We start from the raw sequence: 105,568 nt of genomic DNA on the forward strand, positions 1-105,568 counted from the left end.
CTACGAGCCTGATGATGTCTATGTAGATACCAATGAAATGTGGTTTGCTGTCATAGGAGCAAATGGTTACTCCGGGCTCCGAATGGACGTTGAGATCATTTCCATTGACCTATCAAGTGAGTGTTGAAATAATTTTCTTTTAAGATATCAGTGGAATCTAAAGTTCTGTCTATTGAAGCAGTGATAACTGGTGTTTTACTGGTTATTAAATGAGAATTATTCAATACCTGTCGACTGATGAAGATAATCCATGATTTAATTTTTACCACAAATAATAGTATGAAGAAGGTGAATTCTGACGCGCCTAATTACTGAAAGTATTTAAAGAAACATAGTATATTCAATTGTTACATTTCTGAGCATTATGAGCTAATCATAAGTTATTTTTCTCTCCATCTTCTATCTTCTACCAGCCTTATTTGCCTGTTCAAGCTCTAACATGAGCGTGTCACCGACTGTCCTTTGCGATGGAGTTTACCACTGCGATCATTACGAGGATGAATTAGCGTGCAGTAAGTCAATAACAAATAATATTTAGTAATGCGTTCTTTATAAATATTATAGGTTTTTTGTATTGTAATTCATTATTTTCTAGCATATGTTAATTCTTAGATACTATGACATTTTGCTCTCAGCCAATCAAATGTCAAGATTTAAGTATAGCTTATTACATTTATTATAACTTGTTATTAATAACTAGTTTCATGAAACAGGGCCCAGGTACACAAACATGGTGTTGGAATACGGGAGCGGAAATCTAAAGACTTGAAACTCTCGTTCTCTCAAATTCTTTTAACCACTTTCTTATGAATATCATAATTACATTAGTGTATTGCAGTTCTACGATGGAGAAAGTTTTAAAGACAGACTTGTTTTGTCTGTCTCATTGAATTTTAATGGATAATTTAGTCACTGGGGTTATGGCTTTTGTGCTCTCGGCCTAATAGGGTGTCCAATTTTGATCCATCGACTTTTCACAACTTTGTAGAAGCCAAGATTGGTCCTAAATAGTTACCCATTTAATACCATACGATTTCGACCCTCAAAGTACCATCAAATTCATTGATAAAAAGTGTGGCAGGCAGAGTGTAGCTGTCGAGTTAATCCCCGTAAATTGCCTCAACAGACCACATGGAGTTTTCTCCAAGCACCAGATATCATCATTTAGAAAACATGTATGTCTGCATATTAGGACAGGCCGGTCTCTATATTTTGTAATGAAAAGGGAATTTTCCTATACAAATTGTGTCCATATGAGCTGGTGGACTACATTTAATTTAACCACCTTATGGAAGTCATGCAGTCGGCTTATAAGATCGGGAATAGTGTCGAAAGTGCTCTTATGAAAGTTTCAAACGAAATTTCTCACTGCTATTTACAAGCACCAAATGGTTCTGCTTGTCATGTTGGACTTATCCGCTGCGTTCGACACCATTGATCATCATGTCTTACTTCAAAGACTATCCGGAAGGCTTGGTTTAAAAGGTTCAACTTTGCGTTGGATTGAATCTTACCTTTCTGGCCGATCTCAGGTGGTGCGTATTGGTGACAATATATCTGAACCTTGTCCTCTCAAGTGTAGGGTGCCTCAGGGTTCGGTCTTAGGCCCGGTACTCTTTACTATCTACATATTACTACTTGGAGACATCACTCGTTACCATCAGGTTCAGTTTCATTTCTACGCTGATGACACCCAACTCTATCTCACATTTCGTCCAGGGGATGCTTCGGCTACCTTCGATCAGATGGAATCATGTATGAGTGACATACAAGCATGGTTGAGTTCTAATTTCCTTAAACTGAACCCAGAAAAGACTGAAATGATGGTGCTTGGATCTCGTCACAATCACTCAACTTTTCAACCTCGAAATCTGAACATTGATGGTCATGCTACCTCTTCATCAACTTCAGCTAGGAATTTGGGAGTCGTCTTTGACCATCTGTTCAATATGGAAAAGCATGTTTCATCCATTTGCAGAAGTGCAAATTTCCACCTTCGGAATGTCAGGAGAATCCGTAAATACATTTCGAAGCAGACTACAGAACAGATCATCCATGCCTTGGTAACTTCCAGATTGGACTGCTGTAACGCCCTCCTGGTAGGTGTCCCTTCCTCAGCCATTTCTCGTTTGCAGCGAGTACACAACAACGCAGCCCATGTTCTTACTAATTAGGCAGGGAAGTATGCGCGAATAAGTCATTTCCTTCGTCAATTGCACTGGCTACCGGTAAAGAAGAAGAGAATCGTGTTCAAGATTTGTCTGACTACCTTCAAGTGTCTGCATGGTCAGGCCCCCCAGTACCTCTCTGAGATGGTATTAGTAACGCAGTCAGTGAGGTCAGAGAGGTCTTCAGCGGCTACGAGACTAGTCGTGTCAATGACTATAACGGTTACGTATGAAGACAGGTCCTTCGCCAAAGCTGCACCCGTCCTCTGGAACTCTCTTCCTTCTCATCTTAGACAATTAGAATCCACAGAACAATTTAAATCACAGTTGAAAGCGTATTTATTTATCTGATGTTTAAGTTTCATGACTTAAAGAACTATATGTGAACTGTATTATCTGTTTGTCCAATACTTGAATTTCTGTTTATATCAGATTTGAATTCCTGTTTATCTAAGATTTAGGTTTAATAACGTTTAGAAATAATATCTGTTGAACTGTTTTGTGTAATCTGCTTATTCATTTTTGTCGCGCCTTGATCGGAAGTTTCGGATGCGTGCGCGTTATAAACTTATATTATTATTATTATGATTTAAAGGAAAAATGCTCTCATTTGTTAAAGGGGCATCTGACTCTATCAACCGATCCCTGTTCAAAGTTTGTAGATTGACGTGTTTATAATGTCATGTCATAATTTCTACTAGCCAAATTTTTCGCAAGTGGTAGATGGGTTGAAACCTACCCGACATTGGGATCCGTTTTGGGAACTCTGATATATACGGTTAGGTCTATACATTTTTTTTTTGGGGGGGGGGGGAAATGTCCTTTCCTCTAGGTAAATAAGGGGGGTTAAGCAGTTTTGCTTATATACACATTTTTTTCGGGAGAGGCTGCCAGATTAGATATCGATGCGAGATGATGAAGCTTATCTACCAATCTCTGTTGAAGAAATATATATATATATATATTTTTTTTTTTTTTTACCGTTCAGGTTATTCAGCAACTTATCTCCAAAGAGGCGAATCATATTTCATCTCCTTACCACACACCAGCACAACACGATTCTATAATGCAATCTTGCTCAAAACAAACACTACGAATGGATTTCGAGTTGTGTTCCGAGATTTGTATCTTTCTGATGGTGCTAAAGTCCAAATAGGGACAGGTAACGAACCATCTGACATACAGTCTGGTATCACAACTATCCATGGAAACATAAACTACGAGCACGATGATGTTTATGTAGATACCAATGAGATGTGGTTTGCTGTCATAGGAGCAAATGGTTACTCCGGGCTCCGAATGGTCGTTGAAATCATTTCAATTGACCTATCATGTGAGTTTTATATCATTTTTCTTTTAAAATATTGGTGAAATCTAAAGCTCTGTCTATTGAAGCGATGATAACTGTTGTCTCACTAGTTATAAAATGAGAATTATTCAACACCTGTCGACTGATGAGAATAATCCATGTTTTCAGTTTTACCAGAATAATAGTATAAAGAAGGTAAAGTTTTAATGAGCCTAATAAAAAAAAATATTCAAAGAAACATAGTATATTCAAATGTAAAATTTCAAAGCATTATGAGCTACTCATAAGTTATTTTTCTCTCCATCTTCTACCTTCTACCAGCCTTATATGCCTGTTCAAGCTCTAACATGAGCGTGTCACCGACTGTCCTTTGCGATGGACTTTACCACTGCGATCATTACGAGGATGAATTAGCATGCAGTAAGTCAATAACAATAATATTTAGTAATGCGTTCTTTATAAATATTATAGGTTTTTTGTATTGTACTTCATTATTTTCTAGCATATGTTAATTCTTAGATACTATGAAATTTTGCTCTCAGCCAATCAAATGTCAAGATTTTAGTAGCTTATTACAGTTATCATAACTTGTTATTATTAACTAGTTCATGAAACAGGGCCCAGGTACACAAACATGGTGTTGGAATACGGGAGCGGAAATCTAAAGACTTGAAACTCTCGTTCTCTCAAATTCTTTTTACCACTTTCTTATGAATATCATAATTACATTAGTGTATTGCAGTTCTACGATGGAGAAAGTTTTAAAGACAAACTTGTTTTGTCTGTCTCATTGAATTTTAATGGATAATTTATTCCTGGGGTTATGGCTTTTGTGCTCTCGGCCTATTAGGGTGTCCAATTTTGATCCATCGAATTTTCACAACTTTGTAGAAGCCAAAAACTGGTCCTAAATAGTAACCCATTTAATACCATACGATTTCGACCCTCAAAGTACCATCAAATTCATTGATAAAAAGTGTGGCAGGCAGAGTGTAGCTGTCGAGTTAATCCCCGTAAATTGCCTCGACTGACCACATGAAGTTTTGTCCAAGCACCAGATATCATCATTTAGAAAACATATATGTCTGCATATTAGGACAGGCCGGTCTCTATATTTTGTAATGAAAAGGTAATTTTCCTTTACAAATCGTGTCCATATGATTTAAAGGAAAAATGCTCTCATTTGTTAAAGGGGCATCTGACTCTATCAACCGATCCCTGTTCAAAATTTGTAGATTTTCGTGTTTATAATGTCATGTCATAATTTCTACTAGCCAAATTTCTCGCAAGTGGTAGATGGGTTGAAAACGACCCGACATTGGTATCTGTTTTGGGAGCTCTGATATATACGGTTAGGTCTATACATTTTGGGGGAATGTCCTTTCCTCTAGGTATATAACGGGGTTGAGCAGTTTTGCTTATACACATTTTTTTCGAGAGAGTCTGCCAGATTAGATATCGATGCAAGATGATGAAGCTTATCTACCAATCTCTTGTTGAAGAATTGACAAGAACCATCGACACGTGACTTTTTTTTCCTTTTTTTTTTTTTTTTTACCTTTCAGATTATTCAGCAACTTATCTCCAAGAAGGCGAATCACATTTCATCTCCTTACCACACACCAGCACAACACGATTCTATAATGCAATCTTGCTCAAAACAAACGCTACGAATGGGTTTCGAGTTGTGTTCCGAGATTTGTATCTCTATTATGGTGCTAAAGTCCAAATAGGGACAGGTAACGATCCGTCTGACACACAGTCTGGCATCACAACTATCGATGAAAACATATACTACAGGCATGATGATGTCTATGCAGATACAAATGAGATGTGGTTAGCTGTCATAGGAGCCAATGGTTACTCCAGGCTCCGAATGGTCGTTGAAATAATTTCCATTGACCTATCAAGTGAGTTTAAAATTAATTTTCTTTTGAGATATCGGTAGAATCTAAAGTTATGTCTATTGAGGCAGTGATAACTTGTGTTTTACTGGTTATAAAATGAGAATTATTCAATACCTGTCGACTGATGAAGATAATCCATGATTTAATTTTTACCACAAATAATAGTATGAAGAAGGTGAATTCTGACGCGCCTAATTACTGAAAGTATTTAAAGAAACATAGTATATTCAATTGTTACATTTCAGAGCATTATGAGCTAATCATAAGTTATTTTTCTCTCCATCTTCTATCTTCTACCAGCCTTATTTGCCTGTTCAAGCTCTAACATGAGCGTGTCACCGACTGTCCTTTGCGATGGAGTTTACCACTGCGATCATTACGAGGATGAATTAGCGTGCAGTAAGTCAATAACAAATGATATTTAGTAATGCGTTCTTTATAAATTTCACAGGTTTTTGTTATTGTACTTCATTATTTTCTAGCATATGTTAATTCTTAGATACTATGAAATTTTGCTCTCAGCCAATCAAATGTCAAGATTTTAGTAGCTTATTACAGTTATCATAACTTGTTATTAATAACTAGTTCATGAAACAGGGCCCAGGTACACAAACATGGTGTTGGAATACGGGAGCGGAAATCTAAAGACTTGAAACTCTCGTTCTCTCAAATTCTTTTTACCACTTTCTTATGAATATCATAATTACATTAGTGTATTGCAGTTCTACGATGGAGAAAGTTTTAAAGACAGACTTGTTTTGTCTGTCTCATTGAATTTTAATGGATAATTTATTCCTGGGGTTATGGCTTTTGTGCTCTCGGCCTATTAGGGTGTCCAATTTTGATCCATCGAATTTTCACAACTTTGTAGAAGCCAAGATTGGTCCTAAATAGTAACCCATTTAATACCATACGATTTCGACCCTCAAAGTACCATCTAATTCATTGATAAAAAGTGTGGCAGGCAGAGTGTAGCTGTCGAGTTAATCCCCGTAAATTGCCTCGACTGACCACATGAAGTTTTGTCCAAGCACCAGATATCATCATTTAGAAAACATATATGTCTGCATATTAGGACAGGCCGGTCTCTATATTTTGTAATGAAAAGGTAATTTTCCTTTACAAATCGTGTCCATATGATTTAAAGGAAAAATGCTCTCATTTGTTAAAGGGGCATCTGACTCTATCAACCGATCCCTGTTCAAAGTTGGTAGATTTTCGTGTTCATAATGTCATGTCATAATTTCTACTAGCCAAATTTTTCGCAAGTGGTAGATGGGTTGAAAACGACCCGACATTGGTATCTGTTTTGGGAACTCTGATATATACGGTTAGGTCTATACAATTTTGGGGGAATGTCCTTTCCTCTAGGTAAATAACGGGGTTGTTTTGCTTATACACATTTTTTTCGGGAGAGGCTGCCATATTAGATATCGATGCAAGATGATGAAGCTTATCTACCAATCTCTTGTTGAAGAATTGACAAGAACCATCGACAGGTGACTTTTTTTTCGTTTTTTTCTTTTTCTTTTTTTTACCTTTCAGATTATTCAGCATTTTATCTCCAGGAAGGCGAATCACATTTCATCTCCTTACCACACACCAGCACGAGACGGTTCTATAATGCAATCTTGCTCAAAACAAACGCTACGAATGGATTTCGAGTTGTGTTCCGAGATTTGTATCTCTATTATGGTGCTAAAGTCCAAATAGGGACAGGTAACGATCCGTCTGACACACAGTCTGGCATCACAACTATCGATGAAAACATAAACTACGAGCCTGATGATGTATATGCAGATACAAATGAGATGTGGTTAGCTGTCATAGGAGCAAATGGTTACTTCGGGCTCCGAATGGTCGTTGAAATCATTTCCATTGACCTGTCAAGTGAGTTTTAAATTAATTTTCTTTTGAAATATCGGTAGAATCTAAAGTTATGTCTATTGAGGCAGTGATAACTGGTGTTTTACTGGTTATAAAATGAAAATTATTCAATACCTGTCGACTGATGAAGATAATCCAAGATTTCATTTTTACCACAAATAATAGTATAAAGAAGGTGAATTCTGACGCGCCTAATTATTGAAAGTATTTAAAGAAACATAGTATATTCAATTGTTACATTTCAGAGCATTATGAGCTAATCATAAGTTATTTTTCTCTCCATCTTCTATCTTCTACCAGCCTTATTTGCCTGTTCAAGCTCTAACATGAGCGTGTCACCGACTGTCCTTTGCGATGGACTTTACCACTGCGATCATTACGAGGATGAATTAGCGTGCAGTAAGTCAATAACAAATTATATTTAGTAATGCGTTCTTTATAAATATTACAGGCTTTTTTATTGTACTTCATTATTTTCTAGCATATGTTAATTCTTAGATACTATGAAATTTTGCTCTCAGCCAATCAAATGTCAAGATTTAAGTAGCTTATTACAGTTATCATAACTTGTTATTATTAACTAGTTTCATGAAACAGGGCCCAGGTACACAAACATGGTGTTGGAATACGGGTGCGGAATTATAAAGCCTTGAAACTCCCGTTCTCTCAAATTCTTTTTACCACTTTCTTATGAATACCATAATTACATTAGTGTATTGCAGTTCTACGATGGAGAAAGTTTTAAAGAAAGACTTGTTTCGTCTGTCTTGTTGAATTTTAATGGATAATTTAGTCGCTGCAGTTATGGCTTTTGTGCTGTCGGCCTTTTAGGGGGTCCAATTTTGATCCATCGACTTTTCACAACTTTGTAGAAGCCAAGATTGGTCCTTAATAGTAACCCATTTAATACCATACGATTTCGACCCTCAAAGTATCATCAAATTCATTGATAAAAAGTGTGGCAGGCAGAGTGTAGCTGTCGAGTTAATCCCCGTAAATTGCCTCGACTGACCACATGAAGTTTTGTCCAAGCACCAGATATCATCATTTAGAAAACATATATGTCTGCATATTAGGACAGGCCAGTCTCTATAATTTGTAACGAAAAGGGAAGTTTCCTTTACAAATTGTGTCCATATGATTTAAAGGAAAAATGCTCTCATCTGACTCTATCAACCGATCCCTATTCAAAGTTGGTAGATTTTCGTGTTCATAATTTCATGTCATAATTTCTACTAGCCAAATTTCTCGCATGTGGTAGATGGGTTAAAAACGACCCGACAGTGGGCTCTGTTTAAGGAACACTGATATATAGGGTTAGGTCTATACATTTTGGGGGAATGTACTTTCCTCTAAGTAAATTAGAAGGCTCCCAGATAAGCTGTCAGTGCAAGATGACGAATCTTTTAAACCAATTCCTTGTTGAAGAACTGAAAAGAATCATGTACATGTGACTTTTTTAAAATTCGTTCTTACTTCCCCTTACAGATTATTCAGCAACTTATCTCCAGGAAGGCGAATCACATTTCATCTCTTTATCACGGACCGACACAACACGATTATATAAAGCAAGCATTCTACAAACAAACGCCGCGAATGGATTTCGAGTTCTGTTCCAACATTTATATCTTTATATTGACGATGAAGTCCAAATAGGGACAGGGAACGACCCGTCTGACATACAGTCTGTCATCACAACTATTATTGGATATACAAACTACGCGACTCCTACTGTGGCATATGTACATGGAAAAATAGACTACCAGCCTGATGATGTCTATGTAGATACCAATGAGATGTGGTTTGCTGTCATAGGAACAAAGAATTACTCCAGTCTCCAAATAGACGTTGAGATAATTTCTATTGACCTACCAAGTGAGTGTTGAATTAATTTTCTTTTAAGATATCGGTTGAATCTAAAGCTCTGTGTATTGAAGCAGTGATAACTGGTATCCTACCAGTTATAAAATGAGAATTATCCAACACAAAGGGTTACAGCAGTCTCAAATATGGACGTTGAGCAAATTTCCATTGACCTATTAAGTGAGTATGTGATTCTTATCGATCTGTCTTATTTGAATATATTTTAATGAAATCGGTGACATATTTAGTCGGTTTGGAGTCGGTTTGGAGTCAGTCTAACGGTTCGACTGAGGTAGATAGATGGTTAGATAAATGATTTACAGGTAAAAGGAGTAACAAATTTGTACCGAGTTAAATAACATACCTAAAGGTAAAAAGACCAGTGGGGCTCTTATTACCAATCATTGTGAAAGAATATGTTTTGACTAATACGTGATGATTCAAATTTCGCCGAGAAACCGCCTACTAATTGATATATTTGGTAAATTATTATATCTATTTGGACCGGATAGATATCGCTCACGTATCGCGCACGTGACTCGGCCAAATTTCCTATCATTCTGGTGATTCCAGAATCATCAAGTACACACCAATGTTTATATGATAGATGATCAACCTTTTCTGCTCGATTCCACAACGTTTCTTTCACAGTGCAATCGCATGACCTTTATCGTTAAGGAGCATAACACGAAATCTGAAGTGGAATATCAAGAAATCTAGGTGGAAGCATGGCTCATTTCGATAGACTCCCTAACAGAAAATAGAATGCACTTTCTGAACCGGAGAAAATATGATCGAAGATAAATTCATGAAAATACGAAAGAAAGAAAAAGGAAAGAAGTCAATGCATACGTACACTGTCGCTCATAACGTTGGAAAAAAAAAATCCCAATTCATGGAGTAGCATAGAACTTACGAATTCATGCGTACAGTCAGGATTCAGTGGCTAAGCAATGTCCTCGTTACTGTGAGGCCCCAGGATCGAAACCGTGTCGATGTGCTATATTAGTGCCCTTTTGTGAGGCATTAATCCTCATTACTGTTAGTTATGACTTAAGGACGTAGGTCCCCTAGTTAATTAGCATAGTAGTATACACATGCTTTAGCAGTCACGCAAAACAAACACTCGCAAATTAGTATTCAATAAAATCAGAGAACGTATATTATTATTTAGATTTATACAACACCTACGTGGATCCTTGTCATTTGATTGGAGGATTGTTGGTCACATGATATTCAATAGATGTTCTATTGCACGGGCGTGCATGTTTGGTTATATTCGCCGTGCATTTTTGGTTATATGCAGACTGCGTACCTCTCTGCTGTGCGCGTATGCCTGCGTGTATCTGACGCGAAGGCAATCTTAATGTAATCGAGAAGGCTTGACTCCAACTTTAATTTATCTTTAATATAAGGAGTAAAGCATATTGTTGATTAACGTTCTATTAGATCTTCTTCGATGTTGTATAAAACAAATAACGAATGTTTTTCATTCGTTATTTGTATACTATTAGGAATAAATCATTGTCAAAATCATTCCATTAATTGGGGTAAAAATAATTATTCCACCGTTATGACCAACAATGTATGTCCTTTCCTATGCCACACAACAACTGCTAACTATGTAAATTAAGCGCCTACATCTTTAATATAGGTGCATAGTTCTGTTTCAATGCATATACCATTTTATTGAAGCGCATTTTCATCAATAAATTCAAACAGAATGGACAACCACGTGGATCTCTGGAATTATTCCCATGATGATTATTTCCCTTTCTCACTCTTTACATTGCTCCCTTTTCTGTGTACAGAGAACGCATGTCTCCCAACACCCTGTCTAAATGGAGGTACGTGTGTGCAAACTGAACTCGTTTACCAGTGTATTTGCATGGATCTATTCATCGGCCGGAACTGTGAAATAAGTAAGCGGTATAGCTAAATTGAATGGGAATTTAGGAAGCCAATTTCACAATACAGAGACACATATACTGACATGTCAAACATAATGAACGTATGTGTGTAAGTATGTATGTATGTAAATATACATGTATTATTTACATACACATAATAAACTCCAGCGAAATGCGTTGTTATTTTGGTAAACATGGCATTTTCCCAAATGTCCAAAACTCTGGAAATAGAACAGAGTTTTTCATTCTGAAGTTCTTATAGGATTCGGAATGGCAAACTATTAAAAAGAGTCAATATTTACATTGGTTCGTTATTCCAAATATTTATAATCGAACCCGAACTCGTGTATGGTATTACGAACCTTCTGAATTTCAAACCTCAATTCGTTTTCATAATTATGAACCTTGTGTAATTTTCGGAATAAAGAATCTTCTAAGTTGAATGAACACTATTTAATTTTTAGAATCACGAACCTTCAGGTATGGATAATTTTCGTTTCGGAATAAGCCTTTGAAAAAACATAAACGTGGGAAAATAAAGTTATCTCGGGTTCTTTCGCCCATGATTTTCGTTTAGAGCTCTCAAGCTGTTATCAGTGGTTGAATCTTTCCATGTTTTTCTTCTTTGAGATTCCCTCTTCACATCTTAAAAGTAAACACATCATAACATTATGTCTAGACACTGGTACCCAGGAAACTGAGGATGAAAGCTGCAAGCATTCATTCGTAAGTTCTATACTACTACAATTTTACTAGAAACTAACTTTTGACAGGTAACGCCGATCCTTGCACCCAACGAAACCCGTGCGTCAATGGTGTCTGTCGTCCCACTGGACAAGGGCAGTACGAGTGTGAATGCCGAGATCATTATGAGGGGATCCATTGTGATGAACCAACTCGTAAGTCATATGTTTGAATTTACTTGTATGCATCTTAACACTTTGGAGACGACGGGCTTCTACAGAAGCCGAGATGTGTCCCTAATATTTTGACAAAGTTGTCCAGCTTATTATTAACTATTATGTGCTAAAGTTCTTTGAAGTATTATTTAGATATATTCATTCATCTCATCCATTAAAAATATAATAAAGTTACGTGGACAAACATCGAGAAAAAGTGATATCATTTCAACTTTACCCTAAGTTAGTGTTCGGATCGAAAAAGGGCCCTCGAAATTACGTTTTGCAAATCCATGATTCACATCGTTTCGAAAGACGGGTGAATAGGAACCAAAATTTGGAAAATGTTTTGACACAAGTTTTTACCCTCAGAAATGAAAATGAAACTTTTTTTATTTCTGAATAAGTAAATCAAATATCTTGTCATCATATCTGGATATGAAATAAAATATCGAAATACTTTCCTTTTCTGGGGGAGGTGGTATATATTCATCCGCTGTCGCTATTCACGTCGTTTCTATTGTATAAGTGAATGAATATCAAAGATCCGGGCTAACTCGGGCTCGGGGACAACTCGGCCCCGCTGCAAAAACGGGGCCGATTTGTCCCAGCATACTCTAACTTTAATTCTAACCCTAACCCTAACCCTAATGCAAATGCAATCATGCCGGGACAACATTACTTGTTTAATCTATGGATTAAATCTTTGAAGTCCAGTCCTCCTAACACGTTGAAGATGGTCTTATGCATACGTCACCGGACTGAGGATCACCAAAGAGCTTATACTACCTCCTTGGGATCACATGGTTTGTTATTCAGGACAGCACCATTGTCTTTTGACAAGACATTTGTCACTATCTACCCAGGTGTAGAAAATTGATACATGTTAGTAATGTATTATTTGAATGCTTGCAGAGCCTTAGGGCAGTTAGGCTAGCCAGTGTGGGAATCATAACAGTATTTTGTAGGTGCCTTGAGCATCCCTTGGTATTTCGTGTATATAAATGTAGCTGTTATTATTATCATTATTATGAATAATACAGGTAGTAGGGTAATAAATTCTTCCAGTCCTTAGCCCCACGTCCCTGGAACAAACTCCCCTCGTTCTTAAGAAACAGTACTTCACTAGATTTCTTCAAAATTCAACTGAAAAATTACCTGTACAACTCCTCTTAAATTGTTGATAGTCTAAGAGACTGCGCCTTGTATTCTTTGGAAAAGGCGCTATATAAATCCAATGATAATTATTAATAGTATTATTTCAAGTCTCATTATTATCATTAGTCGTGGTATTATTGTTATCATAATTAATTTCATTGTTTTTTTATCAATATTATTCCTCTTCTTCTCCTTCTTCAACTAATATCATCATTATTACTTTCACGACTTCTGTCACCATCATCATTATCATTATCATCATCATTATTGAAAACAAAATTACTTCATTCGCCACCATATTTTCTAATTCCTACCTCGAATACAGTTCCTTTGGAGGTTTCTGTCTATCCGTCAAGCCAGATAGTCAACATCAATGCCTATGTGGAGCTGACATGTCGTTTCAACAATGCCAAGCGATACCACTGGTACAAAGACGATGTCCTCTTGCCTAACAGTGAAAATCAGAATCCTTTGATAATCATGTCTGTCACGCCAAGTGACATCGGGTATTACTTCTGCCGAGGCTCGGGGAGAAATGGAGAAACTTTAGACACGATGCGAGCATCTGTATATGTCAAAGGTAAAACTGTGCTTGATTCAAACCAAAGTCACATACAAATTATAAAATTTAGGGTTGTGTCTAGCCTTTAAGCAAGGCGACTTGTGTACTCTAGCAAGATCTCATCTCTGCCCTCTAAACACATCGACTACCCTTGTGATTGCGAGAGGTTTTATGAAGAGAGCATGGAACTAGCAGGCATACGTTATTAAAGACTTACAGCTCCTCTGTATTAAACATCATTACAAGCCTGTAAACTCTGTCTTTGTCAGGCAACTTGGCAAATAATAAGCAAATTATTCATTAAAAATTCATTTACATTGATTACATATCTGATACACGTTACAAGCATTTGTCTTAATCAAACTTCCATAGGAAAAGAAATTATATACAGAATAAGAATTTCTTAATTCAATTAAGTTTTGAAGATATTAATGTTATTTCTAATGCTACGCGTGAAAATAAGAAATAACAACAACACAAATTTGATCGCAATTGAGAGATACCAGCGCGTAAAACAAAACGAACGTGATTATACTGGGTACATTATGTGTTAAGTATGAGAGAAATATTCTCATACAAATACTGATTTAATATCGAATTCGTATTTAAAGACATTTTCTTAAAGTTATGTTTAAGTTACTTGCATTTGGGTATTTTTTGTTTGCTATAAGCCCTCTTCATCAGAAAAATCCCCCCCCCCCTTTTCCTCGGGCCCGGGGGGGGGGCGTTCCTCTGTGCCCTCCCCTAAATCTGTGCCACTGATTCTCAATGCGTATGTTTGTATTTTCAGATCTGACCAATATAATAGTTTTGAACGCTAGATTTGCCATTTCATTCAGCGATGAGCTTCATGACCAAACGTCTAAACTCTATAAAGAAACAGCGCTCAACATCAGCACCTACGTAAGTATATCCTAACAGTAATTGGTGCATATAAAAAAAGCCTATCCCGCTCTTGTGATATTCTGCAAGGTTGGCATAATATTGTTTTGGGTTTAAAATAGACAATTTAATAATAGAGTGCGAGTACGTTGTGCAACAAGTTTCCTAGCAGGGATTTGGTGAAGACTGATTGCACATACATACCGTGTGAGTCAAAAAAAAGTTTACACCTAGAAAATTGCATTTGGAGGACCTTCCCATTATGGTGCTGTCGAGGGTAACATTCTAAGGTCAAAGCTAATTCACATCACCGTTTATACGCTTACGGTACATATACTTTCATTCAGTTCTTCAATTTTGTTTCTCTTAAAAAATGCAATTCTATCATAAGTATATTCTTCTGAATATAGTATGGGCACAATGTTGCATGCGAAGGGTTTATGGTTATGACGTATAATTTAATGAGTTACAAAAGAGTATCAGTCTTAGAAGGGGGAAATATATATTAAACATTTCAAATTTTATGTTTGTTATTTTGTATCTGTTTAAAGATGGAGCAAGGCGTCCGAACCAGTACTGGTTTGCAGAGTCTATCAGTAGTATGCAGATCCTTCAGACCAGGAAGCGTCAAAGCTGACATGAATTTCTACATCGAGCGGACCAATATGACGGCAACGGAGACACAAGATCTTATTGGTCTATCTCTTGACAGTCTAGCCAATGAATCGAACGGTTTTCTCGATTCAAACACCATTTCAGTTCAAGATAACGGTACCAAATTCATTCATATACATGTAGTTGTGAAAGTCAATTTATTGTGTATAAGGACGTGGGGTATCCTTAGATTGATGGGATGGCAGGTAGGTGACGCGAAAAACTAGGGGTCATCATTTTGTTTTGTCCCGCCTTCATGATACCACTCATTGCAAGCATTTGTTTAAACCTTGGCTTCCGAAGGGGAGTGGATTGGGCTATGCCGAATTCGCCACTTAACTGGACGTGTGGCATCGGTACGTTAGGTAATTTGAAACGCAAGATACCTTTACCCTAACCCAGCCCTCAACCGCAACCGAAACCCTTACCCTTACCGTAAATTAAAAACAATATAACCAATATTACTAATGACTAGTGAGTAAACTCTTTGTTTCTTGTCGGTTTCCTCTACATGCATTCAAACGTATGTATAATAATAATAATATTGGCATTTATATAGCGCTCTTACAGACATACATGTGTATCACAGCGCTTTACAACATATTATTACCCCGGTCATCGGATTCAGGCTTACCCGCACACAAGGTATGCACATTTTCCACTCCCTGGGGAGCATTCCAGCCAGTCGCCATTTTACAAGCGCCACTTGCTAATCAAACCACATTAGCTTTCGCATCCTACCGGGTACCCATTTTAACAGCTGGGTGGAGAGTGGCAAATGTAGATCAATGTCTTGCCAAAGGACATTAGTGCCGCGGCGGGACTTGAACCGCGGACCTTGTGATCCACAGTCCAGTGACTTATCCACTCGACCACGACACCCCACGTAGAGGGCATTACTTCTTTTGTTCAATCGTTCACAGGACACGAAAATGTCCTGCTAATGACCATGTCTATTTTAATAATGAACAATTTGTTCACTACACATGTTCGTGTAATGACGCCGTAAAGTATATATAAATATATATAAATATATATATACATTTATATATTTACACACGTGTACGACTGTGTGTGTGTGGGTGGGTGTGTGCGTGTTCCTCTTTGCGCGGGTGTTGTCTGTTTCTGCGGCCTTTTGGCCCTTCATTCTAAAGTACTTCTTTAAATAATTTGTATTCTTATTTATAGTGATTACATTACATTACATTCTCTTTTGTGAAGCTATTTGCCAGAATGTCTCATGGATATCTCCTCGCTTTGAAAAAGTCGAATTTCCGGTGGGTGAAAACGGAACATGGGCAAATTCAACAGGAATGTGTCCATTCAACACTACTCAAGGTTTGTTTTGTGGGTCTTTCGTTCATTTTTAATTTGGGGAAGTGTACGATTAATATGATAATTTCCCAATAGGCTAGTGCAGATATGGCGCGGTGAGCCGCCGCAAGAAAACAATACTCGGGGCCAATCGGGTAAAATACGACTACGGACGACGCGACCACAGCATTCACATGCGTGCAACGTACGCGAAACCGAAGCGTGGGGAGAACTTCGGTCTGTTTCGCGAACGCTAGCGCGCTGACCCAGTTAATCAAGTACATTCGTTTACGTGCAGGTTTCCAAATGAAGACGTAGACGGCGTTAACCAGTATTTGCCATGATACATTCCCTTTAAAGAATGGCAACTGCGCGATCGAGAATGACTCATTAGCTCGCAATATCATTTCAAAAGTAGCTTTATTATCACGATGTTCAACCGATGTAATTTGTTTTTACTCCATTATTGAACACTAGCGAATGAAGATAGGGGCTTAGTGTCTAAAAGCCCCTCCTCATAGATATTCAAACCCCCAAACTGTGTTCATGAAATCAATACAAATGAATTAAAGCGAGGGTCACGTAGAAAATGAATGCAGGAACCCCAAGCCCCCAGCCCTCCGATTAAAATAATATTCAAGATCCGCGCGTGTAGTTGAATGTTTTGAATAGTTCCAGTGTCATGAATTACTTGAGGAAATTTCAATCATAGACGGTATTTCTTTACTTCATTAGTATGTCCCCTTCTTTTTTGTATCTGGTAATAATTGTTTTGCCAGTCTGCTTTTGATATGATAACTATGTGTGTATTTTTATTGTTATACCGAACAGTTAATGAACCGATTGGACGGGCTCTGTGTATCGGCGATGGTATTACCCAGAGCCAGTGGCAACCTGTGGATAATTGCGGACCATTTAGAAATGTCACAGATATTCTCAACGAAATTGCACAGGTTTTTGGAATTTTCTTTTCAAATTTCAATCATTGAGAAGAGACTTTTGTAAGAACCTTCATATTTAATGCACTTGTGTTTAGCATATTGTACATGCCACTGATCATGACAACCTGGTAAAATGTGATTTTAAGGGAAACATGTTCGCTAATTTTATGTTACCTTAACGCTAATGAGTAAAAATGTTTTGCGCTGCGTATTAACCCCTTTAATTTTCGAATCCATGTTTTTTTTTACTTTTCTGTCAATTCCCCCGCACATTTTGATACCAAATTTGGTAGCAATTCGGACCAACGGTAGGGGTGTTAAATTACAATTATTGATCACATGTCAATCAAATTGTGCATTTTCTCCATTTGCTAGTGTGCTAGCCTGTCGAAGAATCAATAATCATTTCAAAATCACTTGATCTTTGTCATTGTTAAGAAGGTTTACACTCACATTCCACTAAGTGAGACCCATCCTTGGTTCATCCTATACATATAACAACAAAAAAACAATAGAAAACTTTGTATGTTTTTTACCCAGAACATTTTAAAATGACGATTATTATTTGATAATTATAACAATTAATGTGTTTTTTTTACTTAATTTTAATTTTAAACAAACCATGTAGTTCATCCGTTGAAGTGTTTACATATACCAAACAAATTATTTCCCAACCATTTGAATACTGTTAAACTGCAAAGTAGGTATGTTTTGAACATTTTGCCAAAAATAATGAACGAAGCGAAATGATGAAAAAGTTTTGTTGCCATGATGTTCATTATACTAATTCAATATGTGTACCAATTTTCCTCTCCATTTTCCTTCCTTTTTTCTTCCTCAAGGGGGGGGGGGGGTGTTTAGTAAAACAAAATAGTGCTCATTAACCCCCCCCCCCCCCGCTTATGCCCCGCTAAATATTTTCTCACGAATTGCCCCCCCCCCTCGCCGCCTGCTGGATCAGCCCCTGTCAAAATGCCCCCCCCCCCCCCCACGGTATTAGAAATCCTTGAAATAACTCGGCTTCATTAGGGTAAAGGAGAGAAAGTCATATCACTCAATATAAACATGCTGTAATTATATTTTCCCCTCAAATTTTAGGTAATCGTAGATGAAGAAAACGCAGGTGAAGTGAGTCAGCAAGTATCGTCTGTTACTTCCAACATCGAAGATATCACATCAGATGACATCACGTTTGTGGCAGAGATAACATCAAACATTGTGCATCAAAATCTTACTAGTGAAGAGGTATTCTGCACGATGCCAGACCAATCATATTGAACATGACTTAGCGATTTTTTTATGAATTCAATTATTTTATTATGTTCTGATAATCATCTAATGGTAAACAAATTGGAGCCTTCCTTTCGGTACATGTATTTAATTGCCATAGATGTGAAAGCGGTAAATATCATAATCGATTTTAATAATATTGGACGCCTTAAAGCTAAACTACTGTGAATGAAGAATTTACTAGAGCCTTGCCCCGTATCAGGCTCTTTTTCTTTTAATTTTGTATAATATCTTATTGGTTCTATGACAGATTTTGGTATCTCACTACCCTTTCATATCGTGTTGACACCTTGGCAGTTGCTTCATCCAGAAGTTGTGTAACGGCTTTAAAAGAACAGCTGTGCTAAGGCTGTCATGTTATTTAATTATTTAATATCCTATCGTCATTCAGTTTGATTTCCGAGATTTGGCAACTTTCTCCTACTATAGTTTAAACCATCTTCATCCATTGTGTTTGAAAATAATTGACAGGTAACAAACTCTATAACGAGTATTGTGAGCAATATAGCTCAGGTAGAAACAAAGGAACTTGAAGCCGCAGAGGAAGAAGGTGGGGCAATAAGTAAATTTGTCCAGGCTTTTGAGGAACAAATCGGTCGTGTTGATGTTGCCGGTGGTGGGATGCTCATCATTCAGCAGCCAAATATAGCCGTACAGGTGATTTTACATTTATATCATAGGCTACGAAAAAATTATTTGATATCCACCAGTATACTAAAATATAGAAGTTCACTTCCAAGTTGTATAATTGTTTGCATGCATGTTCAAAATAAATATTTTGTTTAAAAATCTGACACTGCCAATCATCTATTGTGGTCCCATTCAATCTGGTATCCAAGAAGGCGCGACACTTTCACCATTTTTGTTTATGTAGTTGTGTAGATCTGCCAAACAACATCATTATTTGTGCATTTATGTGTGCATGATTCTTCATATTTAGAATTTGTGGGATACCTTACTTATGTGCATGGTTGCAATCGTTTCATTTTCAATCATCATCAACGATAACGATTATAATAACAATAATAATAATAACGATGACAATAATAATGATGACAATAATGATAACAATTAATCAAATAGAAAAAGAATTAAAATAATATTAATAAAATAGGTTATTGATGATAGTATTGACAATAATACAAATACTATCAATGATAATGATGATGATGATGATGATGATAATATTCGATTTGTAAGGCGCCAAAGCCACTTGAAATCAAATACCCAAGGTGCACTATTGCGAAGGAAAAATCACATAAAAACATTTAGATTTCATACAAATACTGAAAAATGAAATAAAAGGGAATAATTAATTATATTCCAATCCAAATAGAAATGATTTTAGATTACTTTTGAACACCTCAACTGATCTGCTTTTACGAATTTGTCAAGGGAGAATAGTTCAAAGCGAAGGTTTCCTCTCCCAGTTCCCTATTTCTACAACAACATTATAATACAATAATAATAATAATTGTAATGATAGTAATATTAGAAATAATGATGATGATGATTATGATAATAAGAATATTAATAATAATAATTGAAGTCCGAATTCACATAACAGGTCCAGAGTGTACCTGCTGACGACATAATGCGTGGTCTTGTGCTTTCGCTAGCTGGATCCAGTCCTTCAGACCTGACCAAGGCCAATATTACCATCAATGCTCCGACCCAAGATGACCGCGATGACGTCATTGGTACAAGACCAGGCATCATCGCTCAGGTCAACATTCCACCTTCAGTTGCATCCGTCATTTCGTCCACGGTCCCACTCTCAGGATCGCCGTCGAATGGCAGTGGTGAATATGTCCGGGTCAACTTCAATGTATTTTCGACTCCAGCCTTGTTCATTTCTAAATCATTGCGCACTTTAAGTGCAGCTAATGAAGGCTTCAATCGATCAGCTAACTCTCCCGTGATTTCTCTCAGTATTGGTCAAGGGAAAGTAGCAGCCTTGACAGAGTTCATCAATTTTACCTTCACTACAATAATGGTAAGACCTATTACAATGATTTTTTTTTTTTTTTTACATAGCATACTTATTATTTTGTAATCTGCCTTTAGCAGTTTTTATAGATAATTATAATTTTTGACATAAATAGGCGAAAATGTAAACTATATATGTATAGCAATCTATTTTCTCTTTTTTTTTTTACTCCTGTGTTTGATTCCCCTCATGACAAATGGGCTTTAAACTAAACCAATCAAAGTTGTCATTCATTCTTCCTTTATGTCTTTTTAACTAATTCTATTATGGGTGTTGCGGATTTTGTTGTTGTTGTTGTTTAGTCTGGATACGTGAATCCCATGTGTTCATTCTGGGATGAGGAGCAGGGAGATTGGTCCCAAGATGGGTGTGTTCTTGTTTCTGGAATCACATCATCCGATGATCGCTCTGATGAGGAGATCGTGCGCTGTGCGTGTGATCATCTTACCAACTTCGCTGTTATAATGGTCAGTGAAAAGCAATTAGGCAATTTTCATATACATTATCACCATTTAACTACTCCCCCGACATTTATAACCCCACTAAACGCAGTAGGTTACCTAGAGCTGTAGCGTGATAATACTCTTGATGACCGAGGGGTAAAGTTGGTCCTACTAACTCCTTGGTCCTACAGATTAAATAGTATGGTTTATGTACTATATAGTAGGCGACAGTATATATCACGCCTGCGGTTGTGCGAATGGAAACGGCTAAGCTAGTTTCTTTCCAGACATGTTAAACAATACTACCAGGTGTTTGTGGACAAGTGGTCATTGTTCGACCTCTTCCCCATTTACAATTCCCCTTTACTTCCGAAGAACGATGGAGTATACCGTGTGAGTCAAAAAAAAGTTTACACCTAGAAAAATGCTAATTATTAAAAAAAAATCATCTATGAGCAATAGATTATTACACATCTTATGAAAGAGTGTTTTATCCCAAATCATTTGGTATCATTTTTGTATGGAATGTGATCACGCTTGGATGAACAGGAAGCATTGTTTGCGAGAGTGCAAAAATCGACTTGCTCCAAAGTGATGCTTACAGCATGTAATATGTTGGGATTAGCGGAGTGAGAGAATGAGTTGAATGTATTAAAAAGAAATGCATTGCATATGGTCTTTGCAGTAGCAAAGTCACACACACACACACACGCGCGCGCACAAAATGTTCGTTGATATTTTATATTTGATATTTGATATGTGTGACATGATTAATTTTGTTAGGGATGTTATTTGGATCTGCAAAGACCGAATTAATACCCAAATCCCAATTGTTTTTTTCAAACATCACGTAAGCAACTTTGGCGCAAGTCATTTTTTGCACTTTCGCAAACGATGCCTCCTGTGCATGAACACATACCACAAAAAATGATGCCAAATGATTTGGGATAAAACACTCTTTCGTAAGATGTATAATAATTAACTTTTCATAGATGATTTTTAAAGTAATTAGCATCTTTCTAGGTGTAAACTTTTTTCTGACTCACACTGTAAAGCTGGTCTTCAATTGGGTATGAATAATATTTTCACTCTTGAGATCAAAACAAGTTTGAAGGTGTGGTGTCTCGAGTGAAAGGTAGTAAAGTGATATTATTTTGTTTCCATTAGTAATACGAGGTGTCACCACTTTCTATTATAATGAACCCCAGATTTCTCAGTTTTCAATTAACGACACATAGACTTTATGAGAGATAATAGTAAAATAATCAGTTTTATTTGAGCATTCGAAGTAGATGTTTAAGTTTTGGCTCAATTTCTTTCATGTTACAGGATATCCATGGACAGGAGGATTCATTAATCGAGGCATACAACATCCTGACTTACATTGGATGCTGTATTTCTATCTTCAGTCTTCTTGTCACATTGGCAACCTACCTGTGGAACAAGTGAGCACATTAAGAAGAAATATTGCACTCATTAATGTCACACAAAGGAGACAGAATGTGTAATTAGTATCTGGTCATTTTATCTTCAATTTTATTTGAAAGGTTTTGAACGTAGAATAGGTACATAAATTATGAAAGAGATGCATTTTTAGAATTCATTAAATAATCATGCAAATTCAAATAACCGCCTTTTTAATAAAAGTATCTCTTGATGAAAAAGAAATGGAAGAAGAAGAAGAGAAACTTTCATAATATTATAAGTTACTTGGTGATGAAGAGGTGGTGTGACGAGAGTCATAAATAGGTTGCAATTAGTAATAAATTGTTTATAGCATATCAATATATTCTACATTGCGTCAGCCGGCTGGCAGAAGGGCGTTAGCGCGCGAGCGACTCGAAAACTACTTTTCGATTTATTCGCATTTAAAGATTTGTTTTATATTTAAAATGATTTCCGTCCCGAAAATTGATTTAAAACTTAACAGATTAATAGAAATGTTATAGTAGAACACGGCCACAATTTTTTTTTTCTTCAGAAATACGTCAATTTTCTAAAAGTTTGAGGCGATTTAGTGCTAACACCCTTTTGCTTAACCCCTTCATTTTTGGCCTGAAGTTCGAGCTAACGCCCTTCTGCCAGCCAGGCGACGATTATTCTATTTACTTCGTAGATAAAATCATCTGCCTTTTGGTGTCCAGTTTGCATAGAATGAAAAGCATATTAATTTCGAACATCTTTGGCGTACTATTCTCCCATTTGACATCGTCCTAAATAGTTACACTCAGATAAGTTTTATATTTAACACGCGTGGTCATTATGAGGGTTGTGCCCAGTGATAAAAGAGATACATGTATCAAAGTAAAGCACAACCACGTAATCTCCTCATTTTACAAACATTTCCCCTCGATTTTACTTCGTTTTCTTATTGTTTGGCGTTTTTGTTAATGTGTTGCCAATCAGGTGATGGTAAACTTGTACATGTATGGTACAATATTGCTTCGACGCTTTCCTAACCTTATTTTAATGTTCCAATCTTGATAGGGATTTGAGGACCAAACAGGCTAACAAGATCTTCATCTGTCTGTGCCTGACATTGCTATGTCTCTACACGACATTTGTCATCATGATCTCTCTCGATTCTACCAGAGATTACCGTGAGGTCCAAGCTGGACCCTGTGGGTTTCTGACAGCCCTAGTTCACTTCTTCGTTTTGTCCTCTATTGCATGGATGGGTGTGGAAGGGTACAATACCTACCTCATTATCGTGAAGATCTTTAACACCTACATCCAGAATTTCATGATCAAGGCTTCCTTAGCTGCATGGGGTACGATATTTGATTCATTATATCTTTTTAATGGGAATATTCCTTACTATTAACATGAAGTGTCTGCATGGTTTTGCAAACGGATTATATTCCAATAGTGCACATGAATTCGTAACTGTTGCCATTTATGTGAATTTTTTTCGTTATAACCATTATTTAACGATATTCGACATGGCATGTGATTTGTACAAAGAAACCCCGGATAGTATAACAATCGAGATATCTTTATCATTTTAAAAAGTAGTATAGTGCCGCCATGACCGTGTTAAAAAATTGTGAGCTGGACAGCACAACAATAACATAAGTAGGCCTATACAAAAAACGGGGAAAGGATAGAGCTAGGCCCATGACTAATGTAGGCTTATTTTGGATTACTAAAACAATTGTATTTCCTTATACACGTATGTCATTACAGGAATTCCTGCACTTATCGTGGTTCTTACAGGAGCTATTGCTAGAGACTCTTATGCTCATGATGATCTGTAAGTAGTAACGTTTGAAAGTTAAGTTGGAATATTGGATTGCATAGCATTAGGTATACCTAACGATCTGCTAATTTTGGATTCAGCAAAAATTATATTTCTGTACGTTATCGTGGTTCTTACCTGGCGCAGGGGTTGCATTGATCATATAGGATGCAATTCCAGGGCAAGGCTTGCCTTTACCGCTTAGAGACTTCGGTGGAAAGCAATTCATGAGAACCTTTTTCTTTATTATTATCATTATTACTTAATCTTTTCTTTAGGCATTTGGTATTTTCGTATCTTATAAGTTATTTGTGTATATTATAAGTTAGCAAGTAAGCAATAATGTTCTGGAATTGGTATTCAAGTATCACTTTCGCGGGTATGTGGTGTGATCCAAGCTTTAGGAAGGCCACCAAGCGAATACACTCTCCATTTATACTAAAATCTTAGATATTGTTCGTAACGTATGGAACAAGAAAGCTTCGCCTTTCCACTAAATATATAATGGAAAATCATTCACAATGACATTTTCTCAGTTAAAATGTTTCAAGGACCATGGACATTTTTTTAAAACTATCGCCAAGATAGTCAGTATTGATTGACTTAATTCAGTCTTTTTTAAAAATGCATATTTATTATCAATAGATGCTTTCTACAATTCTGGGCTCAAATCGGTGGTCTCTTGATTCCCATGGCCATCATCCTCCTCATCAACATTGTCATCTTCATCCTGGTGGTTCGACAGTTGCTCCGGTCAGCCAACATCGCTGGTCGGGTGAAAAGAGATGCTAAGGCAGAACGTCGAGAGACTATCGAACGCGTCCAGAACGCGATCTGCATCTTGCTTCTGCTCGGTCTGACCTGGGTCACCGGATATCTTCTTTTAATCCCGTTATTCAGTCAGGTAAAGCCAACTGCGTGGTATCTATCTCTTGTAAGAAGTATCTTGAGAACTCGGTTATAATGATTAGATACACCAGCAATACCTCTGTAGATTTTATGTATTAGAAGAACATGAGAGAGAATGCCATGAACCTAATTATTATTTCTGAAACATTTGTGTTTAACAGGTGGCTCAGCCAATCTTCGTCGTTCTCAACTCCTTCCAAGGACTGTTCATCTTTCTACTCTACTGCGTCCGGAAGCCTTTCATCCGTAAGAAATGGGGAATTACTTGTTTCGACAAGTTCCTAAAGAATGAAGCAAGCACTTCCAGCGGTGTGGTGAGCTCAACGGGGCTATCCTCGTCATCTGGCGTGATAAGCAAATTGCGTCCAGGAGCCTCGGATAATTACTTGTTGCCTACCAAAGACGACAAACCCGACCCTATGTGTAGGTTCAATCCGACCTTTGATGTTAGCCAGGTTGAGGAAGGAGTCACACCACCAATGAGCAAAGATATCCAGAGTTCCACCGAGGAACAGAAGAACGACACGGATCGTGATGCAACAATCAGTGATGTCGTGACGGTTAGTCTCCCTCTTGATGCATCTGTCACAAATTTCACTGAGAGAGGTGATGGTGTTTTCCCCACCACGCATGCTGGTACGGTCAGTGTTACTCTAGAATCAACTGATGCCAGCAAAGCTACTGACGGTAACAATGATGCTGCCGTCTAAGGATGCAGAGGATGGCATTAAACACAAAGGCTTTTTATTCAATAGTTTTTCAAGCATGAATAAGGTCTTATAAGAGAACATGATGTTCCATTAAAATACTACTCAGGGGAGGTTGAACACCTCTCCCCTTTCCCGACCATTTTTGCAAGTACCAATATACCGTCACCACATATTCGGGCAAGGAGGTGTTATTTGTTATCATCTTTATTATATTTCACTTATGAAATTATGTCTTTTTAATTACACTGTCGCTCATAAAGTTGGAATATTTTAGTTTTACCTTAATTTATGGAATTATTTTAAAAATAATTTAAACAAAATAGATCTAGATAATAGTATACATTCTCAGATTTTATTGAATAATAATTTGCCAATGTGTGTTTTGCGGGACTGCTAAAGCATGTGTTTGCTATTATGCTTATCAACTAGGGGACTTATGCCCTCAAGTCATAAATGACAATAATGAGGATTAATGCCCCACAAAAGGGCACTAATATAGCACATCGACATGGTTTTGATCCTGGGGCCCACAGTTACGAGGCCATTGCTTTCTCACTGAACCATGACTTTACGCAGCGGGGGCTAGGGTAGGGGGCAGTTTCCATAAATAAATTTTAAAAACAGAAAATGCAATAAATTTTCAATAATTTATTGCATTTTACCCAGGTCCCCAACATAAAAAAATCCTCTGGACGGCTATACATTATGGCTCAAGGCATGGGCACACAGAAGATTTCATTCCACCTTTATGAGCGACAGTGTTATATGTATTTCATCGACGTTGTTAATTATCATATCATTCTTTCTTTTTTAAACTTTATTTTATGGTGTATGACCCAGAGAAGAGGTCAATTTTTTTGTTTAAGGTATTTTTTCAATGTATTTATTATCATTTTGTGTTAAGACATGATATAATGGGAAACGAAATTAGGCAATGACAATTGTGTAGCTCATTAATAACAAAGTTTCCCATTGCTCTCCTCTTTATAAATTTCATTGCAAAATCTAAACAAAATTGTCTCCGCCGAGAATCGAGTTGGGTCACTGGCTTAGAACGCCAATGCTTTAACAACTAAACCACACAGAACCCCCCCCCCCCCTCTCCTTTCCCGAGCTTTTTGCAATTACCATTATTCAGTCACAATGTATTCGGCTAACCAGGTGATTGCTATTTGTTATCATCTTATAATATTTAAAAAAAGAAATTATATCTGTACAATTTATATGAATCTTATCAGAGTATTCATTAGCAGAACATATTTTGTGTATGATACTTTGTGGTGAATTACTCAGAAAAGATGTCTTTCCATTTGTGAAGAAAAACGTATAGTGATGATGATGATGATGATGGTAAGATGATTTTGTTTGATTGATTGATTTTTATTCGACAAGCTTCCAATATACAACAATATACAATAATAACAGATCAAAAATAAGTCAGCTTGAACAGGATAACCCACGAAAGCTCGAGAGCTTATTTCCAGTGGGGTCCCTTACAGACATGTATACAATTAATAAATTAAAATAGTAATATTTACAGACAGATAAGAAAATTAAAAGAACTACTTATTAAAGATAATAATAACAACATTAAACTGATGATAGAAATGATATTAAGTACAAGAAGAAAAAGAAGAAGGAGAAGAAGAAAAAGAGGAGAAGGAAGAAGAGGAAAATAATGATGAATTTGTAGAATTTCTATAACGTACGAAAACATAAGTATATACAACATGAAAAAGTATGAACCGACAGAAGAATAACAATTTCAATCATATAACATGTCATTCACTTCTCTTCTCTGACTGTCAAGTATTAGGTATTCCTTTAATTTCCTCTTAAAATGATCATAGTTTCCTATTTCTTTTACACCATTGGGAAGGGAATTCCAATGTTTTATGGCATTGTAATAAAACGAATTTCCAATACTACCTACTCTTTCTGGTAAGTTAAAGTTGAATCGTCTATTTCTTGTAATTATAATCATGTACGTCAGTAACAAGATCGAAGTTGGATCGAATATAATGATTCGCCCTAGTATGATATATTTTATGCACGTGATGCAATGCGAGTTGTTTTGATCTTTGGTCGACTTCAAGAAAACCAGCTTTAGAAAGTTCGCTATAGCCAACATGAGTTCTTGGACCAGAATAGTTGATAAATCTCACCATTTTGTTCTGTATAATCTTCAACTTCTTTTGATCTGACTTGTTTATGTTACTGTACCATGCAGGGTTAGCATAGTCAAATAAACATTGAATAAGAGCAAAACAGAGTGTACGTCTTGCTTTTAAATCCATACAACTTTGATATCTGTACAAAAATTTCAGACGAGAATTTGCTTTTTTTACAACTGATTCTACTAAAGATGAAAATGAAATTGCGCTAGCCAACTCAATGCCTAAATACTTCACAGACTCTTTTCTCTTGATTGCTTGATTATTGTGTGTCACTTTGAATTCAAATGACTTTTTAGAACTACTTTTAGAACAAAATAAAATGCTTTCTGTTTTTCCCAAGTGTAAAGAAAGCTTATTATCAGTCATCCAATCGACACACGTAGACAGCTGTTCACTGAGCTTTTCCTCAATATATTTAGGATCAGGATTTGAATAGAGTAGTACGCTGTCATCTGCGTACAATAATAGTTTGAAGTCTTTTATACAAATACACATATCATTTATATAACTTGAAAATAGAATTGGGCCTAAAATACTTCCCTGAGGAACACCGCATGTTATAGGCATTAGTTTGGAACGAATATCATGAATGGCCACTACTTGGTGCCGATTAGATAAGTATGTTTTTCTTCCAATTATTAATTGGTTCGATTTATTACTACATTTCAATGACGATATTATGCATGTACAATGTATATGAACCTTTTCGAAGTATTGATTATCAGAATATTTTGTTCATATGGAACTTTGTGGTGTATTACTCAGAGAAGAGATCTTTCCATTGTTAAAGAAAAACGTATAATGATGATGATGACGGTACTATGATTTTGTTCAATTATTAATTGGTTCGATTTATCATTACATTTCAATGACGAAATTACATATGTACAATTCGTATGAACCTTATCGAAGTGTTCATGATCAGAATATTTTGTTTTATATGATACTTTATGGTGTATTACTCAGAGAAGAGGTTTATCCATTTTTGAAGAAAAACGTATAATGATGATGATGGTACGATGATTTTTGTTCAATTCATTTGAGTCACTTTTAGTCAGCCATATAATGCGAAAGGAAAATAGACAGTGATAGACAGTGATAGTGATAGTTTCTCCATTGCTGTCCTCTTTTTGATTTTGTTTGTGTGCAAAGGTTGCAAAAGATTGTCTCCGCTGGGAATCGAACCCGGTCACTGGATAAGAACGCCAATGCCTTAACCGACACACGTAGACAAGAAAGAGGTTTCCTTCAGGAAATATCGCAGCATTGACAAGGACTCTCTACGCAACTCTATTGACACAATGTTCCATTCACTTCCTGATCTATCTTGTCCATCTGCTTCCGCGGAGCATTACAACTCATCTTTGCGGACGTTGATTGATGAGCACGCTCCAATCCAGGTCAAGACTGTATCAATCAGACCTGATGCGCCATGGTTTACCGATGATATCCAGGAAGCCAAGAGGCGAAGGCGTCGTGCGGAACGTCGTTCGATCAAGTCTGGACTTTTTGTTGATAGAGAGCTGTACCGCCGTGAATGCGATTCATATTATGAGTGCATCTTCAATGCGAAGTCAGCGTATCTCAAAGATCTCATCAAGAATGCTGACACTAAAGAACTGTTTCGTCTTGTGAAGACACTCTCAACGCCCACTCAATCTTCACCTCTTCCAGATCATTCTTCTGATAGTGAACTCGCCAACAGATTTGCTACATTCTTCAGGGAAAAAGTCGCCAAAGTTGTATCCTCTTTCCCTAATGTAGTACCAGCACCAGCTTCAAGATCTTTTGCTCCAGGCCCTCGTCATGAACTCTCTGATTTCTGCCTTGTATCCCTCTCACAAGTCAGGAAGCTCATCACTTCACTTCCTTCTAAACACTGTAAGCTAGATCCGATTCCTACCTGGCTTCTAAAGGAAGTCCTCGATGAACTCCTTCCTCACATAACCAAACTGTTCAATCTCTCGTTATCATCCGGAATAGTTCCAGAGTCTTTTAAGACTTCTCTGCTTCTTCCCCTCCTAAAGAAGCCGAGTCTCGACACGAATGGACTTAAGAACTACAGGCCCATCGCAAACCTGCCATTCCTTGGGAAGGTTTTGGAACGTATTGTGTCACTACAGCTGAAAGCCCACATTGACAATCTCGGTTTGTTTCCAATCCACCAATCTGCCTATCGGAATCATCATTCTACTGAGACTGCAACTGTCAAGGTCCTAAATGACCTACTTCTAGCTGTAGATAAGGGTAATGAAGCTGTCCTCATCTTGCTTGATTACACTGCCGCATTTGACACTATCAACCACGACCTGTTACTCCATCGCTTAGAGAACGACTTCTCCATCACCGGCACCGTACTTCAGTGGATTCGCTCCTATCTCATGCACCGAACTCAGAAGGTGATCATCAATGACACCAACTCGGAATCATTTCCCCTCATCTGCGGCGTTCCTCAGGGTTCCGTGGTCGGCCCCCTCCTGTTTATTCTTTACACCAGCCCTCTCTCAAATGTTATTAACCTTCATCAGAATATTCAACACACTATGTATGCAGACGACACCCAGATTTATGTAACTCTTCACCCAAACAGCAGGACAGTAGCCGCAAACAAACTCACCAGTTGCCTCAATGAAATCAAAACCTGGTCTTTTCAAAACTGTCTCTGCCTTAATGATTCAAAATCTGAAATGATTCATATTACTTCTAAATTTCGGAACTCAGACCCCTTTCCTGATCTTGTTATGAGTGATGGCTCTCTCAGTTGTTGTGCTTCTGTGCGTGACCTTGGTTTAAATATTGACAGCAATCTTACTTTCAAACAACACATTAGTAATATTTGTAAGTCTGCTTCCTTTGGTATATATAAGATCAGTAGAATCAGGAGGCTACTTGACCGACCCACAACTTCAAAATTAGTCCATGCTTTTGTCTCGACCCATATCGATTACTGTAATTCTTCTCTTTCTGGCCTCCCTCAGTCACATCTAGTCCCACTTCAAAGGGTACAGAATAGCGCTGCTCGGCTTGTGACTCTCTCGCGTAAATCAGAGCACATAACTCCAATATTGAACTCACTACATTGGCTTAAAATTCACCACCGCATATCCTTCAAAATTCTTCTCCTGTGCTACAAAGCTATCAATGGCTTAGCCCCCTCTTACCTTTCCGATCTCATATCCTTACGTTCCCGTACGTCGTCACGAACACTTCGTTCATCTTCCACATTACTGTTAACACCTGGACCCCGCACTAACACCCGGTATGGTGACCGCGCCTTTTCAGTTATTGCCCCCGCTCTCTGGAACAAACTGCCCGCCTTTATTCACTGCGCCCCCTCTGTATCTCAATTCAAATCTCTACTCAAAACCTATCTTTTCAAATTGTAAATTGCAGTTGTGCGTCGGTCAATGGAGGTGCGCACCATATTTGTCTTTATTTAGTTGATTGCCACTGTTTTTCTTACCTTATCTATGTTACTTTTGTATTGTTGCTTTTTCTTCTAATTTAATTCTACGGGTTATAGTCTTCTCTTAATCAGAACACTGTGCGCTTAGAAACATCAGTATTAAGCGCCTAATAAATGTTATGTATTATTATTATTATTATTATTAACCAATAGACCACACAGAGCCCCTCCCCATCCGCCTTCCCCCAGCATTTTCATTCATTTCATTTTGTTCATAATTGTTATTTCAAGGACGAAATTATATCTGTACAATTTGTATGTATCTTATCGAAGTAATCATGATCAGAAGATTGTTTTATATGATATTGTGTGGTGTATTAATCAGAGGAGAGGCGTTTCCTATCAAAAAAAGTTTAATGATGATGATGATGGTATATATACGATGATTTTTTTTTCCAATTCATGTTAGTCATTTTTAGTCATTGCATGATTTATATATACACATATATATATATATATATATATATATATATATATAATGCGAAAGGAAATAAGACAATGACGGTTGTGTAGCTTCAAACAAAGTTCTCAATTGCTGTCCTCTTTTTAATTTGTTCTGCAAAGGTTGAAAAAAATGGTCTCCGTCGGGAATCGAAACATTTCATTGGCAGAGAACGCCAATGCGTTATCCACTAGACCACATAGACGGGCGAGTAGTGGCTTCAGCGACACCAAATTCAGTTGACCAACAAATTTGGCAAATCTCGTGAAAAATAAATGTACTCCTGCGTTGGTTGAGAAATATAGACAATTAACGAAGAAATAATGAAGAAAAAAAACCATAGGAGATTTATGAGGCTTTATACCTTAAATACATGCAGTTCTTAAATGTACATTGTTGTTCCATTATTGTACTATCTTTATAGTTCCACGTGCTTCTTAATTTAAGGTTTCTTAGTCGAAATTGATATTACCACGTATTTTACTCAGAAAAATGTACCTTACTGTTGATTATTCATTACCGATTTTATTAAAGTATGCATAAACTTCATTGTTCGTAATGTCCTTGAAGAGAGGAGAACCAAGTTTATCGTTAAATTACTCAATAATCCTGAATTATCTTTGGTTAATCTGCACATAATAGAAAAGCTTATAAATATATATATACAACTTACCTTCATATAGCGCCCAAGGTAAATTATCTCTAGACCCTATACATGATTAACTTGAGAAATATTGTTTTAATAAAGTTTGAAAGGTAGGTAGTAAGGCTAGCCTTTAAATCATTAAAATGGAAGATGAGAATTTCAAGCTTTCCATGATGAGTTTTGATAATTGATATTCCCAAATCATATGTCTGTCAAAACAACTGTTATCGACACGTTATGTCTTAGATCAATCATATGTGATCTAATGATCATATTCTTTTTGTCATATGATAGAAAGGAAAACGAGCTTGTCAGTAATGTACTCATTAATGATACAAATATTTTAAGGATTATTTTGTAATTTACGAATATAAGCTTGCGTTTCTTTTTTCAGAGACACCCTGTATTGTAGCTCGTTCAAATGTGAGATTGCTTAGTTAATTTCTTATCATGCTGATACAACGCATGAAAATTAAAGGGATAGTTGAGTTCTGTTGAAGAGGGCGCTACACAAAATAATTTTTTGTGAGATAATGAAAAACTGAGTGTCAAATTTGAAAGAACATAGTATTCAATTGACAAAATCACCTTTGTTTGATCAAAATCGGTTCAGAGACGGCTGAAATATAACGATTTGTAATACTTGTGTACCACCACAAATATTAGATATTTTGAAAAATTTGAAAAACCGTTGGAAAAAAAGAAATAACGGCTTTTACGTCGTATTTCAGCCAATGCCGATGTTGGCTTTTTTGTTGGCATTTTCATGTTGCTTTTATTACCCCCAATTAGCCGGCTCATGTATTGTTATTTATAATTAAATAACGGGCACTGTTTTTTTGTTTTTTTTATAGTGGAGCTGAATTGGTATGATCGTATTGGCTAAATTTTAAACATTTGGGGGTCTAAAATTACCTTCATAGCAATTTTAGGTTCTAAAAGGGCACTATAAATGTCATAGATAAGAATAACAGCAATAACCATGCACTTTGAAGGCATTTGCGGTCTGAAAACAGAACTCAACTATCCCTTTAAATTAGAACATTACTGTAACTATCACTTGTATCATCGTGCGCAACAAGAAACGTATAAAATCAAGCTTAGTAATAAAGTAAACGGTGAAGGGGAAAGTTGGTATTCACATTGTTTTTATTCATCGTTTTGAATCAATAATGTTCATATTTACATTGCAATTCAAAAACGTATACAAACTGCAATTAATCTTGTCAAAGCTGTCAAAGCTAGCAAACAATGAATTAACAAGAGAACCCCAAATCCACGAGATCAATAGCATAATCTTAAACCAATCACAACACAAACCCCAATTCAAAATGGCGAATCACTTTATATTTTGTGTATGCAGTTCATATCAAGATATATTCACAGGAATCAGGCATTATACATGACTGACCTTAAAGGCCCACTGCACTACTGGTAGCTACTTGCGCCCTCTATATAACAAACAATTCATAATCGGTGACCATTGGTCCCCCAGGCCTCTTTTTCTTATGTTAACTGAGAGCTGAGTTGATGAGATAACCACCTGTTCAGTGACCTTGCAGAGCGGTCTAATCCCTCCTGTAAACTACGGCAGATAAGCTTTAAATCATAAAGTATCTTTATTTCATCACATTTTCTGGACACGGAAAACAATAAACATAATTGGTCCTTTATTGTAGAGGAGAGGAATACCGACACTTACCGGGGTGATCATTTCAGGCCTGTATACTACAGAAAGAAAACTTTTCCTTACCAATGTTTTTAGTCAAATACATTTTAGCAAGAATACCTCAACAACAGAAAAAAATAGAGAGAAATGGCTTAAAGATAAAGTTGAGTTTGGGTCATGCGATTGCATTGTGAAAGACACGGTGTGGAATCGATCAGAACAAAAGCTGGCATGTAGCATAAAAGTATTGGTGTGTACTGCAAAATTCTGGAGTCATCAAAATGATACGAAATTTGGCCAAGTCTAGATAACGTAACAAGCACTGTACTCAGAAAGATGTATATGGGACTGCCGTACACAAACATGAGGCATATAAGTCGAGCCATGCTTTTCGGGTATTTTTTCTCTGATGTTTTTCCACACTTGTACAATAACAATGATTATGTTTCACCTCTCCCTAGAACTAAACCTTCTCTTTAAATGACCCCCCCCCCCCAAAAAAAAAGGACTCTATCCATTTACATAAACGCACCCGCGGTGTCCACGGTCCAGAAACACCGCCGCTAAGACTTTCTAGTCAAAGGCGATTTATAAGAAACCAATTGTATTACCTTTAGAAGTCATGTCGGAATTATGTAACATGCCATTGTAATGCTTGAATATTGAAAAGGCAATGGATATGGCTATAGAGTATATAAGTGGCCTTAGTATTATTCATTGTTATCTTTAATGTTATATCTTCTTTTTTTTGGGGGGGTGAGTCTGTTCGGGCGTGGTAACAGTGCATGGTTGTTGTTGTTGTTTGGTATTATCGACCTTAAACGAAAATTAAATACATCTTGTCCTACTTTGTAATATTGTTCGACAAACAGCAAAATATTTTCTTCCACACTGACTCGCATGGTTTTATTGATCGTGGCCACAGTTTTTGGAATTATTTAAATTTCACTCGCCCAGCGGCGTGGGACATTATGATGTGACTGTAGTATAATTTTGTTTAACGCTCAGTCGCTTTGCTCCAAAGCGTTACACTTATCTTAGTATCAGTAGTAAGTTGACTCAAAATTATGCTACAGTACACAAAGAAATTGCAAACCCAATTCTGAGCTCGGCCGAGTGCCATATCAATTTGAATTTGTTTCTTATTCAATGTTTATTTCTAAATGCTTAACGTAGGGCCTACGTACAGAGCATTAAATAAACACTCCCTAATTCAGTACTGTATAAACTTTTGGGTATAATTTGCCAAACACCATGAAGGTATTTGCAAGATGATGTAAATTACAATATTCGATCACTATTGATTGAGCAAAGGTCGCCCCAGTTGGTTCTGTAATTGTCTTTATTCCAGAAACACAACAATTAACGATAACATATTGACGATAAAATCATTTATTATAATACAAATGATAATAACAATAACAATTTAAGAGCGAGCAAAAACATACAAATGATAATAATACCAATTTAAGAACGCGCAAAATCACCAACCAATGCTTATAGGCTTTGCCCAAAAGAAATTTCATTTTCTGTTTGAGGGCTCTCCTAAGTAGTTATTTTTTTTTCTTAAAGTTACCCCCAGTTGGGGGGGGGGGGTGTGGGAATCATCCCTTATGGAATTGCGACCGTACACGCCTACAAGAACGGCATGTTATTGTTGTTCATTTATGTGGCTGCAATGTACGCTCTGCAAAATGACGTCATTGACAGTGTAGCCCGAAAGTCGATCAAAGTATTTTATTCATATTTCAGTGTAAATGATAAATTGTTATAAAATACTATTTTGAAATTATAATAATGCAAGTATTATAAATATGTTTATATTTAAGTCAAAATTAACATTTTAATTTCAGAAAAAGTATTACATTTCCATTATTTATCCGTGGTTTTAAAATTGGCAATAAATAGGGATTTTCCCCATACTCGTGCGCATGCGTTGTAATCTCGATCTCCAGTACCTCCATTGAATCACTCCGCGTTCTCCAAACCTGGACGAAATCAAGGAGAAGAAGAAGAAATTGTAGCAATCGTAAACCGACATCAACCTCGTCAGCCGGGCCGATAAAGTCATTTGAATGAGTGTCATTTTGCCGAGTTCCTACCGACGACAAATTCAAAGTTAGGCCGATTAACGTAAGTGCTTTAACTGTTGAACCTAGCTAGGCTAGACCTATATTATCATAGTGAAATGTAACTCCGGGAAGCTCCAACACCGGCGCCGCAGGCGTCGGTGTTGGAGCTTCCCGGAGTTAAGTGAAATGTTAATCATGATCATGGAGCCAGGAAGAGTGGAGTACACTCGAGTTGGAATATTATACAGACTGGCATGGGCACACAAAGCTAAGCTGCATTACTATCATTGGCTGTGTATCAAAAACTGTTCTAACTATTGATTCTCAACATTTCAATCACCACTAGACCTAGACCGAATTTGTCTGTCTCTTTCGTTCGTTAATTAGCTTCTGTTCTGTTCTGTTCTGATCCATTCCTGGTCCTGATCCTCAAGAGGGATATAAAGATGACCAATAAGAACGTTATCTCTCTTTAGAGCCGACCCTACCCAAATCAGAGGCTAACGAACGAAAGAGAAAGCCGACCCTACCCAAATCAGAGGCTAACGAACGAAAGAGAGAGCCGACCCTACCCAAATCGGAGGCTAACGAACGAAAGAGACAGAAACATTTGGTCTACACTAAACCTAGCTGTTCAAAACTCAACTGAGCTCACTCGAAATTGGTACTTTAGTAACAATTGATTTGATGACACCTACATGTAATACATATAGCAGTAAAATACATTCTTATTATTATTATTATCTTTTCTACTTACGGATTTTTAATAGAATAGATCTAGTAGAAGTCTAGAAAGAATATTTTGAAAATTAAAATCGTGAGTCTACTGTCAAACTTGCAGATCAAGCACTACGTATTCATTGTGTGCATTAGTGTGCAATTGTGTGCAGTGTGTGTATTGTGTGTAATTCCTGCCTCTCATGCAGTAAGTATACAGTGTCAATACGCATTAGCATTGTAATGACTCTCTATCATATGCTGCTGGAGTGGGCACGGGGTGTAATATAACATTCTTTGGACCGCTGAAAGGAGTTGTATTTTCCTGTAAATGGTATGGACCTCATAGTAGGGAGGCTAATGCCTGGGCAAGGCTTCTACGCCTACGATTTGTGCGCTTGTCGTCCAAGTCAGAAAATTACCAAAAGAAAAAAAATGAAATAAAAATATCTATTGAATAACATACAGGTATATAACAAAAATACAATTTTACACTCCACAACATTACCTACATGTATAAACACGGATCTGTAACAGTTAGATTTTGGCATTGGCCTCCCTACTCTTAAGTCATAGTCATACCCTCATTAATGCTAAAAAAAGTATGGACTTTTCACGTTTCACACACATGTATAAAACAAATCATGCAAATGGGAGAAAAATAATAATTATTGTTGAAATATTTAATTTTATTAATTATATACGATGCTCTAAAAAACTGAACTCAAATGACTGTAATAAATCAGTTCTGTAATTTCCAGCTGATTCACTGATCTCAAAATCATCTTGAAAAACGGAAGAAACTACTGCTGATCTTCCTCGCTGACACTGAAATGTTGGAAAGTTTGTTGTTTTAATTCTTATTTTGTTATATGTCCAACGCTATATAACATCTAATTTTTCAGCTAATGATCGACCAAACAAGATCGACCGCCAAAAACTTGGTCCCTACTTTCCCTTTTGTGCCCACCAAGATTTAAGAGTATTTACGTACAAGCTACATGATTGAGGTATTTTTTATGACCGAATTTGTGTAAATACACAGAGATGAGGGCGGCAACCAAGAAATGGATGTAATGAAAACAAAGCAGCTTTTTGCCAGGATTGACTTAGACTTCCAATTTTTATTTTCAAAATATTTGTTGAATTAATTGTATTTTACTGCTATTTGGGTGTCATCAAATCATCACCAAAGTGCTGATTTGCAGTGAATTCTGGTGAGTTTTGTACAGTGGTGTTTGAAAATGTTGTGAATCAACAGAGGCCGTGTCTCTTTCCCTAAGGCACAAAAAGCATGCCTCCTTGAGTAACTCTCAGCCTAAGTATAATTATTGCAAATATGTTTTTATACAACCCCTGTTATTGATCCACTTTCATACAAATTAAATTATTACAAGGGTCAGATTGCAGTGGCTGTCCTAGAATGAAATACCCCTCCAGAGAGTCTTTGGGGGAGGGAAATATAAGAGCTTGACTTTTCATTATGGGGCGAATTGTGGAAAATATAGAACATGTACATAAGCCCTGTTGCAAGTTGGTCATAAAACTGAAGACTAATCCTGGTGATTGACAACACCTTTTATTGGGTAAATACCCGAATGGTGTTGAATTCAGAATGAGAACCCACTACAAAAAAAATGTACTATGTGTTTTTAAGTGACATTTTCTACTTCTCGCATGTCTTTCAGAGTATAAGCACTGATGAATACAAAGGATCCAGCCAAGCATCTGCCTATCCTGCCTTCATCCGAAGCTGCCTTCCTTAGCTATCCCTGTCATAGCCATCCCCGTCACTACCAGTTGACAGAGTTCCGCCATTACCAGTGGGACCAGTCAGACCTACCGGATTGAAAAACTAATCCAAACTTTGAACTGAACATCACTGCTCAAAATGCAGCGGTTTATTGAGAGCTGTGAGAAACAATCAACAATGCACAGGTAAATAATTTATGTATTTCTAAGCAATATTAAGGCTGGTTCAGATAATATGGACCGGCCTTGAGGGAGATATCACATATATATATTTCCAAAACGAGACTCATATATTGCCCCGAGTCAAAGACGAGGGCAATAAATGTGGTAATCTCCCTAAAGTTAAGCCAGTCAATATTGTTATTGTTATCCAAATCAGACATCTAGAGCAAATACGTAAATCAACCATGACAATCTCAATGAACTAACTTTCTCAAACCAGCACTGCATCCAGTGCTTGACAAAATTTTCGATCCACTGCAAACAGTGTGCCTTTGGTGTGATTATTACGTCACAATAGAGTGCGCGCAAAGTCTGCAGGTTCTCGTACGCATGATAGATGCGCAATAAAAATGACAAAATACGGCGCAGTGAATATGGTTTTATATTTACTGCTTTTCTAACAGGATTACAAGAAGTGGAATATGATTTTGTAAAACCACTGCTCAGATGTCTGATACGGGTAATAATGGGTAGTACACCACAGTTAAAGCCGCCACATTTTTGTTTTAATGTGTAAATGAATAGTGACTGTGCACAACAAAGGACTTGCACATATTCACTGAGCTCGATGTTTATAATATAAGATGTAGAAACGTGACGTCACAAAAACCGCAGTGGTTTTGCCGCGTCATATCTGAACGAGCCTTAACAGTAATTTGACAGCTCAAATCATTGATAAGTCACAAATCCGACAATGGAGTAGTTCAGAAAAATATTGATTTAAAAACATATGTCATTATAGAGTAGTGTAGAACATGATAGTTATATAAGCTTTAATGAAGTAAATTGCAATCACAAAATAAGCTGGAAAGCTTGCATTCCTAGCTTTAGAAAATGCATGATGAAATTTAGAGGATTTACTGAAGATCACTGATATTAACCTACACTTGCTACTCTCCACCCAGGTGTTAAATGGGTACCCGGTAGGATGCGACCGTCATTGTTGGTCGAACAGGTTTTGAGCGTCAAGTAACGCCTGGCTGGAATGCTCCCCAGGAAGTGGAGATTGTGCACACAGTGTGTGCGGACCAGCACTGAATCCAATGACCGGGGTAATAGTATATCTGTAAAGCGCTTAGAGACATTTGTATCAAGCGCTATATAAGCGGAATATTATTATTATTATTATTATTATTATTTGTACCCGGTATGTATTTGATTGGACAATTGATTACCCAATACATACGTACCTACTGCAAATTATTTCTCATAGACTGATACATGTACCTGTTTACATGCTTTCTGTATTAAATAACAAATATTTCATGTCTTAGGTAAAAGTATTCCGACGTAATTTTTGTTGTTCAAATCAAACCTTTCTGATTTAACAGGCAAATGAATGAGGCAACTGATGATGAGAGGGCTTCTACAGGAACTCTGAAGGAAGCAGGAGCTTTTGGTCAGCCTGGAATCCACATGGAGTCCGAGGGTAGCACCCACCAACCTCGTACCAGTACACCCAAGAAAAACACCTTTAATCCTCCAACACCAACTATTCAGAGACATACCGGATCCAAGAGGGCAAGTGGTGATGGTCCACTGCCAGAGGAAGGTGCGTCCGCTTGGCCAACTCAAGAAGGTCTAGAGGAAGAAGCTGAGCTTTGTCTACCAGAGATTCAGCCACACCCAGAAGATGAAGTAGGTGCAGAAGGTCAGGATGAGGTTCATTCAGAAGCTGGTGACCTATTGGAAGAGGATGACCCTGCCCCTCAGCTACCGTCATCCAATGGTGAGATAATGTCTTCCCTCAATGAGGTGATGTCTTCTGTCAACTGGGTGACGGATGCTGCAATAGGTAACACAGAGGGAATACAAAAGTTAAAAGAGGGTCATAGTCGTAACTGTGTGAGAGCTGGGTTACAGCATTCCAAGTCCATGGATGCAATAGAATCGATGAAAAATCAAATCTTAGTTCTTACTCAGAATGACCATAAGAAAGATGAAAGGATTAAATCTCTTGAAGCTGATAGGGAGGTGGCTGATAAAGGTGTAGAAACTTGGCAGATTCCTTTCTCTAACCTGAAAAGAAAAGGGAAAGATTCAATCTCTTCCAAAATCATTCATACACCATCTGGGGGGTGCTTTAAGGCCAAGTTGTTCCTCAATGAGGTCAGCAAGCATGGGAGTCCTTGTTTGTCTATAGTTGTTTCAGAGACCAGCGTGAGCAGCGCTGCTGCATCGGCTGACAAGGCATTGAAATACAAATGTAGATTGCAGCTTGTTAACCTGAAAAATGTGGCTGATTCCATTCAGGAAGAACACGAGTTACAAAGGGGGGTATGCGGCGCAGCATCGGGAAAGAATGAAGCCAAATTTCTCGACTGGGTTACTATCAAGTTGATTGAAGATCAAAGTAGAGGATTTTTAATGAACGGGGTGCTTCTGGTCATACTGACCTTTGAAAAAATATAAACATGACAATGCCTGTGGTAGAACAGGAATAGATCTTTGATGGATGGAATGTCCTTCTTTTACTACGGTCCTTATCTATCGATTAATTTAAACTTTACACTGTGTCCAACTCTAAAATAAGATTGAACAAAAGGAAATTAGGTTTCAGACTAACTTTTTGCTTTAAACCCTACTTTGAACAAAAATCTAAACCCAGGGTCAGGTTTACACTTCAATAGAACATAGGCCTAAATAAACAAACAGTGCTGTGACACATGCCCTGATGATAATTGATCTGGCTTTTATGTCATCAGAAAGGGTTAGGGTGACGATTCGGTTCATGTTAGGTTTAGGGTTAGGGTCAGGTACAGTGTTTGACCAGGCTGTTATCTTTATGGAAATCAATTAGTGTAGGATATTGACCGTTGAGCAATTATTACCGCACCATGTCTTAACACTGTCGTACTACTGAACAAACATCTTGGAGTACCTACAGTGATATTTATTCTGACAAGTGACTGCATTGCACAGAAATTGAATTTTATTTGGTTCCTGTTGGCCATCTAGACTTTGGCATATATAGTACTAAAATCACTTTTAATATTAAAGTACTTATCTGGAGGACCTGTTTTGAAGGCAGTGACTTGAAAGGACTCGAATTAAACAAAATATCGTGATAAGAATGGTTCTTCTTCCCTTTTGAGTACAGACCTCTTTACAGAGTATTATCCTACTATACTGGGGGTGTGTGCAGGTGGACCACTACACCGGGGTTTCCCCCTACTCTTATACGAATAGTGCAGTGGGTTCTTAACGTGCAAAGGTAGTGACTCTACACAGGGCCTCCATTTAACGTCCTATCCGAAAGAAAGGCAATATTCTTTGGCCACATTGAAGGACATCAGAGTCTCTTGAAAGATTTTTTGGAAGGAAAAGTAGAAGGTACCAGACTGGGAGGGAAACCAAGGAACGAGTAGGGGTGGAATGACTCTGCAAGAATGTACTAATATGACAGAGACAGAGATTTTTTGAAAAAAATTAATGTTGCAATAAACCTCTGAGGTCGAAGAAGATACCTTGATAGGCAGACTTGAAATATTTGTTGCATCAGGGTCATGTCTGAAGTACATGTAGATGTATTCGATTGAAACTGTATGAGTACATGAAATATATGCACTATCATATTAAAGATAAAGGTGAGTTCTGGTAATGCGATTGCATTTTGAAAGAAAATTAGGTGTGGAATGGATCAGATAAAGTTGATCATATAGCATGTAAGTATTGGTGTGTACTGCAAGGTCCTGGAGTCATCAAAATCATCATAAAATAGCCCAGTCTTGGTAAAGTAACCATCACTGTACACAGAAAGATGTATATGGTACAACACAAATGGTGTCGGGGCTATAGTACTATACCTTGATTTCTTTGTCTTTCTATGCTCATTACTCAGCCAGTATACATTTTCTTCCAAAATTGTTCGGCACATGACATTTATTTGTAATCTTGAACATTCAGTGTAAGCTTCGTTAGATTTGGTGAGAATTAATTTTCTTTTTTTTTACCAGAACTCAAGTTTATCTTTAACCTGAGCAATATAATTTAGAATTCAACCGCAACCGTACTTATCATGAATTTATTTGTAGTTTGTCTTTCGCACAATTGAAGCCCTAATGAGTATATGCAGTTGCTTTCCCTTAGAGATAGATACCAACATGTACATGTATGTATTAAAGCGCTTAGACGTATAGGATTATCGCTATAATTATAACATGTAGTTTCAACCTTGAAATTTAGTAGGCAGGCTTTCATCTTGTGGACTTAATTTCTCAAGCCAAGTGACTATTCTCACTGTAGTTTCTTGCTGTTTGCTGCCTTGAGATCACTGGAGCAAAGATAGGTGACAATGATTAGCTAGAGTCCCTATTCAGTGAAGGATTATTCCTTTTTTCCAGATAGATTCTTTCACCTTTCTTGACCATGCAGAAGTGTTTTTTTATACCTTGATAATTATGTTGATTTTAATTGTACATTTAGCTTTATCATAGATGTTTATATTCTCTACAATGTAATTATGGACATTTGCTTTATTATAATCAGATGTTTTTTATAGGCTTTTACTGATTTTAGTATATCATGACTTAGAAATATTGATTTGTAGTCATAGAATGATACCTTCTGTCTCTTTCGATACCCTGGTTATATGACTTATCAACTTATATATTCAAAAAAAATTACCAACATTTAAACTTCTTTTACAATTTGAAGAATAAATAATGGTTCTCTCTGATATCACTGACATCATTCTGAGGCCAAGAGAATTTTTCAGTTTTGGATGAAATAAAGGGACTCATATGTCCTATTTGTTAAGTTATGTTAGTAATATTTTACTTTCTTGGTTATTTAAGTAATGTTAATTTTATTAGTAATATTGATTTTTCTTGAAGTAATCTAGATTTGTGTTCAGCTTTGAAACCTTTATGTCACAAGCGCTATATAAATTGTTTGTATTATCACAACTTTTGTATTATGGGACATATTGCAAGGAATCGTTCTTCGGTAATATTGGAGCGCTTTGAGCAGGGTGGATATGTGCGCTATATGAATATCCAATATTATTATTATTATTATTATTTATTCAAAGCTATCAACCACCATCAGCATGGCTGGAGCACTTCATATTGTTGTATCTATTATATATAAGTCATCTATGGGTATTTAATAGAACTTCATTCTCTTATGATAATAATTATTTTTGTCTTTCATAAGTGTTATTTTTACCTTCAATAAATCGTTGAAGCGCAAATGAGCTGTTTATATTAAACGTTCAAAGGGTTTTTTATAAATATCCCCACCCTTTTTTTTTTTCTGTGTTTGGGATAATGCTGAAAACCTTGCAAAATAGTATTTCTTCCAGTGACTAAATGCCTGAAGTGCACAGAAAAAGTTGCCATTGAAGAGTCAATATTACTTTAGGGATTCCGTAGTTTAAGAGATCACTGAAATATCTGAAAGCTTGCCAAATAAGTGTTTGTCTAAGTGATTTTCATTAGACACACATTGGACCCTAGCACAAATGGACATACATGTACATAGAGGTTAACATATCTTGGATTATAATGGTTACCAGGGTGCCTACCTACTCGCATGCTTTTCTTCAATTGTCCGCTTGTATTTAACTTAATCATATTTAATGCATTTAAGTGCCTCATTACAAATTATGTCATTCACCCGTTAGGAATAATTGTAATTCGGTGGCGATCAGCATGCAAAAAGGATAAATTAATTTTTGTAAGGTAGGACATGCTGTAATATCTGCCCAACCTAGCAATAACTACTGTGTGCAATTCACATTCTTACTATTGAGATACAATAATATATTACATGTGAATGTAATAGCTTGTCACCACGTAAAGTCGTAAACGTATAAATTTGAATACATTTTGAAATAGTCTATAGCCTATACAGGTCATAGATGCCATAAGTTTTGCCAATGCAGCTACTTTAAGTATTTTATGTTTTTAAATGCATAATTATGAATGATGTTTGTATTTATTTTTTGATAAATGTATTATGTGATCTTTATACACTCAGTGCATAAAAACTGCTTTGCAAGAGAGCCCTGTATTTAATACCTGAATAAGAACATAAGAAAAAAAGGATCATGGGGGACCTACGGGCACCACTTAGGCACTGTTTTCTATATGGAGGGAGCAAGTACCTACAAGTTGGACAGTGGGGCTTTAAGCCTTCTTGTATATGCATATTTAATATTTATAAGAGCCAGAGATTGGAGTTTATTTTGTACATGAAGCAAACAATATATTAAATATATTGTGTGCTATAAGCATATTGTGCTTCAAATTGGATTTTAAAATTGCAATATTATGAAATAAAATATTATAGTATTGTCCTGGGGGGGGGGGGGGGGGCTTCACAAAGCTTTTTTTCAATGACAAATGACAAAAATCAGTGACAAATCTGCTGATAACCAATCCCCTCTTGTAATATTCAACATCAATGTACTTAATAACAATGATTATTTAATCAGTATGTGAATGAAAAGTCAAAGGTTATGAAGAGGATAGACTATGTAATTTGGTACTGGCTTTCCAACTAAATGATTATGTGGAATTACAGTATGTTTAATCCAACTTTTTTTCTTCTTGATTTTCATCCTTGTAAATGTATTCCAGATTACTGACTGAAATCACTATTTTTTAAATCAGTATGTAAATGAAATGTAACATTTTATTAAGAGGGTCAACAACAAATGAAAATGTATTTTTTCATGATTTTTAGCTTTATAAATGTATTTCTGATCACTGACTGAAATCAGTCATCTTTTCTTGATGCTTAATCAATCATGCTATGTTGGACAATCACTATGTAGATAATAATAATGTACTGCCTTTTCTTGCTTCTGTGTTTACTGCAAGATCCAGTAATAGCGATTCTATGCAAAAATCAACTATTCTTAGTCAGTAACACTGGTAAGACAAGAAAATTATAGAAACCGATTGAGTGTTTTTTTGTTTCCCTAAAAGGCCAGTGTTACATTATTTAGGCCAGCTGATCGGGGCCCGGGGGGGGGGGGGGGGGGGGGGGGGGGCGATCTCGGCCTTGGAGCAGAAAATATAGAGAGATTCAGCATTTAAACAGAGTAACTCAACACGAATGTCAGTATGATATTTAGTTTTCATAACTCTTTCTGTTTTCAAATAATTACCTAATTAATTATTCATATAATGTGATCAAGGCTTTGTGTGTATTAATACATCATGCAACTGAATTTTGACACACGGAGCTCAATTTGTGTTAATGCTTCTTGGTATAACCAATTATCGAAATGTTATGAATTTCTTGTCAAAATATTCTTGTTAAGGATGAGCTTTCTTCAACCAAATACCAAATAACAACTCTTATTTATTGATGTCAGCAGGTCATTTGTGTATGTGAAGCCAAAAGGTTGGTTACTTGTATACTCTCACACAAAGGTATTGTGTGTGTTTTGGCTCTGAAAAAATGTGTTTATTTGTAAAGGTATTGGTGGTACTAGTTCCATTTCGGAACCTTGTTATGCTCGATCTGATATTTCATATCTTCGAATTTTCAAATTTTCATTTTTAGCTGATTGTTCGTTAATCTTTTTTTCTTGTCGTGTGAATCCATGTGTAAATCCTGTCCATACAAGTACACTGTAGTACTGCTTGTCAATGCCAAATGATGAAGTGATGTTTAATGTACTCAGTAACCAATCTGAAAATTATATTTACTCAGATTTCTTCTACTTATGAATGTTGTTTTGATAGTCATTTGTTCATTCTACTTTTCTACCTCCCGCCCCCCTTTCCCGAAAGATAAGTAGGGAGAGAGAGAGGGGAGGGTGTGTGAGAGAGGGACAGAGAGGGAGAGAGAGAGAGAGAGAGAGAGAGAGAAAGAGATAGAGAGAGGGGGTATTGGGAGGGGGAGCTGGGGTGAAGGACAAGAGATGAGCAAATGCCTTGTCAGACCTCAAAGAAAACAATAGAGATATTCCCAAAATGCTTACCTCGTGTTTACGTGAAAAAACATTAGAATTCGTTGTAGGTTTTCTATTTTATGTCAAAATCGTTTAAGGTGTGATCAATGTTATCGTTTTGCGTATCTTTCTCGTTGCTTTTAAAGTCTAACAGGTCATTGTAGGATTAATCAAGGTCAAAGAAAGAAAAAGATGGGAGAGAGAGAAATAAGGGAAGGAAATGGTGAGAAATAAGGATACACTAATTGGATAGAGAGGAGGGGGAAAGAAAAAAATCGTCCTTGTTTTCACGAAGTGACGGTAGTGAGGAAAATTGTAACGTAAAGTGAATGCAATTTTTTTTCACTACCGTCACTTCGTGAAAACAGCGACGAAATATGGTAATCACGATAAAGAGAGCGGTAGGGGGAAAGAGTTAAAGTTAGAGCTACAGATTGAAAGAAGAGGAAAATCAAAAGAGAGTGAAATAGACAGAGAATGGAGAGAGAAGGAAAGAAATAGGAAGAACGATAAAGGAAGAAGACAGAAGGAGATACGTACATGCAGGCGCGTACGCAGGGGGTTGGGGTTGGGTGTTAAATCCCCCTCAATTTTGTTTTGTTTGTTTGGTGCTAATTAAAGGGTGAAAAAAGTGAACCCCCCCCCCCCCCCCCCCCACTCCCTCTCTCTCTCTCTCTCTGCTGTCTGTCTGTCTATCATTTTCTCTCTCCCGAGTTTCCCTCTAGCTGTCTGTCTGTCTCTCTCTGAGAGTCAAACAGTGAGATAATTATTGGATCAGGAATTCAGGATAGTATAATAAGATATCTTGTTTATTAGTCCATATCCGTTTAAAATCACTAGCTAAATGGAATCTAAACAATGCTACGAGTACGCATGCATTTATTGAAGTTGAATTCAAGAGTAGTAGTCTTGTTATGTTATCACATTGTTTGTACTGAAACCGGTTTATATTTAATATTGCGAAGTCGACTCCCCGCCCCCCCCCCCCCCTCCCCCGTTGGGAAAAAGGCTTCCGAATACAAACAATCTTTTGTGATGGAAGCATAATCATAACCATTAATATATACTTTCGAATTCGAATATCCGCGAATTTCACATACACGACTAAAACCGGAAATGCGTGAAACGCAAGTTCTATTCCCAATTATTTCGTTCATTAGTGTAGTCTGATAGATGCAGACCGCTTATCAAAACATTTAATTTGCTCCAACCCTTGTTTAATAAAATCTCTAAAATCAGTAATTACGATTTCACATGTCCTTTTAATCAGCACAAGCATTAAGTGAACCCCTCTGTTTCCAAATTGTATTCCTAAATTGTTGTAAATGTTTATAATTGATTTGTAGCCTAAAGTTTTGTTGGAAACAAAAATAAATTAAATTGAATTGAGTAAATTAACAGTGGCTCTTTTTAAAAGTAAGAGCAACGGGTGAGGTGATTTGATATTTGCTACAGCAATAACTATACTGCGAGCTCAGTACTTGTTGTCAAAAGTATAGGGTTTGCATCGTAGGGCTGCATTAGATTTGTATGCCGGTGTCTCATGTCTGTACGTTGTGTATGCTATATCAATCCAGCGTTGAAGCTTGTGTATGAATAAGGGGATTCCCCAGCAGTCATGACGTCACTGGTTAGCGTGCCATTTAATATTACAGGCATAGCGCATGCACGCCATCGTGCTGTTCACATGCATGGCTCACCCATTTATATTGCACTATTTCTTTGATGATTGCAACATCAAAATTGGACAATTTTGTATCATAGTTCGCTCACATTCAAGACAGCACTATATGCTACAGAGATGCAGTATAATTATGTAGTATGAGCCCATAAAAAAAGGCCATCACGAACAAGGGAACATCCCATTTTAATAGACGAGTCGTGAGTAGATCGCTATAGCAGTCTAGGCCTTCATGATAGATTTAACTTCTGACCTCGCCCTCCTCAGTTTCCGAGTCTGCAGAGTGCAGACGCTCAATCACGTTTTGTTAAGCCTGTTCCTGGGACTAACTTTGGAGTGGATCTGCTACATGCATCGCAAAAGCTTGTTCTCTATTAAAACTGTCTTCTAGATCAGTCCAAAAGTAGCAGTATTTGACTCTGAGGTAAGTTTAATTTTGAACTAGTGTCACTATATACAAGTCATGTACATCATACTGCATACTGTAGACCCTATAGGCCCTATACACGTGGAAACCACAAATGCACAACTGGCGCCTTTTATCCCGCATATTTTTTGTTTTCCACATCTGTTCTAAATCCATCATATGTTACTCCTTACGTTAGTAAAACGGACAATATATAGATCCATGAAATAACGTCAATTTGCCAACATAATGCAACAAATACAGACTTTTAAAAAATATCATTATAGTCTACATGTAGCATTTCATTTTGACCGTATCATTTGAGAACTTTCATTGTGGAGAAAATAATTAATTGCCAAAATGGAAAGTTCAAATCGATATTGTCAATTAATTTCTTTAATATTGTGGTTCTGTTTCCCATATACAGGATGGAAGCGCAAGATGATGAAGAGCAGTTCCAAGGAGCGTTCAAGGTCATTGACAACCAACAAGATGCAGGCAACTTACCAGAAGCAGAATCTCTTTTCAATCAGGAACTGATTAAAAAAAGGAGATCTCTCTCATGTTCAACAAGCCATACCAGAGAATTAGCTTTTCAAGAAGACACCATAGAGTCTTCTTTTGATCATGTTGATAGGCCTCCGAAAAGGTCAACTCCATTGAGTATAGTCAGAAATGTATCCTACCCAGAGAAAATAGCCGAGCTGTTTCCCTCGGATTCAGATTCCTCTTGGTCTGCCTTCTCTTTATCAAGACCCTCTTCCATATGCAGTGACCATCTGAATATGTCTGGTACCAGATGGGCACAGGTAACACTTGAATCCCTTGATTTGGCTACTGAGCAGGCAAAGAAAAACTCTTCAAAGATTGAAAATATCCAGAAAGGGACGAGTAGGCGCGCTGTCAGGATGAAAGATGTCACTTCCGAGCTTCGCAAAAGGATGACAGGTCTTGAACTAAGTCAGAGGGATATGGAAGACAGGCTCGCATCTAAAGTGGATCAGCTAGAGCAAAAAGTATGCAGGTGGATCGGCAAAGAGGAAGAGTATTCTGATTCCTTGCAAGGTAGACGCAAGGCTCTACCTAAAAGCATGATGATTAAATGTTTGCCATGGGTCGTGCCCTATTCTGATCTCAAACGAGACTCTGTGCAGAGCATCTCCTCACCACCGCTGCAATTGCCATGGGTTCAAGGTCTTCAGGCCACTCTCTATCTTCTGGGCATCGGGAAAGGTCATGGAAGCCACTTGTCCATTGGATTCAGTTGGCCAAAGAAAGGAGAGAATCCCAAGGTGGATGAAAGCTACCTTGTCAATGTCACGGTCAAGATCATTGACCAAGAAGATGCTTCAGAATTTTCCGAGAAGGAGCTCCTCTTAGTTACCTGCCAAGAAGACAGAGGCTCTTCCGCCCAAAGTAGTAATCTTAACACTTCCATCCCAAAGCTTATTCCGATTAGTACAGTGGAAGACACGTCTTTGGGATATCTGTCTGATGGGAGGCTCCTAATCAACATCAGTATTGATTTCCTTGTGTAGACGGATTAAACACCATCTTGTCGTTCAAGGTATTAACCTCTCTTAAGATCCAAAGAACAAGTTCAGTTCACTTTATTCAAAACCACACAAAGCATGGTAGAATTCAATCTTGCTAAGTGTTGAAATATCAAGCAAAATCTCTCCTAATTTGAGAATTGTCGGCATTCTTACGATAGTGTTAATTAATTCAAAGCTTCCAAGCCAATGAAATGATAAATAGCCTTACAATTGTTTACATTTTAAAATAGGATATACCCTCTAATTGTTCCAAATATTACTCTTTTCGTAAGGTACAGGCTTGTCTTATTCGATCTGAATTATGAATTATGAACTGAATTTGATCTGAATTATGAATTGGAATTGATTTGAATTATGAATTTAATTTAATCTGAATTGGGAATTGAATTTAATCTGAATTATGAATTGAATTTAATTACTTAGTCTGAATTATGAATTGGATTTTGGTCTGCATTTTGTGCTATCGCATTTCGTGTTATCAATGGTAAGCTCAATTGTTTTTTCAATTGTTGTATCTTATTGATGTTTATAATCTGTAATTCTGTATTGACATGCAAACGATACATATTTCCAATAATTCGACAATAAAATTTGAATTGAATTGAATTGAGAACTATCATCTTTAGAGAGTTTCAAATCCGAGTGAAAAGCTATTTTACAGCAAAAATTAATGCCTCCTTATGGCACTTACTTGGAATCTTGCTTCACCTCTAATTTTCCTTGTGCCCCTGGAAATAGAAGATGGCGAGTTTGTTATTATTGATATTATTAATTATCATTATTATTATCATTATTATTGATATTATAAATTTATAATCATTATTAAAATTATTGTTATTAAAATCAATATTGTTATTATTATAATCATTATTATCAACATCATCATCATCATTATTATTATTATTTTTTATTTTAATGTTGGTAGAGGTAGTAGTCGTGGTTGTAGTCATAATGGAAATCAACAATTAATACAAAAAATATACAAGTGAAAAGTGTAATGATTACAACAAAAAATGGAAATTTGTTAATGTTGTTAATGTTATTAAAGGAAGAAGGTTGAAGGGTGCATTTCAATGATTTTTCATGTGAACATGCAATTATAAGTGTTATTTAGTGTTATAGAGGAGATAGTAACAATTACTTTTGTAGTTCAGTTTTACATGCTGAAGAATGTTGTACTATATATATTAACCATATTTGCCATAATTGCTAGTTAATAGCTTAGTGTTAGTGCAATACTTTAGATAATATCATGTGAAAAATATTTTTGTGCTCAGTACATATATTGTCTGCCAATCTTTCTCCTACTTATTATTAATTTATGTGTATACAATTATTTGACACATTGATTGTAGCTTCCAGGGATGGAAGAAAATGCATGTTTTTCTCAACAATTTTTTTTTTAATTGTATGTAGGCCAACATATACTTGTTGAATTTTTCAATTTCCATTTCTACTGTGATGTACAGTGACACATAGAGGAAAAAAGAGGAAAAAGGTAGAAATGCACATTTTTAGGAAGGACTGGGTTACAGGTACAAATGTACATGTATGCACTGGTACATGTATACAGTTTTGTATACAATATTTATTTTATTTTCCTGTGTCAATGCCTTACGATGTACCCGTGCCTTACGATGTACCTTGTGTGTGATTGATCGCAACTTCAAAATTCATAACTTTCTTTTTTTAATTGGAATTTGCTCACACTTTCACTGACCTGTTCCTTTCATTTTGCTCAGTGCTTCTACATTTACATGTATTATAAAACCGACTTAATATCAGGATGGACGTCCCTTTAATGTGGATGAACTTTCAAATGGAATAAAGACATGAGGGTTTCACTGCAGGAACTATTAAACTTGTGTCAAGTGTGTCACTTTGCATGCTAGCTTTTGTATATTATAAACCAAAAATAAAATGTCAATGATTTTATTTGTGGAAGCCCACAAGCATTACCATGAGGCTGCATGACCCTGAGGCTAGAAGGCATTGCAAAATGAGAAAAAATGGTGCCATCTATATTTGTCAAGTATCAATGAAATTGCATTTTAAGCAAATTGTATATGTTCATGTCTGTGTTTAACAACCCAATAAAAATGCCTAAAAGGAGATTGAAAATGTGTGTGCAATGTTTTGTTTTGTCGTTTTGTTTTTCTCATTCAATCTGACGTTCATTACAGCTTTAATACCCGATGCTCATGGATAACACCATTTCTGAAACTACACAATGATAAGTTATTTTCTCCATTGAGCACAGCCAAATAAATGTTGTCTTCAACATTGTTTTGCAAAACTGCATCTAGAAGAAGAAAAAAATACGGTGAAACCTGCTTTAGCAAGAAAAACTAATATCATAGAGACCACCTGTCTATAAAGACCACATTTATTGTTTCCTGTTGTGGTTTCTTAAGGAAACGTGTACTAAAGAAACCTGTACATAAAGACCATTTGTGAGGGGAAAAAGAAAAGCAGTCTTTCTCGACAGGTGGTCTTTGCGTACAGGTTGTTTCAGTATAGGTTTAAATGAGAAATGCTATTCAGAGGGAAAATAAAAGTGGTCTTTGAAGACGGGTGGTCTTTGCATACAGGTTGATTTAGCATGTTTCAAAAAAAAATGCTACTGAAGGGGGCAATGCGGCCTTTCTAAACAGGTGGTTTTTCTCTGAAGAGGGGAGGTCGCAATAATATAAGCAGGTGACACTACATACAACGTGGGAACCCTACAACTACTACTACATGTACACTTACACACAAAAAATGTAGGCACAGATGACCAAGAGAAAGAGTCCATATTATATACATTCATGATTAAATGAATCCAACATTTACATAGGTACAAAATAAATCCAATGACATGATACATTGTACATGTAGCATACAATTTGTACATGTATGAGACTATCGGGGCGTTGCATGAAAGTTGCGTTTAAACGGAAATCCCTAAAATCAAGCCCAAGTTACGTTCAATCATGTTGCAGGAAAGAGTTGCGCTTGATATCAAGCAAATGTTGCAATCAAGCGCAACTTTGCAATAAATTTGGAGGATGCGCAAAGTTTGCAACTGACATTTGCAATCTATTGCAACGCAAATTTCTTGCAACGCCCATATGTGTGTGTGTGTGTGTGTGTGTACATAGGAAAAGATATAACTATTAGGCATTGCCCACAAACAGATTTATATAGGTTGCATAATGTCAATGAAATTAATTAAAATGAGAAATCAAAATAGACTGAAATCACTAAAATTCATTGACTTCATCAAAGGCAATAGGCCTACAGTCCGTAGGAACCATCAGCTTTCATCAAATTTTTACTTTTAAATTTTAACAGTAGAGAAAGATTCCTAGCATTACATACCACATTCTATCAACAAATATTAAGTACGTCTTCTCATGTCCATGATGCATAGCCAATTTCACAAGGAACATGTTAACACTGAGGGGGAAATGATTCAATCCTAAGCGTGATTTATATCAGTGGAGCAATTTTATGAAATTGCGATCAAAGCACTACTACAAATTTACAGATTAACTACAGTGTATAATTGCCTTGTCACAAATTCTTTTCACTCATAATAATTGCAAAACTGAGATATTTCAGATGAAAGGTTTGACACATTATATCATTTTTAAAAGCCTTAAATTTCACCAATCGCCTGAAAAAAATTATGGGTATAGTTGGTTAGAATATATAAAAACTAACTTTAAAATAACTTTACTTGGCAATCTATATAAAGCCCCAAAAATAGCAAAATTTCACTTAAATTGTATCATAAAGTGAAAGAGTATGTCATAAAAGACACACTTCCGCAAAGATTCCCCCCCCCCCCCAAATGAGGTTTGCAATTAAAAGTATGTAACCCTTGCATTCAACTATATTTCATCCTATTTTCTATATTTTTACTACAAAAACATGAAGCTATAAATAAAACACAAAAACATTCTGGTAAACATTTTAAGATTGTCCTATACCTATATGTAGGTTTAGGGTTTATGTAACTTAAATTTATAGCAGGTTATCAGTCTAAGAGGTTGCATATAGATATCTCTTGCAGTTAACAGCTTCTCATTCTATTTTCTATATTTTTACTACAAAAAACATGAAGTTATAAATAAAGTACTAAAACATTTTGGTAAACATTTTTAAAAAGTGTCCTTCACCACATGTAGGTTTAAGTTTTATGTAACATAATCAATTGGTTATCTGTCTATAAGTTTGCATATGACATTCTCAACCAAGTTTTTATATTTTTACTCTAAAAACATAAAGCTGTAAATAAATATTGAAATAGGTTGGCAAACATTTAAAAAATGAGGGATGAAATAATTCTTTTTTGAAAACTTTGTGCTTAAAAACATTAAATTACGATATACTAAACTGCACTCATAGACTACAAGAGGGACCTTAATTCATTAGATATAAACACATTTCTAATTTGGCACTTCCAATGTAAATTAATAAAAATTGAAATTAAAAAAGTAGGAAATACAAAAACTGCACTTAAAAACAAACTTAAGAATAGATTACCGGTACATAGCTTATATTTCATTCGATATCTTTAAATAATATTTAAGAACATCAATACTTTTCTTGATAAAAAATGTCATTCTTTCGATCGATTATACCCATAATCATCAATCACGAATGATTGAAGCACATGATCAAACTTTATTTTGTTAACCTTTTCAAATCCAAATTCATGAAACTTAGTTTTCATCCTTTTTCTGATAACTGGGATGATTGCCTCTCGATCAGATCTTATCATTAACAACATGAAGCCTGACCTTTTTAATGAACTCCATCAACATGGCTAGAACTGAACCCCTGTCCATGTATGGGGGTGAACCACAGGTGCTGACCACTTGACCACCACATGTCTGGGCCCTAAACTTGTTATCAATAACGAATGATGGCAACTTTGCTTTCAGCCAATCAAATGCCGGAATTTCAGTAGCTTATAACAGTTATTGTAACTCATTATTGATAACAAGTTTAATGAAACAGGACCCTGCATGTGTGATTAGGTTATCAACAGACATGTGAAACAATCAGATATACACATCTGGGTCCCATCTTACAAAGAGTTACGATTGATCCAAATCAATTGCAAGTCCTCCAATCAATCGCAAGTTAGCAGTCTCCTACCTCTTACGTACATAGTTGCGATTGATATCAACTCTTTGTAATACGGGGCCCAGGTGACCTTAGTTTAACGTCATCATGTGATACACATGACAAGTTGAAAGCCGTTTAACATTCAAACGTGGGTCCCTTGTGAGTCAGTTTGCAGGCAAAGACAGAGAGTTGAGAGTACTACAAATAGTATTGCTAGACCAACAAGTTTTCTTTTCTTTCTAAAAAATCACTACAATTTACATAATTAATCTTTTCCAAGCATCTTAGTGAATTTTTCACCATCGGTGTGCAACAGAATATTTTAACCACAACAAATATACATATATAGATATATATGTATTTTTGCATTTGCTCGTTAATTATAATACCATTGAAACTGGTCATGGAAAAGAAGAGAACTCCCCAAGATTTTAATTTAAATTTTCAATTATTATTAATGTATGCATATTCCTTCATAATGACCTCTTAAAGGTACTATGTCCCTTTTGCAGCCAACCTCAAATGCTGTAGAACTTTGCATGAATTATGAATATGTCATGTATGTCCTATCTGTGAAATTTAAACGTTAGCAGTGTCCTCATATTCAAATTATGCAAGGAAACCCATTTACTTGCTAGACTTCACTGTCAGACACTATTGAGTGACTGACTGGCTTTTTTTCTTCTTTGGTAATAACATACATGAAAAGAGTTGTAAAGGGTACATAAGCATTTGTCTACATCAATAACCCACTTCTTGTGATGGCCAAGATTAAACTGATTGAATCTTTGCGCAGCATAAAACGTATGACCATTCGGTACAATTGTCTGAAAACCAAGACTATTACTTTTGGGCTCTATAGCCCTAAAGTCGATTTGACAACTAATAGTCGTTATTTTCCCACTTGAAGACATTTTCAAGCCCCACCATTTTTAGGGAAGTTCTAAATTAGTATTATCTTTCAAATGCAGTTGGAATTTAACTTTTTCATTTTTTGGCCTGCAAATGGGACATAGTACCTTTAACTATAAATTGCATACATGAATAACCTCTCAACTATAATTTGCAAACAATGCAAATATCCTGACAACCTTTCAGTCCAATAGTTTTCAAAATGGTAAATTTTGAATATTTCCCTCCCCCGACATAAGAAACGCGAAATACGGCAATAAAATATACAGGTAAAAAACATACAAGTACATGCAGAATACATACTTTCAAATGCAAAATAGTACTTACTGGCACTTTTGCAATGATTGAGTTGTTTTTAAAAAAAATCATGATCCTCATACACTATAGCTCGGAAATAACCTTTTGTTTGCCATGAGTGTTAATTGGCACAATCACAGGCTTGCCATGTGTGCTGATAAGCACAATAACAGGCACGGATTTGTATTGCACTATGCAAACATTTTGTATGCTTCCCCATTTCCAGGCCTTGATTTGCTACATGAAAACCTAAAGCTGCCATAGTTGAGTGGTTTAAGCACTTGACTTGAAAAGCAAAGGTCAAGGGTTCGATCTCAGACATGGCACCAATGTCCTTTGGCAAGGCATTGAACTACATTTGCCACACCATACCCAGGAGAGAAATGGGGACCTGGGGGATGGCAAAAGCTTTTGTGTTAGTGATTGCCATATGCCCTCACGGTGACCAAATAGGAGGAATGCTCTCCAGGGAGTGGAGATGGTGCACATTGTGTGTGAAGGAATCCGATGTGATGGAGCTAATCAAGACCAGGGGTTTCACAAAGCCTTTTTTCAATGACAAATGACAAATATCAGTGACAAATCTGCTGATAACCAATCAGAAGCAAGGATTTCAGTAACTTATAACAAAAACTGTCATTTGTCACTGATGACAAGTTTTGTGAAACAGGGCCCAGAAATGGGGTAATTTGCAAAGCCGTTATGTTGCACAAAGCAATCCTTCGACAGATGGGTGCCTATTATATTGTGCAAAACTGCACACATGGCAAACAAGCAATCGTACAGAGAGGTGAATAAAGCAACCAAAGGGTTAAATACCAGAGATCATTTCTGTGCTAGGAAACTGAAAGAACAAGGTATAAAGGCAACGTTACAAACACAGGACTAAAAAAAGCTTATATATATATATACATCTATACAAACATGATTTCATGATTTTGCGGTTTCACCATGTGGGTAGTCCTGACAAGGACTGTTGGGTTTGAAAGTTGATAGAAACTGAAAGAAAGTGAGCTTCGGAATCGTCCTATGGAGGACTACTTCTAATTGTATGGAAAGAGACATGTAGAGAAATTTAAAGAAGTATCCTTTCGCGAGAAGAGTCCTGAACGGACTTCACCAACCCTTTTCTTTCCTTTTGAGGACTCCTCTCACAAAAGAATGCCCCTCTTAAAGCCTGCTGCACTACGTATAGCTACTTGCGCCCTCCATGTAGCAAACAATGCCAAAGCGGTGACCGTTGGTCCCCCATGGTCCCCTTTTTTTGTGTTAATTGAGAGCTGATTTGATGAGATAACCAACTGTCAATGATCATGCCTGGAGTTCTAATCCCTCCTGGCCAAACAAATGCAGATGGGCTTTAATTTCTCTAAAGGTCTCTACCCATGCAATACCAAGAAGTCCTCCAGAGGACCCAACCAAAAGAATACCTCTCTCAATTCCTTTCTATCCCCTTTCAAATCCACCGCCCTATTCAGGACTACCCACATGATGAAATCGCAACCTTATGAATTCATACACACCACCATGCATAAGCTAACCTTCAAAGACCATCTATACATAACATGTGAATCCAATTGTCTATATCTGATGCTACATGAAATATTTATAATGATTATCTCTAGACTGACGAACAAAGATAAAAGTAAGTATGATTGTAAGACATGCTCCAGCTATAAAAACTCTACAGTCAATTTTTAGAACTTTGGAGCAAGTGTCATCCAACGGCAAATGTCAGATCACACAGCGCAACTTTTGATTAGAACTATATATGACAGGTATTGTTGCAACTACAGACAAAGTGCATCATGGGAATACCGGAAGGTCAAAGGTCAACCTGAAATCCTTCGCAGACTTCACCCAGGCAAAGAAAGTAAAATTGGAAGGTTGGGAACCGTGATGAGAAACAAGTGGAAGAGGAGGCAATGGAAAGACGTTAAAAACAAAAGAATTAAATATCAGTGATTGACAGATCTCACTGAGTGCCTGGCAGAAGCGCACGAGTGGACAAGCAAGAAATGTAGTTTTCATATCGAGAAGAGGTTATTTAATAACTTTTAATGTTCTTTGACTAGACGCATGTGACACTTTTCAGTCTAGGTGTCACCCAACTGTTAACAATAGTTTATCATTTCGGCAATCACACTGTTAAGAAATTTGACTAAAGAAACCGTGTTTGGGTGTTTCTGTGAGATAAAAGTCTTTTGTCCATCTATACAATCCAAAAATTATTTGACATGATCGCTGACTAAAGGTTTTTTCTGGTATCACCACAATTAGTTGATAGTCTTGGCAAGCAATTTCTAATATTTGGCCGAGTCTCTTCTCCATCTATACAATCCTGAATTTAATGGACATGATCACCAACTGATGGTACTTTCTGGGATCACTACAATTTAGTAAATGGTCTTAACAAGCAATTTCTAATTTTTTGAAGAAATACTCGGAGAAACGACTTGTGTCATACAAGAAATAATGCAAAGAATCACCTATTTACGCTCTTCTGCCAAACACACGTTATGACATGTCACCTTGTTAGCTCTGGCCATTGTAGAGTTAAATACAAACCACTACCAGTTAAAAACACACTTCAAACTGCCATTTGTCATTCTCTAGACTCTAGACTGTCTCGTAGTAAGCATTGCCAGCGGTAATGCCATCGGGCTACACAAACTGGTAGTTCTCATGGTTGCTGACACTGACGTAGGTCGTTGAGGACGACTGGGTGAGATCGGTCGTGAACTGCCTGCCCCAGTTGATCTTCAGAGGGCGGCATAACCCCAAGCAGCGCAGACCAAAGAAGTCCACACAGTTCTTGACGACTCCCCGGCTGCAATGATAGAGACAGAATGAATTCAAATCAATTCATTATTCATATAACCATTAAACTTTGTCAACTTTATCACCTAAAGTATACCAAGCACTGATAATGTAAAAAAAAAATAGACAATTTTGCAAATTTTAATATTCACAGCTTTTTACCCTGTCTACATATCCATGTCCCTGTCTCAAAACAAATTGAGACAAAATAAGTGAGGGGTTTAGAGAATTCAGTAGGGTTACAGTAGGTTGTAATGTAAACAAAACTTAATCAATAAGGTACTCACTCGAACGGATTGATGAACTTTCCGGGTTTGTCTGGAACCTGTTCAAAGTGTGTGTAGCGTGACATGTTGAGTCTTTCATTTGTTGTGACACCTAGCCAGATCATCTGATTCAAAATGAAAACAAGAAATAAAACAACATTTAGACATCTTAAATTGGGATTAAGAATATGATTTAACAAGGAATAAAACAAGATTTAGACATTTTTTATCATCACTGAATATGAAATTGAACAAGATTTCTATTTAAATCAATAGCAAAAATTACAGGGATTCTTTGAAAGTGTATACAGTGTGAATTGGTTATTTCATTTGTTGTTACAAATTTCTGTAACTCAAGAATGAAAGGTGGACTGATTGATTTAGGACCTTTGTTGAATACTTTTAGATGTAAGCTTTAATGTGTCACATTCTCAAGAAACACAACTTGGAACAATTCAATTTGTCACATACATTAAAAATTCAGTATGGATATTATTATTTTATTTGTAAAAGGGAGTTTGTTGTCAGTTTCGACGTGCAGTAGGTCAAAATACCATTAATGGGTGGACAGGCCTTCCACATGGCAAACGCGTAGTCTTATCAGGAAATACCCCAATTCTCTTGGAGAGTCTTTGGGTAAGGGCAATATAAGTTAATGAATTTCTCCATACGAGGTGATTGATGGAAAATGCAGAACATTACATATGGCTTGCTGACCATAAAACTGAATGCTTATCCTGGTGATTATCAACACCTGTTATTGGGTAAACACCCAAATGGTGTCAAATTCCCAATGAGAGTCCACTTCTACGCATCTTTAAATGTACACGTATATCGCCAGAGCAAATGACGTATTAACGATTGCTTACCTGGAAGAGCTGACTGGCCAAGAGTACAATGACCCAGGTCATGTGGAGCAAGGAGTTGAGAGAGGTCCAGAAAATCCATGGCGAGCAGGACATGATCTGACCGAGATAGGCCCAGAACCCATCCTCTTCAAAGCTTGTGGTACACTCTTCAGACCAGTCTGATTGGTAAAAACATAGAATAAAAGAGAAGAACGAAAGTTAGTCTTGTGTGTGTGTGTAATTTGGATTTTTACAGACGTGTATCATTCAGATATGATTATTTACGTCTGGGGACCGACCTTTAATGTCACCAGTCTTATCGAATCAGACTTTATTTAAGAGGACCTGAGAAGGATAGGCCCGGAAGCCATCGTCTTGAAAGGTAGTGGTACACTCTTCAGACCAGTCTAATTGGTAAGAACATAGAATAGAAGAGAAGAACGAAAGTTTAAGAGGATCTCAGAACGATACACCAAAAAGTGATGGTCTCAAAAGATTGTGGAACCTTCTTCAGCCCAGTCTGATTGGTAAAAACATAGAATAGAAGAGAAGAACAAAAGTTTAGGAGGATCTCAGAAGGATACACCAAAAAGTGATCCTCTTCAAAGCTTGTGGTACACTCTTCAGCCCAATCTGATTGGTAAAAACATAGAATAGAAGAGAAGAACAAAAGTTTAGGAGGATCTCAGAAGGATACACCAAAAAGTGATCCTCTTCAAAGCTTGTGGTACATTCTTCAGCCCAATCTAATTGGTAAAAACATTTAATAAAAGAGAAGAAAACTTTAAGAGGATTTAAGAAGGATACACCAAAAAGTGATCGTCTTCAAAGCTTGTGGTACTCTTTTAAGCCCAATCTAATTAGTTAAAACATAGAATAGAAGAGAAGAAAAAAAGTTTGTCTTATCACATCAGACTATATTTATATCTTAAGAAGGATAGACCCAGAAGCAATCGTCTTGAAAGGTAGTGGTACACTCTTTAGCCTAATCTAATTGGTAAGAACATGAAATAAAAAAGAAGAATAAAAGTAAGTCTTATCACATCAGACTTTATCAAAGAGGACCCGACAAGAGTAAACCCATAAATATTTATTATGGTGGCTTCTTATACAGCGCACACCTCCATCACTTTGTGAGGCTCCTGGCGCTCCTACATTATTACCCTGGTCATGGCTGGCGGTCAAATATGTAGCCCTCTGGCAAATTGGGTACCCATTTACACCCGGGTGGAGAGTGGCAAAAGTGGATTAATGTCTTGCCAAAGGATGTTAGTGTCAAACTGGGATTCCAAGGTTCAAACCTTGGATTGAAAGTCAAAGGAATGAACCACTATACCATGACACTTCCACACGCATGAATAGAGAAAGACAAAAGTAAGTCTTATCATGTCACACTTTACACAAGACGATCTGACCCAGAATGCATTGTCTTAAAAGGTTGTGGGTATAATCTTTAGCTAAGTCTCATCAACAACTAAAGATGGTTAATTGAGACTTATGATATGACATCTTTGCATGTTGAACTATCGCATTTGTTGTTACCTATGTCCAAGTTAAATGTTCTACTCTGTACCCATATGTATCTTATTGATGTTTATAATGTGTAACCTTGTACCGACATGCAAATGAAACAAATTTCCAATCATTGGACAATAAATTTGAATATGAATATGAATATGAAATGAATCTAACTATGACTTACAGGCATCACAGATAGCCTTACGATATTAGGCCTTGTAGAGGCATGAAAGGATGCGTCCGGAATGCAGACGGCATAATAGTCAGAGATGTTTGCTAACTAAAGGTTCATTTTTGACATCTGAATAAATGATGTGGTAACATGAAACCTACTTAGGATAATACATGTATCTAATTAATTCTTCATGAATCAATTTTGTACAAGTCAAATTTTTCTGAAGTAAAATTAATTTTCAGTACCAAACTATGCAAAACAAGTATTATTTGCACTTCCTTAATCAAATTTTGAAAGTCAAACTATTGTTTGCAGTCCCAACAGATTTGATTAACGCAGAATTAACTGTAATTAGAAGTAGTGTCGACTTACAGTTGATGCATGCATAGAAGTATAAGACTAGGCAAGGTAGTAGAGCCGTCAGGTACAGAACAAAATGATGGTGGTTGCCAGATCCTGCGAGGAAATAAAAAAATTAAAACATCATCATCATCATTCATTAAAAGTCAGCATTTTTACTCTTACGAGTGGTTACTGACTTTCGCCCCATGATGACACTCACTCCATCCACTACTTCTTGTCTACAGCATCCTTCTCATTTAGACAAACCTTACATCATTCTTCCTTCACCAAAGAACAGCACATAAATATTATGCCCTTCAAATAACATTATCAACTATGTTAAGCCTCAGTCACAAATGCCATTACGAACTGCTACGAACGCTGTACGAATGATTTTCAGACAATGGAAATTCCGGAAGACAATGGAAAAACAGGGAGATTCGTACAAAATTATCGTTTGTACGAACCTTTGTGACCGTAGCATTAACTATTTTTTCCCCACTGTGGGAAGCAAAGCCCCCCCCCCCCTCCCCCAAGAACTTGAGTGCTAAACAAGATCTTCCAAGAACATATCACTTTTACATTCAGAAGTTGAACGATACAAGAAATAAAATTCTAAATGCAATGATGGTTTGTAAAACTGAATGCTAAAGGAATAAGTTTCTATCTACCATTTCTGGGGTTACACTTTTTCCCACTTCGGTAGACTTTAGGAGAAGAAAACTGCCCCAATAATCTTTCATTATACCTACAGCATTTACGAAACATTTCCTGGCAAAGAATTAATTGATTCCATCCAAGGAGCCATAAAACTTGATTCAGATCTAATTCAAGTTAGATGCAAACTTTGAAGTTTAAAGACGCATTTTAGTGGGCTATATATGGGGAATTTGACACCATTCAGGTGTTTACCCAATAACAGGTAGTGTCTATCACGAGGATTAGCCTTATGACTAACAGACCTTATGTATAAATGCTCTGCGTTTTTCCACCAATCACCCCATTGGAAAAGTCATTATTTGACATCTCTCTTTCCCCAAGACTATTTGAGAGACTAGGGTGTAATGCTTGACCGGACCAGGCTTATGCTGTGTGTGAGGCTTATACACCCTTAGACGGTATTTCCATCGAGTCTTGTGCAAGCGAAGTAGGACCTACTGCACATTGAAACAAACTACCATCCCCCTTTAGCATCAAGATAAATGATCCACTCACCGATGCAGTTGTCTACCCACGGGCAGTGATGGTCAAACCTAGCCACACATCGGTCACAGTGAGAACAGTGCTTGCTTCTGATTGGTCGTTTGATCAGGCATGTCGTACAGAATTTACTCAACTCCAACTGCCCAGTCTCTGCTAACTCTATGATGGTCTATGAAATTTCAGATATAAATAAACATGAGATAAGGTTTGACAATATATTCATGGGTTTGGTGTTTCGAATCTACTCAATTCAGAACAAGTGTCAAGCTTTTGATTCCCTCTCTCTCTATAATTTTGAGTGTATTCCCAATGCGGTACATTCTGCCATTCTCGATTAAGAGCAATTTACTTGTAACTGATCACTTAAGTCTCTAAATTGGCAATACATTGTAAAATATTAAATCACTTTTTGGGGGTGCAATTGGCAATTTTGGGTTGAATTTTACAATTTTCCTTCACATTAAGGTGGACTGCTTGAACTGGGGTCTTTGTTGAATACTTCCCGATGTAATTTTTTACATGTCACATTCTCAAGAATCATAAATCAGGGAATTTTCCACATGCTTAAAAATACAAACTTTGGTAATAGTATGAATAATGTAGATGCTAACAGTAAATTTTAAAAAACAAGAATAGAACTCACTCTTTTCCTGTCTTCCTGAGAACACTGGATAACCCCTGGGTCTCGTTTCATCGTTGCCCAGAATTGATAATACATGCAGACGGAGGACGCAAAGAAGATCACATTGTGAAGTAAAGACTGATGTGAACGGAAACGTCAAGGATAAAAACTTACAAAGGCATTGCTATGAAATACTTTTATATTCTAAGTTGTGATGTAAAGTAATATCACTTCCTACATGCAATGGACAACTCACAGATTTGCCCTCCACTGTTGCATATATTCTTCATTGCCCAACTAAATTTAGAATGTGTGTAGCATGCATGCTGTACCAGGAGGCAATATCACAGCTGATTTCCCTTCTTCAAAATTCTTCCTGATGAACATGAAAGTGATATTTGTCCCTCCCTCCCTCCCTCCCTTTCTTTCTTTATCTCTCCTTTTCTCTCTCTTTTTTGCTTCCTTCCTTCCTTCCTCCTTCTTTCCCTCCCTTCATCCCTCTCTAACTTCCTCCATGTTTCTATCTATTCTTGGGTTCGTTGTCAGGGGGAGGGGATAGTTGTCAAGGGGTAGTCATCCTAATATGGTTTGTAAAGGATATGAGGCCACAGGAAGTAAGCATAGGTGGTGTGGAGGAAAAACTTTGTTGAAAAAGAGATGCAGAGTGAAACAAGCTCGCCAAATCGGTGATCAAAAAACGTCCTGTGGAAAAGAGGAAAGACAAAAAATATCTGACTATTGATACGAAAGTCTCTGTGCATTGAATTGCAAGCCTAATTCTACTTCTCATCATAAATATCATCAATACCAGGGTTACAATAATCATTATCACTATTACTATGATCACCATCACCATCATCACACCAACATTATCATCATCATCACCATCCTAACCACCACCACTACCACCATCATGACCACCACAACCACCACCATCACCTTCTCAACTGCTACCATCACCATCATCACTACCACCATAATCGCCATGATCTTTATCATTACCACCTATCAATCATATTCACTATCATTATCATCATCATTATCATCATCAATATCACCTTCATCATCATCATCATCATCAATATCAATATCATCATCATCACCATCACCATCCCCACCACAGGCACCACCACCACCACCACAGGCACCATCATCAACAACAATCGTTTTGGTCGAACCAACTTACCTGAACAGCGTGTACACCACTCCATAGGTGCAGAGTGCAGCGATCAGTTTAACCCACCAGGGCTGACTGAGTTGAGGTATGGCACCCATCAGGAAGATCACCAAGAACGGAACAATTTGCATCACACGTTTCCTTACAGTCTAAGGATAGAAAATAAAGAAGAAGAACATTTCAAATTGTTTGTTTTACCTCTTGACTACTCTCGGAGAGGACCTAAAACCGTTGGTCCTCTGGTTGCTTACTAACAAGCATTAATGCTTTCTTTAAGCAGTCAGGTAAAATAACCACCACCACCACTACATTAGAAAACATGGGTATGCTTGTAAGTAAGTGACCAGGGGACTGATGGCTTAAAGTCCTCTCTGAGGGACTTGATAATGAGGATTAATGCCTTACCAAAGGTTACTAGCACATTGAATTTGTTTTCAAACCCAGGACCTCCCTGTTACAAGACCACTGTTCTACCACTGAGCCACCGCGCCTCCCATTTGAAGGCTGCCACTTTTAACTCTTACTCTACTGAGCTACTTGAAACTCATGATTCTGACTTCATACAGAATATGGGCACAGTATGAAAATTGCTGAGAATTGCACTTAAAGGGATACGGTAACTTTGTCTCAGATTCTGAAACAAAATCTGGATTTAGCTCATGCTGCAATGATAATTATAAACCTTTAGGTCAGTCAGGAACCCCATGACTTTTACAAGCCGATCGCATGTCTGATTATCAAAATATTCATGATTGGAATTACAAACTTTGAAAACAGTTTGCCTAACGTTTTTCATAACACTACAGTCTATTGGGGAAAACGATCATGGTAAAACCGGTCACTCAAACAATTTTTACTTTTTTGAGGTACTTCTTGATCATTTTGAAGCGTGATTTTTGTAGGACTTCAATATAACATCATATCACAGACAATGATAACACATAGGTCCGTGCATCTCAGATTTAACATTGTTAAACGATCCCTTTAATTTTGTCATAAATCTATTATTTTTCATATAATTTTACAATTATGCAAACATGATAAATTAATGAAGAGAAAAAGGTCTGTGCGATCTTATTTTGGGCACAAATGCTGTATAATATTTACTCTAAAGAAAAGAAAAACAACTGACTATCTTACATATTCCATTGTTTTACAGACTTATATGTTTTTTTAATTTTACTCACATACATCTCTGATTATTTTTGTGGTCTTATCTTTCCTGTATAAGAATTATCTTAACCAAAAAATTTAGAGAAAACGTTATTTAATGCTAGCATAGGACAATAATTACTTTTTTATAAATAAACAGTTTATCTCCTCCCTCTTTCTTTGACTCTCTCTCTCTCTCTCTCTCTTACTCTCTCTCTTTCTTTTTCACTCTCTCACTCCTCCTCACCTAAGTTCTCTCAAGCCACCTACCTTATTTGATTTGAGTCTCTTTAATATCGTTGAATTGTCAACCTCTGCTTCCCCTCTGAACTCTTTTATTCTCATAATCAAGTATCCGTTCCGCCTTAGCTTCGCCAGGTCCATACATGTCTGATGCTGTAAATTGATAAGAAACAAGATATGAGTAGATTTATCGTAAGGAGAGGGCGCCAGTGCGTGCCAATATCTGCCCCCCTCCCCTCCCCCACACGCACATACACACATTTTTCTCATTTTTTTAATTCAAGTAATCTGGATTTTTTTTGGGGGGGAGGGGGGATGGGTGCTGAAAACTTCACTTAATTTGAAGCGTAGCATCCCCCCCCCCCCCCCCCCCCCCCCCTCTACACACACAAATGTTTTAGTGACGTTACTGGATACTAAAACATGTGTAATTGAATGTTATTGATCTGCATCTACAAGATACAGAAAATGTTGAAGAGGTAAACAAAATCTCATGGATAATATGACATTATATTTGTCACAAGATTTTGACTCAATTATAAAAGTTGGTTTACATATGTTTGTACCTCCTGCTTTTTGCAAGAAAGGTAAAATTGGAAGAAAAGTATAATTTAACACAAAAGTATTTTTGGGAAAAAAAAAGGCATTTAGGATTCATAACACTAGTCTAAGGGCTAAAAAGCAGCATTTTAATCTTCCAATATAGGAACTGTTTTAAAAAATTGGGAATTTAAGATGAATAACACTATTTTAAATGCCAAAAAACAGCATTTTTAATCTTCCAAAATAGGAACAGTTAACGGCTATGCTATGCTAGCAGTTTGTGCACTATATTTACAAGTACCAATCGAAGCCGTCCAATGTCTATATACCCATTCTTGCACTTACGCTTTTGTTTTCCATGTAGGTGTCGGCTCCAAACTTGACTAGGCAGTTGATGGCAGCCATGTTGCCTTGCACTGCGGCCCAATGGAGGGCACCATTCTCGAACTTCTTGTCCTGGATGTTAGGGTTCGCTCCGACAGTGAGGAGAAGACGAGTAGGGTCCATCCTGGAGTGAAAAATAGGGGGGGAAATTTAGGAACACTATCACGACAAACTTTTTAAGAACCCCAAGACGCGAGTAGCCTGGGCCTTTTCAGCTGCAGCACCTTGTCTTTGGAATAATTTACCATTTAATTTGAGAATGAGAACTTCCTTAGAGACCTTTTAATCCAAGCTGAAATCTTATATTTTTTGATAATACCTGTACTTGGCACTTTGACACTCATCCAAACTCTCTCATTCTTTCTATTTTTCTTGTGCGCCTCGGAATAAAATTGTCTAGATAGACAATGCTATATAAATGCCTATTATTATTATTATTATTACAGGTCCACATACATGTACATGTGATTTTACAGATAACTGCACAGCGTTGACAATACTTCTCTTTCTTTCTTTCTTTCTTTTTTTTTTGGGGGGGGGGGGGGCAAATAAAAAACATTCATACTTCTATTTACAAGCATTCATCCTTGTTTACAAATCCTGGCAGAGAAATAAACCGTTATAGATTATTTACAGAATGACATGTATAGGATGTTCCAGCTCTCTGCTGATAGAATACTAATCCCTGAATTGATGGGTATACATGTTAATAGCAAGTAAGTTTTAAAGGTGGGGTTAAATCCAAATATAAGTTTATTCCTATTGATGTGCAGGGCTGCATGCATTTCATATTTTGATATTCAAACATCAAAATATATTTCTTAGATTTTTAAATATTTTTTTCAAAATAATTTTCTCAGACCTGCTAAGCTCCACCCTAAAAAAATGCTCCAGATCTCCAGATATCAAATTCACCATGAGAGCCCACTCCTATGTGTCTTGAAGATATAAATATACTTACAACAACTACTTGTTTAAATGCTAAGATATACTTACGAGAATGCTTTATAAGAAGACCACATCAACGGTGTCATACCATTACCATCAATCATATTGACATCCTGCAAAGGGGGGAATTAAACAAATTTTGTACAGTTGTCAAATTTATGTTTTTTAGTTCACTTTATTCAACTATATCAAATAAGATATACAAAGCACGTAATACAGTTAACAATATAAAATAAATGGTAAGGATTATCACCCCCCCCCCCCCCTCACAAAAAAACAAAAAAACAAATTTTAAAAAAAACAAAAAAACAAAACAAAACAAACAAAACAAACAAACAAACAAAACAAACAAAAAACAAAAAACAAACAAACAAACAAACAAAATTATATATTTATATATATACAAACTATTACGACACCATCAAAACACTCTAGATCAACCAAGAGAAATTTACTCACCTGGCCTTTAGCTATGAGATATGCTACAATAGGTGTGTGGGCAAATTGGCAAGCTAGGTGTATGCCGCTGCAACCCTCCCCGTCCCTAAGGGAGGGGTCAGCCCCGTACTGCATCAAAAGGACCACCATAGGGAGGTGCCCCTGGCGCACCGCCCAGTGGAGGGGGGTGGAGTTCAGGTCCCCGCCCAGCTTGTCAAGGATGGCTTCTTTGGAAACGAGATATCTGTTTGTCATTCAAATAAGAAGAAATAGGTAATAACTTTGTATTAGAGAATTTTGAATATGTTTGTACTTTTGCAATATTGTCCAAGAGATTACCAAGTGTCAAGGAATAATAAATTTTGATCATTACTAAAAGAATCATTTTCTTTGATATTTATGACAGTATTACATTCTCATTATCAAATGGTTTGCAATGCTCCATAAATGTATATTAGCCAGATTTTCAAAGCCATACAATAAAAAGTAACATGTCAAAACCCCTTGGGGAGCCGCCTGCCTCACCTCACAATCTCGGCTCTGTTGTTGATTGCAGCCCAGTGCAATAACGTAACATTCTCTGGATCAGGTTCATTCACATCATATCCTTCGTCAACCAGCTTACGCACTCGGTCGATCATACCTGGAAAAAATTACAATGTTTGGTATCTTAAGAAAATGCATTGAATCTGCTCAAACTGATAGAAAATAACAAGCACCATACATGTACAAAGATGTACATGAACATGGTCATCAGAATAACTAACAGGAGCAATGATTAAAAAGTACTTAGAATAGTATACCATATAAATATGTAGAAATAAAAGAAAAGTATATATAAAGAAGAAAAGTATACATAAAGAAGATAAATATATGTCGTGTTTATAAAGATAATAGCATAATTTTCTCACAAATGTACTACAGAAGGAACAGGCAGAGTGCTAACATTGTGATGGGGGTAATTATTGGGAAAAAATATCCTGATGATCTAGCAATGTGCTACAATTACCGTTATATCAAAGTAAGTACTAGTGTCGGGATATGAATATATTTAGACTACCCCTGATTGTATGTCTTAAAAAGTCACTTATAAATCTTCATTTTCTTTTTGATTTAGTGAAAATGGAAGAAGAAACTAATGTTTACTAGTTTTCAATATTTTATAGCATCTACATGTATCACATTACGTGGCTTAACAATCTGTATAACTACCAAGTTGATTTGTAAAAGCTATTTTTATTAATTTGCAGAGCTGTTACCTGCCATGCATGGACCATTAATCAGGTCAAGACCTGGGCTTTTCCCATTATGTTTTCCTTTTCTTGCTATGTCTTTGTCATAATGTCTCTGTTCCTCTTTTTCTGTTCTCAATAAAGTCATGTACCAACAATATTTTAGTTAAAGGTAAAGACCATTAGACCAGTATTGGAAACACCCCAATTTCAAAAAATAAAATGGAAGCTCTCATTACCAATCATGTGAAAGAATGTTTTGAATAATACATGATGATAAAAATGTTGCCGGGAAACCACCTACTAATTGATGTATTTGGTAAATTAGTTTATCTATTGGTGTGTGAGAGATAAAAATGCATGTGTCGTGCACGTGCGCGTAGTCCCATATACATCTTTCTGTGTACAGTGCTTGTAACTTTATGAAGACTGGGCTAAATTTCTTATCATTTTGATGATTCCAGAACCTTGCAGTACATCTATGCTAGATGATCAACCTGTTCTGATCGATTTCACAACGTTTCTTTCACAATGCAATCGCATGACCATAACTGGTCTTTATCTTTAAAGAGTACAAATCACACAAAAAAATGTACCGGTATATGCTCTTGGTGTAAAGGAGTCCACATTGCTATACTGTAGTCCAAAGTATGAGCTTCAAATATTCCAACTACAAAGAGATAATACACTCTCATAAAACTCAGAAACATCTTCTTGAGACCACTCAATAGGCCTGCCTTCATCATTTCGAGATTGCCAAATAGCCTGCTATTTCTGATTTGGGAAATAATCCTGAAGTTACAAATTGCGTCTTCATTAGCTCGAGATTCGACCTCAAAACTTGACCTTGAGAAATTAGCTCGAGATGTTTTGCTCAGCGTTAGCGCATAATGCAAGTGAAGACGCACAGGACAAAAAGCTGGATATTTTGCCAAAAAGCTGGATATTTTGCTAAATAGTGGGATATTTTGCAAACTATCCCAAGATATCTTGGGATGACAATCCCGACCAAATATCCTTCTGATTGCTACTTCGGTCTGATGAAGACGCAGATTAGCTGGATAGTTTGCGATCGGGATAATTCAAATAGCTGGATATTTGGCAATCTCGAGGTAGTGAAGACAGGCCTAACATGATGTACCAACAACACTCACCATACTGTGTGGCCTTCACGATGTCCATCTGGTCAGGGTCAGTCTTAGCGTTCTCTGATTTTGGTTCGGTAATGCTGTCTGCAGGAGGGTTGTGAGGGTCATAGTAACCCAGGGTCTCCCCGGACGGCTGGACCGGGTACGGCTTCACCTCCTCCATCATGGCGGTCGAATCCTGCCCGGGAATAGATCAGGGTCAAAAGTTAGCTCCAAGAAGAAAAATATGAATATAATATTGGATGGTTTTGAGTGTGATACAAGAATAGATTGCGCGAGCTATGACAATATTGAACGAGTCAAAGACGAGTCTAATATTGTCTTAGCGAGTGACTGGTCATGTGTACGCTTTCAACCAATCATTTGATTAGGATCCACATGATCAACTTATAACACCAAATAATCACCTGAAAGGTAAAATAAAATGAGATTTTCAAAAAAATAATAATAGTCTGAGAGTCTAGGTCTAGATCTAGATACACTTCTTTTAAAAAACTTATTCCAAATCATGGCAAATGAGTGATTGACAGAATGACCATCCTATTTCATGAATGATGAGTAACTCTGTTCATCAACATCCATGTTAAACCTCTCCAAATTCAGTTAAAGATAGTCAGACTCATTCCTAAACAGAACTGTGAGCTGTGGCCATCAAAAATAGCTTTGTCATTTGACTTTTTACAGTTTGTTTATCATTTTCTCAATTTATGTGACAACTGATTGATTGATTGATTTATTCGGCCACAATGTGGAAATATCCTTTACAACCAGCATTACAATAATACAAGAAACAGAGTACAATAATATGAAACATGCAAAACAATTAGATCTAGTCTAGGCTAGATAGATCTAGCAAACGATTTCGAAAGCAACAAAAATCTTGACCTTTCACAGAAATGAGTGATGTCACTGAAATTCATCATCAAATGACTCTCATTTCACTCCATAAACATCAGCAAAGCATTATCATTACAATCAAAAGTTTCTAGTATCCCAAAATAGTACAAAATATAATCTTTAAATCTTAAATTTCAATTCATTAAAAGTATAACAACAAGAGAGCTGCTGAATGTTTCACTACAGTCCCACATGTTAAGAAATGGGTTGTTAATCACCATCTTTTACAGTAAACGAGAAGACGGCGTCTAAAATTACAAATAAAATTAAAAAAATAAAATTACTTTATTAATCTATTCCTCTCATGATTTACATATTTCCTAATTATTAGTTTTATAGCAAAAATTCAAAATTACACTTACCAAGTTAGGTTTGGGGTGATTTACAACAAATGATTTGCACGAGCTCAACGTCTCTCTTCACACAGCGTTGATTCACTATAGGCCTACACTGCTACAGCATTGATTTACTGCATTCTACGAAAATGAGTTCCTAGCTTCATCACTTTGTACGCCTATTACGCATTGGTTGGTAGTTGAAGTTTTCAACAATTTTGGTGAATAAAGGGCGCGGTCGGGTATTTTTAAAAGGCCTAAACAAAATTGACCTTTTTATTTATTTCAGCACTAATTGGACTTATATTTCGCTATTAATTACAATAAACGTCAGAAGTAAATACCAGGGGTAGATTTTTCGTACCAAAAATGACTTCATAAAAATCAGGCGCCGATCGAGTGCCAAATATTTGGTCGTACCCCTGCACCCCCAAACGCAAATAAAAAGAAGAGAGAAAGAAAACATGAAAGATAAGGAAAACGCCAATAACTGACGTTTGTATTCATTATTAGATCATTAGTCAGTAAAGTATCAGACAGGTAATCATATCGCTGATGCTGTTTGGGTACAACTTTTACATAAATTTTGAAAAGAATTCCAGTGGGGCAGGGGGCAAATTTATTATGGATACTCAGATTTGGTAATTGGACGGGGTGTGCCGCTCAAGCCTCGAAACCCCTATCCATTATAAGGGGTCATTTGGGGTCATTTTTCTCGAAAAATACCAAGTTATCACAATCTTGGGGTGATTTTTAGGCCGTGTTTGCATGGCACCCGAAATTCGAAGTTGCAAATTTTGAAAAACGGACCCATTTCGAATGGTATTATTGTTAAAAGTAGGACCCATGTTTAGGGATTTTTTGGGCGGTGAAAAAGTGACCCATTGGAGCGGCACACCCCGTATGTCCTAATATATGAATTACAAAAAAACAGAAAAACAATTAAAGGTAATTTTGAAAATTGGGTGGATATAGGATTCTTTACAATTTTGATATGTTTGGATGCCCATGTGGATGTATTATAAGCACTAAAACATTTAGCCCCTAAAACACTGCTTTCGAGAAAGATTGAATACAAAAATTTACCGGGCTTCCGGTAAATTTTGATAAATTTAAAATAGCACAATGGTAGCTGCGACCATGAAAATCTCAGAATGCAGTTGTGATATATTCCAAACGGGAATAGTTAATCGGTCGATTTTAGTCAAAAAACATTGTTTTATAGCTTAACTAATATCTTGACCTTGAGAGGGAGCTATACAACATCCAAAGTGTATTACTTACAATTTCATAACTTTAGACTCGATTTCAACCGCGTCAACGATCACTGAATATTGCCGATTGCATATGCTTCCAATATGTTCATTTGAACCAAATTCATGACCCCATACCAAAACTGCTTTGTATTACCTTTAAGTTAGTGCTAAATTCGATGATTACTCAATATTACTACTTTTACTCTTTTTTTTAATTGCCTTGTTAAGAAATGCAAGAACGCCTTTCAATGTGTTAGAATATGCTTTGGTTTAAAAAAAAGAAGATAGTGTCGTGTAGTATTGTCCCAAAAATCCGGTTAATTATAAAGTACCCTAATATTTACTAGCCTGACGAGATGCTTAGTTTGAGATGCACTTAAAAGCCAAGTTTATATCTTTATAATCCTTCCCCATATAGAAAGACCAAGTCCATTCATAATCCACTTCTCAGGAAAGACCACCACTAATATGTTTAAAAACCTTATGTAGAACTACCAAGTAGTCCATTGTTCTGGCGGTCCCATTATGCCTTTGTTTCGGCGGCCCTCGACATAACGTCTTTGTCCCTTTGACACAATGTAACCTACCCTAATTTTATTTGTATCCTTCTGTGTAAATATTACATGTTCTGGCTTTCTGGAAAAGAATGGAGTTTTTATCACCACTAGATCAAGACTATTCTAGCTGACTCTCCATCTCTTCATCTCATGTTTTACATGATATGTGGAAGTTCATATATTATAATGATGTGACTGATTTGATTCTCCGAAGTTTGGAGATAATAAATACTCTTAATATATGACTCCGGAATTAGAAGTCTCTCTTCATTTGTATGTACCACCCCTACTGCAATACACCGATCCCAATACAATAACAGGAAGCAAAATCAATTAAAATGTGTTTTACCCGTAGACATTTACTTACATCGGAAAAGTAATGTCACTTTATAAAGGGACACTACGAAAAGCAGTGTCGTATAATTTATAGAGAAAAAGGGTTAAAGAGCGCCATCTTCAGAGCAGTGATTGAAACCGGAATATGAAATGGAGTCTGATTTTGAGAATACGAATGTGAACAATTGAAATGAAATACAGTTTGTATGGCTTCTGATTTTGACAATTATTATATGGCTGCTGACTTGCTTGAAAATGCTTCTTTTAGCTGGCCGTTGTTATAGTGTTGTTCTTGTTATTTTCTTTTTCGTTTTGTTTGAATTGCACTATATTTAAAATATTGATTTCAGGACAGACACATATTTTCATCCGGAGGCACGTACTAGCCTACCCATGATATTGGTGATATTGGGGAAATGAGGAAAAATATGGCTTTTCCATCTCAAAAATCGACAAACATAACATTACGAGTGATTAAATTGATAAAAACGCCTAAATGGAAAGAAACTTCATTGATCAATCTTTTATTGATTACAAAAAAAGTGCTAAGGAGATATTAATTTTCAAAAAGAAAAAAATGATATTGACACAATCATTTCATGAAAAGAGGTGGGAAAGCTTATTCCGACGTTAGGAGTAATAATGTATAACAACCATTGGTGTATCAAGGGTGTGTTTTGGGTGTACAAACATCCCCCCCCCCCCCTTGGCAAAAGGGGGTGATTTATAATGCTCATGGGGGACGATGGATGTTGAGGGGGGGGGGGGGAAGGAGTGCTCACTCCCCCCCCCCCCCCCCCCCCGTTGAGCCCCCCCCCCCCCAAAAAATACAACAACAACAACAACAACTAGTGCTTACCCCTTCCCATATCTCTCTCTCTCTCCCTCTCTCTCCCTCTCCCTCTCCCTCCCTATCTCCGTTCTCTCTCTTGCCCTCTCTCTCTCTCTCTCTATGTCTACCTGTCTGTCCGTCTCAGCCTCTGTCTGTATGTCTGTCTCTCCTTCGCCCTCTCTCTCTCTCTCTCTCTCTCTCTCTCCAACGCGTTCCAGATCTTGATATCTAGCCAGGAAGTATGCACCTCACGACCTTTGATCCCAGAATGTTTGTGGTTGCCAAGGGGATGGATTGCCAGCCAATAGATTATACCGGTAGGTACCCAACACCAGATCGTTACTAGTACCGCGACCAAATGCAAACATTCCAAACAGGCAAGCGATAATATTTCTGGTACCAATGTCATCATACAACGTATACTGATTGAAGAAACTTCTCAACTATCAGTAAACATTTCATTCGATCTGAATTAGCAGCTGTGAATACTCTACCGCTGGCAAATTTAACTGTTTGGTTTTTCATGAACTACAAACAAAGTGATTTTGCTCATTTTGGCCAAATTTTGATTTTGTTTTGAGGATCATTATGATGAGACTGTCTGAGTTGCCCTGACTATATTGTTGCAACGGTTTTTGAAGCAGACGGCAAAACTTCAAACGCGTAAGTAGTACGTATTCCAATAAGCAGTGCTATGAACAATCATTTATTTTCCTATTTATCAATCCTCAATTAATCTTTACCCGTAACAACAGTATATTAGGTTGCAGTGTTTCGTAAATGCCAAATCCGTTTTTTTTTTCTTCCAATCCATATACTTGTCTTTTTGTGTATAGTTTTGTTCTTTCACCTGTCTATAACAATAATATTATATAGTCATGATAGTTTGTATCATACTGTCTCATTCTCCACATCCAGTTGCTTTTTTATTTTGCTTTTTATTTATTCATTTTTTTTCAACTTATTTTTAGAGGAGTGGGACCTTTTTTTGTTTATGTTTTGTATTTTGTTTTGTTTTTCATTATTCGCTTGTATATGATCAATATATTTCATCATAATTGCAATATATGTGTTTTTATTATATATGATACTTTTAAAAATTAATAAATCATATATGAGCTTGTTAAACTTGCAATAATTTAGCTCTCGGCTCCCATTGTTCAGTTCTAATAAACCATTCTACTATATTATTACTATATATATACATATTTCTTAAGTTCATAACACATTTGATATCTCGCTTTGTACTCTTCCATTCGCATTCTTTTCTTGAAAGTACCACATGTTATTAAATGCATTTTGAGAAATCAAATCCATAAATTTATATCAGGCAAGATTACAGTTTTACTGTGTTTTACTTTGTTCACAAGAAAAGGATGTATCATTTGATTATCAATTATTTATATAATCATTTTCCAAATACGTTTAAGAAAAGAAAGAGTATCCAAAAGTGTGTTTCAATTTGTTTTGTTATGACCAATATAATAGAATAATATATAGTTGATGGAGAAACGTAACCTCACTATGTACATGACGGACAAAGAAAGAGGACAAAAAATACAGTTCCTCATTCTACCCTCAACAATTGCTGTGGTAGACAAAGGAACATCCCTTCACTGCTATTATGTAAAAATGTGTAGAACAGGTGAATATGCATGTGTCAACTGTTCTACACATTGTTACATAATAGCAGGGAAGGGATGTTCCTTTGACTACCTGAGGAACTGTATATTTTGTCCTCTTTCTTTGTCCGTCATATTCATAGTGCCTACATGTGTACAAATAAAAAAGGATCAAAAGCCGCAGACTAATCATAACAAATGGAAACATAGCGGTAATGTAGTTTCAGTTACTAATATAAATGTCAAACATAGTAGAACAACAAAGCAATGTTAAACAATTAGTAAAAATAGACTTTATTTATCTTGCTAGTTGCCAATCCCGATTAATGAAATCTTTCTAGTTACCTAACAGTCTTATCATATTTCATTCTTTGAATTAAGTTTACAGATATATTACTCTTTTGAATGACAAATTTATTAATGAAATAAGAATGTAATTATCTTCTAATAGTTCAGCTTGATTTGTTTTCCTGTATCAATAGACACAATTTTAGATAAATTGTTGCCCCCCAAATTGGAATAATTTTGTCTTTGTCTTTACCTCTTTTCATCCTTTTCATGAGTTTGAAAATATTATTTATTTTAGAAGAATAGAGGCTACAATCTTCTCAAACCCTTTTTTATTATTCTATTTATTAATCAATAAAGTTTGAGAACGTGTAAACTGCATCTAAATCACATTCTCATAATTAAATGAAAAGAGGTTATACAAAAAATATTTATTTAAAACAATATTTATTTTTTAAAAAAAGATAATAATAATGGGCACCGGTTTACTCCACAGTTTATAAGAAAGATAAATAAAAGAAGTGATTACAATGTGAGAGGTCAATGATAATCATATTTACATGCTAATTAGTTCGAGGCCCAAAGTGAAATAGTAATTTGCTTAAACGTTTACTGAATTTGAGAAATATGTACTCTGGAACTATTAGGCAGTGTTATGAAGAAGTAAAAAGGTGAATAAGGTAGAATGGCAGATTGGAGAAATGAAAAACATGAACACAGAATAAGATAACTACATCATCAATAGTGGTCTGTCAGTTTATGACAGGTCCAGTGGCCCAATCAAAATCAAAGTGTCTTTCCAAGTTCCTCGGTCTAATAGCATATGGAGATATATCTCCATGGTCTTAGTGAGCCATCCGTTTCAGCATTTCACACCCTGTTGCTGTAACTACATCATTATTTCATTATACATGTCAGTGGCGTACGCAGGATTTTTTTCAAGGGGGGGGGGGGGTTAAAATAAAAAAAGGGGGGGTTTCCAAAAAAACATACATAAAACATACACATGGAAGATCCGGACCCCACGGAAGAACAGGCGTATTTTGTTAATACGCCTGAAATGGGCTATCCGCCGTATATCTCATTTATGTATGTATTTGTATGTTGTGATGATTTTATACGGAAATAAAAACAAACAAACAAACAAACACATAAAAAAAACTCGAGGGGGATTTAACCCCAAAACCACCCCCTGCGTACGCGCCTGATACATGTTATGATAATTATGATGACCTTTCCCTCTGATTCATAATAAGTTGATCAATGAATGCATTGACATGCTCTTGAGTGATGAAACGTGAGTAAACATGGCAAAGGCTCGTTGATATATCACGCGGTAAACCGCAGCAAAAGAAGCAAAGATCCTGGGGGGGGGGGTGTTTCACAAAGATCCTAAGTTGAGCTTATCTCCAAGTTGGACTTTAAAATTATGGAAAGCCATTAGCATCCTTGAAATATGTTGTAAAATTTATTTTAAAAGGCATAAAATGTTGATTCAAATCAATCATATTTTCTATTATCATGGGAGATTTCATGTTCTTGATGTGGAATTTATGGAAAGTCCAAAATACTTGAATTTGTGTTTTTGTTTATATTTCAAATAAGGCTACAAATGGCTCTCCATAATATTTAAGTCCAACTTAGAGTTAAGTTTGACTTAAAATCTTTTTGAAACACCCCAGTGCGTATTTAATGAGCTATGTATTATTTACCTATCAAGGTAGTTTCTCCCAGAAGGGTAATTGCAAGATGTTTCCACACATCTCTGTTTTCTGCCACCTTAGCCTGTACTGTTCCCCTCCCAGTTATAGTTCTTTATTTCCCTCTTCTTCTTTTTTTTAAATGTTGTTTTAATTGAAAATTAAACTCAACGACATTATATATTTACAATAATTCTTGGTTTCCCTCTTGGTCTGGTACCTTCTACTTTTCTTTACTGTGTTATAAGATACAGAAATATATAACATGAAACGTATTAGACTTAACGTTATCATTAAAAAAAACCGCCACACTTTTTCCCGCCTCATATCTCAAGGAGGCTGTATAGTTTACCGAAGTCAAATTCTCTCGTTGCTCTAAACATGAACTGCCCCATTTCAGGAGTCTAGAGTGACGTAGACATGGGGGTATGGTGCATCCCATGCCCCCCCCCCCCCCTTTCCCCCTCTATTCCCTCTCTCTATATTTCACGTGATGCACCTACAGTGTAGTGAGTGCAGGGCATAATCTTAGTACAGTGCCATTTTAGAACCTGGAATTATTTTTGTTTATGGAAAATTATTACCATACATCTAGAGAAAGAGAGAGAGAGAGATAAAGAAAGAGAGAGAAAGAGAGAGAATGAGCAAGAGAGAGAGCGGGAGGGAAGGGGGAGGAAAAGGACCGTGATAAAGAGAGAGGGGGTCGAGACTGAGAGAAAAGAAGATGGTATCCTTATAAACATAGAATAGCGAAATAGTAGTTGGCCATAATGTAGATAAAATTTGACTGATTTGTTTAATAAAGCCAATAAACACAATCTCAACAAGCAGTATCCCCTTGTATTACGTGCATCCCTGATGTCACTGTATATGCGTGTTTACGCCCTACTGCAGGTCGTGCGCAAGCTGTTGAAAAAAGTCAACATCCAAATGCTATTAATGTCAATAAAAGATTTCAGACGTTAGAATATAATTAGAATGAATTCGGAACAAGTGCTTTCTCGTGCATTGATCGATGGCGTATTGTTGATTTTATGAACAGCAGGCAAGGGTTTGTTTAAATGAGTCAGGGACCCGCCTTTGGTAGTCTGGTGATGGATTGACAATCATTAACAACATGAAAAGTGCATAGTTTTAAAGGCAGGCTATAGTTTCGCTTTTTGGTGAAAAAACAAACAAGTTAGATAGTTTAAAGGTAGGCCTATAGACCAGTTTTGGAAACGCCCCCCTCTCAAAAAAAATGGAAGCTCTTATCACCAATCATGTGAAAGAATATGTTTTGACTAATACGTGATGATATAATGTTCCTCAGATAATGAGGTCATACGTGGCATATAGGTGCATTGGTTGCCCATTTTTTGTTCTGGAAACGGATCAAATGAATGATTATCGTTATAATACTTATCCTCAGTATTATAATTGATATCTTCATCATTATGATCATCATCATGAACACCACATACATATTCATCACCAACCCCATCATCATCACCTGACGCAACCACAATCATCACCACCTCCACCACCACCACCACCACCGCCACCATTAGCACAACCACCACCATTATCATCACCATCACCATTAGCACAACCACTATTAACAGCAATTACATCACCATCATCATGAGCACACCCAATATTAACAACATCAATTACATCACCACCACCACCAACATCATCACAACCACCAGCATCATCATGACTATCCCCATCATCACCATTACTATCATTCTCGTCATCATCAAATGTATATTTAAATCTACTTATAACTGTTCTGTCATCTATGGATGTTACAATGTTATTATGTATCATAGTTCTGTTCCTTTGTATATAGTTCAAATATTTTGTATGCGATTTCTTTCTTTCATTCATTTTATTTGTAACAAGTGCGCCTTGAGCATTCGTTTCCAAATGGATTTTGCGCCTTACAATCCCTTATATAATTATTATTAATATCATACATGTATTGTTGAAGTTTTTTTAGTCATAATATCATTAAGCTCTTTCATTACTCGCTTACTTTTTCTTTATCATCGCATTTATACAACCTCTCAATATCAAGCATGCCTTGTTTTATCGCCCTCGCATTCATTTGCATTTAGATATATTATTCATGTAAGGGGGACTCTAATCCTCTGGTTCTTTAACACGTCGTATGTCAATTACTTCATACATATACATGAAAGAGGGACATTATATTGGTTTTGAATTTTCCATATTGGATTAAGTCGAGTCCGCTCTTGTCATTGTCTCCCATTCTAATACGAGCTCTAAAAACACCTTCCACTGAAGAAACAGACGTTTATTACTCAGATATATCGTTCTGAAATATATGAACTAAAGAATTCGGATGCTATCTACATACGCCGCCGTAGAAATCACTTATGCGGATCAAATGTTTGTGTGTGCATAATATATGGACGATCTTCGCGGTGCACCTAATAGTGTCGAGTACACGTGTATGTATGCATGCATCACTCAATATAAAAGGATGCCTCTTTTCTTTCCGTTTTCAGAATCTTAATGCCACAATGTTATAAATAGCAACGGAGAGAAAGAAAAATGAGAAGGACGATGGATTTCAGTGTTGAACCTAAGACAATATTATTGCTGATTGATGGAGAATTTAAAGGGAGATATCAAGCAGCTTAGAAAGGAGATCGGGAGAGATCGAGGAGCTGCGCCTGTGATATGATCGCCACCTGCTGATCTGCAGCGCGGTTCCTCTGCCAGAGTCTGTGCTTTGAGCGGGAAACCATGGTGCAGCTACGCGGGAGTGGTGGCTTGGGAGGAGGTCAACGGTCCGTTGGTGTGCGAATCTGGTTCACCGTGTTGCTGATTTTGTGCGGCTTCTGCAGCAAGACGGGAGGTAAGACTGAAGGGAGGGATGCTGATCGTAGATGGTTGATTTCATGATAAACAATGATGATGAAGATGATAATCGGTGATGAATGGTTGTAATGACGGTGACGATGGTCAAGATGTTGGTGATAATACTGGTGATGATGACGGTGGTGATGATGATGATGATGATGGTGATGATGCTGATGATGATGATGATGATGATGATGCTGATGGTGATGATGGTGATGATGATGATGATGATCATACATGGAGATGGTGATGAGGATGGTGAATGGTAGTGATAACAGTGGTGATTGGTAATGATGATGAGGAAGGTGATGATGATGATGATGAGGAGGGTGATGATGATGATGAGGATGGTGATGATGAAGACGAATGATGGTGATGGGGATGATGATGAATGATGGTGATGATGGTGGTGGTGATAATGATGATGATGATGATGGTGATGGTGATGGTGATGGTGATTATGGTGATAATGAGGATGAAATTGATGATGATGATAATGATGATGATGATGATGACAATAATGGTGATGAGGAGGACAGTGATGGTGATGATGAAAATGAACCATGGTGATGGTGATGAGGATGGTGATGGTAGTGATAACAGTGATGATTGATGGTGATGATGAAAATGAACCATGGGGATGGTGATGAGGATGGTGATGATGACGATGGTATTGATGATGGTTGTGATTTGGATAGTGATGGTCATTATGATGATGGCGGCGGTGATGGTGATTATGATGAAGTGAGGATGAGAAGAATGATGATAATGATTATGGTGATGATGATTGAAGGAAGAAGGCGATGCGGGGTGTGATAAATGTATATTTAATGGTTAATATTACTAGCTTTCTATACATTTGGTTTAGGTTTATAGCCGAAGTTCTTCTTCGCAGGTATGCTCATAGCGTGATACCGAAAACAAATAAATGAATAATAAATACAAAAATAAAATTATTACAACCTTGTCCGCGGACATACAGCTTTTTGGCGTGTCAACGTTCTTCATCGCATTTCCAAGAAGATAGGATATTATGAGACAGATGTGAGTTTTAACAGATCTCTCTGATAAAAGAATGCTGTTCATGCTTTTCTGCAAAATGCAATTTGACACTCGTGAATCGAGCTTGCTTTCGAATGTGCTCAGTATGGCAAAAGTCTCAAGTAAGTATAAGTAATTGCTCGTGTAAAGACACTACACAGTAGCCAGTGTAGGCTAATACACCACCATGTTGAAGCCCTAATTGGGCCAATACGACTGGGTCTGAAATAAATTAGAGAGGCGGCTATAAGGAGCGTAACTCGATCCTTGAGAGTGAAATGTCAGGAATAACTCTATGGAGTGGGAGAGAGAAGGAGAGAGAGAGGGGGTAAGAGGAAGAGAGAGGGAGAGAGAGGGAAAGAGAGGGGAGAGAGAGAGAGAGAGAGATGGAGAGGGCGTGAGGGAGAGGAGGTAAGAGTAAAAGAGTGATAGGGAGAGAGAGAGAGAGGAGGGGAGGAGAAAGGAAGAGAGGGGAGAAAGACGGACAGAGACAGAAAGATAGACAGACAGAAAGAAAGAGAGAGGCAGAAAGACAGAAAGAGAGAGGGGAAAGGAGAGAGAGAGGGGGTACCGCGAGAGATAGACAGTGGGAGTAGAGAGAGGGAGCGAGAGAGGGGGCGAGGTCGGGGGAGAAAGAGGTAGAGAGTATGATAAACAAAATATATAAATAAACTTAAGATACATGTATATAAACAATATTCTAAGAGAAATGAGATGAAGAAAAAGAGAAAAAGAAATGGGGGACGAGAGCATGATGTTGGTATCATATTCCAGAAAAAAAAACATGTGGCATTTTACATTTCATTGTTTTAGGAACTGCATATTTAACACTATAATTTGTATTTTTGTCATCCTTTTTAAAAAGAAAATTGAGAAAGTACCCACATATTGGATTTTAATAAATAATTTGAATTTGAATTTGAATATCATGAATATCAAAATAGAAATGACGTCTATAGCGCATTGAAAGTGAGAGGAAATACAAATAATCGAAATTTCAATGACAGCAAAAGTGAATAATAACTGATTAGATAAGGAAATAGAAAATAACTCGACAGACGAAGTAATGTAAGAAAGAAAGAGAGAAGGGAAAACAGGGAGAAGGCGAAAAATAGGAGGGGATGCAATAGACTTGATGCAAGACTTTAAACCGTGTACATTCAATTTTAAATGTACATGTAGTTATGTATGTATATATAATATGAATACGTGGATATATATTATGTATATCCTTCTCTCTCTCTCTCTCTATCTATCATCTATTTACTTTAAATGTAAACCGTGCACATCCAATTTTAAATATATATATATATATATATATATATATATGAATGCACGTATGAAAAGAGAGACAGAGAGAGAGAGAGGCAGAAAGAGAGATGGAGAGAGCTTTGAAATCTATTGAGGTGATGATAATGTATCACCGTACGATTATTCCAACTATTATTTAAAAACATTCATAAACACGCCATCAGAACATAATTCAGAACATTATCTTAATGTGCATGTCAATCACAAATATATAAGGCTCCAAGGATTAAAGAAAAAGAGCAATGATGTAGGAAATATAATGTTACGTGAAGTATTACCATGGCAACCACTGTGTCTCTAGTCATACGTATGACACTCAGTGGATAACTCTGTAAACACGTGAGCGAGGGATATTATAGGGAGACATATAGATGAAGAGTGCACATATAAGCTACTGGTATATTTGATTATGTTGACGGGAAGAGATAGAGAGACATATAGAAACATAATGTAGAGAGAGAGAGAGAGACGTATGGATGTGTGGTGTGTGTCCGTGAGAGAAAGAGAGAAAGAGAGAGAGAAGGAGAGAGGGAGAGAGGGGGACATATAGGAACAGAATAGAGGGGAAAGGAAAATGTTGAGAGGGGGGGGGGAGTAGACAGAATTGATGAGATAAATTTTGTTTTGTTTAATCGTTTTCGATATCTGTTTGCAGATATTTGAATTTGATCTGTATTTGTTTGTCAATGATATTGTGTTTATTTTTTAATCATGTGCACGGACTAGTTGAAAAGCAGTCTGATTTGTTTTGCCTGTTTGTGAGTTAAATTATTTTGTAACCGTGGCTAGATAAATACAACATGTATATACATACATGTTATGAGAGAGAAAGAGAGAGAGAGAGAGAGAGAGAGAGAGAGTAGAGACATTTTGAAACAAAAAAATTGAGGAAAATGTTTCCTTATATGAAAATTGAAGAAATTTATCCTATCCCCCTCGAATTTTTACAAGACGGTGCGTCATCTATCATATATTATCACCTTTTACTATTAGGCCTTTATGTTATTCACAAGTTTGAGTTTAGATTTGTCTACATCGCTGTGGTAAAATCTAACTCATTGGCTATTTGTCATAGTGCACCATTGATTGTTTCCAAAGACTTGTTTCTGATCGTGCGTGCTTGACAACGTTTTAGTAGGAGGTAGTGCGTTTTATTTTACACGAAATTACCTCCCATTTCGTTAACTACTTTATTGCAAGTAATCTGTTATTAAATGCCGTTGATTGTGCGAACAAATCACGATCAATTATACCCAAAATCCAAAGGACTGCATATTTGTTGGTCGTTTTTGTTGTGTGATTTATTTAGTTCACGTCAGATGTTCGATTGCATTGATTCAAAGGATTTTTTCAATTCTAACTGGAAAATATTGAAAAGAAGTGAATAATTGGAAAGAAGTCAATTTTTTTTAAAAAGAATAACAGGATTTAAAGACCACAAATCAATATTTGTCAATCCTCACATACTATAACAATAAAATAGTAAAGAATTAAAGTCTTTAAAAGAGTTTACAGAGTTGCAAACAAAATGAAAAATTTGTTGAAAGGAATTGAAAAGAACTGTAGATACATTTTTTTAAAGAAAAGATTGTAAATAATTGTATTAGAAAAGGTTATAAAGAGCTGAATATTACTTTGTTAATCATGTTTGCATTCGTGTGCATTTCATGTCAAATTAAGTCTTGTCATTGTACCTATAGCTCAGGTTTAATATTAAACGTTGTTGAGACTAGTAGCCAAATGGGGTTTAGAGAGAAATAAAGCTATTTGTTTTGTGTCAGTGCATGTTACGTTTGGCTAGCTATAAAGTTGCGATCATTGCAGTTAATTGGTAATCGGTCAACATTTACGGAAGTGCTTAAAAGAATATTTGACCAAGACTCATAAAGTATTGTGATATCGTAAAATGTGTTACTACTCAGGCATGATGTGTAATATTATTACCAGCTGTGTCCAATCAATCGGCTTTTTAGAGAGACATATGTAAATCCCTGCATGGAAAGAGACTGGAGAAAGTGAAAATGAGAGAAAGGTAGAAAGAAAGGGAGAGAGAGAGAGAGGGGGAGACAGAGAGACACACAGAGAGACAGAGAGAGAGAGGGAGAGAGAGAGAATGAGGGGCAAGGGGAAAAGAAGAACTGTATGGAGAGGGATGAGAGGGCATGCAGAAGGGGGAGTATTGAGAAAGGGGTAGGGATGGAGCAAAAAAGAGAAGTAGAGCGAAGTAGAGCGAGAGAGTGAGAAAGAAAGAGATAGAAAGAGAGAGAGGGAGAGCGGGAGAGAGAGAGAGAGAGAGAAAGACACAGACAGACAGACAGTCAGACAGACAGACAGAAAGAAAAAAGGGACATTAATTACCGCACTTTACGAGGCTGCTTACAATTATCATATATATATATATATTCGTTTTTCCAAACTTTTTTTAAAGAATGACGATGTAAATGAAAATTTACTTACATTTTCACCCCATTACATATAAGTCTGTTCATTCTATTCTTCATATTCTTAGGTGACGTGAGCTTCGAGACCACGATCGTCGTCACCTCTGACGTAACAGTAGCAATGACAGAGGAATGGAGCACCAAAACAGTATGTGTTTATGTATAATGAGATGACCAATTGCTAAATATTTATTGTATTATGCAGGGTCTTATCCAGGACTTTTCTTTAAGGAGGGACGGTACAATTCAAAGAGTTTACACAATTAAAGGTGCAATGTTTTATACGGCAAGTATTTAAAGGTACCACGCAAGCCCCCACAGCGCCTTGAGGATATCCGAATGAGGAAGTGTGCGCCTATTATTACTATTACAAGTCAATGGTTTGGAGGTGCTACGTAATTACTCGACTCAAAGTCTATACTTTAACTTCATGTGGCGTTGACGAATGTAATGTGGGTGTAGTCGGGTTTTTACAGACATGTAGCAATTAAAGTCTTGGGACCAACCTTTAACATCACCATTCGAAAAATGTTATCGAACTGTTTGTCAATGATATTGTGTTCCTTTTAATGTGTTTAATTTTGAATTATGTACACGGACTTGGGGCCAACCTTTAACATCACCATTCGAAAAACGTTATCGAACCGGGGTCGCCTGAGCAAGTTTTGTAGGCGAGGACAGAGAGCTGACCAAGTGAAGGTGCAGCTAGACCAACTCACATCTCCCTTTTATGTGCATGTCGAATTAAATCAGAAAAGTTAATCAATTTTTATTATGTCAAATTTGATAATGTGATAATGATTGATCATGGTAATGTTTATTTGTGGGGTATATAACGTACACTTGCGAACAATAGCCAGTTCAGATATCTATGCAATATCAGCCATGCTGCAGCAAATGAAGTTTATAATAAACCATTACCTTAACCTTATATTTAACCTACAGCTGACAGAGGAAAGCAAATTAAATAAAGAGTTATAATGCATGAATTATTTGTAATCCTCATTCATTCCGTTGACTTCGTTTTGAAATGAAGCATGTGAATTTATGATTTGCACAACACATTGTGTGATATCAGAAGAAATTGGAATAATTATGTTGTGTTTTGTGCTTGGTTACAGATACCAACTAACATTATAGCATCTTCAGCATCTCCGCCTCTAGAGGGCTCCCTATCACTAACCACACCACTAGACCAGGATCCAAGGTTCACTAGCCAACCAGTGGACGTCTCCACGCTATCTGAAATCTTAGCAACTACTACAGCAGTCTTCACAGAGTCTTACATTTCAACTGTTTCTGAAGAACCTGAAAGTAGTGTTCGTGTGGAAACGTCATCCCAACTCCAACAGAGTTTACCGATATTCAGCACTGCAGAAGTATTTACTGGTATGTTCACACCAAGTGACATATGGGCCACCAGTACAGAAGCTGGCATGGAACAATACACCACAACTGTGTATCAAAACCCTGAGGACAGCAAGAGTGTGGACGTGACAGTAGCATCTGAAATTGTTTCGTCAACAGCATTTGTTGATAGTATATTGACGAGGAGTCATTCCTCTTTTGAGAGCAACTTGGAACCAAGCTCTTCATTACTTAGCCAAAGAACAAATTTCGTAACCGAATGGAGTGTTGTGGAGGAGACACTAGTTAGTACTCTCCTTGATATTTCACAAGACAGCCCCCAAACAGATCTTCCAGAAAGTGCTAGAACAATCTTGCCTAGTAGAACAAAGACAGTGGTGCCATCTACTCTATTTCTAAGTCTTCCAGATAGTTTGCAACCTACGTCTGCCTACATGCCTATTACAGAGACATTTTCCGAAGGCTATTCTGCGACCCCACCTCTACTCGATGAGACATTGATAGTCACAAGTGACATCGTTGTGACTTTGCTGACAACCCCTTCAGAAGGACCAACATCTGAAAGCGGAGGTATATCAAGAACCCCTGCACTTCCACAGTCAGTGTCTACAGTACAAGGTGCATCTTTCCAATCGAGCGTTGCCCCTGAGAGCGAAATTACACCTTCGAGCACCGTACTGCTGTCATCAATAATGTATCTCACTGAAACAAGTGATCTTTTAGCCTCCGATGTAGCAACAAAATTGATTTTATCGACGGACAATTCAAATTCTGTTGGATACATATCTACTAATGTAATAGAAACAGTTACAGCAGCAATTACAAGTGATATGGTCTATACTTCTTGGATCTCTCCTTCGTTTGGTTTTCCTTCAAGTCGACCAATGATGAGTTCTATTCCTACATCTACGATTGTGGTTCCATCGATACAGTCCAGCACCGTCCCTTCTGTTATTTTCACTGAAGAAATCACTTCTGAAATATTTTCTACTATAAATTCTGGAATAACACCTGAACAGACTCTCTCAACGCGATTCGTTGGCTCTGAGATGTCAACCCTATTTGAGGAACTCACACCAACACCAACGTTAACATCTGAGAACAGTTATTCTCCAGTGATATCTTCAAGCAGACGGGAATGGGACACGGAAGTTTCATGGCTCACTTCTGAAGTTTTGGAGACGTTAGTGATATCCAGTGAGACACTAATGGCATCAGATACCTTTGCTTTTTCCAGAGGATCTCCATCGATACAGTCCAGCACTATCCCTTCTGCCCTCTTCGGGACTGAAGATATCACTTCTGAAATATTTTCTACCATACATTTTGAAATAACACCTGCGCAGACTCACTCAACACGATTAGTTGGCTCTGAGATTTCAACCCTCTTTGAGGAACTCACACCAACACCATCGTTAACATCAGAGAACAGCGTGCCAAGAAGTATATCTACAGTGATATCTTCAAGCAGACGGGAATGGGACACGGAAGTTTCATGGCTCACTTCTGAAGTCATGGAGACATTAGTGATATCCAGTGAGACACCAATAGCATCGGATACCTTTGCTTTTTCTAGAGGATCTCCATCGATACAGTCCAGCACCAACCCTTCTGTCATCTTCGGGACTGAAGAAATCTCTTCTGAAATATTTTCTACTTTAAATTCCGGAATAACACCTGAACAGACTCACTCAACGCGATTAGTTGGCTCTGAGATGTCAACCCTATTTGAGGGACACACACCGACATCATCGTTAACATCAGAGAACAGCGTGCCAAGAAGTATTTCTACAGTGATACCTTTAAGCAGACGGGAATGGGACACAGAGGTTTCATGGCTCACTTCTGAAGTCTTTGAGACGTTAGTGATATCGAGTGACAAAATAATGGCATCAGACACCTTTACTTTTTCCAGAAGATCTCCCGATTTTAGCATCTCCACCTCGTTCGTGGATGGAATAAGCCAAAGTGTATTTGACACCTTGTCTTTCTACGAAACAGTAACCGTGGAAAGTACTTTGCCCCTCCCAACAGTTCTCCCTTCACCAGTGACATCGCAACCAGACTTAAACTTCAAATCAACGTTTGGTTACAGTGAGGACAGTATGGTAGTACCAACTACAGCTAACTCCATGCTGTATAGTACTGTTGTAGACTTAATCACAAGTGATATAGCCGTTTCAGATGACTTGATGAGAAGTTCTAAAACGATCGATTCATTTTCCTTCAGTTTTCCTTCTACCCATCAGTCAATACAATCCTCTGATGACCTATCTTTGCAATCGTTGGTGTATGAGACCATAACCTCGGGCACGGAAGTTATTTACTCCACAGCAGTTCAACCAGAGATGTCCACGCCATTTCCTTCATCCTGCATGTGTTGTAGTCCTCCAACCTGCACATGTACAAGTCCTCCGCCATCCTTGCCTCCACCTCTCTGTTCTATCACTGAAAGTGGCTCATCGCTGATAGTCCCAACAAGCACCCTGTCTTTAGATCGTTCAATAGAAGAGTCGTTCGTCTTTGAGACAGTGATATTAACGACTGAAGTCATTTTGTATCCCACTCCTGCCATCTCCGAAATAGCGCCCAGCTCTGACGTCACATCCGTAATTAGTCAACGCTCAAGTGATCTTTTCTTTACAGATTACCCTATCTTAAGCACAATTTCACAGCCAGAAACAACCATTGCTCCGTCACCGGCTGATTCAAGTAATAGTAATACTCAAAGTGCTCTTTCCAGTCAAACAGAGTCCCTTGAAACTCTCATTTATACATCCTATTTCGTTGAAACATCGGATATCTTATACCCTAGTTCTGACATCTTGCCCACGACCTTAAGGCCTGTATTCACCTATACCACTATGACTCCAGAATTCACCGCCCTGAGTTCACTATTAGATCAATCTCTTCTGCCAGAGACTATTTTTTCTAGTGTTTACGAAACGCAAATGTCAGATATTTTCACCAGCTTGGCACCAACAATGGAGACAACAAAGTCTTTTCCACATTCAGAGTTCTCTAGATCCACATTAGTTCCAGATGCCACTCAAGTGATGTCAACAATCACTGACATATCATGGACTGATGTCTATGAGATCATCTCCACAGAAGTGTTTGAGTATATAACTACAGATGTATATGACAGTCGCACGCTTGGTACTGGTACCGATGAATATCAAGTCAGTACACTATTTCCGACATTAGGCCAACCGGGTCTTCAAACAGAGTCAACGCTGGTATTGTCGATGAGTGAAGAGATGCCACTTTTGTCCTCCGTTGTCATGGAAACGACAGTTCTTCCAATAGACACCATCGTCGTAAGCTATGAGATGTCATCAGTTTTGTTCACATTGGTAGAGACGTCTTCAGTAATGCCTATTACTCCCAGCATGCCCAGTGTCTATCCTGTAACGTCAGATAGACAGGTCGTCACTGATTCGACGGCGATGTTCACCAGTGAGACCGGAACCACTTCTTTGGTATCGCTTGCTCCATCGTTCCTATACAGCACCGTTATGGATTTAAGCACCATTCTAGTTTCTGATACTATCACTGATGCATCCTCCATTACTGATTCGACGGTGATGTTCACTAGTGAGATTGGAACCACTTCTTTAGAATCATTTACACCATCGTTCCTATACAGCACCGTTATGGATTTAAGCACCATTCTAGTTACTGATACTATCACTGATGGATCCTCCATAACTGATTCGACGGTGATGTTCAGTAGTGAGATTGGTACTGCTTCTTTGGAACCACTCATACCATCGCCCCTATACAGCACCGTTATAGATGTAAGCACTATTCTAGTTAGTGATCCAATCACTGATGCATCCTCCATTACTGATTCGACGGCGATGTTCAGTAGCGAGATTGGAACCAGTTCTTTGGAATCGCTTACGCCGTCGTTCATACACAGTACCGTTCTGGATTTAAGCACCATTCTAGTTACTGATACTATCACTAATGCGACCTCCATTATTGATTCAACGGTTATGTTCAGTAGCGAGATTGGAACCACTTCTTTGGTAACACTTGCACCATCGTTCCTATACAGCACCGTTATGGATTTAAGCACCATTCTAGTTACTGATACTATCACCGATGCATCCTCCATTTCTGAATCGATGGTGATGTTCAGTAGTGAGAGTGGAACCCCTTTGGAATCCGTTAGACCGTCGCTCCTATACAGCACCGTTATAGATCTAAGCACCATTCTAGTAAGTGATATCATCACTGATGCATCCTGGATTTCGCCCTCTTCTTCAGAATATTACCCTTCTCCATCAACTCCCTCATTCGCATCAAGCATTTTGCCGAGTTTGCCATTCTTTACACCAATACTGCCTTCATTTACTGAAACTCCATACCTTGATACATCATCCATTCTCATTTATACCACGGTAGACTTGGAAAGCTCGTTTCCCAGTAGAAGCTCTGAGGATTTGACCTCCTTGATGCCAGAACACTCTGAAATATCTTATTCTGTCAGTCATCTGTCGTCACGCTACATGCCATCTGATTATCTGACGGAAACTTTACTAACATCTGAAATGGTTTCTGTAGACATAACTGACACATTCCCGGTGCTAATATCAAGTACAGGGGACTACCTCACTTTAGTCGTGTCAGGCAGTGATACAATTGAACCATCATCTCTTACTGGAACATTTGAAACAATATCAACCCGATTCGTAGAGTCCAGCGCTTCAGAAAGAATCCCACTCCTGACATTAACAGAGTCTATCCAAATAACAAGCCTGGACACACTTATATATACAACCGTGCAGGACACGGTTATAACTGACTCCTTGGTCACACTTCCAACAACTATACTTGAGTATTCGTCGAGTGCCTCGTCGGTCTCATCAATCGTCCAAACTCTTTCAAGTCGAATGCCTGAAGTGTCTACAACAGAGGTCTATGAAACTGTTTCGTCCGCAACAACCGACTTCATTGTACCACCGTTTAGTACAATGGCTCTTGTGACATCATCTATTGACATAATGCCAAGTCCGTCAACTGCTGTAGGTGCCACATCAATGAGGACAGCTGTTGAAGCATCGATTGATAGTTCTCTTCACCTAGAAACATTGTCCATTATGACACCAACAAGTGAAGTATACGAAACCAGAACAATGTCTCCAGGTAGCCCAATCATATCAAGCCTTGATACTAATGCTCCTTCCACCTTGTCAGGGAGCTACAGCTCTATGTTCATACCGCCCTTTATAACACTGACCCCTGTGCAGACAACCGATTATGTGATATCAACCATGATTGGCCCAACCACTTCTACATCAGAAACATATATTTTGACAGAAGGATTGACACCCCAAGTTCCATCAAGTTCTTATGCAGCGATAGATTCATCAGATGTATTAAGCAACGTGGTAACAGATACAGTCAGCTTAGGTTCTATGAAAGTGTCCTCTGATGCGTCTACGTCAACACTCACTTTTCCGAGTCCAAGTGACTCTTTGAGGAGCGAATCAAGTGGATTATTATCAACACTGTCGGGGACACCACCATTGACTTCTTTGCCGTCATTTACCACATCCAGTCTGTTCCAGTCTGAAGAATCTCCATCTACATTGTTCACAGAACTGACACCTACGCTCATCCTTTCCTTTTCATCAAGTGAGGTGTTTCTGTCATCCAGCGTGGCACCTCAAGAAACCATTTCGATGATCCTGTCAACAAGCTCTCAGATGGTCACACCAAGTATCCCACCTACAGATCCTCCTATGACCACAGCTACTGAATCACCTGTTGATGTACCTCTAGAGTTCCAACTGACGATGGATATCAAGGTTCCTACCTCTGAAGACATTTCGGCTGACGACTTCTCTGAGGCACTCTCCAACAACCTTGAAGTCCTGTACATAGAAGGGGAAAGTAATACCCTTGAACGGCGGAAACGTAGCAACAGTGAAGCAGACACGCCATCTGTAGACTCTTTGGATCACGAATGGATATTCACCAGAAAGCAACAAACTGGAGGACATCCCAGGATCAGACAACGCCTCGAACTCCAAGAGCAGTATGCACTGAAGGAGGATTCCAAATTTGAAGGATTGGCAAAAGAGTCTTCTGCTGAAATAGAATGGATGTTCGTCTCGAAACAGATAGGCAAATCAAGTCCCAGGATTCAAGTCAGGACTGAAAATAAAGTTCGAAGAAAAAGGCAAGCTGACCCGTCTGATGATATCGAAGTACCGGTGAGTTGTCATTTTGTGGTTTCACAGGAAATTGTTCAATTTACTGCATAGTCTATGAATTTATGGCCATTTTAAGTATTCAGGAAAATTACTTATATGTTGTTGTTTTATGTAATAGGTTTTGATATAGACCTCGAAATGTTATAGGCCTACCACATCTTAAGTAGTAAAAGTGAAGCTTCTGCAGACACCGTGTCTATTTCTGTTATCCAACCTTATGGTGTTTGATGCATTCAATTTTAAATCAAATATAAATAAGAATAGAATCCTTCATTTCGCACTCTTGTAAAACTCTTTCTTTTACATGAAAACTTCTAGTTAAACATGATATATTTGACATGAATTTGGCCACTTTCTTTTAATATCAAATATTTCTTTTTCATTACTAAACATTCATGATTTTTGATGGAACTTTCTGGATATTTTGTCGGTAACCTTCCCCAAAATCGATGAACTTTCAGTACATATCAATTTGTTAATTTGTAAATTTCTTTCCCCCGGAATTTTGTTGACAGATATTGGCGCTGTCCCGTTCTGATAATGTTGACCCGGAGACAGTTACCTTGACCTTTTACGTCATGGAGAATGAAACCTTGGTCATGGCGACCGATGCTGCAGCCACCTACAACACCCTAACTGAAGGAGAGATGAGTGCTCAGTTGGGCTACGCTGTGAGTAGTTGCAAAAAATAAGAGAATAATAAGCTTACTAGTAATTTTCAATATCTTAAAGGGTGATCCGAACTTTGTGATAGCTTTATTTGTATGAAAGCAACAACATAAGAGAATGGCCAAAGTTTGAAATAAATAGGACGAATATTAAGGGAGTTATGAATGTTCGCACTAAGATCAATAAATGTGAGTGGAATGTGAAGTAGGCACGGACAACTTCCTCATTAATTGTGTTCCCTTGTTTGTTCTCCCGTTTACACAGTATAATTGTGATGACTTGAGATGTTCCATTGCTGTGTACACATCCGATGTAAAGAAAACATGAAGCTGTACACTTCTTTTAGAACCAAGATTAAACAATATCATCCCAAATATCGAAATGTTCATTCATTCATTCAGCATTGTGCAAAATATACCCTCTTCTATAACAGTAGCAATTATGGGAATTGATTGCTTTGAGTACATGTCCTGGGCCCTGTCTTTAATACAAAGAGTTGCGATTGATCCAAATAAATCGCAAGTCCTCTAAACAATCGCAAGTTTGCAGTCTCCTATCTCTTATGTACATATTTGCGATTGATATCAATCGCAAATAAGTTGCGATTGATATCATCTCTTTGTAGGACAGGGCCCTGGAATCAACCCCGTGTATATAGGAAGTCAAACGGATTGTTTCGTACTCTTTTTTCTAGGTGAGAAGCATACCACACCCAGTGATACCTACCCCGACCACAACCCCAGACTATCCCTACACCATACCCCCCGCAGACCAGACCGACTGGCTCAAAGTGACCCTGATAGTCGATACTGCCTTTGACGAAACCAATGCAACATTCCAGAAGCAACTGCGGAATGATCTGGAGTTCCTCTATGCTAATGGGAGTGCTGAGTTAGAGAGTAACTTAGAGAGGAACAGGCGGGGTGTAGGGATGGGGTATCCGGGTGGTGATGTTATGCTGGAGGATGGTTGGATTCGGAGAAGGAGAGCTGCAGATCCAAGCTCCGCGACTGAAGTGGCTGTAAGTTATCTAGAAGTGGAAGTTATAATAGAAGCGATGGCAAATCTTGAAGGGAGATCAGGAGGTGCATCATCCTCCCTATTACAAAATCCTGGATATGCCGTAGAGTAATATTCAGCTCCCTCTTAGATGTTCATGTTTTCCCTCTTGATTACGGCAAGCAAATGATTGGCCAATTCTAAATTTCTTGTCTTAAAATCTTATGATAAGGATCGACGATAACGCCCTCAAAGCTCGGAATTAATGTAATTCTGCTCAAAAAGTTTAACATCATTATTTATTTTCCGGTACAATTACTTTTCAATACATTATGAAATTTATTTATTTATTTATTTGACATCTTTATACAGGATAAAAAAGAAACAATCGAATCAGTAAAGCTGTTTTTCATCGATGTCCTGTTAACATGATTAAACATTTCCAATTCTAACCAATGCGATTTTTTTTCATTACATCAGTCAAGAAATAAATAAATAAGAATAACATTATTCCCGAAGCAAATAATATATTATTGTGTGTGCCCTTTCGAATGTTTTGGTATGGTAGCTGGAAGCAGTTGATCGACCCCAGGCGGATGCGGAGAATGTTGATGTAGTCTTCTATGTCGTTGATGAAGGCAGTGTGGTTCCTGGAGGTACAGCTTTGATTCCTTATCAGCAGTTCAGTCTACGGGAGTTACAGGATGTCATAGGATATGAGGTAATCATCATTAATTTTCAAAAAAGTTACCTCTGTAGTTTATAATTTGTATAACGGTCGCGCATATTATCGTATCTAAAAGTAATTTTTGTTATGTTAATATTCATGCAAGATGTTATCGATTCAATTAAAACACAGGCGCACGGCAACGTGAAAACATACTGCGGTCAATTGACAATATCGCATTCGCTTTCATCACCATCCAAATATACAGTGCATCATTGCTGCATCCGAATGTAGAGGTTTCAAAAGATGTTTTTGACAGGGAGTTGATAGTATAGTATTAATGACTGCTTTGAGAGAAATAGTTGTTTTATTACGCTCAAGGGAAGGTTAGACCCAGATAACAATACGGCGTTGGGCCAACGTCGGCCACAGTCGGCAGGGTCGCAGTCGGCAAGCCAACGTTGGCTAATCGTTGGGCCATCGTCGCCATTTTTTACTGATAAATGGTGGCTATTGGTTGGCTCATTCGACGTTGGGCCAATGTTGGCTGAACGTTGGTCCATTGTCGCCATTTTCACTGATAAATGGTGGCTATTGGTTGGCTATTCGACGTTGGGCCAATGTTGGCTGAACGTTAGTCCATTGTCGCCATTTTCACTGATAAATGGTGGCTATTGGTTGGCTATTCGACGTTGGTCCAATGTTGGCTGAACGTTGGTCCATTGTCGCCATTTTCACTGATAAATGATGGCTATTGTTTGGCTATTCGACGTTGGGCCAATGTTGGCTGAACGTTGGTCTATTGTCGCCATTTTCACTGATAAATGGTGGCTTTTGGTTGGCTATTCGACGTTGGGCTATTGTTGGTTCAATGTTGGTCCATTGTCGCCATTTTCACTGATAAATGGTGGCTTTGGGTTGGCTATTCGACGTTGAGCCAATATTGGCTAAATGTTGGTCCATCGTCTCAATTATCACTGATAAATGTTGGCTATTGGTTGGCTATTCGACGTTGGGCCAATGTTGGTTGAACGTTGGTCTATTGTCTCATTTATTACTGATAAATGTTGGCTTTTGGTTGGCTAATCGACGTTGGGCTAACGTTATTCATTGTCGCCATTTTCACTGATAAATGGTGGCTATTAGTTGGCTATTCGACGTTGGGCCAATGTTGGCTGAACGTTGGTCTATTGTCTCGTTTATTACTGATAAATGTTGGCTTTTGGTTGGCTATTCGACGTTGGGCTAACGTTGGCTCATTGTCGCCATTTTCACTGATAAATGGTGGCTATTGGTTGGCTATTCGACGTTGGGCCAATGTTGGCTGAACGTTGGTCCATTGTCTCAAATATTACTGATAACTGTTGGCGTTTGGTTGGCTATTCGACGTTAGGCCAATGTGGGCTGAAAGTTGGACCATCGTCTCAATTTTAACTTATAAATGTTGGCTATTGGTTGGCTATTTGGCGTTGGGCCAATGTTGGCTTCATGTTGGTCCATTGTCTCAATTTTTTTTTTTAATGGTGGCTTTGGGTTGGCTATTCGACTTTGGGCTAACGTCGGCTGAACGTTGGTCTATCGTCTCAATTTTTAATTTTAAATGTTGGCTTTTGGCTGGCCATTCGATGTTGGGCCAATGTTGGCTGAACGTTGGTCCATCGTCTCAATTATTACTGATAAATTGTGGCTGTTAATTGGCTATTCGACGTTTGGCTATTAACGTTGGCTCAATGTTGGTCCATCGTTTCAAATTTTACTGAGAAATGGTGGATATATGTTGGCTAATATACGCGACGTTGGGCCAACCCGGGGGCCAACCTTGGCTTAACGTTGGTCTATATCGTCTCCATCTTGACTGATAAATAGTGCATGTATATATTGGTTGGCTATATGACGTTGGGCCAACGTAGCAAATACGACCTAGTACCGCTACATCCGGGTAAAAAAATTGCATGCGTGCGCAAGCCCATGTGCTCATGCAATTGCAACGTACGTCAGCCATATTCTGTCCATTTGTCTGGATCAGTTGCCGGGGAGTACCAACACTGCATGGTAAATGAATGATTTTCTTTCTCTTTCAACGTTATTTTTGTGAGCATGTCGCGTGAAACTGATAAATTGTATAGTGTGAGAACTCCCCGTCACAAAGCGAGGGAAATAGCATGAGAAATTGTTAAAGTAATCATTGATAATTCCCTGTCCAAATGAAAGTGAAAGTGATTACGAGCTAGTGTACCGCTCGGCGTACGCTTAGCATGCACACCCGCTGCGTGCAATTGAAGTGTGAGTGATGGCTATGATGGCTATGATGGGGGCCGAAGTGTCGGCATCAGATGCATTGAGTGTTTGCCGTGATAAATGTTAATATGTTCCTGACTTAGAGTTAGACCTAGGTGATGTATTGATGCATCATGTTGCAGCGTCCGTGACAGTGATGATGTTCATCCCAATATGCAATATCGACCATGAATCAAAATGTGAATCTGTTGGTGTTACAAGTGTTGAAGGTGCTGATGCATTGTTAGAAAGACCAATTGAATCAAATAGAGCTGAATGGGAAGACGCATCATTTTTTTATGCATATCTAAATGATATTATAGTCTCTGATACTTTCAGATTTAGAAGTAGGTCTATACTATACTCTGTAGTAGCTCAATATATGCTGATGATGATTCAGTTCGAAAAGGAATAAATTACGAGATTGAGCTGTGAATTAAGATATCCCTCTAGTACTAGCCTCCTGAAATCTTACAAGGGAGCCAATTAAGTCTGCCAAAATATGCAAGAACTTTGTATCAACACATTTAGTGGATTGTGAGTGTGATGTGAAAGAGGTAGCTGGTGGGAATTACCCTCATTTTGGCATTTGCAATCATTTAAAGTCGCAATTGGCCAAGAACCTCAATTTGATCAAATAGTAAATAGGAAAAACTATTGGGGGCGGGGGTAACACTGATCGATCCCATAATTTTCATTCACAATTTTCATTCACAAATTTGATTATTGCTGCATTTTTATTCTCGTTTTCAAATTAGTTTTTATTGTTTATGCACATGTATATTAAATTGCTATAATTTGAACTGAAGGTAAATATTCTAATTATTTATTTATAAAATTCTGACGTTCTTTATTAATACATTCAATTCTATATAGCTCTTCCAAATCCCAATACTTTTTTCTCCCATAATCCCTACAATTCTGAAATTTAAATATTAAATCCTGCATTTCATATCGTCAACTTCACAACAAATTCCAGATTCCTCTACCCGTTCAGATCCAGCTACCCCTACCTCGATCATCCAGAACAGCATCAACAGCACCAAGGACCCCTTCGACATCGACCCCATCAACCTCCAGAACACTGTCGACCCCAACGACCCCATTGACCTCAACATTCAGAAATATGGGTATGTCATTTGGCATTTTATTCATTTTGTATTTAGTTATACATGTAGACAGGATAGCACTTCTTAGTATTCGTTATAGTTGTGCCCTGCACACAAAGTACAAATGTACTGGATTAATGTACGTTTGTGTAGGACATAGCTGCTAACGGATGCTAGAATCTTTTTCCTGATTATATTGAGAAACTGCATTGTGATCACTTACAAAACTATTCAACAACAACAAATCATGAAATACTGCTTATAGCAGTATTTTTTTGGAAACAATTCTGAATGCAGGGTGCCACAAAAAAACAAAACACAGTCAATTGAGTTGTTTCTTGTATAAGCAACTAACGATATAGCTTTGTGTTTTTGTTTCTACTTTGAAGCCCCTCGAGCTCTCTCAAGTATTGGGAGCTTACATAAGTACAAAAAAAAGTATTGGGAGCTTCACATTTGACTTCAATGTTATAATGATGTGAAAGAAAATGCCACTCTTCTTCAAACATTTGTCCTAAAATTAGAAAGAATACAAACTTACTAACTAAGGGTTTTGTGTTGTATGCAGAAAACGCAAATTTTGTATTCTTTCATCCATATTCTACTTCAAACACATTTGTTAGGGCAATATTCTACTTGCAGAAGTGTCCGGGTGTTAATAACATCCTCTTTTACATCATACCATTTAAGTGAGATTGTGCCATCTATTCTTTGGCTAATTTTGGGATCCAACACTTAGAGGGGCTTTAAACTGTTATCAATCAAGCATCTCAACACTGAGCAAACAGATACTATAAATTGGTTCTTTCTATTGAAGAATATTACTGCCATTTTACCTCAAATGTATATTTCCTTTGTTAAGAAGAGTGTTTGATGCTATTCTAATTAAACAAGACAAAAATAAAAGAAATCCATTCCTTTCTAATTTCCATACGTCTGGGTCATTCGCTCTAAAGTTTGAACGAAGTTATTTTCATGACAAAGTACTTCTATCCATGAAATGTCATCAAAACTAGGGAGGATGTGCCACTCGGGACTACTTCCCTTGAATGCCGTACTATTTGATTAATATCCGTACTATTTCAAGGTGATGTTTCCATGATCTGCTTTTAAATCTTGTTTGGTTTCTTTCTTCTTCTTTTTTTTGCCGCAGATGTCGAAGCTGTACCACCACAAGCTAGACAAGATTTTGATTCCAACTAACCCATTCTTTAAAGGCCCATTGCCTTAGGAAATTAAAACTTTTATGTCTTGTATCAAGACCCTTTTAAAGCAACATAATAACAATTGTTTCATAAATAAATGCCTCCTTATATTTTTTACAATTTTTTGAAAACCTCTCCAAGTTGCTCGTCTAATGGTGGACCCCGCCCCTTACAATTCTCAGAGTTCCTCGGAATGATTGACCAAAGGATTAGTGATGTTATATCAAGAACGATCTCCGCTTAGGCAAGCTACGGTGCTTGCTAGCCAGCTCTGCAGGCATTATGTTTTGTACACAAACATAAACAATAACTTTTGTTATTAAATAGTGTGCTATGCATCTTTACTTGTTATTTATTGTGGTGAAATTTCACCAATGGCCCAATTTTAAAAAGAGAGCTATACCATGAGTCGAAGAAGGTCGTAATTGATTTGAATGCCTGTATAACGTGTCAACTAAATGCATGCTATAAAGAATTTCAAAGGTAAGAAAAAAATGTTTCATATATCTAAGTGACTGAATGTTTTTCGTACTACCTTCTTCTCAATTTAAAGAAATATTGAAAGTGGTATATCAGAGTGAAGAAACTTGTGTTTTTCCCTTTACAAGCTCTGCTCTTTCTTACTTCACTTTCAAATTTCCTCTCTTGTTATAATTATAAACATTTAGCGATTGCTTTACTTCACACATTCAAGCAATGTATACTATCCCTCCTAAAAAAAAACAGTTTGTAGATGTGTTAACAATAGATATGGCGACGAAATGTATCAGCATCTCTGAAATGCCTAAGCATAAAAAATGTTGGCAATTTGTCTGAATTTTATTTTTTATTTTTTATGGAACATTGTTTACATTAATTGCCTAGTTCTTGGTATGCAAATGGTGGACACTTTATTCATTTCTTTATATTTTTGTGCTGTACATATGTAGAGGAATCTTGTCATAAGCAATCGTGTTCGTCTGCCAGAAAGTTTGTTTTGTTTTACTCGGGAAGTTGTGAGGATTGTTTATTATATTCGTACAATGAATTTCAGTATGTTATGTTGTGTTACGTGTAAGCGACAATTCATTTTATAACAGCTCCTATCGTCCTAGCATTCATTGATAGTAGGCCTATATTGTGACACATTGAGATACCTTGAACTTGAAACTATGTTTACATCTTTTTCGAATTCAAACGAAAATACAAAAGAGAGATGTACAATAATTGTATTTACATTTACAACAGTTTGTTTATTACACATAAAATAAAGTATGTTTTATCACAAAATCAGTTTATTTTCCTTGTTCTTTTGTTTTGGAGGGAGGGGGATGTATTCAGAGCAAATTCTAAGAAGCAAGATGGTGAACTTTTCATTAAAATGGGACAAATAAGTTGTGTTTTGATAGTGATTAAAATGTACAAGATAATAGATATGACGAAATTAAAATAACATGTCCCTCTTGCTTCAATATTGTTATTATACATATCTTCCAGAGGGATCTAAGTCGAGTTCTATAATGAACTTTTCTCAAATTCAGTCTAATTTTGATGAAATTGTTACTATTTTCATTTTGTGGATTTTGCTCTGTTTATTTATTTAATCCAATCTTAAACTACTTGGCTTTTCCTTGTCACGTTGTGATGCATGTGTTTGAATGATTGTACATGTCCGATGTAGTATGATCTTAACGATGTTCTTATGAACGGACGACTGATGTTGGTGTAAATATGTTTTTGAGTTGGTGTTGGTAATGTCAGAAGGATGTTGGCATGAACTGGAAAGGGGAGGTACAACGTCGGCACACGGTGGGATACGGGTTGGCATAACGTTGCTTCTACGTCGGCAAATGGTGGAGAAGAGGTTGGCATAACGTTGGTCTAGCATTGGCACTTGGTGGGAAAAGGGTTGGCATTATGTTAGGACAACGTCGGGGAGACGTCGGCACATAGTGTAAAAGGGGTTGGCATTACGTTGGTCCTACGTCAGGGAGACGTCGGCACATGGTGGAAAAGGGGTTGGCATTACGTTTGTCCTATGTCGGCATATGGTGGGATAGGGGTTGACATGACGTTGGCCATACGTCGGGGGGACGTTGGCCCGATGTTGGCTTAATGTCATTTCGTCGCTGTCGAGCCAACGTTGGCCCGCCGGCAAGAAAGCCGTTGGCCCAACATCACATTGGCGACGATGGCGCAACGTAACAGCCCACGACGTCGGCACATGGTGGGATAGGGGTTGGCATAACGTTGGTCCAATGTCGGAACTACGTCGGCACATGGTGGGATAGGGGTTGGAATAACGTTGGCCCTACGTCGTGGAGACGTCGGCACATGGTTGAAAAGGGGTTGGTATAACGTTGGGCGAATGTCGAGGAGACGTCGGCACATGGTGGGATAGGGGTTGGCATAACGTTTATCCAATGTCGGAACAACGTCGGCACATGGTGGGATAGGGGTTGGAATAACGTTGGCCCTACGTCGTGGAGACGTCGGCACATGGTTGAAAAGGGGTTGGTATAACGTTGGGCCAATGTCGAGGAGACGTCGGCACATGGTGGGATAGGGGTTGGCATAACGTTTATCCAATGTCGGAACAACGTCGGCACATGGTGGGATAGGGGTTGGCATAACGTTGGTCGTACGTCGGCACATGGTTAAAAAAGGGTTGGGACGACGTTGGTCCAATGTCGGAAAGACGTCGGCATACGGTGGAAAAGAGGTTGGCATAACGTTGGTTCAATGTCGGGAGGACATCGGCACATATGGTCGGATAGGGGTCGGCATAACGTTGGCCCGATGTTGGCTTAATGTCATTTTGTCACTGTCGGGCCAACGTTGGCCCACCGGCAAGAAAGCCGTGGGCCCAACATCATGTTGACGACGTTGGACCAACGTAACAGCTTACGTTGGCCCCACGTTGGCGTAACGTCGTATTGTTATCTGGGGAATTGTGCTATTCCCCGAGGCTTGCCGAGGGGAATAGCCCAATTGTAACCTTCCCGAGAGCGTATGAAAACAACTATTTCTCGAATATTAAAGCAGTCATTAATACTTTTATATGCCGAAAAGAAATAGACTAAAAATAAAAAATAAAAAATAATTTACATTTTTGTCGAAGACGGGATTCGAACTCTTGCGTACAACAAGAGGTGTATCGAAAACCAACGCTTAGACCACTCGGCTATCGCGCGCCGTTGACATGCTTGGCAGTTTTCTCCAATATATACATTAAAATGGATTGAAAACGGCTCCGCGTGAGGGATGCTTCGCAAAAGCTCCATGAAACGGACCCTTCTTTTAATTTTGCAATGCATATTGGCACGAACTTAGATCAAGATCTATCGGCAGATGTTGTTTTTTTTGTTTTTGAGAGTTAATTTTCGTCTTCATGTCAACAATGCAAGATAAAATTGTCGGTAAGATCGATCGAGATTCAATTG

The 105,568-nt window shown here is 37.3% G+C and overlaps 6 protein-coding genes and 1 long non-coding RNA gene across 8 annotated transcripts in view; 6 read left to right on the forward strand and 1 right to left on the reverse strand.

Annotated features, from left to right (window-relative positions):
- Nucleotides 1-11,827: 11,827 nt before the first annotated feature.
- LOC115925232 (adhesion G-protein coupled receptor G2-like) lies at nt 11,828-26,044 on the forward strand. Its single transcript, XM_030988840.1, has 15 exons — nt 11,828-11,943; nt 13,427-13,681; nt 14,454-14,566; nt 15,097-15,316; nt 16,421-16,537; nt 17,345-17,466; nt 18,553-18,699; nt 19,216-19,401; nt 20,312-20,740; nt 21,037-21,201; nt 22,507-22,622; nt 23,665-23,948; nt 24,364-24,430; nt 25,061-25,319; nt 25,486-26,044. The coding sequence occupies exons 2-15, from the start codon at nt 13,582-13,584 to the stop codon at nt 26,032-26,034; spliced, it is 2,874 nt and encodes a 957-aa protein (XP_030844700.1). The 5' UTR covers nt 11,828-11,943; nt 13,427-13,581; the 3' UTR covers nt 26,035-26,044.
- Nucleotides 26,045-36,380: 10,336 nt separating this feature from the next.
- LOC115925487 lies at nt 36,381-42,373 on the forward strand. The gene is made up of 3 exons (XM_030989438.1): nt 36,381-36,567; nt 38,912-39,161; nt 40,529-42,373. The coding sequence occupies exons 2-3, from the start codon at nt 39,115-39,117 to the stop codon at nt 41,607-41,609; spliced, it is 1,128 nt and encodes a 375-aa protein (XP_030845298.1). The 5' UTR covers nt 36,381-36,567; nt 38,912-39,114; the 3' UTR covers nt 41,610-42,373.
- A 6,714-nt stretch (nt 42,374-49,087) lies between these two features.
- LOC105439170 lies at nt 49,088-51,115 on the forward strand. The gene is made up of 2 exons (XM_011667860.2): nt 49,088-49,211; nt 49,621-51,115. Exon 2 carries the CDS (start codon nt 49,622-49,624, stop codon nt 50,729-50,731), a length of 1,110 nt encoding a protein of 369 aa, XP_011666162.1. The 5' UTR covers nt 49,088-49,211; nt 49,621; the 3' UTR covers nt 50,732-51,115.
- Nucleotides 51,116-58,100: 6,985 nt separating this feature from the next.
- LOC577681 (palmitoyltransferase ZDHHC17) lies at nt 58,101-73,502 on the reverse strand. Of its 2 annotated transcripts, XM_030989439.1 has the most exons (15): nt 73,395-73,502; nt 72,142-72,313; nt 70,281-70,398; nt 69,777-69,999; nt 69,366-69,430; nt 68,331-68,493; nt 67,470-67,595; nt 66,057-66,196; nt 65,472-65,572; nt 64,892-65,013; nt 64,261-64,417; nt 63,076-63,159; nt 61,032-61,189; nt 60,184-60,287; nt 58,101-59,906 (listed from the first exon to the last, which is right to left on the reverse strand). In XM_030989439.1, exons 2-15 carry the CDS (start codon nt 72,299-72,301, stop codon nt 59,741-59,743), a joined length of 1,887 nt encoding a protein of 628 aa, XP_030845299.1. In that variant the 5' UTR covers nt 72,302-72,313; nt 73,395-73,502; the 3' UTR covers nt 58,101-59,740. The 2 variants fall into 2 exon arrangements, with proteins under 2 accessions (XP_030845299.1, XP_030845301.1); XM_030989441.1 differs by lacking the exons at nt 58,101-59,906; nt 60,184-60,287; nt 61,032-61,189 and adding an exon at nt 61,312-61,417.
- A 3,233-nt stretch (nt 73,503-76,735) lies between these two features.
- LOC115925329 lies at nt 76,736-87,919 on the forward strand. The gene is made up of 3 exons (XR_004064629.1): nt 76,736-77,011; nt 82,475-82,827; nt 87,694-87,919. It is a non-coding gene; the product is annotated as an uncharacterized LOC115925329 (long non-coding RNA).
- A 3,938-nt stretch (nt 87,920-91,857) lies between these two features.
- Nucleotides 91,858-96,792, forward strand: LOC115925233 (mucin-3A-like). The gene is made up of 4 exons (XM_030988841.1): nt 91,858-95,220; nt 95,736-95,891; nt 96,584-96,753; nt 96,786-96,792. Exons 1-4 carry the CDS (start codon nt 91,858-91,860, stop codon nt 96,790-96,792), a joined length of 3,696 nt encoding a protein of 1,231 aa, XP_030844701.1.
- Nucleotides 96,793-104,316: 7,524 nt separating this feature from the next.
- The window catches only part of LOC115925234, a 17,561-nt gene continuing 16,309 nt past the window's right edge, over nt 104,317-105,568 (forward strand). Inside the window, exon 1 of the mRNA XM_030988842.1 lies at nt 104,317-104,352. Within this exon, the coding sequence (XP_030844702.1) occupies nt 104,317-104,352 (36 nt within the window). The remainder of the gene's footprint in view (nt 104,353-105,568) is intronic.

Source organism: Strongylocentrotus purpuratus, unplaced genomic scaffold (assembly GCF_000002235.5).
Source record: "Strongylocentrotus purpuratus isolate Spur 01 unplaced genomic scaffold, Spur_5.0 spur5_scaffold_18, whole genome shotgun sequence".
Taxonomy (NCBI): domain Eukaryota; kingdom Metazoa; phylum Echinodermata; class Echinoidea; order Camarodonta; family Strongylocentrotidae; genus Strongylocentrotus; species Strongylocentrotus purpuratus.

Coding starts and splice junctions, on each gene's coding strand:
- LOC115925232 (XM_030988840.1), top strand. CDS start 13,582: ATGTCTGTCACGCCAAGTGACATCGGGTATTACTTCTGCCGAGGCTCG. Junction 17,467..18,552: donor TTCTCAACGAAATTGCACAG/GTTTTTGGAATT, acceptor CTCAAATTTTAG/GTAATCGTAGATGAAGAAAA. Junction 20,741..21,036: donor TTACCTTCACTACAATAATG/GTAAGACCTATT, acceptor GTTGTTGTTTAG/TCTGGATACGTGAATCCCAT.
- LOC115925487 (XM_030989438.1), top strand. CDS start 39,115: ATGCAGCGGTTTATTGAGAGCTGTGAGAAACAATCAACAATGCACAG. Junction 39,162..40,528: donor AAACAATCAACAATGCACAG/GTAAATAATTTA, acceptor CTGATTTAACAG/GCAAATGAATGAGGCAACTG.
- LOC105439170 (XM_011667860.2), top strand. CDS start 49,622: ATGGAAGCGCAAGATGATGAAGAGCAGTTCCAAGGAGCGTTCAAGGTC.
- LOC577681 (XM_030989439.1), bottom strand. CDS start 72,301: ATGATGGAGGAGGTGAAGCCGTACCCGGTCCAGCCGTCCGGGGAGACC. Junction 66,197..67,469: donor AGAGACTCAAATCAAATAAG/GTAGGTGGCTTG, acceptor TTCTATCCTTAG/ACTGTAAGGAAACGTGTGAT. Junction 63,160..64,260: donor GTGGGTAGACAACTGCATCG/GTGAGTGGATCA, acceptor ATTTCCTCGCAG/GATCTGGCAACCACCATCAT.
- LOC115925233 (XM_030988841.1), top strand. CDS start 91,858: ATGACTCCAGAATTCACCGCCCTGAGTTCACTATTAGATCAATCTCTT. Junction 95,221..95,735: donor CTGATGATATCGAAGTACCG/GTGAGTTGTCAT, acceptor TTTTGTTGACAG/ATATTGGCGCTGTCCCGTTC. Junction 95,892..96,583: donor GTGCTCAGTTGGGCTACGCT/GTGAGTAGTTGC, acceptor TCTTTTTTCTAG/GTGAGAAGCATACCACACCC.